Raw genomic sequence first — 144179 nt, 5'->3', positions numbered from 1 at the left:
GGCTGCGTGGGAAGGGTTTGCTTCATTAGGGGGAGTGGACCAAGGCCACACACTCCTCTTCCTTCCTGGATGATGGTGGGCCTCGGGTGGCTTCATTGATGTGCATGTCTGCTCCATAAGGTCTGGAGTAAATGTTGAGGGACAGGTGGCTAACCTGGGCTAACCCACAAACACGGGCCTGTCTGGTCTACTCAGGACTCAGTGACTCATTTGAGGAGCCCAGGCAACCCAGGGAGGGTCTTGTTAAGGAGGGTGACTCTGGAATCCAAACTCCTTACTGTGATCTGAAGACCTTCCTGACTCTAACCTGGAACACATTTCTCCCCACAAGCCTCTTTTCTTCTTCAGGTGAAGAAGATAATTTTTGCCTCAGGCCTTTACGCTTGCTGTTCTGTCCACTTAAAATTGTTTCCTCTGGTTCCTAGAAGGGCTGGCTCTATTGCGTAACTCAAATCTCAGATCGAATACCTCCTCCCCTGGAGTGCTCTCCTCACTGCCCTGTGTAACACCGTGGCCTGCCCAGACCACTCTTTATCAGATGAGCCTGTTTTACTTTCTTTATGGCATTTATTGTTAGTCAAAGAATCTGGTTTGTTTGTTTCTTTGTTTAATCTGTCTTCCCCATGAGTCTAAGCTCTAGGGAACAGGCGCGTAGTCTGATTTGTTCATTGTTAAGGTCCCAGTTCTTAGGAAAGTGCCTAGCTCATAGTAGATGCTCAATAAACACCTTTGTGACAAATGAATGAATCCGAGCATCACTCTTGGGGCACTAGTCTTAGTTTACATGAACACACTCAGTCTCTGTTGCCATTAAATTTCCCTGGTTTCTGGTTCACTCTACTAGAACACAGTTTTATGAATATGAAACAAAGGAATTTAATTGAATGCAATGCCAGGTGTAGAGTTGGAGTTTTGTAAGATCACAGAAGGGAGGGTACTTAAAAAGTTCAAAACTGAGAACCAGTGAGGGAAATTCAACCCTGTCTACTCATTTGGAAATATTCTTACAGATAATTTCCTGGTTAAGTTTTTACTGGTTAGAACATATTTTCATTCTTCCTGAAGTAGCTTCACTTTCTCTCTTTTTGTGTTATTTTAGGCAAACACAATCAATGCAGTGTGTCTGAAATGTCTTAATTGAGTAGCTATTACCAGAAAGGGCCAATCATCCTCATGGTTTTAACCTTCAATCTGCTTCACAACAATTCCCTTACTTACCTTTCCTGCTCTGATTCCTCATTCTTTTTCTAACCCCATTTCTTCTCTTGCTTCTAGGGCACATTTATTTCAATGTCTAGCCTACACTTAAAATTTGAAGCACCAAAATAGCCCAGTATTTAACCGCTAGGACCTGTTGATGTATGGCAAAAGCCATATGGAAGAAAGCAAAGAGTTAAAACATGGAGACTAGAGAGAAAGCCCAGTGATATCAGGACTTAGAGAGTGCTGGAAAGAAAATATTTCTCTATGGCAAGAGGCTCCTTTGCAGAAGAAAAATCTGTTTCTTCTCTCTTCACTTGGTTTGTTTTATAGAGCAGAGGAGGCTAGACCATCCGAAGGCTCACACAGACATGCCACATTGGCAGGAAACCTCTATCTCTGTCGCTGTATAAGAGAAAAACATTTGGTTTATAAAACCTACCAACTGAATGACTAGCTTCACTTCTCTTCCACCTTACAAGAAACTCCTCGATAGAGTTGGTTCAAGGCTATCTAACTCTTTCAATAATGAGCAATAAAAATAAAGTTGCAAAACATTGGTATAAAGATACTGAAAGAAAACAAGAGAAATGAGTAGCAATAGAAAGAAGACTTATCCAGAATCTGTTACTATATAGTCGTTCCTTGGTATCTATGAGGCATTGGGTCCACAGATACCTCCACAGATAACAAAATCTGCAGATGCTCAAGTCCTCTATATTAAATGGTGTGGTATATGCATATAACCTACGCACATCTTTTCATGTACTTTATATCATCTATAGATTACTTATAATACCTAATGCAATATAAATGCTATGTAAATAGTTGTCATACTGTATTGTTTAGGTATTAACTTTCTGGAATTTTTATTTTTTTATTTATATATTTTTTACTGATTTCAATCTTTTGTTGGTTGAATCCACAGATGTGGGACCCCGCAGATACAGAAGGCTAACTGTACATAAAAATTATGACTAAACACTTTGTCATGATTTTTTTTTAAATGTGAAATAATTGTCTTTATAAAAGAAGACCCCACAATAAAAATGGGAGAAATCAGGGAAAATAAGGCCAGGAAATGAAGTATAAGCTAACAGGAAAGATGTAGAAGAAAAATCAAACATCACAGGAAGGCAAAACTTAAAGGCAACATTTGAAGGAACATAAAAAATCGACACCATTGAACACATAGTAAGAAACACAGAAAATAGAAGGACCAACAACTAACAGAACAAGTGGAAACAAAATGGGAATTTAAAAGGAATAAAGATAAAAAAGATAGATATGGAGCACAAAGGGCAATCCCAAATTCGCAAAATTGGCGTCTCCAAAGACAAAAGCCCAAACAATGAAACTCTGAAAAACCGAACACATAACATAAAAAAAAAAAAAATAACAGTACACGAAGATTGCTACATCAATCAATATAAATGAGCTTAACTCTCCCACTAAAAAAATATTTCCAGCTTAACTAAAGAAAAAGCTAACTCTGGCCAAGAGACAACCCTAAAATAAGGTGACTCAAAAAGGTTGAAAATAAACTAATGGGCAAAAATATATCGGACAAATGAAAACAACTCAAAGCAAGCACTGAGTTGTTAACATCAGCCAAGGTAGAAGGCAGACATTAATTGAGTCAAAGAAGAAATTTTATGATACTAAAGTGTGCAATAATGCATAATGTAGATATCAGAGTCATCATGGTTATGGACTGACTCACATAGCATCACTATTCATAAAGCAGAAATACAGAAAATAAAGGATAAAAAGATGGCAACACACTACAACAGTAGACTAAGGGCTTCACAATTGGACAAAGGTTAAGAAAGACAACAACATAAAGCTAGCACTTAAAAACAAAATTATAAAAGAAAAATCCTTCCATTAGAAATTTTAAAACTTGCTCTAACAGCTCTTGGGTCAATGAGGAAATAAAAATTTAAGTTAGAAAACTGAATTTAAAGCACTACAGATCAGAATCTACGTGATATAGCAAAGCACAGAAGAAACTTTATAGCCATAAATACATCAATCAATCAAAAAAAAAGAATGAAAACAAATGAATTAGGAAGTTGTGTGTAGTAGCCCCATGAATACACACTGTCAGTCTCCTTTCCAACTAGAAGGATGTGAAATTCAGTGTTAAGTATTGAAGTGAGAACCAATTTTGCTGTCCTGCAGACATCGTCTAAGTGCATAGGTGTGTGTTTTTCCTTTTGAAATATGTGATAGTCTATCCTCCACCATTCTTTGGATATAGGCTTAGGATTAAAAGAAGAGTTAATTAAACACTTCTTTTTCTTTTCTTGTGTTCACCTCTCCCCCAGGTGAACACAAGATGGAGAGGTAAAGGGCTGTACGGGTCAAGAAAGAGATGAAACACTCAAAATAGGACGAAAGGGGACTTCCAGAACTACTTCAGAATGTTGCAAGAATGATGGGATAAGTGTGTTCAAAGTGAGGGGGAGTATTTTGAGGGGCATTAATGGCATTGTGTCTTTTACTGTAATAAATTTTTTAATTTAAACATTCACCATATTGTTTGATCATACCATGTATATCTCATATGATAGGTCTAATTCAGACTTTTTAAACATTGCTTTCTACACTAATACATAAATTAACTGGCACAAATCTGTTAGTAGCATCATTTTTAAGGAAATTTCACTAGAAAAAAAAATCTGTGACATAATAGTGTGACATATAATTTGGAAGTAGGTTTAAGAAAAACTTTTTATATTTCAGAGTACATACATATACAATGAATCATGGCTTCCCCTTGTTTCTCATTTTAAGCACCAGATGTAATAAGACAGAGAGAGTTTGTTTCAGCATGTTCATTCTTAGGAAGGAAATTGAAGCAGGGTTTCAGGCCTCACCATCTCTTAAACTAGCCTGTAAAATCAAGCACAGGGTATCACACTCCCTATTTTAGCCAAAAGACCTATGTATTGAAAGCTCAACCCAATGTTCCTATAAAATGAAAATGTTTTTGATGTTTTTCCAAGTGTAGGATCTCTTCATATGAGAAGGAAGGAAAGAAAGGAAGGAAGCAAGGAAGGAAGGCAGAAAAGAGAGAGAGAGAGAGAGAGAGAGAGAGAGAGAGAGAGAGAGAGAGAGAGAGAGAGAGAGAGAGAGAGAGAGAGAGAGAGAGAGAGAGAAAGAAAGAAAGAAAGAAAGAAAGAAAGAAAGAAAGAAAGAAAGAAAGAAAGAAAGAAAGAAAGAAAGAAAGATGAAGGAGGGAGGGAGGAAAGGAAGGAAGACAGGTAGGAATCCAAGCAAAGGTAGAGGGCCCTCCCAGACAGGAACAAACATCCAAGTGAACATATTACAACAGTTGATGAAGACACTGAAGATAAATATGGTGATGATGATGAGCTGTAGTTTTTAGCTGTTATACACCATTATCTGGAGGAGTTCCTCTAACTCATGTGCCAATGTGTCAGTGAATAGAAAATAAGGTGTGAATGAATGAATGAATGAATGAATGAATGAATGAAGATGGGTAGGTGACAAAGAAGCTGAGCTAGACTATCAGAAAAGGTTGACCTAAAAAAATGAAATGTTTTGGACACAGCTTTACAATGCTGGTGGTCTGTAACCTGACTTCCTTCCACCCCTTTCCTCAGGGAAAAGGTAGAAAGCATATCTGCCTTCCCTGCTAGCCTTTGTGCTGTGCTTCAGGCTGCATTTTTCTTCCCCTACAATGCCACACTAAACCCAAATCACAGGGCAAGCTCTTTCTGTGTTATGTATTTGTGTGCATGAGGCATTCTCAGACAGGGTCATGCCCTGTTCTGCTAAGGTTCTCAGTGACGTCCTGCTTAACATGAGGCTCCTCTAGGAATCACAATATTGTGATATCAATTTGAGTGTCACCAATTTACTTACGTTTCTTAGGACAGGAGCGTGATAGGACTCACATCATGGAACACACTATGTTGATTTGTTCAACCATTAAAGAACCATGTAAATGAATACATGTACACATGTGCATTTGAACCCACCAGCCATATAGAACATGCAGCTCCAGCTCCAATGCAATTCCAGTGTTAACTACCTTATTCTCCTTACGAGTATAGCTAGGAAGAGCGAAGGCAGTGGTTCTCAACTGAAAGATGCATCGTGAGGGCTTGTTGACACAGAGACTAATGGGCCCCACTCCAAGGTGCCTGGTTCAGTAGGTCTTAGGTGGGACCCGAGTTTCTGCATTTTTAGTAAGTTCCCAGCTGATGCAGGAGCAGCTGGTCTGAGGACCACGTGACTAATGTACAGAGATAACGTCTGTTCTGGATCAGATGCTTGGTCCTCCTTTTCTGCTTCTATAAACTCTGTGAACTCACACCCGGGTGATCTATGTGCTAAGAGCACAGAGCACCCTCAGTGCCCTTCTCTGCAATTGCTCTGAGGCCAGATCTTTTTTCAGCACAGAGCCTTTATCATTTGAACTTCTTTTACTCTGTTTAGTTTTATTTCTATTAGTTACTTCCAGGATCCGTTCGTTACCAGAAGGTAAGAAAGCTTAGTCTTCTCCATCTGCCTCACTGACCTTTGCAGACCCCACTGACGACCACCAACAGGATCAACGTTTTTCCTCTTCTGCACCTGCTCTTGGTGGAGTCACATATGGAATTAGCTTCAGACTGGCCATGAGACAATCCTAAGTATACTGTTTACTGGCTATGTAACATTAAATCAATTATTTGGACAACTTTATCTTCTGGAAAGAAGGGATTTTAATTCTTTCATAGGGTTGTTGTGAGGCTACCGTGAAATAAGATATTTCAGGAGGAGGAAAAAAATGACTCGCTCAATGAACATTAGCTAATAATGGGTCACCCTGGATTTTGGAAAACAATAGTACCTTTTAAGGGTTACTGAAAAACATTTCCTTTCCTTCTTAGAATTAATTTCCTTTCAATTAATTATGAGGACAATTGTTCTCAAACTATGTTTTGAAAGGCAGTGGACTTAGTGGTGCAGGATTCACGGTCTAAGTTGGCATTAGAATCTGGTCTCTGCCACTGACTAGCCTTGGGGCGTGTAACTTAACCTCAGTTTCAGCATCTGTGAAATGGGGATGGGAACAGAATCTTCTTCAGCAGGTTACATGAGGATTAATTAATATAATGCTTGTATAGTTAGTACTTAGCTCACTGCTAGACATTTCATAGGCACACAATAAATTTTAATTACTATTATTAGGTTTTGGGGAACAACAATGGAGTCCAATGAATTAGACCTAGATTTTGTGCTGCAAAAATAATAAATATATATAATAAGTAAAAAATTCATAAATAGAATGTTCTAATTTTGTTTTTCTTTCAATACATTTTTAATTTTTAATGATGGCTATAGTTTGTTTTCAAATGAGTTTAAAAAGAAAAATGGTGCTTATTCTACTAATTTTATTTCCCCTTAAAGTCCCACACTTGAAGAATGTTTTCTGAGTGAGCTGTGTGGGGAGTTTTATCTTTATTGAGAGAAACATTGTGCTAAGAACAGTTGACCCTTGAACAACATGGGTTTGACCTGCACAGGTCCACTTATAGACAAACTTTTTAAAAAATAAATATGTGTACTGTTTTCCACCCACAACTGAGAGTCTGTGGATGCAGAGGGATGACTATATGCATTGATCTGTGTCATTATATGTTAGGGATCTGAGCATGTGTGGATTTTGATATCCACGGGGGTTCCTAGAACCAATTCCCCACAGATACCGAGGGATAACTTAAGTTTTGGGGGAGTCAAAATTTACACGCAGGCTTTCACTGTGTGTGGGGGGTAGTGCCCTTAACTCCCATGCTGCTCAAGGGTCAACTGTATTTCATGTAAACTCTAGCTCATGTACGTCTCACAATTACTCTATGAGGCTAATATTTCTGATCAATGTTTAAGATCTATAAGATTGTGCATACATCATCTAGCTTGTAACAAAATGTTCCAAGTTAATATGATAGGATTAAAAGCATGAATATTTTGTTGTGTTCCACAATTGCCCTGCCATTCATTTGGTCACATTATCAACTGAGTGAACACATTGAGAATTGTTTGATTACTTCCCAGGTCAGACGCTTAAATAACCCATCATGGTGATTGGGCCTGGACTTTTGCTATTACACTTTTTACATAGCAATGGCCTACACACATGCCCACACATTTAACAGACTTACACACACACACACACAAACACACACACACAGGCATGTACACCTTCTTCAACGTATTCATATTGAATGACCAGAAAATTTTAGAGTACATGAATGGGTGTACTGTTATCCCTACCCACTTTATCTTGATTTTAGCCCACTTAAATTTGGCTTGTTACTTGCTTAGTATAATGCTCAATAAATTCTTGTTGAATAACAAAAAAAAAATCATATCGAATTCTCCGACATCTGTGCAATAGCCCAACAGTTAAATCTGCCCAAGTTTCTCCTTCCCCCAGGTTCTCTTAACAAATTAGTTTAGAGTCACTGACCTATGTCTCCAAATTCTGACCATTTCCCCTTCCAGCTCATTGATGAACATTTGTCTATAGATGGCCAATGGGCCTCCTTGCCAATGCCTGGTAGGCCCAACAATTATAACTCGGGAAAGGATATGGCCTCCTTTATGAGCTGGCTGCCTGAGCCTACCAGGGAGGTCATGACTTTAAAAATATTTTCCCCACTCTGGATGGTGGGAGGAATCAATCTAGTTTCTTGCAAAGACGCCTGGAGGATTCATGTTGATATTGCCTGGTGCTCTGACCTGAGCACAGAGGTGCCACTGGCACAGAGTTTGCCTGGCACAGAGGTGCCACTGCCCCTGATCTCCCATAATCGGGCTGGTAGCTGTCTTCTGTGGTGTTGGGACAAGTGTTTGCCCCACCCTGTTGAGGGCTACAAAAATGTTTGCCACTGGTGAGCCGTTTGTAATTAACGTGTACTTTGTTGTTTTAATCTTTCTTTAATCTGTAAAGCTATAAAAATTTACAGTGCAATTTTAGAACCAAGAAAAAAGCTAAATTGCAGAGCTCAGTCCTTAAAGTTAACCTATTTCATTAGATCAAAACTGCAAGGAGAGTATCTGCAGAGGTTCTTCCTGCATTGTTCCTATTATCTTTTCTCAGTGGTCTTGTTTTGTCTCTTACCCAGAAGTCATTGGAAACAGGAGAGCCATCTCTCTGTCACACGGGCACACACAGTGCCCAAAAGAAAACAAACAATACAGGACATGGTATATAAAACGAAGGGAGAAAAAGAACATCTTAGGTAAATACCAGACTACTTATTTCATGATTTTTAAATGTCATTTTTGCTCCAGTATTGACTTTCTTATGGAAGATGAATTATAGACCCTGCAGCACTGGGGGACCAAGGTTTCCTTTCTTCCACACAGCTGGTCAAGTTAAGAATTGAAGTCATGGTAATTAGTTACGAGTTTCTTAGCACTGAAGACCAGACTGCTGAGAAAACTCTGCGAGGTGACCCCTCAGGGGAAGACAATACACCCGGGAAAGAACCAGAATGGGCAACAAAGAAGCACAAAACAACTTCCCAATATTCTTGCTACAAACAGATGTTGCCGCGGGCATTCACTTGCAAGAACGAAATACAATACAATCCCTCATTTGTCTGACCAGATTTCTCTCTCCAAGAACTGGTTTCGAGGCAAATTATTTCAGGGTTGCACAGGCTGGTAAAAGGCAGTGGAATTGGAAGCTATCATCTTCCGTGACCTAAGGGCTCAGAAATGATGCTATGAGAAGTGAAAGGGGTTGAGCCGAGGTCACGGGGAGACCCAGAGCCAGAAACCAGGTCACAGGAAAGGAGGGGGCAGCTAGACTTCCAAGAAGAGGTTTCGAGAAACTAGCTAGAGGAAGAAGGGAACTGGTGTGAACTTGATTCCTGGAGGGAAGTTATGGAAGGTAAAAAGGGAAAAGAAAGAGAAAAGTGAGTTAGTACCTGCCCCCACCTAGGATTTTGTTTCTTCCCTTAGTGTCTGTAAACCGGCAGAGAAATGCAGGCTTAAAGAAATGTAGATTGAATTAGGAAAATTCAATTAGCAGACAAAATAAAATTAATCCAGACCAATGGGGTTATTAACTGGTGGTGGGGCAGAAACCCTTTGCTTTGTTTGCGAAAGTTTGTTTGTTTTTTTTAAACTGAGTTGTGGAGTCGAGTAAATTAACTTGCTGTTTTCCAACTTGCTTGTATAGGCAAGTGAGCCTACTGGAGTTTTGCCAAAAACCATATTATTCTATTAGAAGTCAGAGGCAAATACTACCCACAAACTTATAATTACTTAACTCTTGGATTTGTTGCTCTTCATCTTCCTTAATTCAACTGTTTCTGTAACAGTAAGTCATTTTGTGTGCAAGCAATACTACCGAGAATAGCTAACATTTATTGAAAACCTATTGTCTGCGTCGCACTGCTTTTGTAACACTAATACTAGCCCACACTTATATAGTACATCTAGGCATCGGGAATATTTTATTTTTTTTATTTTATTTTATTTTTTTTTTTTAATTAATTAATTTATTTATTAGTTTCAGGTGTACAAAACAAGGTAATACTTAGACGTTCATCATTTATATCCCTCATACTGTGAACCCCCCTCCCCCCATCCACTATCCCTCCGACCTCACACTGAACCATCACATTATACATATAAAATTATAGTTGGCATTCATTAATGTTTAGCTTCTGATGTACAATGCCATGATCAGGTATCCACAGTATCCCTGAGGTGGTCTCCCAAATAGGACGGATGTCCATCGGATACCCAACAAAATCTTTACAACATTATAGAATACCTTCCCCAAATTAATTTTCAAAAGAAAAACCCTGAGGCCATCTTGTGGTTACCAGCTGCTTCCAAATCCCTTTACCTTTCCCCTTATCCCCAACCCCCTCCCACACACCCATCTAACCACTCTCGGTTTTTTCTCTGCGTCCCCAAAACTGACTCTGATTAGTTCATTCACATAGTCTTTTCTTTAGATTCCATATATAAGTGAGATCATATGGTACTTGTCTTTCTCTTTCTGACTTATTTCACTTAACATAATGTTCTCTAGATCCATCCATGTTGCTGCAAATGATAAGATTTCTTTCTTCTTTATGGCTGCGTAATACTCCATTGTATAAATGTACCACAGCTTCTTAATCCAGTCATCTACCGATGGGCATTTTGGTTGTTTCCATATCTTGGCTATTGTGTAAAGTGCCATCGGGAATATTTTAAAAGGTTTACATCTTTTGCATCATTGGATCCCACAACAACCCTATAATACGGGTGTGATTATTACCCTCTATCTACAGATGAGAAAACCGGGGCCCAGGGAAGTAAAATGAGCTGTTCCAAAGTTATGTGTAGCTGGTGTGTGACAGAATTGTCTGGTTTCGGAGGCCAGGGTCTGAATGGCAACACTAATTTCATTTCAGGCTAGTAGAGCTCTTTGAAGTAGATTGTTACTATTGTCATCAGTTCCATTTTATATGCAAAGAGATTGAAATTCAGAGATGAAATTACTTCACCAAGATTGTCTAGTAAGTAGGAGAGCCAAGATTGAAACCCAGCCTTGCTTAAACCTTAACCAGAAGTAGAACTGTGGTTAGAAGCTTTAGATCTGTGTTTTTCAAACATTAGTGTACACGTACATCACTGGGGGATCTTGTTACATACAGGTTCTGATTCCATAACCCCAGAGTTGGGGGCAAGAGCCTGCATTTCCAACAAGCTGGACCGCAGACCACACTGCACAGTGAGACTTTAAGGGTTGGGGACCATGAAACAGATGGTGTTTCTCGGTTGCTTCCCCATACCCCATGAATGTATGTGGAGAGGGTGTCTCTGGGGGTAATAGTCTGGAGGTGACAAATTCAGATTGGGATTCCTAAATTTAAAGTAAACTCTATTTTCTTTCCGAAAGCATCATAGAGGCCCACTGAGATTCAAGGAGTTTCTTTCACATGTATAACCTAGTTAATGTACTGAAATCCATGTAGTTATCAAATTCTTCCTAAATGTCCTCACTTTCTCCATAAAATATCTCTTTAAATTGATTTTACATGCATTTCCTCTTGATTTGCATTGTATGTCCTTTTAATAGGACATAAATTCAAATTGATCATCAACCAAAATTTTATAAGATGTATCAAGTTTAATGTTTCATTCTTAATCACATACTTTTAGAACTGATTGTGCCATCCCATTTTGTCCACTTCTCTTCAATCAGATGATCCTCCCCTTAATTCATGATCTTGAACATCCTGCCTTAGTCTTACCCTCCAATTGATCTCTGTTGTTCTTTTCTTTTCTCTTTAAACACCATAACTAGATTCTGAACCTCAAATCTATATGTCAACTGTGGCTTACCCAACCCCCTAGAAGGCTACAGTACAGGATCCTGGAATTTATGATTTATGCCAAGCCTCCTTGTCAGCCTCACTTCTACTGCCAACTGAGCTGAAAATTGAAATGCTGGCTCCGTCTGGAGAGTCAGACTCTGCTTGTGTTGTGTTAACTAATTCATTACTAACCTTAGCTTGAGTGTTTTGCTTACCCAAGAGCACCTCATCTTGAGGAACTGAAATTTCACATACTCTCTTTTTATTCCTTTCCCTCATTGATCAGACTTATTCAGGGTAACAGTGATCTCCCTCTGGATATTAATTTTCTCCCCCATTTCATGGTACCTTCATACAGACCTCAAAGGCACACTACAAATCCTTCTTTAAATGAAAACATGCAAAGTGCACAAGTCCTTCCAATGGAAAATTCGATGCAAAAGCCAAATGAGGCAAATTGCTCTACTTGACCCACCCTGGGACAGCTTAAACAGTGTTACATATTAGTACACTGCCAAGTCTCAAGATGATGGGAAGATTCTCATCAGAGCTCAAAGCAGTTATTGAAGGAGGGCTACCACCCCTGCCACCCACAAATGTGGTCCTGCTGATAATCTATGATGGACCACTTGTGAGAAATACATTATTTAAATGGGGGGAAATTACAGAACTGGTCAACCCAGGTCACCATAACTAGGAACCCTCTCAACTTAGAATCTAATTAATACATTCATGGTATTTGTTTATAACCATGCATTTCATTTTATAATCACAGCTAGTACATGTGTAATTGTTTGTACTTGAAATACTACACTTGTTATTTTGCATGACCTACTATATTCTGTCCCCTAGAAATACAGTCTCAGTGCGATTTATTTTTATTCTTCAGCCTTAACATGTTTAAGTACAGTTATTCTAGAGAGTTTCTTTTGGTTATGCCTACAGAGATGGGGCAGTAGTACCTTGAAACAATCTCAGACAAAAGCTGCAGGTTTTAATCCATTTGAGATACTAACAAAGGAGTCCCTGGAATAATTTTGATTATTCCTGTCCACTGACTCCTGTCTCTCGTAGCTGTAATGTCATCAATTTCCGAATCAGCTTTTCTTGGACTTTGGATTTCAGGCTGCTCTTGGAATAGTTCTGCCCATAAACTGGGAACTCCCAAAATTAATTGCTCGACTCACTGTCCAAGAGGCTGACTTTTCCAGACTGCAAAGCACACGTGATTATGTAGACCTCCCAACTAAACGTTCATGACCTGGGGTTCTGCCCAGGTTCAGTGATCACATGGGGGTGCCACAACTTGATTATTTTAATAATGGAAAACATCACCCCCCAAAAAACTTTAAGATTGGATTGACATATACAATATCAATTCACCTTCATTTAGGAAATGTTTAGTAAGTGGTCTTGCCATATGGAGACTAGGCTTACTTAGATGCATCGTGCCTGCAGGAGTAGCCTGAGTGACTACCAGCCTTGCCCTTCCACTTTTGAGTAACTGATTCACACCACTGTTTCACACTTCTGCATATTCAAACATCAGGACACACAGACACATTAAGTGCCTTTATGGGGTGAAGGAAGAGTGGCCAAGGCTAATGTGCTCTGGTCCCTGATCTCTTTTTTATTGTGCTGCAAGCGTCATGTACGCCGGAATGTGTTGTGACTGGAATATACAATACAAGTTCCACAGCATGTGACTACAACATTATTCAGCAAGTAGTCCAGAAGAATGTTAGCCAAGATCTTTTAAGCTCTGGAAAGTCATGAGATCCTGGAGGCAATTATCACGAGCAGTGTGTGCCTCCCTCCTGTAGGTGGTAATAAAAATGGTATTTATGCAACATCGTGGCCGTGGCTTCTAAGTAAAAGACGTCCCTCTTCGGAGGTCTCAAAAGGGCTGTGAGCTCTGCCTCAAGGAGCCCTGTCTCCCTGTTGCCAGAACCTGTTAATTCCTCCATGTATCTGAGTTTGGCAGTGACAGGAGAATGCTGCATTCTTGTCGTCACATATGGGCTGACGTTTTTCTCTGTAGAGGGTCTTCCATGAGCTGGGGCAGCTCGTCGGACAACACTTTCTTCAGTGAGATGGGTGATGATGGTTAAACTCACACATGGGCATCCAGGCAACACTCTCCACTGGGAGACATATATACAAACACATTAATGTATATATTTAATTGGGTTATAATCTATTGACCATAGATACTAAGGCACTGAGCAAGCAATTAACAAAACAGCTTTGACTAAATATAGTTAGCACTAAATATAGTTGGTTAATTGGTATTTAATATGCTTATTAAATGTCAATTAAGTATCTTTAGCAATGAATTGGTACCTAATTAACTTACTATAGCTATCCTGTTACTTGACATTTGAACAGCTAAATATTCTCTACAAGTTTAATGTTTTAATAAGAAACAAATTATCCATGTATTGCTCATGAATTTTTCAGTTAGTTTAATGGGATTTAAATGTATCTCCCAACTTGGATACATGTTTTCCTTATAATCAACCGATATTTTACATTTCAGATCACTTGTAAATTCGGAGAGCTGATTACATGAGAGGAAAAGGTTACAGAAACTCTGTGTTCTTATCTCGGTTCTACCAGTGACAACTCGTGTTATCTTAAACATGTTATTTCACTGCTCTGGGGCTTCAATTTCCTCATCTTCTGTATGAAGTTCTGAATAAAAGTTACAGTTATTGTAAAAATTCAAGTTATAGAAAACATGGTAGCACTTACATAAGCAAGACATAGTCTTAAAAAATGATTAAAAATTCTTAGGGAGGTTGTGTATAATCATTATATTGACTGAATCTTCCTATTTCTGTGCAAACCCTTAAGATAATTTATTATTGGAGTAGAAATCCAATGGCACCATTTTCTGAATTGTTCCTGAAGTATAATGTAAACTTGGTTTTATAAAAGCCCCAGCTGCAGAGATAACTGGGCTGTTCTTCAAAATACGCGTGCCTTCCTCTTCTGACTATTTGCTTCTTTTTCCGCTCAGGCTCAGGATCCCATTTACTTTATGATGGGTTGGAGCATTGTAGGAAAGTGTTGGTTTTTTTAACCAGAAATTGTTGGTTTGTGACTATGGCTCTATCTCAGTACATGTTGTGTTTTAAATTTTGTCTTCATTTACTTAGTTTATGGTCGTAACTGAGCTCTGTTAATTCCACTATTGGCTTGTATTTGAAGGCTAGTGGATGATTTATAATCTTAGCAGCTTTCTTATATCTGTTGGTATCACAAAGTAATGAAGGCATTGTGTCTCCGTTTATGTTCACTTATTTTACCTCTTCATAAATAAGGCTTCTTGTCTTAAACACTGGCAATAATTTTAGTGCCAATTACCCTATCTTGGTTCACTACACCAGAACCTTTACACTCATCAAACATTTGCTTTACTTAAGCTATAAATATGACAAATTAAGTAGAAAGGAGGTGTTTGGCATGTCTACCTTAGAATTTGTTGTTGGGTCTTTACAATGATTTTGTGGTTTACATTTATTCTATTTTCAAAGTTTTTATAGTATCAAACTATACCCATTATTAATGACTAATTTATAGAGGTTGTAGTCAACCTTGTCATAGAGGCTTAACCCAGTTTTGTTTCCAGAGACAATATACACTGTTGAAGTTAATTGTTCCCTAACCACTTTTTCCATGTGGCAGAGTGAGTCTCTCTATAATAGCTTTGGAATGATTTATCTAACATTTTGCCATTATCCCTCAGATATTGCTTGGGAAGTCCCTGGATCTTTGTTGGGCCATAGCATACTACCAAGTGAATACACTGAAAAACTTCTACCTCATACCCACCGATTGCCTTCATTTTATTGCCTGCATTGAGATTACTTTATAATATTTTCTCCACAAGTGAACTACATGTTATTATCTTTATTACCATTGTTGATGCTATTGTTGTACAGGTGCAAAAATATTCCTATCTCTGCTACTCCTGAATCTTCCCCTATGGACCTACAGTTAGTGATTAGTGCTACATTAGTCATTCATTGACAAATATGGAGTTCCCAATTTATGCTGGAAACAACTGCAGAATTTCAGTTAGAAGTCTAACTTCAGACTGGATTTGGAAGAGATGGAGGATTGTGTGCTACCTCAAAAGGATGGGGCAGTATAGCATTGTGTCTAAAGCCAGTCTCAGGTCAGAGAGATATAGGCTTTTATCTCGACTGCTTCAAATTCTGCACCTGTAAATAGGAGAGAAAAAATAATACTTACCGTGTAGGGCTGGTGAGGACTATAGGGAAGTGGTGTGTTTAAAATACCTGGTACGACACCTTGCAAATGATAAGTTCTCCAAAAATGTCAGCTATTATTGAAATAAAATGTTTTTCTAAGATATCTCAATATTAAGTATAATTTAAGCAAGTAGAAGAGCAAGACGATGCTTTTTAAAGTATCCTATGGCTTTATTAACATCTAATGAAAAAGATAATAAATGGCAGTAAGTCTGTGTGCTGAGTATGTGCCGTCCACAAAATCATTAGCCACCAAAGCTCCTGGCCTTTTTTATTGGTGCTTCCTTAGTCAACTAAAGAAAAGCAAAGAGAAAAAAATTGTTTCTCAATTCTGGTATGCTGAACTGTCTTGACTGCATTGTTTGAAAGACAGTGATCCAGGGTTGATATCTGTGAAGCACATCATGTTTTGAAATCGTTGGTCTCTGTATTCTAACTTAAGCACATCAGGCCACTAGAACAAAGACATTCCAATTTCCGTGTCAAGATGGTAACGGGATTATTTAGGTGTCAAAAGTACAAAATGTGCGTTAAACCACTTTCCGTCTTGATATAATGAGATCCTGTATGGAAGATGTATACACACTAGTCCCGCGTGAGTCAAACAAATAAACGTGATCAGTGCTCGGGTGATGGAGCAGGACAAGCACTTATGAATCAGAAACTTACATTCAGAGAGCTGGGCTCCCCGAAACTGACTGCCAAGCCAGAGTCTTTGCACGTGTGCTTAAACTGGCATGTGTCAGTTCATTCGCTGGGGATTTTATGTTAAAAAGAGAACCACTTTCAGAAACAGGCCATCAAGTGGAATCCTCATCACCTCATCACTTTTCACTGAGTGTATAGCAGAAACACACACACACACACACACACACACACACACACACACACACCCCTCATCCTGGGAATAACCTTAAAGCAAGTGGATGACTGACTTTTGAGCATCAACTGTGGCCAGGCAGGCCCTGTGCTAGGCTCTGGGGAACCGAAGATAAAGAAGACAAGGAGCTTGTGATCTAACAATGGATTCAGAGGCTTATGTATATTCCTTCCTGCAGTGTGATTCATGCAATACCAAACAAAGGGCTTTGCGAGCACACAGGAAGTAGCAGGCAATTCTGCTAGGCAGTTGGGAAGAGTACAGAGAAAGAGGGGAACATGTTGGTGAAGAAAGTATGTTATCCAGTTTCTAAAACATAATGTTATTGATATTTCATAATATATGGAATTTCAGCACCAATACCTGTGGAATTCAAACTCTTGGTTTATTCTGCTAAATGTGCCAGCATATTTGTTGTATTGCCTCCAAAAGTGACTGCAAGCTATCAAAAAGATGGAAACAGGTAGAAATAAATCTAAGTCATTTTGGTGAAACTATCTGCTTCTTTCTTCAAATCGGTTGGTTGTTGTATCAAAGTGAGTGGTTATTTTAATGTTAAGTGAAGGGATTTGCAACAAAGAAAATTACCTAATGTCATATGCTTGTTATAATATTAACTAATTTCTCACAACTGTCCTGAAAATTTGATTAGCATTGACATGTATTGACATATTCAGTCCCTAAATCTTCTGCCTCTCAAAAATAATCCTAATTATTAGTATTATTATTTAAAGAGAGAGTTCCCATAGGTTATCCAGTTCAATCCTCCCAATACCTGGGGTTTATCAAGTACATGAACTATTCTAATAACATACCTAATTAGCGTCTGTTTCTAAACATTTCCCATAATGCCCATTCACTACCTTGCCTTTATGACATGCTCTCCAAAACACAGATCTGTTTATGTCACTCTCTTGTTTAAAAACCTTCTGTGATCCCAATGTCTAAAACAAGACCACTGATGATTTGACAGCAACTTCGCTTTCCTGTCTCGTGTTCTGTCAATGTTGGTGATGCTCTCCAATCACACCAACTGTTCTTTGAGCCTGTCTTGCCCTTCCAGGCACCTGTGACTTTGGACATGCTTCTTTACCCCAAAGCCCTTTTGTCTCATTTTCTGCCTTGTGAACTTGTGCTTTAAGACCCAGTTTAATTGTTACTTTGTGAACTTTTCCTGACTTCACTCTTAAAAGTTAATCTGATGCAAATTTAACACATGCACGTAATTCTATGGAAGGGCATGTACATATTTCTATTGAAGCAGGTATCCCATCGTGTTGCAATTATTCATTTATGAGCATAGCTCTCTTTCCTTAATTAGAATCACCATAAGCATTTCCAGAATAAGACAATGTCATTTATCTTTATATATCCAATTACTTTTTCCATAAATATATTTTTGGAAAAGTGTATTCCAAAAATATATGGATAAGTGTCATTATCCTCATTTCACCAAAGAGGGACTGGTGCTCAGAGAAACTGGGGCTGCAAACTTGCTTGAGGTCATCTGAGTCATGAGCAGAAGAGCTAATGCCAGACCCTCAGCTGTACTTTATACTTGTAGTGTCAATTCCTCACCATGATGTCTACAGATTTCAGGTTTTCTAAAAGTCATCATTAATATATGGATTCATTTTTTTTTCACCTAGCAGACAATTATAGGCACTGTACTAGTTTGCTGGATCTACCATAACAAAGTACCACAGACTGGGTGACAACAGAAATTTATTTCCTCATAATTCTGGAGATTGGAAGTCCAATATCAAAATGCTGGCAGGCTGCTTTCTCCTGAGGTTTCTCTCCTTTGCTTGTAGATGGTCATCTTCTTCCAATGTCCTCACATGGTCTTCCTTCTGTGTGTGTCAGTGTCCCAATTTCTTCTTCTTATAAGTACACCAGTAAGATTGGATTAAGCAAAAACAGTCACATTCTGAGGTACTAGGGGTTAGGATTTCAACATAAATTTGGGGGGAACATAATTCAGTCCATAAGAGATACCTGATATGTGTCAGATATTTTGGTAAGAGCTAAGCTGGGCAAACTTTGAGGCTGACCCCACTGATCTTCACAAATTTCGTAGCCCATTTCATCCTTTCCATTACCCGTTAGGCATTTGTGGTAGGGCAGGGGACATGAGAGAATCTACTGACACAGTCTCCTTGGACAATTAATTAGCCAGATGAGATTATTTATTTATCTCATTTCTTCCTAGTCACTGTCAACACGTCCAACCACATTTTGCCTCAGAGAAGTCAAAGAAAGTACCCTATTCTAAATGTCATGATCCCCATATTAGAATGTCTCATCTAACATTTGGATGACTTAATAGAACAGTGCCACAAATGTGCTTCCACCTCAGGATTTACAACTTTCCTCATCATTCATGCTCTGGCTGCAAATGATTAATTGTAAAACAAGCAAAGTAAGGAAACCTGCCAAAATTTACAGAGCAAACCAGGAGTGCAGCATGCATTTGAAATCCCTTCCCCTAACTGCCTAAGTCCTTTCCTTAATACTGCAAATCATGAGATAAAGAATTTTAGGTAAAAGCTGGAAAGTTTTCTTTTTATACCGTCAAAAATCCAAGATTTCTTATGCTTTTCTGAAAGAAAAATATCCTGTAAATGATGACAATATCGGTCACAGCCTTATGCCCACATAAAAGAGCAATTGTGCGACAGACATCCTCCTCCAGTCGTCTCTTTGAATCCCTCGCGTGTCCCAACCACTTTTAAATCATCACACTCTTTCTTCTCTACGACAACAGTGAGTCTAGAAGGACCAAACATCTAAAGCATCTTCTCCCAGGGGCTTCTTCTAACTCAATAAGAAAGTTTAAAACTCCTGACAAAGTCTCCTGTCTTTTTTTCCCTTCATGTTCTCTTCAGCATCTTCCTTTTCTATTTCACTCTGTGATGTAAAGTACTACAGATTCAGAAATACAATGTTATATGAATACTGGGGAGCTCAAAGACCAAAGAGGCAATGAGCAAATACACAACTCACTATTTGAAACAATGGGGCACCAGACAAGCTGTTAAGGTGTGACCTTCCCAGTGAGGTTCAGGGCAAAGATCAGGCACAGGGACATTTTACTAGGGGAATCCAGGCATAAATAAGACCGATAGTGTCCTAGAAGCATCCAGCCATACTCCCTGCATCCTGGCTTGACATTTTTATGGCTATTTCCATAGCCTACATGTATTCCCTTGTCATAGAGGAGGCCATGACCCAGGAATTGGATGATTGTTTATTGAACTTTAGGGTGTAAAGTTAGGGGATGACTGGGGAGAGGGGTGGGGGAGATAAAAATAGAATTTATAAGCCTGATGAAGACTATTATCAGAAGACTAACTTTCACCAAACAAACTGTTTACTGATGGATTTTAATGTTGAAAAGTAATCAGGGACAAATGATAGGAAACAAGTGTTCCAAAGGCAAACCACAACCCAATGTTCAGTATCACCCCAATATTCTCTCGCACATTCTTTTCCTTGCTATGTACCTTTCTATTTCCTTCTGCCCAGCTTGAAAAATGTCTGAAGTGGGAATTGGTGGGAATTGCCACCATGCCTCAGGCCATGGGAATTTATAGGGCCCAAGAGGGGATTTACACCTTGTCCGGTGGCTGGTAGATCAGAGGCCAAGGCTACCTACATCAGGCAAAGATAAGGTATTTAAAAGGCTGGGGGGCTTGGGGATGGGGATAAGGGGCAGTATGTGGAACAAAGAAACCATCTCCGTGGAGCTTTTCTGACTGGAGGATGTCCACATAGTGATTTCCAGAATGTCTGTGCTCAAGGCTCCTTTATGATACAAAGAGATATGTTGGCTTGACCAGGGGGAGTATCACCCCCAAATTTTTAAAACCCTCCCTCTCTCACTCCCGCTCTCCTCCCTGGTGCTGTATCGCTGGAAATGTTGACTCGAAGCTTCTTGTGTCTTCTCTGTAGTTCTAATCCTAGCTAGCTGTGCTGCAAACCACATGTTTGAGCCTGGTCAAGTCATTTTTACCTCTCAGGGCTTCAGTTTCCTCAACTGTACAACTGAGATGACAATACTTACTTTGCACGTTTGTTGTGAGAATAACGTAGAACAGCAGAAGGAAGGAACCAACAGATGGTCTGGTGAGTAGTGGGCACTCAATGTGTGGCTGTTATTGAAGGCAGAGAAGGTTTTGCTTCCAATCCCACCAGTCTACAGCATGTAGGACCATCCCCTGTACACAGTCAGTGCTCAACAAATGTTAACTAAAACAGGCTATACAGCTATTCCTTGGAGAAAGCAACGAGCTTCTCACACGGGGGGTCTCTGTTTTCCGATGCTCTGCTTGTCACTGCCAGACCCCACATACATACAGCCTTTCCTCTGACCACTGGGAAACAACTGTTTATTTTTAACTGGGTTGTGGTTTCATTCCTTTATGATGCACCCTCTGTGTCTGGAACATACTTTCCCTCCTTTACCCCGTTAACTCCACACCCTTTAAAACTCAAGTTCAAATGTCCCTTTCCTTGACTCCTGCTTCACTTTTCTGTGCTGCCACCACGCAAATGATACCCTGTGATTCTGGTTGAGGTAATCGTCTTTCTGCCCCCTTAGGCTGAGGGCACCCTTCGTGCACTACTGTGTCTCCAGATCCTGAGCAAGGGAATAAAGCACGAAGGGCACCCAGCGAGGGGCTTTTGATGAGTAAATGCAGGACTGAGTGAATGAACTTGAAAACGTAGCTCTCGAATAGGGACGGAGCTTGAGTCTCAAGCTGAGTCATGTTTCCGTAGACAGGGCCGTGACCACAGCCCACTGACCCTGGAGGGCCTGAAGTCTAAAGCCACAGGAAGGTAGAGAAAGATTCTGGAAAAGAACCACTCCTCTTTTCACAAATAGGCATCATGTCAGAGTTATTCAGAAAGAAAGGAATGTTCAACGTCCTGCAATTGGAAGAAACTACAGGAATCTATCCTCTCAGTTCCACCCAATACTACCTCCCTTAGCATTATTTGTGGGAATTATGGATACGACACTGTCAGAACAAGATGGATGGGTCCCTCGGGGATGTGCCAGCCTGGCTAGGGGTCTGCAAGTCTCTGACTGTTGAGAACTACTGGGGGCATACCTGGCTTTCAGGAATCACTGCAAATAGAATGACTATTATGAGAATCAATTTATAATCAATTAGTATAGTAATCTTCTCTTGTAGAAAACCTGCTGAAACAATGATGAATCATGCAGATTCAACCTGGGCTGAAAAATGATAGAGGGGAAAGAAATAGCTTTGCAGTTTAAACACACACACACACACACACACACACACACACACACACACACACACGAAAGAAAGAAAAAGAAGGAAGAAAGGAAAGAAGGAAGGAAGGAAGGAAGGAAGGAAGGAAGGAAGGAAGGAAGGAAGGAAGGAAGGAAGGAAGGAAGGAGGAAAGAAAGAAAGAAAGAAGGAAGGAAGGAGAGAGAGAGAGAGAGAGAGAGAGAGAGAGAGAGAGAGAGAGAGAGAAAGAGAGAAAGAAAGAAAGAAAGAAAGAAAGAAAGAAAGAAAGAAAGAAAGAAAGAAAGAAAGAAAGAAAGAAAGAAAGAAAGAAAGAAAGAAAGAAAGAAAGAAAGAAAGAAAGAAAGAAAGAAAGAAAGAAAGAAAGAAAGAAAGAAACCAAATCCCCAAGCGTGGCTGTCTCTGGAAAATGAATTCCACAGGCACTGACTCCAAGATGTTTTATCGAACGTGCTTTAGACTTGTAGGTGATGCATTGTCCCTCAGAGTCATTAAAAAGAACCCAGATAGCTGTAACGCAGCTTAGCTTCCAAGAAGTGCAGACTGTCCACACTTGTACTTCCACACAATATATGGTTATTGTTAGATGTGCACATCCCCACATGCCTCCTGGATGGGGGTCTCTTTGTCCTTTATTCAGATGTGGGATAAGGATGTTTTCAGCACGGCAAGATGACAGCCATGCCTCCCCACTCAGAGCAGCCCTACAGCCTAAGCGCGAGACAGAAGCAAAAAGTTCCTTTGTTCCTAATGCAATGCTTATCTTTTGTCATGCAGGCCTCCAAAGCTAAGGTACACGCAGATCATTTTAAAATCATTTTGATAATTTCTGAAAAACACAGTCTCCACTAATTTTTTGGTAAGGAACGCTGTTAGGAAAGCTTTATAATCTATTGTTGTAGACACCATACACTGAAGGCATTTAGGGCTGTGCTTAGAAAAAAGAAATATCCATATGGGTTTGTATTTCATTGAAAACAGAATGGTCATTATCCAGAGTCCAGATGACGGCTCCCTTTGTGACACTGCTTTGGGGGTCCAACAAAAACCCTGCCCTTTCTACAAAAGACACTGGCCGAGAAATGTTCAAGAGAGTGCTCTGCTGAGACTTCTTCGTCTCCAGGGAGGCAGCTTCAGGCATTTTGTGCTCAGGACACTGAACCCCAGAGCAGCATTTCATTTCAATTTTTTGGCAGAGAGGGCAGCAAACATTGATAATTGAAGATTTGCCCAAACGAAAGCCAACAGGGTGGCAAAGTTTATTGATCCCACTGAAGCCCCAGACCCCAGGGAGTGCCTGATTACATTTTAATGTTTTTCTAATGTGTCTCAGCATCACAGCAGTAGACATTTCTTTACAGAGAAACCGCGTAAGACGTTGGACATCCCGGGCAGGGAGGGTCATTCATGTCCCCTGGAACCTCAGCTTCTCCAGGACCATGTGAGGAGGAAGTCAATATTTTAAGACTGAGAGATACTTTTGAGTAGAGCCCTTTCATTTTGCACACTTACCTTCTTCTCCAGACTGACATGGCTATCTCCTGTGGTGTGTGGGTGTAAGTGAATGTGGGGTAAAATGATGACTTGAGTGGTCTTTTCCATTCCTGTTCTGAGCAAAAGTAGATATTGCAAATAATTTTCACCTCTTCTCCAAGGACTTATTTTCTCATTCATGAACTACTGATTAAAACAGTTGAACTTAATATATTTTTTTCCACAGAAAAACACATTTTAAGGGTTTATTTTAAGACTAAGGTTATCATCATTATTTCCTTCCACCACCCATTTCGTAGTGACACTTAACCAAACAACTCTATGGGAGGGACCAGCAGATGTCACTGTAGTTCTGTTCATTCATCTTTTCTCTTGATGGGATTCTAGCTGTAGCCCTTTGGGCTCAGCCGATCACATTTTTTTATTTAATCAAAGCATAATGCATCATAACATTTGTAATTCATGTTGTTGTTATTCTTTCATTGTGTGCAGAATTGGATACATATCTTCACAAACAGAGATGCAAGCTAAAAAGTAGCCCAGACACCCCCAGTGAGGTGTGGAAATCAAAGGCCCTGCTGGAGAGCCATGATAAGACACAGGGACAAAAGAGCAGCGAAGGGTATCTGCACACTGACTCTTCATTCTGATGGACAATCTGGGGATTGAAGACAGACACATTCCCTCCATTCTTATGGAGGGCTTCCAGGGAGCGTCAGCTGGGAGACAGTGTGGGTGTGAGGGCAGATCTCCTGTTAGGATGGCAGGAGACTACTCATTAGAGGAGAAGGAGGACAGGAGGTGGAGACATGATGAGTCCTTAAGGAGGAAGTCCTTGGGGTATAGCCTCCTCTGCATTAAACAAATCACTACACTCTTGGGTGAAAAAGATTCATGTGTTAACTTCAGGGTCTTGGTTCAGCAGAAGGTATGATATAGTTTCTGGGAAGTTCAGTGTTTAAGGGAGAGAGGTTGACCACAAAATGAAGAAGAGAGGAGGATCTGCCCACTTCTGCCTTGCCTAGTGAAAAAAAAGAAAGTCAATGTCAAATTGAAAAAAATCAAAACAGTCATTTTTAAAAAAGGAAAAAATCACATTAATCTTTTGGGGAATAGAAAACTTTGTGGTATTTAGTTGTGGTAACTTCGTATGTAATTTAGGTGAAGAATGTGGATAAGCAATGATACGTCACTTAATCACAGAGACTGAACTTACGGAAAGATCACCCAGAAATAAGCAAATGAAGCCCTTGAACTTGTGACTAAGCCTTGCTAATGGAATGGGCTGTCTTTAACAGAGGTTATTATAACCCCTTTACTGCCCAAATCATTCAGCACCCCACTAGCAAAACCTGGGATTTTATGGACTGGCATCCTTTCTAGATGGACACATTCGATGGAAAGGCTGTGTCTGGGATGAAGTCTTCATGCTCAACCCTCTCACCAGTCAGCACTCCTTTCACATATGCACAGCTGCTGAGTAAGGAGTTGGGTTATCCAATAATACAGCCAGTCCTAGTGCTCCTCCACAACTTGCTATTTTGACTTAATTTTTATCCAAAAGTTCAAGCCAAAGCCATCTTTTAAAAACCAGATTCTCAGTTAAGCATTTTTCTTCCCCTTTCTCTCCTCTTTCTTTGTAGAAGTCAGTCTTCCAAATGGTTCCCAATGATGCAATATTTATACTTTTGTATAATCTTCTATGTTGTATCAGGGTTGGTTTGTGTGACTGATAGAATATGGTGGAGAGGATGGGCTGTAATTTCCAAGAGAAGATGAAGAAAGATATTGTGGCTTCCACCTTCCTTTCTCTTGGCTCACTCAGTCTTGGGAGAAGTCAGGATGAGGGTGAAGCAAGCCAGGTACCTCGCGTGCAAAAGTTAAGGAGGTACTCACTTTCACGGTCAAGTAAATGCATGCATGCTCACTAGCCACACCCTAATCTTGGGCCTGTTGTTTTAAGTCATTAAATCTCAGGGTAATTTGTTACTAAGCTATAGATAAATGATAACATTCTTCTTCTCCTCCTCTTCCTCTTTCTTCTCCTTTTACCCCCTCCTTTGTTGAATTTTATTCTGTGAGGTTCATTCTGACCTCCTGGAGCTCTGTCACTTATTTCTCTTCAGGTTTGTTGCCAGAAGCTGTGCTGTAACTAACCTCTTAGAGATACCTCTTTTTGATTTAGAGTCCAATATCATAGTCCTTTATACCAGTCAATTAATTTAGAAAACAAAAGAGCCACAACCATCATGCACTTGCTATTTTTCTAGTATTGATACATGTTAATGGCATCTTTATCAGGTGCTTTCATATTAAGATGATATTAAAGCCTCTCTCTTCCCACAGGTTGTAATAGTCGAGAGCATTTCTCATGATGTGAAACAATGGGTTTGTGGTTTAGAACACAGCCTGGAGTCATGGTGGGGTGGGGGACATAGTAATAGCTAAAGTTAATGTAGGTCAATAAGAACCAGAGGATTTTGGTAAAGACGGGGTGAACAAAGACTTTAGTGAGGGGATCAAAAACAAACATTTAATTCAAAACTGTATAGCGACTAATTTTGAACACTTGTTTGTACTTCTTGAACAGAGATTGATAGATGCTATTGTGTGACTTTAACCCTTTCCGATTACCTCCAGAATCTATCAACACTGCCAATGTACCTCCTTAACCTATTTTTTCTGATTTCAGAAACTTCATGGAAATATAGAGTTTTAAATGGAATACAGGCCATTTATTTTATCCTTTTGCCTTTCGCAAGTTTGAATTTCTCTGTAATTTTTTTGTTAAAGTTCATACTTCTACAAAGTGAATATAGTTCAGGAGCGCTTTTAGATCCATTTACACTACTAAGGTTAAAATCGTATTCGGACCAATGATCACTTAGACAATATAGAGTATAAAAATATTTTTTAAATTAAATTCCACTCAGATGTGCTAAGAGTTGGTGAATATAAAATGAAGAGGAATAGCATGTTGTTTATCCACTTGAAAGACTTACTACTACTAGTATATTATCAAGTCTTAAGACAAGGAAACTCCTAGCAAACACTGAATTTGATTATAATAAATAATAATGACACCAAGAAGGAGAAGAGGAGGAGGAAGAAAAGAACAGGAGTAGCAGCAGGGAGGAGGAAAACACGAACAATAGCCCAGCTAACATCTATTGAGCATCAACCATCCAGGTACTGTTCTAAGGGCTTTGCACGTATTAATTTATCTAATCCTCACAACAACTCTAGTGATGAATCCTATTGTTATCAACATAATACTACAAGAGAAGACACTGAGGCACATAGAGGCGGAGCAATCAAAGATCACATGGCCAATAGGTGGCAGATTCAGAAAGGTTAATCTTAATGTTAGCAATGAGACACTGTTGTCTCCTAAGATGTTTTGTTAATCTCCTAGGGACTTGTTTTGAGGTCCTTGAGCATGGACACTTCTAGAAGTGATGCTTTACTCAGCACAACTCAAGGGCCCATAGCAACCATAACCATGCAGGCCAGACTGGGGAGATGCAGAAGGACTTTCACTCAGAATGGGCATAAGAAAGTGAGCCCACCATGAAAATATGTTGACAATAGCTTCAAGCAACATGAGTTGGCTTACAGTATTTAGTAATTAGCATCAACAAAAATACGGATTTTTTTAATCAGAGATACTTTTGACTGAGGAAGAGACATCGTGTTCTTCTTTGCACCCATAGCTACAGCCACCAACCACAAGGAGTCTTTGTGGGTGACAAAGAACATGGGGAAGAGGTCCTTCTCTTAGCCTCTCCGTGTGCTTGAATGACAACTTCCACATCAGCACTTCTTCAAGTAGAGGGAAAGCTCTTCGAAGGTCAGGACCATCTGATCTTTGGCATCGAACACAGTGTCTAGCACCCAATATCCATTCAGATAGATTGTCCTTTATTTGAGGAGGAAGAATGATTGTATGTCCGTAGCCAATGAACCACAACAGATACAAGAAATAACATAGGCTTTGGCCCCTAGGCATTGCTGTCAGAAAGGCCTGAGTTCAAGTCCAGGCTCTGCCACTTCCTGGCTGTGCAATTAGAGAAATTACTTCATCATTCTAAATCTCAATTTCCTTACTTATATAAAAAAGAGTAATTGTAATGTATATTTCATGGAGATATTTTAAAAATGCAATTACGAGGTTAAGAGTTGATAGCATGGCCTTTGGAGCAGACTGCATGGATTTGAATTCTTGTTCTACCTCTTAACTAGGTATATAACCCTGGGACAATTATCTAACCTTGCTATGCCTCAGTTTCCTCATCTATAAAATGTGATGCTAATAATACTTACCTCATGGTGTTTTGGGGAGAAGTAAATGAATACATATGTTTAGAACAATGTCTGGCCTAGAGCAAGTTCTATGTAAGTGTTCATATTATAGTTAAGTCACAGAATGCTTTTAAAGCTCATGGCACTGTGCCAGGCACACTGCAAATGCTCAGTAAATGGTTGTTATTGGATATTTTACTAGTAAAATATACATTAGCTGGAAGGAGGGGGACTAATGTGAAATATGAATAAATTTCAAATTGTTACATTGTTGTATCTTTAATAATAATAATGCTATTGTCTATTTCCTGTGAGTGACACTCTAAATTTAACTGTTTGCTCATCAAGTGGCTGTTTCCTGGGATTTTTTAGTTTCTTTTAATATCCAATAGCTCTTCTGGCTAATGTCACATGCTCTTTGTTAGTGATGATCAGTGTTAAACCTTAGCCACAGTACAAACATCCTCTGGGTTTTATAGGCTGTATATTTGGAACTTTAGCAATCCTTATCTGGGAGACTCTTCCTTAAAGGCACACATTCTGATTTTATTATGCCCATTTTGCTCAAACACAGTTTTTTGTTTTTTGTTTTTTGTTTTTTTTCTGTAGAGCCAATGTTGGCAGAGGTATTTCAGGATCAGAATGGTGGGCAACCTTTAGACCCTACAGAAAAGCCTGTGGGGACAGACTTTGTCTCTCCTTCTGTCTTTCTCTTTCTGTCTCGGCAAGAAAGGTTTACCAGTTCCTTGTTCTCAAAAAACTGCCTGGACCAGGACTCGTTCTCAAATGCAGACTCTCCTTTTTGCTTTCACTATCTGTTGGAAGGACTCTCCCTTGGTTTCTTGTCAGGTGCAGGCTTTTGGCAACCTGGTGACAGACTCAGTGGCAACTCATGTTTCCGACCATGGCCTAGCCATTGACAGGAAAGGCTGGCATGTATCACTTCTCTGCGGCCAACCAGGTGATTGCTTCCCCAAAGGTAGGAACAGGTGCTTCTCCTATGTCTCCGCTGTGCCTCTTTTTCTGCAGTCAAGTTGTCTGGTGGATTGCCCTTTGGTAAAATCCACTTAGATGATGACTGGCTGGCATTTTATGCCATTCGAAGGCACCTATGAGAGCTGGTCTTTGCATAGTGGAATGATCGCCAATCATGCTTGTCCCTAGGCCTGCATGAATCTTTCCCTTAAGCTAACCCACATTTATGGAAACTTCATCAGTAGAGGATTTTAAAAAATATGCTTAGAAAGTTGTGCTCAGCAATGCAATTTCTTTTAGGAAGGAACTATTTTAAAAGTCATTGCCAATCATGGAAAACTGCATATGAATTAGCTTATCAGGACTATGAGTGTGGGCGCTGAAGTGACACTGCCAGAATTTGATCCTTCTTACCTATGTATCCATTGAGAAAATGCCCAATGGGACACATGCTCCCCAAAGAACAGGCGCCTTGTGTTCAGCTGTCATCATTCTGCATATATTCAGAAAGCATATATATATATATATATATATATATATATATATATATAGAGAGAGAGAGAGAGAGAGAGAGAGAGAGAGAGAGAAAGAAATTTTCTCTAACACCACAAGGCAGGGCTTCCCTTGCTCTGTCTACAGTTTTATACTGGCTTCTTCAATCAGGGCCCATCATGGAAGAGGGAACACACATTGGCCTCACTCAAAGTGGGCTCAAATAAAGAGGGTTTATACACTGTTGGTGGGAATTCAGATTGGTGCAGCCACTATGGAAGGAAGTGTGGAGGTTCCTCAAAAAATTAAGAATAGGATTACCATGTGACCCAGCAATCCCTCTCCTGCATATCTATCCAAAAAATCTGAAAACATTTATCCATAAAGATATATGCACTCCAATGTTCATTGCAGCTTTATTTATGGTGACCAAGACACGGAAACAACGAAAGTGCCCTTCGATAGATGATTGGATAAAGAAGATGTAGTATATATATCCAATGGAATACTATTCTGCCATAAGAAAAGATGAAATCGTACCAGTTGCAACAACATGGATGGATCTTGAGATTATAATGCTAAGCAAAATAAGTCAGACAGAAAAAATTGAGAACCATATGATTTCTCTAATATGTGGGATATAAAACTGAAAACAACAAAAGAACAAGACAAAAAATGAAGAAACAAAAACTCATAGACACAGACGATAGTTTAGTGGTTACCAGAGGGTAAGGGCGGAGGGGAGTAGTAGATGAGGGTAAAGGGGATTCAATATATGGTTATGGAAGGAAAACTAACTCTGGTTGGTGAACACACAATGTGATATATAGATGATATGTTACAGAATTGTACACCTGAAATCTATGTAACTTTACTAACAATTGTCACCCCAATAAACTTTAATTTAAAAAAATAAAAGAAGAAGAGGGTTTACTTGAAGATTTTGCCTTCCAGAAAACAAAAACAAGAAAGGCATTGGGATCCGTTACCTGTAAGAATCTTGTGAAGTTCTGGAACTCTTAGGTTGTGCCCATATGGTGAATGTCTTGATCCCCCATGTGTTTCCACTGAGTGATTGGTAGAAGAACTTTTCAAATGAAGGGGGTCTTGTACTTGTGTTCAGGTTTTCAAGGAAGAGGGCTCCTGGAACAAATGTATCCTACTCTGCCACTTGGCTGTGTGGTGTGTGGCCCCAAGGGGCAGGACATGGTGGCAACTGTAGAACAAAAAGGAAGATTTGTAGAGAAGGTAGAGGCTGGAGTTCCACAGTAAGGAAAGTGAGAGCAGGCCAGAGCCCACAGGATTTCTTGACACTCTTACTGTCTACTGCTGCTTCCTTTTGCTTTGTGTTAGTGCTTCTTTTTCCTTAAGGACCAAACTATTGTAGGTGCCTAAGAGGGGGACCTCACTCCTCTCTTTAAGAAACTTCACTCGACATTAAGAGAAATACACACACACACACACACACACACATTTATTTATTAAAAACATATGTCACTGACATTAGGCATTTTAATTTCTAGGGATATTTGCAATCTTATTTATTTATTTATTTATTTATTTATTTATTTATTTATTTATTTTAATTTTTATTGAGGAATATTGGGGAACAGTGTGTTTTTCCAGGACCCATCAGTCGTTGTCCTTCAATCTGGTTGTGGTGGGCACAGTTAAGCTCCTGCCCTTTTCAATCTTAGTTGCAGTCCCACCATCCCATGGGGGAATTGAACTGGCAACCTTGTTGAGAGCTTGCACTCTAACCATCTGGCCGCCCCACCGGCAGCTTACCTGCAGCTCATTGTCTTTAATCTAGTTGTGGAGGGCGCAGCTCACTGGCCCATGTAGGAATTGAACCAGCAACCTTGTTGTTAAGAGCTCGCACTCTAACCAACTGTGCCATCTGGCCACCCCAAGGGATATTTGCAATTTTAAAGATTACTAGGTGATAGGAAACGAAGCTCCACTCATGGGACTAGCATTGTCTGGAGACATTTCAGGCACCAGTCAAAGGAATAAGGGAAAATTACTTTATCTGCAGAAGAAATGCTGAGGAAGAGGGAGAAAGATGGGTAGATTTGATGAATCCATTCTCTAAGAATATAGAACTCAGGCCAATAGAAAGCTGCTGTGTTGAGTTTATCCCTTCTGCCAATTCATGTACATTGTTAGATGGCCTTCCTAGGATCCATCAAACAGTACCATAGAGGCTTCTGTCTTTTTTATTTGTAAGGTCAGCCTTGTATGCAGCTTGGCTGACCATGAAAAACTAAACATCCTTGTCAGATAGCAAATGCCACTAAATTAGAAACTATGCCCATCCTTGAGCATAAATTCTGACTGTTTAGTTCAGAACTCTGCTCCTCATGGCCACTTCATAAATATTTGCTGACTTGTTGACACACTGCTCAGAAAAGATATGTCTATGAAAATAAGCATGCACAGCGTTTATTTGTGTGACCTTGGACCAATTCTCTAGCCTTTTTAGATTACTGTCTCCTCATCTGTGAAAAATACAGTGCTTAACTTTTATTGGGTACTAACCTTATATCAGACATTGAGCTAAGCACTTTGTAGTCATAATCTCATTGAGTTCTTAAACATATCTATGGAGTATGAACTATTGTTATTTTACAGATGGAAAGACTCTGGCATAAAGAAACCTCAGGTCACTGAGTGGTTAACTGGCAAAGTGACAGCTTGAAGACAGCAGTCTGGCTCCAGAGCCCATTGTCTACTTACTACCCTATAATGGTGATATTGAAGGTGTCTGTAAATTATTTATGCACTTAATCAACATAGTGCTGGGTAGTGCCCTCTGTTCTAGGTCCCCTCGAGCTGTAGTGTGAATTCAGTAGGAGGAAAGTAAAGGCTCTGGTGTTAGGAATGCTTTTGGCTGCAAGTAACAGAACAACCAACTAACAGTGCCTTACAAGCAGTGAGCTTTCTGGGAATGTTGATTCTGTGGTGTGTCTTTTGGCATTAATCACCCCTTTAATTGAAAGGGACATACTTTCTCTGGCATTTTTGGGGTGGCACCAAAAACAGAGAGAGGTATGATGCTCTCAGTTTCTCTGTGAGTTTTGATTCCTCCCCAAATCCATGCAGGTCACCCAGGTAAGGCCTTTGCCTGGTCCCCAACCCTGTCCCCATGCTAAATGCCTCCTCACAGGAGGGAACACGGACGCCCTTTGAGTGGTGAAATTGGAGGAGTCTTGGCTCTTCCTATAATAACTTCCCATTTCCTGGAATGCCTGCAGCTCATTTCTGTGAAACCAGGCCATGAGTAACTAACTAGAAGAACAATGATTTGAGATTTTAAAAATGACTACTAGTGGAATACCCTGATGTTTCCCTTCATTACTGAAAATTAACTTTTTTTTTCAGGTGAGGACTTGAAAAGGGGAGCATGGTGATTAAAAGTTTGACTATTACCACTTATGAAGGTCTGGTTTTCATTATTGTCTCTATTATTTTCTATTAGAGGATATCCTGAAATGAGATTGAAATTTCTGTTAGTCTCACCCTTTCTGTTCCATTTTTATAGCCAATGATAGTGCTTTCATTGAGGCCCCCATTACCTCACGGTCATTGCAATAGCCTCCCAGTTTATCTCTCCCTCTCTAATCTATTCTGTTCCCTACCATCAAATTAATCTTTCTGAAATACTGCTTGTCATTGCTCTGCTCATAAAACTGTGTGTGGCTCCTCTCTACTCAAGGCCAGCCAAGGATTCCGACACTCCACCCTCAATCCCCAGTTGTCCCTTTTTTCCCCTTTACTCCCCCTTAAGAACTGATTCCCCTCACTGAGCAGTTTCTGAACACTTCAATGTCTGCCCCTGCTCTTCACCGGAATTTCTCTGCTCTATCTCTCTAGCTCTGCTTTTTAACCTGTTGTTGAAGGCTGTTTTCAACTAGGTAGACTCCTCTAGCCCGTCTTGCCTTCCTCAGCCATCATTTTTCCTTACTCCTGGATTCTATAGTCCTTAGTACATTGAGACATTTTCACAACTAGTGAGGATTGAGCAAATGTTAGATAAGCTTATTGCTTATGGCTCCAGGACTTGACTACCATTTTCCCTATTTATTGCACCCAGCAGAATTAATGATGCTTGTTATAGTGTAATGAGCAATTTCAAGAATGGGTTTGAGTCAGTCATACTGTAGTAGACTTTGTCACTTGCTCCTCCAATGTGTCCCTTCTTCCTTACTGATGAGACTCCTACTTTATTCAGTATAGTAATGTGCCCAGACATCGTGGTTTAATGTTAAATCCAAGCTAATCAGAACACTCATATTCCCATTTCTCAGCTTCCATTACAGCCAGGAGTAGCCATGTGATACTGTACTGGTAAGTATGCCAGACATCTTTGAGAAGGGTTGTACTTCCCGATAAAAGGCACAGTGTTTAAAGAGAAAGCTCACTGATGTTGAAATTTTCACTTTTTCCTGCCTGAAATATCGTTATGATGTTTGGGACCCATATTGACCATTTTGCAACCATGAGACAATAAGCCCAAGAATGAAATCAACACATTGAATATCGTAAACAGGAGAACAGGAAGAACCTGGTACTTGGTGTCTTTGTTGAATCACTATATTAATATGCAAATACCTCTCAACTTCGTGTATATGAGATAATTCAATGTCTTTAATATCTAAGTCAATGTTAGTTGGATATTATATTACTTGCAACTGAAAGCATTCCTAACTTGTAAACCATATATTCATATTTCCAGAGTCCTAAACAGTGCATGAACATTAGATAGCTAATTAAATACTTTGAACCAGTATAGGAGCAGATGTTGTGATATTTCATAAAAAAAGAAATCTTCAGGAAATTAGCATCACATGCATGTGCATATAGGTATACTCCATATATGAGAGAAATAAACTCTTCTGATGACAAACTTAAAGTGTAATTCATAACCACTACAATCAATTAAATAATAGGACATTTGAGCAAGGAAAAACGAAATAGTAGTAAGAATGCATGAATTCCACTAATTGGGGAAAAAAAGGTACTTTGGCTCACTTTTTTAAATAACCATTTTTTAAATTATAGATAAGTTCCCATTAATATGTACATATAAATTTTATTTTACTATTTGTTAGGGAAATCTCCATTCCTTTGTCTTCATATTTCCTTGAGAGGGCTTCTGCCAAAGCAGCATTCCTGGCCTTTCCTTCCACCCTTACTCATTCTTTTTCATGAAAACAGTGAGTTACTTGGTAAGGAAGTTTGGAAGAAGATTCCAGGCATACTTCACCCAGCCTCTTCCTGCCTTCTCAGGCTCTGGTGGACCAGCTTGTCCTCTGGATGCAAATACCTCTGCTAATCCATGCAGTACGCTTCATGGATCTTGATGCTCCTCATTGGTGATGCCAGCAGTTTGAATGGACAAGTTCAAATCCAAGGGGATGTATTAAGAAACCCAATTGTGGCTATTAGTCAAGCATGCTTCTCCAATTCAGCTTTATTAGTAATTAAGTTGATATTTTGATCTCCATCAGTCTCTCTCTTGTGTCTACTTCTCAAATATAGAAAGGGAAAATAAGTTTATTATTAATTGGTGACCTCGAATGCTGACTTGGAGCCAAGAGTGTGGAATTCTCATGGGACGTTTCCTACTTAAATGTCAGAAAAACTCATCTTATTTTCAGAATAATAATAGTAATAATAATTTATCTGATTAGTCATCTATTTATGCATTAATTCAGTGAATGTTTATTGAGTATCTATTATATATGTTATAAACATGTATTAGATATACAGTGGTTAGCAAAAATAGACATGACTCATATATGAAACATCAAATATAAAATTAGAATATTATGAGCGCTACTAAAGACAGGGACAGAAGGTCATCTTCCATGAAAACAGACAATAAGGGGATTTGATTTAATTCGGAAGGTCAACAAAAGCTTCTCTGAGGAAGCAATATTCAATCTGAATTGGCATTAACTGGTTGAAGGGGGCAAGAAAGAATATTCTAGGCATATGCAAAGGAGGGAGCGTGGAGAGTACAAGGAAATTAAGGGAGTCCAGAGTGGAATGAGGAGAAGGAGCTAAAATGATATTGCATATGAGGTTCGAAAGATATGTAGGGGCCAAGTTATGCAGAACCTGGAAAGCCTCATTAAGCAAGGAGTTTGGTCTTTATCTTTTTTAAAAAGAAAAAAAGAAACCTTCAATTTTATTTTAAGTTGGTTTGCCAGGACCTGTCAGCTCCAAGTCAAGTAGCGGCCTCAATCCTGTTGTGGAGGGCGCAGCTCACGATGACTCACATAGGGATTAAAGCAGCAACCTTGTTGTTGCAACCAACGGAGCTAACTGGCCGCCCATGGTCTTTATCTTAAGAACAATGGGAAAGGAGTCCGTTTGGCAGAATGTCAGACAGATGATGGTAGCTTCAACTAGGCTGGCAGTGAAAGAAAGAGAGGAGACACACTGGAGAAATATTCGAAGGATAACCTTAAGAGAACTTGGTCATGGGTAGGATGAATGTGAAGCAAGTATCAAGGATGACATCTAGGTTTATAACTTGTATAACTAGAAGGATGGGAAGGGGACATTTACTGAGAGAAAGAATAAAACCCTCGAAGAAGACCATATTTAAGAAGGAAAATGATGTTTGTTTTTAGACCTGTTGAGCCTGAGATCAGGCCTTTTAGACATACGAAAGGAAATCCAGTAGGCAGTTGAACATATTGGTGTTGAGTGCAGATAGGCAGTCTGGGGTAGAGATATATAAATTAGAAAATAAGTTATATATACATAGTAATTGAAACTGTAAGCTTGGATGAGCTTATTTGGGAAAAGTGTGTGGAAAATACGGAAAAGACTAAGCCTGCCGAATACTAACATTTAATGGTCAGATAGAGGAATATGAGCCTGAAAGGAGTGATAACAATGAGAAATTACAGAGATAGGAGGAAAACAAAAAGAATACCATGGAAATCAGAAGGAAAGGCTTAAAGAAGAGAGTTGTGCTCAACTCTGTGAGACATTTCCAAGATAGGGAGGAAAAGAGCTAAAAAGTGTTCATTCATTGAATTTAGTCACTGAGACCTTAACAAAAGCATTATTACTGGAGAGATGGGGCAGAAAACTTGTTGGAGTGTGTTAAGTGCTGAGTGGGAGGTGGTTGAAAGAGGAAATAGTAAGTTTCTAAAAAAAAAAATTCTAGAAATTTTACTGTGAAGGAAGGAAAACAGGTAGAACTGAAGTTGCAGGATATTTTAAAATGTGATTGAAGATGATTTAACAAGTCGAGCGAGAAGGGTTTGCTTGAGAAGAAGAGTCTGGATATGTAAAAGAAAAAGAAAGACTGTGAATGTGAGGTTCCTCACTAGATGGGGAGGGATGGGAGGCAAAATGCAGCCAAAAATTGACTTTGGGTAAGAGGATGAATGGCTCTTCCATCATAAAAGGAGGGAAGAAAAGCAGAGATATACTTTTGCAGATCAGAAAACTAACACATTCTTATTGAATGGCTTCAATTTCCTTTGTGAAGTGGATGAGATCATATGCTGAAAGTGAAGAGGAAGTTATGAGTGGAGAGAGGCAGAGTAGAGAAGATCCGTATAGTCATAGAGAGTAAGAGATTGAGTTGACGAATACACATGTGTAGACATATGTATTGTTGGATAATACTGATGACCCATTTGAGGTGGGTAATCATGAATGTATAGTGAAACTAATCATTTCTTGAAAAATTAAGCACAGTTATGAAATTCTATGCCTAAATGCTAAATTGCCTATGGTTTGTTTCCATTGCCCATTAAAATAAATCTTGGTTGTTTGTCAAGTCTTGTCTTTGTGTGTGCCCAGTTATTTTTATTGAGTAACAGCTAATTTTTTTAAACAATGAAAACTTATTATCACACAGTTTCTGTGAGTCAGAAATTCAGGGGCAGCTTAGCTGGATTGTTCTAGTTAGAAATTTCCCAGGAGCTTCGACTCAAGGTATCAGCTAGAGATGCAGTCGTCTCAAGACTCCATCTTGACTAGAACTGTAGGATCCCCTTCCAAGTTAGCACATTCACATGGCTATTGGTAGAAAGCCAAGGCCTCAGTTTCTAGCATGTGGACTCTCCAGGGGTTGCTTGAGAGCCTTCTGACATGGCAGCTGGCTCCCCAGAGTGAATGACGTAAGGAGCAAGATGGAAGCAAGTGCTCACCTATTTTGGATTGAATGTTTGATAAAGAAAAAATGAGACACTGAGTGATGTTTTCTATCTCCAGAGAAGATTTGTCTTTGTTACTGGAAGGGAGTTCAGTTAAGGGTACTAGCAATCCCAGGTCATCTTCATCCAATCAGTAATTGAGATGATAAGAAACTGTAATCCCTGTGAAGGCTCATATATTTCCAATTCACTTCGACTTCTTGTGTGTGGCCCTTTGGGGTCTTACCTAATTTCCTGGGGTGTTTACCATGCATGCCTTGAACTACAATTTCCAACTTCCCAGGTCCTTGAAACTGCCAAAATTCCTGCCCAGCTTCTCGGTCTCTCAGCTGTGCTTTCAGAATTATAGGAGCTGGTAAGGCAGTGGTTTTCAGACCTTAGGGTACATCAAAATCAACTAGAAAGGATTTATTAAAACACAGATTTCTGGGTCTTACTGCAGAGTTTCTGATTCAGTAGATCTGGAGTAGAGCCTGCAATTGGTATTTTTAACAAGTTGCCAAGTACTACTGTGTTTCCCCCAAAATAAGACCTAGCCGGACCATCAGATCTAATGTGTCTTTTGGAGCAAAAATTAATATAAGATCCAATATTATACTACATTATATTATATTATATTATACTATATTATATTATATTATATTATACTATACTATACTATACTATATTATATTATATTATATTATATTATATTATACTATATTATATTATATTATATTCCCGGTCTTATATCATATTACAATAAGACTGAGTCTTATATTAATTTTTACTCCAAAACACACATTAGAGCTGATGGTCCATCTAGGTCTTATTTTCGGGGAAACACGGTACTGCTTGCCCAGGGCCCATACTTTGAGAACCACCTTTTTAGGGGAAAGGCAACCTTACATGTGTTTGCTTCCTCTCTGGGGTCTTGACAGTGTTATTTCTCATTGCCGTGGTAAATTTCCAATGTCCTTAAACTGATATTTCTTTTCACATATTTCTTACAGTCAGAGAGAAAGTTGTTTTGAACCATCTACTCGCTGTTGCCAGAAGAAAAATTTCCAAACTGATAATGATGGCCAATACTTACAGGGAAAATATTATGTGTCAGACCATGGCTGGCATGGCTATTGGTTGTACAACTCTAGGGGGCATCATTCACATTGTTTTATATGACTGGCCCCACAAAGTTACTGGGGCCACCTGAAGTTATGTAATGCAGTTACCCTGTGTAGCTTGGCACTGTGCAACAATTTTTTTTGTTAGTTTCAGGTGTACAAAACAATGTAATGTTTAGACATTTACACCTCTCACAAAGTGATAACCTCCCTCCCCCAATCCACTATCCCCCTGACATCGTATATAGCTGTTACAGTTCCATTGACTCTATTCCCTGTGCTGTATTCCACATCCTGTACTATATATATATTAAATTATAGTTGACATTCTGTAATGATCTTTATATTTATTATTTCATTTACCTTCACAAACTTTCTATTATTATGCTTAGTTACAGATGAAGAAACTAAAACTTAGGATGAATAACTTTCAAAGGTCACAGAGTTTGTAAATGACAAAATTTCGAGGAAAACCCAGGATAGTCTAACTGCTAAGACTCTATTTCTTGATATGTGGGAAACAAAGTTTGCATTAATCCTTAAAATGCCCACCTTTTCCACCTGTAAAATGGGCACGACCATATTTATTCTCCACCTCAGAGTTGGGTCGAGTGAATTAATGAAGCTGTGGGCTTAAGCTCTTGAGAGTTCTTTGGAATAGGAGAATTAAGTTTCATTATCACAGTACTGTTCAGGAAAGTCGTTTTGCTACAAAGGTATAAACACCTCCAGTTGTTAAGCAAGCAAATGAAGACAACCAATGAAGCAGAGATAGGCCTAGGCAGGTGTTTCAAACAGCACTGCAGAATGATGGCAAGAGGGACCCACCTTTCAAATGGCACCCTGCTTTAAAAAGCAACAGCTTTAAAAAGTAACAGCGTCATCTACTGAGGCATGTAAGACCAAGTTTCTCCTCCCCTCATTTTCCTCTTTCTTTTAAGACATCAGGTGTTCAATTAATTTCTTCTTTCTTTTCTTCTTTTTCCTCAGTGAACTACAAAATGTTAATTTAGAAACTAAGGATTTTGAGAGTCTTTAGACACTCAAACATAAAATCCTTAAGCTAGGCTGGGTCAATAGTGACCACACATCTATCTTACACTTTCCACAAATCTAATGGCCATCTGTTGGCTGTTTCATGGTTCATGTGAAAGCACTCGATGGTCTCAGCTCACTCGCTAGTCCACGTCAGAAATGGCATGGCCAGACACTGGTTGGCATTCTCAACACAGAGGCCAAGACCTCAAGTGAAAGCTTTACTCCTTTGAGGTTGCCTCCTAGAGAATATGAGCATGGGGCAAGGGAAAAGGGGCATAAGTCAATGAAGAAAAGAGAGAGTGTTGTCTTACCCTTCCACATTCTTGACTACAAAGAAGATACCTCTTTGCAGACCTTGGGAAGAAGATAACTTTCTGGTTTGTCATTCATTTTTGGAATTTTACCCAGCAGAGGAGAGAAGACAATTGCCAGTCGTAAATGATGTAGGTAATGTTGTGCAGCGGAAACTGCTCTTGCTCTCTTGACTGAAGAAAGGACTGGACTGGAGAATACACAGAAAGGAGAACAGAACTGGGAAGAATGGGCATGAACATATACAGAGCTAGAGACCTTCATTTCTTCTTTGTACATGTAAATAATCACGTGAGCCTCAGAGGCTTAAAGAAGCAAGCAGTAGGAAGTCTAATTGTTTCTCTTTTGCCTGATTATCCCCATTTGGCTTCTCACTTCCTGCAGGAAGGCAGGGTCTCCATCCACTGCTGTTCTTATCTCCCATGGGTGTCATTGTCAAGGACAGGTGTGGACACTGCCACACCTCCACAAAGGTCTACTATTTATTACCATTCCTGGGTCTAGGCATTTCAAGACAAATTTTGGCTCAGGAAACAGACAAATTTCCTTCCCCCCACCCCAAAAGGAGGCAATTGAGTTTTAAGTTCCATTTTGTTGCTGTTGTTGTTGTGCTCATTTACTACATTGCCACAATTACTAAAGTCCTTGTCTAAAACCAAGGGCCTTTCCTGGACTTCTGTCTAAATCTCTGAATCTTTATCACACTGTCAATAGATTGAATACGGTAGGATTCAAATGTCAGTATGTCAACACGTGAACAAAGTTGAGAAGGTAATAGTGAAGAACAGACTATTCCTTCCAGAAATCTGGTGGTAGAAGAGAAAGAGAGAGCAATGGGGCGATGGTGTTGGGGGGTGCAGAGAGATTTATTAGGATGAGGAAAGAATCATGCATATATTTTCAGATTGAAGGATGGTGAACACAGGGAGAGTAAAAATGCTTGGCTCAGAAGGGGGAAATAATGTTTAGAAAACTGCTAGAGAAGGGAAAAAGCAAAGAAATCAACTGCACAGGAGGAGGAGGCATTCCTGAAGAAGATGAGTTTCAGAAGGAAGAAAGGGTGTTGTTATGGATACATTTCATATGTGGTGAGGCAAGTCTGGGGCTCTTCATCAATAATGTGCTCTATTTTCTTTGTGCGGTGGAAGGCAAAGCTCTACACTGAGAGGATGTTGGGAGCCTGAGGAATGTGTCAAAGATTTGTGGGAAAAGGGAAAGGAGACCACAAGAGAACAGATGTGGAGGGCTGTTGGCAGGCCTGGGTTCAGATGGATTTTCACCCTCTGTCTCTATACTAGTATTATCTTTAAAATCATCCACCATAGCTTGGCTTTTAGTCATGCAGCTGGGATAACTGCTTTTTATTACATAAAGAGGTTGGACGTGAGGCTTGGAGAGAAAACAGACTATAGAAAATTTTGCCCAATATATACATGGAATAGGGGAAAAAAAAACAACAGGGGCTGTCAAAAAGTTTTCAAAGAACTTTATAAAAAACTTTTCTCTTATTTAAGTCAAAACAGCATGGAAGATAATAATATGGTATTCAAGTTCCATTCTCTCTGTCGGGGGTGAGGCTTGAAGAAAAAGAAAAGTGTATTCTGTGGTTAGTCATATTTTAATTGGTCACAATATGAAGCAAAAGTTCGAAACTAAATACTAGAAATATCTCTCCTCTGGAACATTCAGTCAAAATCTGTGGGGGCAAAAAGCCTCAAAATGACAGCCAGAGAATAACAGCAACAACAAATATTATTGTCATCCTAGACTTTAGGCAAGTAGATGACATTGAAATGAGTCAAGTGTGAGTGTGTTTGGGGGGGCATGGGGGGTGGGCTGGAGTGGTTTTCCTGGTCACACCTAGCTGAAGGCTCAGCCTGAGCCTGAGCATTTAGCATTAATTCCTCTGCAAGGGTGTTTTTGCTTTGAGAAAAATTTTGATGTGCACAGAATTCATCTCAGGCATTTGCAGTCCTGCCTTTTCATGCCCTCTCTCACCTTTGCATTTCCTGCTTCCAGCCCTGAGAAATATCCGGTGCCTTATCTCATGCCTTCACTAATAAAGAATTTGAAATGCATTCACCCTAAAGTAAAAATAACTGAAGATGGAAAAAAATCAGTTACGTATCTCAGGAGTACTAGCACTTTAATAAGGCAGGTCTTAGGTAAAATAAATGTTACTGAACTATGAAATATCATCACATGGATAGAAGCCTTATTCTGCTTATTCATAAAAGACATTTTGAGGCCATCCCACACTCCTGCCAGCAAGAAGCCTACGTGGGACAGCTTATAGAATTATTTGAGTCCTGGAAAGGAACTCAGAAAGTTTAACATGTTGTGTTGATTGAGACAATGTCAAAATCACCATAATAAAACTAAGTGTTAGTATAGACAAAATGATCTATGAACTCTTTAGCATTTAACATTCGGCTTGACAGTTTTTGTTTTGTTTTCCTCCAAAGAGAAAATACACACCTTACAGAAGGGTATCAGGTCTGCATACATGTTCAAACACATGCATATCTGTACCCATGGGTTTGGTAAGATCCTTGGCCAGTGCACATTCCACCTGAAGTTCCTATGGACAGCCAGTCCCTGTTACTTGTAAGCTTAGTCCGTAGCCACTCTGTGAAGAAGACACTATTATCTCAATATTACAGAAAAGGGAGCCAAGACAGAGAGCTTGAATGACTTGCCCAAGCACACACAGCATGCAGGTGTTGGAGCTGGGATTTGAACCTTTGAGTTCAACAGGGTTACAGAGTGTGGATTCTAACCACCTTGCAAACTGGCTTTGAGATCCTGAGAGGTAGTTGTTACTGAACTGGGTGTTGAAGAATGAGTTGCCAGGAATGGGGTGGGTGGGGCTTGGTTAGTCTTCCACATACTTGACAAAGCACGATGGATTTGGGGAATGAAAGAGCTCAGCACGGCAGGCAGTATAGGATGGACATAGTGGGAGTGACTGTTCATTCTAATCAGAGCATGTCAATCTGGGTTTTCACCTGTTTTTCCAGCATATTACAAATTGCACCTCCTTTTACTCTTGAAAGAGTCTGGATTTGGCTGGTATTAGATGATCCCCTCATTTATGAGGGTCTGTTCATACAGAACCTTGTACAGCATGCTACAGAGCCTTCAGTTGAGTTCATGAGCTTTTAAAATTCAAGAATCAGGGTCTATGAAATTTTTCGTACTTCAAATTGCCTCTTCATTTCCAGACTACCTTACATGCTCCTTGAATTGTATTTCTTAGGATGGTTCACCATTCTTACCTTTGTTAACTACAGAAAAGTGATGAAATCCAAGTCGTTCTGGATAATCAAATCGCCTATTTTCAGGGAGCTTATTGATTAATTGGTTTTACTGTTACAAGATTTATTCTAGTAAATGACTAGATTCAGAATATGGTCAGCTCCTGGTTCAATTGTGTAAAGATTGATCATGCATTAACTCATTGCTTGCTAGTAGAAAACAGAACTTTACTCATGTAGATAAAATATAAACTACCCACCGCCTTCTTTTTCACTTGCAGAAAGTGGCAACATTAGCATGTGACAGGACCAGGATAAATTAAGTGAAAACTGCACTGCTTTAGCACTAGTAAGAATGGCAGACTAGGTAAACTCTGTGCTTGCATCCTCTCACAACCATATCAAAATTACAACTAAACTACAGAAAAAAACATTATTGAGAATTGCCTAAAGTCTAGCTGAACAGAAGTCTTATAACTAAGAACATACAAAAGAAACCATGTGGAGACTGGTAGGAAGGGCGGAGACACAAAACAGGCTTGTCCCAAACCCACATATAGCAGTTAAAAATTGAGAAGTATATCTAAGCTGCAGAGGTTCCTCCTGAAAAGCAAGGGGTTCCACTCCCATATCAGTTTCAGACCAGGGTTTCAGTGGTGGGGAGAGAAGTAATAACACCTTCTAACTGTGAAAACCAGTGCAGACTGTGACTGAGTGAGACGGATGGTTGCTGGAGTCTAAGGTAAATCCTCTTACAGAGCCCGTGCATGGTCTTTCTCACTGATAGACTTACTCACTCTGAGCATCAGTACTGGGGCAGCAGCTTGAAAGGTGCCACGGACATATAAGGAGGAACTAAATTGTCTGGCTCAGGGCAAGGGCTGGAGGGGCAACTTTCTCCCAGATAGAAGTACTGGCAGAATCCAGTGTTCCTTTGTTGAGCCCTCCCATCACCCAGCCTGCACATGCAGGTGGCCACCATATCTGAGTCTCCATCAACCTGGCTAACACTGTGCACCCCACCCTGGTGACTCCCTGAGACCCTGCCCCCACCCAACTTGCAGACCTACTCAAGCCACTTCCAGTGGCTTTTCCGTATGAATTGCCTGTCTGGGCTCATCTATGGACTTCCCTAAACTCTCTCAAAGATCACAATCCCCAAACAAGCAGTATCTGGCCTTGGCCTTCCCCCATACCTCTTGCTGAGCAACCCCAAGCCCAGAATTGGTAGAAGCTTTGGTTTGAACCTTGACCTCTCCCAGTCATCTTCAAGGCCTGCACAGTTGGGCCATCTGCAGATTGCTTTCTGGCTCACGCCAGGTGAACCCAGGAAGGGCACAGGCAGTGGCTTAACTAGACCTGCACCACAGTCCCTCCCAAGAAGTCCCAGAACCAATATACCTGGTGGCAATCTTCAGACCACACCAGAAATGACCTCCACAAGTGACACACTGAAAGGGCAGACTGGGCAGGCACCAGATCCCTGCTAAAGTGAATCCTGCTCCATAGGGTCAGCCCTTGCACAACAGCTCCTCCACTGTAGTCATGGCCAGTCCTCATAACCAATTGGCCCAAGGATCAATCCCTCCCATTGATGTGGAAACAGCAACCAAGGCTCAACTACAAAAGGAGGGCACACACCACCCACACATGAGACACACTTTCAGCACCTGGCTCAGGTGACCAGGGAGATTGTGCCACTGGGTTTCACAGGACACCTACTACATAAGCCACTCTACTAAGACTGGGAGACATAGAAGCCCTATCTAACACATAGAAGCAAACACAGGGAGGTAGACAAAATTGGGAGACAAAGAAACATGTCCCAAATGAAAGAACAGAGCAAAGCTCCAGAAAAAGAAGTAAACAAAATGGACACAAACAATCTACCAGATGCAGAGTTCAAAACACTTGTTGTAAGGATGCTCAGTGATCTCAGGGAGAACTTCAACAAAGAGATAGGAAAGATAAAAATGGAGATAGAAAACATAAAAAAGAATCAGTCAGAAATGAAAAATACAATAACTGAAGCAAAAAAATAAATTAGAGGGTATCAACAGTAGATTAGATGAAGCAGAGGATCAAATCAGAGATTTGGAAGACAAGGTAGCAGAAAACACCCAATGAAAAAGCAAAAAAAATAAGGATAGTTTAAGGGGCTTCAAACATACCAACATTCATATCATAGCGGTACCAGAAAGCGAAGAGAGAGGGCAAGAAATTGAAAACCTGTTTGAAGAAATAATGATAGAAAACTTTCCTAACCCCGTGAAGGAGCTAGACAAACAAGCGCAGGAAATGCAGAGAGTCCCAAACAAGATGAACCCAAAGAGGCCCACACCAAGACACATCATAATTACAACTCCAAAGGTTAAAGACAAATAAAAGATCTTAAAAGCAGCCAAAACAAAAGAAGTTAGTTACATTCGAGAGAGCTCCTATAAGAGTGTCAACTGATTTCTCAACAGAAACTTTTCAGGCCAGAAGGGATTAGTATGAAATATCCAAAATGATGAAAAAGAAGCATCTACAGCCAAGATTACTCTACTCAGTGGATCTACTGTTTAGAATTGAAGGGTGGATAAAGAGCTTCTCATACAAGAAAAATCTAAAGGAGTTCATCGTCACAAACCAGTATTATAAGAAATGTTAGAGGGACTTTTTTAAGAAGAAGAAGAAAAAAAAAGATTAAAAATATGAATAACAAAATGACAATAATTACTTATTTATCAACAATTACTTTAAATGTAAATGAAATAAATGCACTAATTATAAGACATAAGGTGACTGAATGGATAAGAAAACAAGACCCTTACATATACTGCCTACAGGAGACTCACGTCAGATTGAAAGGCACATACAGACTCAAAGTAAAGGGATAGAAAAAGATATTTCATGAAAATGGAACAAGAAAGGAGCTGAGGTAGCCTTACTCATACCAGACAAAATAGACTTTAAAACAAAAGCTATAACAAAATACAAAGAAGGATCCAGCAATTCCACTTCTAGTTATTTATCCAAAGAAACCCAAAGCACTACTTTGAAGGGACATATGTATCCATATGTTTATTGTAGCATTGACCATAGCCGGATATGGAGGCAACCTGGGTGTCCATCAATAGATGAATGGATAAAGAAGTGGCGATATATATATATATATATATATATATATATATATATATATAAACATTACTCAATCGTAAGAAAAAAGAAAGAAAAGAAAAGATAAGAAAAAAGAAGTCTTGCCATCTTCAATAACATGGATGGACCTAGAGAGTAATGTGCAGAGTGGAGTAAGTCAGACAGAGAGAGACAAATGCCGTATAATTTCACTTATATGTGGAATCTAAAGAACAAAATAAATGAATAAACAATAAACAAACTCATAGATACAGAGAACATTTTGATGGTTGCCAGTGGAACAGAAGTTCAGGGGATGGGTGAACAAAGGGAAGGGATTAAGAAGTACAGATTCGTAGTTACAAAATAGTCATTGGGATGTAAAGTATAGCATAGGGAATAGAGTCAATAATATTGTAATAACTAGGTATAGTGCCACATGGACACTTGTTTCATCGGGGTGATCATTTTGTAAGTTATATAAATTTCTAATCACTGTGTTATACACCTAAAACTAATACAATATTATATGTCAACTGTAATAAAAAAAATTTTTAAAGTATTTATAAAAACCATTGTTTCATCTGGTTGCAAAAAAAAGAGATGAGCTGGCTAATTTTAGTGATGGAGCTTTAGTGCAAGCATTCAGAAGGAAGGAAGGAAGCAAAGAAAATCATCTCAGATGTCTTACAGGCGTCTTGCAGCCCTGGGACCTCGGGTAGAGCTGGAGAGTAAAGTGGACTTGAATTCTGCTGCTTCTACTTACAAGCTGTGTGACTTTGGGCAAGGAGCATAACCTTTTCACCTTTCCCAACTGTTAATGGGAATAATAGTATCTGCCCCAAATAGTTGTTGTTAGGATTAAATGAGTTAATGCACATAAGTACTCACAGTGCCTGGCATATATAGTACAACGTCTAAGAGCACTGCTATCATTACTATTTTACTATTATTGTCATTATTCAGCTCATCCAACTTCCACCATCGACATTACTGACCCAATAGCAGCTCTTGACTGTTCTACTCTCTCGACTTTAGAAGTGGATGCACACCAGAAGCTAAACAATAATGAATGCCAACTATAATTTTATATATATAATGTGATGGCTCGGTGCGAGGTCGGAGGGATAGTGGATGTGGGGAGGGGGGTTCACAGTGTGAGGGATATAAATGATGAACGTCTAAGTATTACCTTGTCTTGTGCACCTGAAACTAATAAATTAAAAAAAAATAAAAACTAAAAACTAAAAATAAAATAAAATAAAAAAGAAGTGGATGGCTCCCAGCTTTTGGCATTCAGCCACATTTGAAATTCAGTCAAGCTTGACTTTGACTCAGGATTTCATCTTACCACTTCTTTGGTTCTCTAGTCAGTTTTCTCCCCTACTCTTTGCAATGGTTATTTCAACCCTTCTCTTCCAGTCATTCTTTCTCTCACTCTGCTCTTAGCAAACACACAAACACCATGAACACCAGCCAAACAAACACAACTATCCCTTCACTTCTCAGAGAAACCAAAAGAAATAAAAAATGATTTCCCTCAAATTCTTGCCAGTAGGTCTACAAAAGTACCTGAATCTATCATTATCTTGCCTCTTGTTACATCCAGGGAAGTGTGCTTTCTGCCTAAAATAGGCCCTCACTGTGCTCTGAATCCTACCTCCTCTTACCTCTGGCAAACCTTATACTGCCATTTCTCCTGTTCTTCAACCTCATTTCTTCCTATACACAGGGTTTTCCTATACACAAGTTCAAATTTCTCCCACCTTTAAACATGTCCCTCTTTCATATCTCTTTCCTTTTCCAGAAAACATTTTAACATCTATGTATATAAGCTGTCTCCATCCCTTCTCCCACCCTGACCCAAGTAAATGCTTGACCTCTCTAATATCACCTCCACTTCGCCACTCAACTCAAATTGCCCTCACAAAGTCACCAATGTCATGGATTTTGCTAAATATACCAGTGTACATCATTTGGTGGCATCCAACCTAATTGACTACATGACAACCTAAGGCTAGTTTTCTGATCTGACTCCTGCTTCTCCAGCTGCTTCTCAGTACTCCCTGCCAGTTCACCTTCTCCTTTGAGAAAATTTAAATCTCTTTAATCCACCCACTTCTCTCTACCTTTATTCAAAGCATCCACTTCTCCCACTTTGACTGTTCAGTAGACTTCTGAATACTCTTGGCATGACTTTGCTTCAGCTGCATGCATCGCAGTGACCACGCCTTTATCTGAACTCGTTTAATAACCTTACAATTGCTTAGAATAAAATAAGGTAATAGCAGTGATCTTTACCATTGTCCCAAACCCCCTGCATGTTTTTCATGGCCCCCCTCTCCAGTTCCATACTATGCCCCCCTGTCCCTTACTTTCTGCTACTGACACACTGGCTTTCTCTTTGTCTTTCACGATCATGGTTTATTTTGTCTTGTTTTTTGTTTTATCAGCATCAAGGCCTTTGTGTGAGCTTGTCCTTTGGTCTGAATATTCCTGGCCACTCTTTGCTGAGCTTCTGTTTATCCTTCAGGAAAATTTCCTAAGACACCTGAAAACTAAGTAAGTAGAGTCTTTCTGTTACAGGCTCTCATGGTACCTTGTACTTCTCCTTTATAATAGTTATCACAGTTGACTATTTGTGTAGTTTTTGAGTTAATATCTCTCTCTGCTGCTAGTTTATAAGTCCATGAAGACTTATTTAAGCTTTTCTATTTCCACACTGTTCTCGCAGCATCTAGAACATTACCTGGATCACAGAGATTAAATGAATGAGGGGAAAAAATAAACTTCAATTTTCAATACCATTATTCCCAAGTTACATTTGCAAAGTCGCTGTATACAATATCAGTGTATTTCTAAGGTTTAAACTCAAGGACCCTGCATTCCCTAACTCCTTCGTCATCTCAACCCCCTCTTCCAGTTGAGCTTAGGTATCTTTGTCTACATGTCTACCATCACCACCACTTCTGTAAGACATGCCTTGAGTATGTTTTCCTCCCAAAGCCTCTCTGTTTCTCATCTCTATATCAACCATTTCCTTCACTTCTTTAAAGTCAAAACCAAAGAAGCTTTAAAAACAGCACTTAAAGTTCTTTTTTTTTTATTGAGGTAACACTGGTTAACGACATTTTGTAAATTTCAGGTGTACAACATTATAATTCAATATCTGTATACTCTAATGCATGCTCACTATCAAAAGTCTGGTTTCCATCTGTCACCATGTATTTCAATACCTTAGAGTTTTTTTTCACTACAAAAATAGCATATGATCATTGCAGAAATTTGAAAAATATTTTAATAAACGAAATAAGAAAATAAAAATCAGCTCTTTGTCTAACTAGCAATCATTATGGTAACCATTTTAGTATATACCATTTCCAACTTTTACTGTGCATAACAATACACTCTTTTAAAAGCATACCAGGATTCTGCCTTCATTTTTTTAATTAACATTTTTATTATGAAAATTTTCAAAATAGATTTATATTATTAATACTTATCAACATTTAGTCATTCTTGTTTTATCTAATTCCCTTTATTTTTCAGTATTGTAAAACAGATTCCAGATTTCACATAATTTCACCCTTTAACACTTCAGTATGTACCTATAACACTAAAAACTTTTTCAAAAACATAACTAAAGTGCCTTTATAACATCTAACAAAACTAACAGTAAATACCCAATTTTGGCTAATACTTAGTCTATGTTTTGTTTTCTTTGACTGTCTCAAAAATGTCTTTTTACAGTTAGCATATTGAATTAAGATCCAAAGTCTACATATTTTATTTGATTTATATATACAGATTTTTAAAAATTAGGAACATATTGTGCACATTGTTTATTATCTGCTCTTTTAACTTAACAATATGTTATGCACATTTTCCCATGTATTAAAGATTTTTCTTCATTGATTTTAATGTCTACACAATATTCTATACTTTTATATCTAACACCTTATTATTGAACATTTAGTTTATTCTTAATTATATCACCCAGGAGGAAGGCTGTGATGTACAAACAGGAGACATGACTCATGAGACGTAGAAAATCTGGGCTCAAGATGAATAATATGTATATACGTTATATATTTTATGTTGCTCTCCAAAAAGGGTACACCAATTTCCCATCCCATGAGCAGTGTATTCCTTATAAATACTAGGTATTATAATTGAAAAACTCTTATTATTTTATTCAAATCAATAAGCAAAAGTAATATCTTATTATGTTTTTATTTGCATTGCTTAGTGTGGTTAAATACGACTTCATATGTTTAATAGCCTTTTAGACTTCTTTGGAAATGTTCATTTTCATCTTTATAGTCCATTTTTCTAATTTCTTTTACATTTTATTATTGATTTGTAAGGGTTTTTTTTGTTGTTGTTGTGTTATTTTGTAAACTTTACTGAAATTATGTTATGAATATTGCGACTATTGTAGTTTTGAAGCTTGTTTGCCATTCTGAAATTTTGTTTACTCTTCCCTGTCATATCCTTAATGAATTCCAATTTTTAATCCTTGTTCCATCACAATTTCTTAAATATGTCAAGTCCTCTTTCATATAACAGTGCTGTGACTCTAACTGAACTTCTCAGCAGCTCTTTTCTCTAACTGATTTTTTAAAAGATTTGTATTAAAATACAGCTAACATACAACATTATATTAGTTTCAGGTGTACATCAAAGTTATTCAAAATTATATACCTAAAGAAGTGATCACCATGATAAGTCCAGCAAACATCTGACACTGTACCACGTTATCACAATATTATTGACTATATTTCCCATGCTGTACATTACATCCACATGACTTATTTGTTTTATACCTGGAGATTTGAGCCTCTTATTTCCCTTCACCCTTTCCCCTCTTTTTAATTTTTCAATTACAGTTGATATACAACATTATATGATATTAATTTCAGGTGTACAGCATAGTGGTTGACATTTGTATAATTTAAGAAATGATCTCCCTGACTAGTCTAATATGTGGCACTATCACATAGTTATTACCATATTATTGACTATATTCCCTATACTTTACTTTATATCCCCATGACTAGTTTGTAGCATCAGTTTGTACTTCTTCCTTCATCTTTTAAACCCTGCTCCCAACCCCTTCTCCATCATCCCAGAAAATCTAGTATCCATTTGATACCATACATAGTTATTACAATATTATTGACTATATTCCTTATGTTATATCCTACATCTGCATGATTACTGTGTAACAACCAATTTGTGCTTCTTAACCCCTTTCTCTTTTCTACTCATCCCCAACCCCCTCCCATTTGGCAACCATCAAAATGTTTTCTTTATCTATGAGTTTGTTTCTGTTTTGTTTATTTATTTTGTTCTTTAGATTCCACATATAAACAAAATCGCATTGCATCTGTCTTTCTCTGTCTGACATACTCCACTCAGCACAGTACCTTCCAGGTCCATCCATACTGCTGCACATGGCAAGAACCCATTCCCTTCCTTGGTCGAGCAATATTCCATTGTATATATGTATGCACCGCCTCCTCTTTATCCATTCTTCCTCCACATCTTGGCCATTGTAAACAATGCTGTAGTGAACATATGGATGCACATGGTCTCTCAAAGTAATGTTTGGGTTTCTTCAGATAAATACCCTGAAGTGAGATTACTGGGACCTTCTTTGTCTCTTGTTATAGCTTTTGATTTAAAGTCTATTTTGTCTGTTATAACTATTGCTACTCCAACTTTTTTTTTCTTTTTCTATTTTTATAAAATAACTTTTTCCATCCCTTCATACTCTGTCTGTGTGTGTCTTTCAATCTGAAGTGAGTGTCTTGTAGGCAATGCATGTAAAGGTCTTGTTTTCTATTCCATTCAGCCCTCCTATGTCTTTTGAGTGGAACATTTAATCCATTTACATTGAAAGTAATTGTTGATAAATATGTAGCTATTGCCATTTTATTATTTACAATTTTGATATTTTTTCTTCCATCTTAAAGAAGTCCCTCTAACATTCCTTGTAATGCTGGTGTGGTGCTGATGAGCTGCTTTAGCTTTTTCTTGTCTGGGAAGCTCTTTATCTGTCCTTCAATTCCAAATTATAACTTTGCTGGATAGAGTAATCTTGGTTGTAGGTCCTTGCTTTTTATCACATTGAATATTTTGTGCCAATCCCTTCTGTCTTGCAAGGTGTCTGTTGAGAAATTAGCTGATAACCTGATGCAAGCCTCTCTTATAAGTTACTGGTTGACTTTCTCTTTCTTTTTTTAGCATTCTCTCTTTGTCTTTAACCTTTTCCATTTTAATTACAATGTGTCTTGCTGTGGGCCTCTCTGGGTTCATCTTGTTTGAGACTCTCTGCACTTCCTGGACTTCTATGTTTATTTCCTTCACCGGGTTAGGAAAATTTCTATCATTATTTCTTCAAATAGGTTCTTAATCCCTTGCTTGCTCTCTCCTTCTGATACCCCTATGGTATGAAGGTTGTTATGCTTGATGTAGTTCCAGAGTTCTCTTAAACTATCCTCATTTTTTTCTTTTTTGGATTCTTTTTTTCTTTTTGCTGTTCTAATTAGGTGTTTGCTGCTATTTTATCTTCCAAATTATTGATTTGATCCTCTACTTTATCTAGTCTGTTGTTGATTCCTTCTAGTGCATTCTTCATTTCAGTTATGGTGTTCTTCACTTCTGACTGGTTCCTTTTTATAGTTTCTATGTTCTTTTTTATGTTTGCTATCTCTTTGTTGAAATTCTCACTAAGTTTCTTGAGCATCCTTATAACCATTGTTTTAAACTTTTCATTGTTTTGAAATCTGGTAGATTGCTCACCTGCATTTTGTTTAGTTCTTTTTCTGAATTTGTCTCCTGTTCTTTCATTTGGGATTTATTTCTTTGTTTCCTCATTTTGTCTGCCTCTCTGTTTCTATGTATTAGGTAGATCTGCTACGTCCCCCAGTCTTGGCCAGGTGGCCTTATGTAGTAGGTGCCCTGTGGGACCCAATGGCCCAGTTTCCCTTGTCACCTTCACTGTGTGCTCCAGGAGTGTCCCTTTTGCTGGTTGCATGTGCCCACCTGTTATAGATGAGCCTTGGTTACTATTGGCATGTTAGTGGATGAGATTGACCCTCAGGCTGATTAGCTGTGGGGTTTTGCCATGTCCACAACTTATAGACTGCTGTTGAATCCCACTGAGTGGGATTCACCCTAGCAGGCTCTGGTGTCTGTTGAGACCACACTTTGGGTGTGCTGCTTGTGTGGGGCTAATTGGGTGGTGCTAATTGGGTGGTGGTTTGAAGCAAACCTCCAGGTATGTTGGTCCTGGGGCCTCTTGTCACCCATGACATGTAACCAGACAGGGACTACCTGGTAAGAGCTACAAAGTGATCCACAGTTGTTCATTTCCTGTGTTAATGCTGGAAGCATGTGTAAGAGGCCATACTTTAAACCGAGGACTTCTGCCACCAATAGTGGGCCTGGGGTAGCTCTGCTTAATGCCAGGACACCCCGAGGCCTGCTGCCACCTGCCAGCTCCCTGAAGGGTCAGCCACTGATAAAGCCTTGTGCAGTATGCAAATTGGGTGAGGCAGGATCTCAGGGAATCACTAGAGTAGGAAGAGTTGTGGTAATCAGGCTAATGTAAATTCTGATTTGGTGGCAGTGCTGAGCTGAAGCTACTCAGCAAAAGTCTCAGAGCACACCAAAGCCAGTCACTGCCCATCTGAGTCCTGAGGACTTTGATAGTTTTTCAAGTAAGAGTGCAATGTCGTCAGGGCTGGCTTCTCTCTGAGAAAGTGCCTCTGGCATTGGGGGAGTTGGGTGAGGCAGGGTCCCAGTGAGTCAGCAGAGCAAAGCTGTGGAGCTCACCGGACCAATCAGATTCAGGTTTGGCTGTAAGCATAGGGAAGGGCTCAACCCAGGAAAGATGGTGCCTGCCTGCCAGCTGCCTGGGAAAAATCCTCACACAGGGAAAATGCCACTGTCCTTCAGCCCTCACACTGAGGCCACACAACTCAGTTGGTCCCCTATATGTCACTGACACCCTCCGAGTTACTGTCCCTCTGCTGGAGCCCCAGGTGAGTGCCTGGGAATGAGAGAGTCTGTGTACAGGCCTTTTAGGAGGATGCCTGTGTTTCCCACTGCCTTCTGTCCCACCTGAACAGTTGGAATCCCCACTGTTTTTCACAGCCAGATGCAGTGGGTACTCATTTTCCTGGCAGCAGTACTCTGGGCTGGGGAGGGCAGTGTAGAGCTGGGATCTTTTGCTTGTAAAACTGGGATCTTTTGCTTCTCTGGGGGGAACCTCTGCAGCCAAGATTTCCCTCCCACTTTTCAACCACCACATAGATGCCAGTTCCGTATCTCCGCGCCTCCTACCAGTCTCTACGTGGCTTCTTCTTTATATCCTTAGTTATAAAACTTCTATTCAACCAGACTTCAGATGGTTCTCCAGGTTGATTGTTCTACAATTTAATTGTAATTTTAATTTTTTCACAGAAGGAAGCAGGTACAGTGTTTATCTACTCTGCCATCTTGGACCTTCCCTCTGACTAATTTTTATTTTAAATCTCTATTCTCTTTTCTAGTCCATTATGAAGGCTGTTGCCTAATGAATATTTCTGTAGCCACTTTCATCATATTTCTCTTCCATTCATGACTTGACAATGGCTTTTTTATATTATATAAGATGAAATCTAAACTTTTCAGCCCAGCATTTAGTAATATCCAGTTTGACTTGCACTTTTTTCTGTAAATGTATTTCTAATTTTCATTTTATTTTATTTATTTTATTTTATTTTTTGCACAGGAGGCATTCATGGCAGATGACCTAGGTGACATTCCCATTCTACCTGTCAAACAACTCTTCTGATCATACTTTTTCTTGTCCTCCTTTTGAAGACCACTCTCATCCAAACCTCTCCATCTTCAAGGTCCATCTTCAAGTCTCATCTTCCCTATGAAGACTTCTGTGAGTTGCCTCAACTCAGAGACCTTGTCTTCCTCCATCTTTCTAAATACTTGGTTATCTCCACATCATTTAGCATCTCCTAATTGTTCAATTATTTAATTTTGGCTTTCTCTATAAAAGTGTGATTCCCTTTTTAAGAGTATGTCCTGTGTTATCTTCTTCTACAGTGCATGGTCTTCTGCTAGTTTGGACACTTACTAATAACAAATTCTTGATGACTTGATTCTACATGGGAAGACAGCACTACTAATTTGCCAAAAGCAGAGTGGGACTTAGAAATTATTTTCCTGGAGTTAAAAATGCTCACAGAAAATCTGCTATTTAATCCTGCCTTCCTTTTGACTAATTTTATACATGGAAAACATGAGTGATTGAATTACATCTTTTTTCAGGAGGCATGGGATAGAATTTTCATCTGTACACAAAGCTAACTGACTCACTGAATGCAATTTAGTGATCTCAATAGATGGACTGCTGGATAGAAAGGCAGCCAGCAGATGGGAGGTTTCCCTATCCTAGCCAGGGGAGGGGAAAATATGAGATTCAATCTGTTTCTTTAAAAGATGAATAATAAACTAAAGATGACTTTCATAGATGCTGTATTTCCATTGTTAGGGAAACAAAACCAGATGACCTCAGCCTTCATTTAATAAGTTAAACATACAGGTAAAAAAAGGGAATCCGTTTGCTTATGTTCACATCAGAGAAGATTATTGAAAGTCAAGGAGGTATGCCCATTGGTTTTCCAGAGACACCTCCTTGGAAATTTTACAATCAATGTCATCTGCAGAAAGTCACTGTCTTTGCTATAGTGAAGGACAAATCATTTCCAATTGGTCTGCTTTTCAAGGCTCCATGATGAACTCTACTCCTGGAAATGTCTGAATCAAAACAGAATCTTAAGGAGTCTAACTCTAAACACAAAATTAAAGAATCAGATAATTACTTTGTGTGTATAGCAGGTTTTCAAAGAAGTTATCAAACTTTATCAGAGCTCATGTTGTTTTGTTCACTGATGTACGAACCCTAAGTACATATAAAATTTCTTGGCAGTTAGTGGCTGCCCAGTAAATATTTGTTGCATTTAATTTAATTGAAGTATTCTTAATTCTTGGTTCCAGGTGTGGACGGGTATACGTGGGAACATGTGTATATGCATCTGACTGCAGAAGAAAAAGCATGTGTTTACTCCCTGTGCTATCATTTTTCAAATAACAATATATACTATAATAATGGTGGTTTTCAAGTGACAAAATTCTTTCACTCATTCAGTTGATATTTATTGAGTTCCAAGCACTGTGGTGAATATCAGGGATATGGACATGGTAATTGCCTGTATGTGTTTTTAATCTAGATGGGAAAAACAGGCAAATAGACCATTACAGTACTTGTGTCAGATAAGTGTTAATCAAAGGGGCTTCAGAAGGGCAGCTACCCCAGTCATAGGGGATCAGAGATGGTTTCCCCAAGGACGTGCTGTTTAAGCTCAGATTGAAGGAGGGAAGTCACACTCAAGGGTCTGGCTCAGAGGGAAAAGGAAAGAGGCATGTCTACTCTCCTGTCTAAGGAGATCCTAACCTCACTCTTTCCTCAATATCTGCCCTGACCTGCTCCCTACTGGTGGTGAGATGGGGCTGGTCTGATGCAGAGTAGGTGGGTCCCAAATAAACTCCTGACACCCTTACTGATGTGCAGCTCCCTGTCCTGGGCAGGGGAGGTGAAGGTGCACTTGTTGGGTGTCGTTCCTCATGTAAGTAGTCTGTCACCACCTCCTCACCTGTGGCTTGCTCAAAGCCCCAGCAGCTCTGGCCTTCAGGACTCTGCAGCACCCTGGTGGGCAGTGTCTCTGTATGTGCCCAAGCACTGACCCCTGGGCTCTCTGATCACCCTGCTGCTGTCACTTCAAAGAAATCATTTGCTCCCTGTCGCAGTCTTTTGAGTGGCTGCAAGCAGACCAGCGTTACTAGGGAGACTCTAGGGAGAGTTACCTGAGTTTGAGGGGTCCCAGGTTCTTTCCTGGGCTCCCCTCCTCTCAGGGGTCAATTGAGGCTTTTTTTCACCCTCCGTCTCAATTTCCATGTGGAGCAACAACTCCATGAACACTGTGTGTGGCCCCTGATTTACTGTCTGTGGAGTCCAGAATATGTAACAATGAAGGCCATTACTTAATGAATATTTACTATGTGCATTTATGATCTCTAATGATATCAACAACATTGCGAAGTAACTGTCAGTATCAGATGAGAAAACTAAGACTCAAAGAAGTTTAATAATGTGCTCTGGGTCATACTAAGGAGAAGACTTAGGCTTCAAATTCTGGTGTATCTTGCTCCAAAGCTATGGATGTCATGTGATTATCCATCCCCCCCCCCATCATACTCCTAATGTCTTATTTCCCAAGCAATCCTCTAATAGAAAACTTCAACTTGGGCAAGTATCCTGGAGTGGTTTGCACTGTGGGTCAGGGTGCTGTATAAGATGACCTGGAAACAGAAACCTCTTTCCTGCACATAACCTCTTCTCCTGCCTCCTACCTCTTAAAAACAGCAGCAGATTATAGCTTTGTGATGTCTTTCAACCTTTGGGATTATAATTAAATACTTGTGATACGCCAACCACTAGGAACACAAAGGTAAGAGATAAATCCGGCCCTCAAGTCCAATAGTAAAGTCAGACTCAAGGTCAAATAATGTAGTATAGAAAACGCAACAATTGGATTACTCATATGTATATGGAACAGTGATAAGAGAGAGGTAAGTCCAACTTTATATAGCCAGTCGGGGAGAATTCACTAAGAAGGTGATGCTTGGGCCATGTCATGAAGTGTGAGTAGGAGTTTGGCGGGCAAATAAAAGAGGGATAGGATATTGGAGACAGAGGGAGTTAGACTCAATCTCAGGGTCCTATCCTGGCTTGACCAATATTACTTGTATGTGCAAGGACAAGACTTGGCCCCTCTAGGTCTCAGTCTCCCTTTCGTAGAGAAAATATGTTACAAAAGCTACCGACAGATCTTCAGTAAGATACTCTCTGGCTCTGCATGCATGATGCTACATCAGAAAAAAATGGGCCAATGTTCTTGTTTCCTTGGATGAGCACGAAACTCCTTAGTCCTAATGTTCTCTGCAGCGGGAAGGGCATTCACCCTTTCAAGCTTCCAGGAGTCCATTTAGTAAATGAACGCTGGAGCTGCTGTGGGATTGAATCACAGCTTGTAGTTGTCATCAGCTTAGCACTCCTCCTAGAGACACACTCACACCCAGGCTACCCAGCAGTGAGCTAGGAGAAAGGGGCTAATTGTCTTCCCATTTCTTCCTTTGATTATAGGGGTTCTGTTAATGATGGATGTGGGAAATGCCGCATTTCAAAAGGAAGGACAATTGAATGTTTTTAAGTAACATTTCTATATCTAATTGCAAAAGTAGCACAAATTCATTGTAGCAAACGTTGCCAAGTAGCAGGGAAGAAAATATTACCTGTCAGTTCTTTACTGTAGAGATAAGTAAGTCAATATTCTGCTCCTCATGCATGTATTTTAGAAAAATAGAGAAAAATAGTGGGCTATACATACTCTGTAAACTATCTTTTTCACTTAATAATATGATGAAAACATTCTATCATTAGCACTCTTTTGGTGCATTATTTCTAATGGCTTTGTATCACTCTCTACAGTGTATGGCTTATTTGTGATTTATTTAACCAGTCTTCTATCACCTGGCATGGAGACTGTTTTTGAATGTTTCACAACCATAAACAACACTGTGACGAACATCTTGTAGCTAAATCTTTGTGCATATAAACGATTCCTCTAATCCTAGGAAGGGTGTTAGGCAGGCAGACTGGAATTAGAAATAAGCTTTCTGCCAGTGTGCATGGCCACAGCTTTGTTTAGAAGGTATTGTTCCATGGTTGCCTGTGCTTAGGATCGCTGGCCAACTGAGACCCTGGCTTTTCCATGTTGAGCTGGGTCCATCCTGCCACCGGGCACCACCCTTTGTGTGCTGAATCTCGGCCAATCTCTCTAGGAGGAGCGCTAAGCTGAGAGGCCCAGGGCTGGGGCCTCTCAGCTGAGAGCCACCCCTCAGGGTGGGACGACTCCACAGGGAGAAGGAGGAGAGGGGTGCTTAGCAATTCTTCCTGAGACCAGGCTTCTGTTCAGTGCTTTGGATAGTTAAAAATAGACCCCCACTCAGGCCACATCTTTAGTCTAAAATGCACCGTGGGTGGGTTTTGGAATTGGATCCTGAGGAACCGGGCAAAGCACCATCCTCTGGGACATCTAAACGAGGTGGAGAAAGAGCTCCAGAAGCCCTATGTAGAGATGGATCCTTTGCAGGCCGGGCTCAGCTGGATGACCTCATAGGTCTTTCCCATTTGTAATTCCCGTGGTTATTGGAACCGATTTTAGAGTGTGATCAGACTCAGAATACAAACATTTAACAACTAAACCAGTCCCTGTGGAGCTACAGACACATTCTTCTCTATATTTTCAGCCTGAAATTCACCTCTGTTTTCTTTGACATTCGGGGCCGCATCCCTTCTTTGGTTTCCTTGGCTGGGAGCAGCTGGCAGAAGCTCACTCTAGAGCCCACTCTGCCCAGGCAATTGAGCTTCCTCCTGTCGTCCTGCCAGAATGTGAAGGAGGGAGTGAACCCACACTCTGCCACTACTACCTGTATTAACTGGCCCCCTGTATCACCGGGGCCCTTGGGACTAGGCCACAGACTTCTTGCTTCTCTCTGGAGGCTTCATACAAGTTCTCAGCTATATATATATATATATATTTTTTTTTTTTTTTTCAGTTGGAGTCAAAACAGTCAGCATAGCAGGAACTCAAATTGGTTGTAAGGTGGTGAGGAGGCGGCAATATTGTTACTACAGGTTGAGCCTGCATTTGTCCAAAGCTAATGCAACACACATTTATCGCTGGAATGGAACACATTCATCTATTTATTACTAAAATCTTTGAAGGCAAGGATCTAACTCCTTTACTGCTATATCCTTAGGCATGTTAGCATGCCCTCACTGAGTATGTGTTGAATGAATGAATGAAGCATCTACTATCACGAACTACTGCACTGGATGCCAGGAAAGCAACATGGTATCATGGAAAGGCCGCTGGATTTGCAGTCACACCGTTCTGGGTTCGGCTATACGTTCTGGCCTCCATTTTCTCTTCTGAAAAGTGGGACTCGCCAATGCCGGCTTCATAGGGAGGTCGCAATGATTACATCTGTTGGTCCGATGCCTAGCGTAGCACCAGGGCTCAGCGGGGGCTGAGGGAGTCCTTATCGTCCTTCTCCTCCTGTGCATCTGGACTGTGCATCTCCCTGAGGACCGAGCCAGGCTGGGAAGATGCTCGAGGAGGGAGGGCTGGCTGTTTCTGTGTTCCTCCGTCACTCCCTGGTACCTGGTGGAGGAAACTGGCTGTACCTACACTAAGTCATCAATCTCTTTTCAGACCACACACCTGGAACCGGGAACTGGGAAGCATCTGCTCCTGCGGCAGCTGGTTCATCTTACAGCTACAGCCCAGACACAGGGAGAATTTAGGGGGAAAAAAAAAGGAGAATGAGGTTTTTGTCCCTCTCTGCAATAAAAGAGTGAAGCCTTACTTATATTATGTACACTGGTGTATTAGCTTGGAAACTGATATATTCCTTTTATATCATTGCTTTGCACAAAACTGCACAATTCCAACATATGGTACACCAGAGTTAGATTACATTTAAAAGTGAAACCTGGAAGATGTCCATTGTCCACATCAGAGAAAAAGAATAAGCAGCAGCATGGACCTCAATTCTTTGTACACTTATGTTCCCCAAACGGATCGCTTATATGCTTAAATAAAAGGCTCCACATTGAGTACCAGTCATTAGCAAATGCTAGCTGATTACATTTCAGAAGAATGTCTGAACTTCCCAAGGCTTCTATTTCAGACCAGAAATCTAAGCTGAAATATTTTCATGCGGTAACATTTTTGATAGAGGCAAAATAATTTAAACAAATAATTAGCCTTGAGAATAAAAGTGTACACAAAAGCACAATTAATGAATTTACTAATTGTTCTTCCCTGCTGTGGACATTGCTCAAAGTTGAATTTTAAGCTATTACATAAATATAAACTACTGTACCAAACCACAAAACTGGATGACTCACCATTAGTCATTTATGTTTCCTTAAAAACAAACTCAAGCTCTCAGAGAGAAAAAGTGTTCACGTAGGCAGACATTATTTTGAAAACAACGCAAGTCTTCGATGATAAACTGGTCTTTGAGTCTTTGGGAAAACACACACACACACACACACTCGCGCGCGTGCACACACACGAGATTTGTGGGGTTTAATGCCCTATGTAAATATCAGACAGGCAACAGTTACCTTATTCGAAGTTCTCCATTAGCTGAATAGGAATGAATTTGGTCAGTCCTGACCATATAGTCCAATGCGTCCACCCTCCCTCTACATACTACCCTTTGCTAAAATGAAATTAAAATGTGAACTCAGGTGCCTTCTGTGTTTGATATTATTTATATGTGACGGAGGCTTCCTCTTCCTTCTCCCTGTCCTTCTCCTCTTTTCCTTCAAATTTCTCTCTTTTAAATCCTGCAGAAACTCTTTTCTGGATTTGCCTGGAAGGCTGCAAGCTATAGAAATTGTAAAGCAGAAACTGTTCTCATGTTTTCCCAGCCTGGGAACAAAAGTGGGAGAAGGCAGCAGAGGGATATTCAAGGGTTAGATAAATTCCTGGCAGAACTGTTGGGTGTTTCCTTAAACAGAACAACAACAACAAAAAGATCTTTGTCTCCCTCCCTCAGGGTGATTGCTTTTTAATATGGCTGCAAAAGATTGTTATTGTTAATTTTTACATTTTATATTAGATAACCCTATAGCAATAACTTATAAACAATGCCCTTTAAAATAAACATACTCTTGTAAGGATTTGTTTTTATCTGTGACTTTGGCATCTTGATTGCACATAGATTGACATCAGTTCATAAAATGGAACATTCAGACACCCATTGCATGGTAGGCTTTTCTTTCCTCTCATTTACACTTTGTAATGTGATTGACTGATCTATAGGATTATGGTCTCATCTCAATAGAGACAATTGCGAATAATAAGGAGCCCTAGGATTCTGGAAGGGCCTGCAGTGACGGGATATTATAGGGGTAGGGAAAGGAGGTGAATGGTCTAACTGACAAAGGACGTTCTAGTATGAAAACTCATTTGGAAAAACTGCTTTATGGTATTTCACTGGGAAGGGGAGGGCGAAGACTGTGGAGAAGCAAAGGATGGGAGCAGGAGGGGGTGAGGTGCGGTTAGGGCAGGGAAGAGGGCAATATCATGATGTAATTGTAGGGGCTTCGTGCAGGGTCTTTTCTCCCCAGCAACAGGAGGTTTTTATTGTAAAGGTTTGTTTCCCTCTCCTCCACCCCCATTGACTGTGTGCCCAGAAGGAGAGGAGACTGGAGGGAAAAGAGAGGTGCAGAAGAGGGGGCCTCTGGCCACTCTGGTCCTTCTTTACTGGTGGCAGCATCAATGAGGTCACGATGTTTTCAATTTTGCTTGTCCAGACAGTACATTTCTGATGATTTGGGTAATTTCACCAGAAAAGAGGGCAGGTGCCCATGTGTGTGGGAGGAGGGGGAGGCAGAGGGTGGTAGGGGGAGGGATTCTGACTTTGAGGGGACAAAGAACAGACAAAAGATGGAAGAGGCAGGCAAGCCAAGGTATTTTTTTCCATCTTTACATTTTGCTCAGGGCCATCCAAGTCCACCAGTGCAAGCCCCAGCTCCCCTGAGATCAACTGGAGAGAAATTTCTACAGGCAGAAAATCTAAGCAGCGAGGGCGCTTCTCAGGCTGTGCAGCTGGGAGTGAGCCTGCCAGCCGAGGTGCCCTGTGGGAGGAAGATGTCCTGGGGGCTGACTCGGACAGTCCACTGGCAAGCAGTGTGGGGGCTGCTTCTGCTGCCGTCTGATGATTCCTTTACCGCTGAGTTCTGTGTTCAGGATCTCAGGGGAATGGCTGGATGCCCAGGCACCCTTATTTGGATTCTGGTTCGATCATTGCACACCTGTGTGACATTGGGACGGAGTTTTTGACCTTTCTGTATCTCAATTTTTCTCCTCTGTAAAGTGGGGATAATAACAGGACCTAACTTACAGACCTGTTATAATATATATATATATATATATACATATACATATACATATACATATATATATATATATATATATATATATATATATATATATATATAATATATATAAAATAGCAGGTCTGTAAAATGAGATAATCCGTAGAAAGCACTAGAACACTGTCTGATTAAGTATCATAAATGTTAGGTAAAATCCCAATTGCTTTCCCCTCCGAAGAGTGTGATATTCACCCTTGTATCCAAGAAAAGAACGAATCAGAACTGCTTAGAGTTTTTATTTTTTTAATTTATTTTCCTGGAATGCTTTCCAGAATGATTTGGCTTCTAGAGAGGGAATTATAAGGCAGCTGAACTTCTCTGGTTCTGTCTTCAACTCATTATCGTGCAGGAGTAACACAGGTTAATCGCATAGCTAATTAAGAGATAACGTTAATGGAATCTGAGTTGGTGCCCTGATAAAGCCGAGCCCTGGCAGATAAATGCTGAGGTGGAGCCAAGCCATTTATTTGAGGAGCAGCAGGGCTCCTATCAGGGTACCAACTCCAGTTCCATTAAAATTATTGATATTACACCCCAATCTAAAACTGTAAGACATTCAATGCATTTTTTTTCCTCCGTTTCTTTTTACTGAGGCAGCCCAGCATTAGCACTACTGGTTGGAAAAATGTGACAGTAGCTAGGTAACATGAGTCCCTATAATTGAACAACACACTTAGTAATGAATTAACAAATAAATGAATGAATGAACATTAAAGAAATTCATTCAGAGCAAACACCACTGCAATTAATATGCTGCGATTGGCAGGGGGACTTTGACAGGGCATCCAGCAGATCCAATCCCTCCCTGAATTGATCTGTTTTTTTCAGGGCTTTGCCTCCGAGCAAATCAATGAAGGACCTGAAGTACCACTTCTATATTTCTCCTTGTCTCCTTGCAGTTAACTTGATGAAGGGGTTTTGAAAATTTCCTCTCCTCCTTGCTTTAATAAATTCTCTCATGGCTTCTTTAATTGTTGCTTTTTTATTTTTTAATCTTTCTTGGGGAATCCTGATCAATTACTACATTCAGCAAGCTGATGGCTGACAAATTCTATTTGACAAAATGCAGCCATGATTTAAAGGAAGAGCCATTGTGCTAACTATTCTACATGGCTGCTTTATGAGCAGCAACAGGGATTGTATTGTACCCTCCATGAGGGGACGGGCATTCTGCAATTAGCCAAGTGCATTTCTGAGAGCCACCGACAGCCTCAAAGATAACCTGACACCAGCTCAGGACACGAGGCTCAGAATGCTGTCATCTCTGGTCATGGATTTGGTGACATCCTTATTGACTACATCCTCACCACTTCTGTACACAGGCTGCTGTTGTCCTTTGCCTCTGCTCCCTAATAGCCCCCACTGGGGCAAATTCCCTTCAGAGTCAATAAGCCCCAACAAAGGCCTTCCACACAGCGAGGGAAATTAGCCCCTGAAGCAACACAGGGACTTCGCTTGGCATTCCTGTGCTGAGAATTTAAACACCAATTCCATAATGAGAAATAAACACTGGGGCTGCCGGAGAATCACACATCAGTAAAATGCAGCCTCATCCATGGTATAGGAGCAACGGGAAATCAGTCTGAACTGTGTCCACATGCCAACTCTGCCACTTTTGTAAACCTTGAATTATCTGAGCCTTGAGAAAATGTCCCTAAACTGCGGTGCCTGGAACATGTAAACAGTCAACAAAGGGGCGTTCCTGTTATTATTGTAGCTGGTACTGCTGTTATGATCATATGCAGTGTTTTATAGACCAGCCCCAAGTCAAAAAGCAAAGCCAAATTCAAAAGGGGAGGAAAGTAGGAGATAAGGGACTGTCCAATCTCAACGATTAACTTAGATAACAGGAAAACTCACTCTAGGCTGTTTGATTTTGATAGCTATATTATGATTTTAAGTGGGAGTGAATTTAAATTCAAGAAAAGTTCTGTCATTTTTTTTCCAGCTATATAAATTAAAAATAAGTTGAAAATCAAACATTCACGTACTTTTGTGCTCTTCGGAATTCCCATTTATTGAATCTCAAAAGCTGATATAGTCCTTTCAGCAATTTGCCAAATAAATCTGAACACACCTGAGACACTGAAACCCAAGGGGAAATTGTATTTTTCCTCCTTAAATTGTAAGTAGAAATTTTACAATAAAATTAGATATCATAATTGTGTCACTGTATATGAAGCCTATCATTAAGCCTTATAAATACATGATTACACTATTTATTTCAATTGCCTCATTAAACAAGTAACTCATAGGTATGTAAATATGCAATGACAAAAATAGTCTATGAAAACTACATGCAAAAGGTCCTAATGGTAGGAAAAGGAACTGGCAAAGTAAAGAAACTCACAATTAAGAATTGAATCTGTAAAATCTACACACAAAGCAAACCAGAGTTTTATGGAGATGGTGACCTACCATGCCTATGTACTAAAGAGTAAATTCTATTCTGTTCAGTCCTTGATAAATACACACAATTTCCATGTCGAGCTAACTCTAATTACCGACAATGTCAATATGAGGTACGTGAGCAAGAACACAGAATAGCTAGTGGACATGAGAATTTTCTTGATTTTGTTTTCCTCGGAGGTAGGATACTAGGGAACAGAACTTATGTTTTGAACCTCAGACAAGCCAGTAGTGCCTCTCTGTGTGTGGCCCTCCATATTTGGAACAAGAATTTTATACATAGATGCTATTCAAGATGCTATACAAGAACGCATACGTGAGCTAACCGAAACGTCTGACTTTGGTTAGAATGTACGAGACATCATGCCAGGGTCAAAGTGAGAAGCTTGCTCCTGACCCACCCCCATCTCTCTGTGAGGAATCAAGCTTCTATTTTCTGTTGTTCTTTGAAGTCTTCATTGTACCCAGATTTGCCTCAGTCTTCTGCCTTAGTTCATCTCTCTTTTTTCACACCTTGACTTCTACAATATGTTATGCACCATCTGTATTCTTTCACCTAATTCTTGGTGATTGCTTTCAACTCAGTTTTTATTTACTTCATGAGGGCAGAAACAGTTTCATTTATTTCTCCCTATTCCCTGAGCCAGATGCAAGGTCTCTAGCATATAGAAGGTGTTTCTAAAAGTGTTTATTGAATTATTGAATGTGGTCCTCTGATCATTCCTTCTCATTCTTATTGTGTTTGTCTCCCCGAGGGTCCCTTAATAAAACAGCTCTTAAACATACCCTTTCCTAACTCATTACATACTTTGGAGTACCATTCAGATGGTCAATATCTTCCGCTCTGCTGGAGTCTCCAAAGTGTGCTTAGTTCCTGGGGATGGGGCCCTTATTCTTCCCTTCCCTACATTTTCACACTGGGAACTGGTCTCTGTTTTCTTTGCTCAACAAACTACCTGAGTGGCTTCTGGGCCAACCTTGCTTTTGCTTGTGCCTACCATGGACGTGAAATGGTGAGACACTAAAAGCCCAATCTGCTATAGCTATGTAGGGTTCTAACAGTGATTCACAGGGGTACCATACAGTGTACGCTTCTGCTTGAGGAGTGATACATTGGAGCCCTGATCCTTGCTAAGAGTTATTCTTCCAACAGAAGGAGCAATGCGGTTCCATCTTCACTCAGTACAGCTCAGGTAGACATACAGGTCATCCACAAAGTAGAAAGAAAGCATTCTCTAGTAATACTTATCTGGAAGCAGGTATTCTGAAGTGGGCATTGGAGACAAGCAAACACTCTGTAGCAATAAACAAGTATAGTTTCTGCTTTTTAAATTGAAAACTCATATATACAATCTAATCATTTCCTGCAAATAGCACTAAGTGGCTATAGCAAACCAGAATCTGGTCAGAACTAGAGCTTGTATCAGTTCAAGAGGGGGGATTTTATGCGGGGTACTGGTTACAAAGGTGTTGGAAGAGTGAGAAAAGATGAAATAGTACCATTTGTGCCAACATGGATGGATCTTGAGAGTATAATGCCTTATACAGAATTAGACAGAAAAAGTAGGGAACCATATGATTTCACTGATATGTGGTATATAAAACTGAAAACAACAAAAGAACAAGACAAACAAATGAAGAAATAAAAATGCATAGACACAGACAACAGTTTAGGGGTTACCAGAAGGTAAGGGGGGAGAGGGATTCTAGAAGAGGGTAAACGGGGTCTAATATATGGTGATGGAAGGAGAACTGACTCTGGGTGGTGAACACACAATGTGAGATATAGATAATGTATTACAGAATTGTACACCTGAAATCTATGCAACTTTACTAACAATTGTCACCCCAATAAACTTTAAAAACAAACAAACAAACAAAAAACAAAACAAAATACAGGTGTCAGGAAGGCAAGCCAGAGATTTATAACAGTAGGAAGCCTGTAGGGCTTGAAGGTCCCAGAGAGGCAGTGGCGTTTCCAGAGCTTAGAGTGAATGGCAGCCGGTGTCACAGAAGGAGGGCCTGTCTCAAGGATCTGTGACCACCGAGGAGAAGGCAGAAATGCCACCTGAATCAGAAAGGGAGGGAAGAAGTACCTTGGATTCTCTTCCTCTCACTCTAACTTAACCAGAGCAATTTAGAACCCAGTAAATCCAGTACTTTGCTATAATTCCAGTGCAGACATATATGGGCTAAAAACTATATGGTACACACTCAAGAGGTTTAGAAACACTTCGACAAGCAAGAAGAAAATAAATCTCAACCAAATCAGAACAAAGACCAGTCTTATCCACAACCATCTCTGAGGTTTTCCGTTTAATTATTTCTTTTATGAGAAATCAGTGGAACTTGATAACAGATCTCCAGTATAGATTCATTTACAGTTTCTTGCATTTAATTCTACTTTACGGTTTAAAGCACATAGTTCTCATTTCATAGCATATGTTCAGTCATTTCAATTAGTGTTTTTATCGTCTTCATAACGTCTAGCATTGAGGGGTTCTTCCAGGTATTGCCACAGATAGTTACTTGAGTAGAGTGGCCCCTTGTTGGCCATTATAGGAATAATATGGGCGCCCAACATAGACAAATATGATGTGGCCTTTATGATGTGTATTTTGACTGTGAGAGCTACAAGTTACACAATCTCATACACATTTCTCTCTCCTTATCTTTTAGTGCAGGTCATCTCTGACATTTCATTTCATTAGATAAGACAAATGGAGAAGAACGTTCTTACTCCTTTGGAGTATACCTTAGGTCTTCTTCTGGTTCCCCTTTTTCTTTTTCTCACTCTTCCCTCTTCCTTGAACATATTTCCCTCTTCATAACGAAGTCCCTATGCCAGACTCTGATTTTCTTGTATCTGAACTTTTATTGTTTTCCCTCCAGAAATTTGCTTTCCTTTTCACTAATTAATTAGAAGGGAGTATGATCCCTTATCAACCAAAGCCATCCCACTGTTCAATTTAGAGTTTTCGTATTGGCTCCTGTTGGTCTCACTCCTTTCTGCTTTCCCTCTCCCTTCTACTCCTTTGCCTCTACTCCAATCCCTGGTCTGCTCCTGACCTCCACCCAGGGAGTGTCTCTGTGACTTGCTCTGCTCTTCACTGCCTTTCTCCACAACAGAACCCTCTCCCTCTTCCTATGCTCCAGATGGCCTCCTGCCTCCAGTCCAATCTGTACCCTACACAAGTTCTTCAAACTTCCTCTAGTCACAGAGTTGAGGGGAAATATCCCATCCTCTGAAGTGTCCCAGAAGAAAATCTCCTTTTAAGTTGCTTGAGAAATATTAACAAATAACATATTCATCGCATTCAATATTTGGAATAAGCACCCTTAATGGCTTTGTTTCCATCTGTACTTCAGGGAAGCGGTTCATGGCCTCACCTCTGCTCTTCCTCTCTTCTGGCCTCATAGCAAGCATCTTTCCCAAAGCAAAAATCAGAGCAGCAAATCCAGGTTAAATCAAGCTCTGTGGCAACCCAGAGGCTTACAGCAGACCCCAGACTCCTCCAAACCCCAATCCTGGTAGCCGAGGATGGAGAGTGCCCATCGTTTCAGGGGCGGGGACCCTCTGTGGAGATTTCTCAGCCTCTCATCTTAATGAGTTTAACTCCAGAGATGGGCAGCTAGAGCAATTCCCGCTGAGCATAATTATCACGATGGGGCACCTGGGGAGAGATTGTCACAAAGATAACTGGGTCTCAGGCTATTTAACGCTTTACAGATGAGAGTAAGGTGGTGACTTGGAAAAATGAGGTCTGGTTCAGATAGGAAGACGGCTATGGTTCATTTTCCTCCCTCCTGTAGAAGCATAAACTGTTGTGTTTCTAATTGATGTGCATTAGCTCAGGGCACAAAATGGACTCAGTGAGAAATCATAGGCTCCCAATGCTAGGTGGGACTGGAGGAACCATCCTGTCCACCCCAATCCTGCAGGCAGGACTGCTCTCAAACGATCTTGGAAGGAGAGCTCACTATCCTTTTCATCATAGCCTCGGGAGGACTGAACAGGCAGATATGCAAGGGCTACCTGGGCACTGACACACACTACAAAGGACTATTTGTATGTGTTTATTCTGGCTCTTCTTGCTAAAAAGTCCTCTGAAGGGGCAGGGGCAGGGCCCTAATACAGACATCTTAGAGGAGCACACTGAAATGTCATAAATTCACCTGGCAGCATGAATATACTGAAGAACACACAAGGAAAATATATTGAATCATCTTGTGCAAATTCTCACCTCACTGAGGAGCTGAAAGAGGAGAGCACTCTCTTAACCACTGTCAAACTCTAACTGTGAGCAGCATGATAAATGGGGCTTCTGCTTTCCCCTGTTTTAGGAGGACCTAAACGGAGTGGTGGAGGAGAGGTTAACAGGTAGTCCTAAGGCCATTTAGAAGCTGATATTCATATGCCTGTGGAAAGCAATCTGCTAAATGAAGGTCAGGCGATATAGGGGGTTTAGAACCTGCAATCCCTTCTGGCTTTAGTGCCTCTCCTGCCTACATTAATGTAACTACACTGAGCACCTATGTTTAGGACCTAATGTAAGTGAACCAAGGCAGGCAGGTCCCAGAAACTGGCCAAGGGAACCAACCATCCCAATGACTGTGGTTAATTAGATGACATCCACCAAGAAGCCTCGACACATTTCCAAGATGCCAGGGTATAAGGGAAACTTGTAGAGCAAGGAGGCCCTATGTCTTGCAAAGAACATAACTGAAGCTTTCTCTCTGGACTGGACACGCCTGGAGCCATTGGAGTTCAGATGTCTCTTGAGGATCTAGAGGATATTGAGGAATCCATCCTCTTGGCTAGAAGTAGATAAACATGGCCTGCTTTGGTACAGTCCACACACTAAGAATGATGTTTACATTTTTAAAGGGTTAAAAAAAAATAACATGCAACACAGACCATATCTGGCACTGAACTATTTATTATCTGGCCCTTTTCAGAGAAAGTTTGCCCTAAGACACTGGTTCTCAAATTTCCATGTTCATAAAAACCACTTATAGCACTTATTAAGTATTCAGATTATCCCCCCACCCCCAGACAGCTGAATTAGCAGATTTTCGACTGACCTTCAATATCAACATTCTAACAACCACCAAAGGTAATTTTAATTTGGTGAGCATAAGTTGACTTTACAAATGTTCTCTTCCGATTAATCAATGGGCATAAATTTTACAATTTCTGTGCAGCCAGCTCTCAGCTGAGTATGATAGGAGAAACAACTGGTAGAAAATAACTCATCCCACCCCACTGGAGAATTTGCAATCTAGTTGGGGAAGGGACGTTTCTCAAATGAAACTATGAGAGATAAATCAGGGACAAATGACATGAGGTCATTTCCACATGAACTGGAATTTTGGGTGTCGGGCCACCATTCATGGTTGTGGTAACTCTGATTTCAATCAGTGTGGAATGGAGTGTTTGAGAAAGAATCATCTACGTTTTGGATGTGGTAAATGTACATATTTGCAAAGGTACAGAGCAGGAATGGGCTTTTGGAATGAAAGCTTTGGAAGTGTGGGTGGAAAGCAGAATGGCATGATCACGGAGGATAGTCTATAGAGCAGAACAAATGTGCTTCCTCTTCGTAGCAAGAACTACTCAGAAGAATACCTGGTCCTCCTTCCTCTTCTTCTTCAGACCTTGTTAGATCCTAAGCTATGACAATCAGGATTCTAGATCTTTCTGCCTAAAACTATGTTTGTCATTTCTCACACGCTCCCCACCTGTATCCACGTATCCACGTATATTCTCTAAGCTCCTATCTCACCGAGATTTTTTTCCATCATGCACTACTAGTTTATGCCTGTTTCTTTGCAAACACTATTCTCGTAGACTATTCTTTCCACATTGCCTTCTTGTTTATAAAGAAAATTCTGTTTCATCACTCCAGATCCAACCCAAGCATTATATTTTCCTTGAAGCAAAACTGTCTCCAATCTCTTCCCTTCCTAAACAGAACTAAACAACTTTTCATTTTGTACCAACCTAGTATCTTGAACAAAGCAGAAGAATAGGGCTTGTACTATATTAGAATAATTTGTCTTCATTTCTATCTATCTCCTATATCAGACTATGACCTCTTTGAGGTTGTATTAATCCTTGTTAATCCATAATTAATCCATGTTAATCCACTTTCATTTCCTTGGTACCTACAGCAGTGCACATAGCAGCAGGCAATAAACATTTCTTCAATGGATGATTAAATGATTCATAAGCAGGGCCTTTTCAGTTTGTGGAAACCCCTATACATCAGTGGAGAGTGGCCTTGATACTATTCATGAGACCATACAGGTTCTTAGATAAAGGGTGACATTATGATTCAATTTTTGGTAACATAAAGAAAATAATAATGAAAAGTAGGAATCCAAGGATGATTTGTTGAATAGGTAGGAAGGCTGGAGATGCTCCTTGGAGGAATGTGATGTCTTACTTCTTTGATAGTAGCCCCTTGCATCTCAAAATCTTTAAATTCAATGAACACTGCAGAAGGAGATCATGGGTGAGATCTAAGCTGGGTACTACCATACACAGTATTACCTTGGGCATCTGCTATTTGATAATTTGAGCTCTCACATGACGTATCAGAAAATCTCCTGGTGCCCTGCAAGGCGAGGATAAATAAAAAAAATATTAACTTTAATATGACCTACAATTCTAATCTCAGTTATATTGTTTAATTACAACTCAAAACTGCTAATAAGGGGAAGTTGTGCTGTAACAACTCAGGCAAATGACTTACCTTAAGGATAAGACCAACACTACATGCATAGAAACTGGAGCAATTCCATAGAACAACCAAAAAGTACAAAGGCAAAGGAAAATAGGTCCTATGAAGTTTAATAAAAGTTGGACAATAAAAGATGGTGGAACAGGCTAAATTGGAGCGAGATAAGTGAATATGATGATTGGGTTTCTGAAGCAATAAAGAAGTCCAGCGTAGGTAGGAATATAGAAACATTTCCAATCAGCGGTCATAGAATTCTGAGTTTTATTTGTCAGGGGATGTGGGTATTATTTGGTAGGTATATGTCAGAGCCAATGATCTGAAATCCAAAGATATCTAGCCAAGACTTATATTTCCCTGATTTCTCACATTTCATTGGGGCCAAATGATGAAGGCAAGCTAATGGAATGTGAACAGAAGTAGTAAGTGTCACTTTCAGGCCAAGAAGGTTAAGTACCCCATGTGTCTTCTCAATACTCTCTTCTGCTTTGACAGGCCCTGGATTAAAGTTGGAAGTTTCTCAAGGTAGGAGAAGCTTGGATTCCTGTGACATGGCTTGGAAAAGGGCCACCCAGGAAAATTGCCAGAAGAGAAATATCTATATTGGTCTTTGTGTGAGGGAGAAATAAACTTTTATTGAGTTAATCTTTTGAGATTTGAGGTTGCTCATTACAACAGTTGGCTTATCTTTATTAATTCAGAGTAGGAGACTAGATTTCCACAAAATTTTCTGGAAGCCACTGTTACAGCATAAATTATTATGTGGGGCAGGTCAAAAGTAGTGTAGAAAGAGTTCTGGGTGGTCTTGTGGCAGGTACAAATATAGGAAGAATCTAGGCCAGCAGTCCTTTCTCCCCCCATTGATTTTTGCTGGGAGCAGGCAGTCTTCAACTCATTGATTTCAGCTGTTGATTAAGTCATGTTCTCCAGCCTGTCAGCAGTCACTTCATTTCTTTCATCTCATGTTTTCACCTGCTTGAAGCTCCACAACAATCACCTTGAGTTCACAACTGAACATTTCAGAAGGGCTTAAAAATGGCTCCCTTCCCTGCATCCTGCATGGTAGTGTTCAGCCTGGTCTCTTCCTCCCTCTTTCAAGACAATGTCGTTTTCAGGGCGGTTGCCTGTTAGAGAAAAATGCTAAAGCTGGAGGCAGCTGATCTTCATGGAGGTTACAGCCAGGCAGAGTTCCATCTGGGGGAGGCTGGTGACCTACTGGGAGTTACCTCAAGACCAAAATGCTCCTTTCTCTTCCACAGAATGAGCTGTGAAGATACCCAAGGCACAAAGCAAGCTTTACAGCAAACAGGAGCTAAAGAGCATACAGCAGGTGGTAGATCAGATGCCAAAGCAAACCTCATTCCATTTGAAAAGGGGGCACAAAAATAGAACCTAATATAGCCCAGTGTGCTTGGAGTGGGAAAGAAGATTCTAAGCCTCAGGACAGATCTGTAAGATAGAGAAGGGGTGGAAATATTCATTCTCTCTCTTTCCTCCCTCCCTTTCTCCCTTCTTCCTTGCTTTCCTCCCTCCCTCCCTCTCTCCTTTGCATCTGTGGTTACTTACACAAACTAACAAAACAAGATGGCTGCTGATGGATAGCTAGCTCCTGAACACCGGCTGACACACCTACGTGCCAGGTTTGCCCAGCTGTACAGATGCCACAGCTGATCCGTCTGTCGGGTGTACCGCACACCGCTGCTGATCAATCTGCACATGCCAATTACTTGATTTAGAGCAGGCTGGGGATAGTGTACAGATCAGGGAGGAAATCGCTCTTGGGCTCATGTCTGTGCCCCTGCTCTTCTTTGTCCGCTTGAGGAGAGAGTGAGGCTATGGTGAGGTCCAAGCCCTCTCTGCACAGTACCACCTCGCATGTAATACCCAAGGACAAAGTTTGATGCCACCCCACCCTCACCCTCCACCCCCTCACCTGGAAGGCCTGGAGAAGCAAACTGATTGGAAGCTTTGGATAGACAGGAGATCAGGCTTCCCTTTGTGGCAAATGCAAATTCTGTCACCAGGTTGGGGGAAAGCAAACCATTGTACATCCTTGTTAGAATTCTGACACAGACAGAGATCCATTTTGTGATTTCTTTTCCCTTCCTCCCTAGGATAATAGGCATACTAGAATGTTAACTCTGCACAACGGGCTGGAATCTGCTATCCTTCTCAAGGAGGTCAACTCCTTTGGCAGCCCAGCTCTTGACACAGGGATGGGAGAGTGGTGGGGGAGCGACCAGCATAGCATGTGTGTGTGTGTGTGTGTGTGTGTGTGTGTGTGTTGTGCACAAATGATATTTAGTCAATGTACCTTCTGGATTTTTTGTTACCAGTTGGAGTAGCAATCTGAGGGGTTCCAAGGGAAAGCTGGCTGATCTTAGCAAATAAGAGAAGTTCCAAGGTCCAAATGACAGTCAGTGGAATGAAGAGGCCCCAGAAGTCATGGATTATGTCTCCGGGCCAACAGAGCAGCAGACCCAATGTACATTTCCAAGACTCTGTCTCTTCTCCTCCTAACCAAATCCTGCATAACAATTGCAGAGGTTTTCTAGTCCCTCTCCAACCCTTCTCTCTTCTCCTCTTCCTAAGGAATGATTCATGCATTTTATATCTACAGTTTGGAGCCTGGCCTGCCCTCCTTTTATAACCTCCTCTTTGATCACCTTAGCCAGAGGGACCGCTCCCTTCACTCTATGGAGCTGATTGTCTGGATATCTTGTGTAATTCTACTGAATAATGTATGGTTTGTGACCCCCTGTACATAGTTAGTACAGTGGAGGCTGGCACCCTGTCTCGTACGTTTTGGCATCCCTACACAGTGCCAATAATAGTGCTATTCAACTCTTAGGCTTGAAATAAATTTTGCCTAAAATGAATGTGTTCTTAGGAAGCGGCAACTTGAAGATTTGCCCCTGCAAACTATAGGCCTCAGAAAAAACTCTTAACAACAAAGACCCTTACATATACCCCACCCTCCCCACTCTCCAAGCTTCCTCAAAAACCAGGAAGTCCTGTTGATTGATAAATCCCACAGTGCTTAGCTGGCCGTTGCCCAGCCTGCCGTGAAACTATTGGACATTTCCTTCATTGGCCGTCATTTGTCACAGGCTCCAAAGCTAGAATCACTCATTGCTAAGTTTTGGTTTTCAGGCTCATGCAGAAGTATTTTCATTTGTGTCCTTTTCCATCTGACTCTTTAAACTAATCCTTCTTGACTTGAGATCTTTGCACAAACCCCCCATGTCATCACTGGGGAGCTGTGGGCCCAGAGCAAAGGCGGGAGGCAGAAAGCCCCAAATCTGCACGTTTTATTTCACTGGTACATGTATTTAATCCATCTGCAAACTGTTCATTGGATAGCATTGTAGGCTTCTCTCTCTGGGAACACTAAGGTATGTGTATTCAACAGTGGAAAATAAACATAAGATTTTATTACAAAGTGCCACTGCCGCTCCTGGCATGAGTAATTTGTGCACCTGCATTTTTAAAATGTTTCAAAGTTTTTCCCCTTGGTGGATTCTGTGGTAATACACATTAGCTTCCCGGCTGTCACAGCCTGGTTCTTGTAGGCTCCTGTCACTTCTGCCTATGCTCTCCAGAAGTCACTGTTTTTGAGCAGAGAGCAAGCTAACATGGTGACAGCCCATGTAAGCCTTTCAAATTGGAGGCTTCTGTTTTGTCCTGATGAATGCCTCCTTTGCCAAAATTAGCCAAATGGTGGCGTGTTAATCCCAAGTGCCAAGAGGTAGGGAATAGATCATCAAAGCAGGGGTAAAGATCAGGGTTTGTCCTAATAAAACGTGGGAATGGTTTCTGGAGACGAATGAAGAGTGATCCCTTCTGCCATGCTCTTTACCTTGCAGGCTGCTTTATCGTAAGCACAGAAACCAAGACACTTGCAGCTCACCACTAAAGTTCTTCAGCAAATAAGGAAACCCAGTATGAACTAAATGGAACCAAGACACCCTGTCAGTGACAGAACCTGGAAACTGGGACAGAGGCATTGGAAGGGGAGGGAGCTATTATTCAGGATGGAGAATGCAGCCTCCTGGCTGTCTTTGATCTTTTCCTTCCCCTTCTTTTGCAATGATGCTGACTTTTGCAGGTGTCTACAGTCAGTCTGTGTGCACAGCGTTAACTAACAATTTCCCCTGCGATATGTGTAATCTCCTGGAAATGTTCGTTGATTTCTCCCAGTGTCCCTCACAACAACCCAGAACTCTGGCAATTCCAAGTCATCTTAGGCACGTTAGTACTTTCTTAAAGTCATATTGCAGCATACTGCACACTTCTCCTTCAAACAGCAGGTCTCAGAGGAAGATGATAATGACCCAGGCTACACCAACTTGATCGTTAGAGTCTCTGTCTCTACAAGCAACATCAGCCAGATAACTTGATCTAAAGAGTATTTATTTATCTGTCCAATGCTGCAGGTGGAGACAGAGGGAGCTCCACAAATGGAATCGCTGAGTGTGAAATCTTTATTGTCCAGCGTGATGGAGAGCAATGGAATGCTTGTGTCATTTAAATAATACGGAGTTTTCAAACATCGCATACCATCTGCCTCAGGAGCTGCCTGACTCAGGCACATAACTGAGTGTATGTAGCACTGTGAAGGATTTAGATGCAAACTTGTTCAGGATTTAGTTCAAAAAGTAGTAGTGGGGTAGGTGTTGTTTTCACTGCTGAGGATCAAGTCCCTTCTTTTTGCTTAACACACATGCACGCCTGCATGCATCCACGCATGGGTACACACACACACACACACACACACACACACATACTCACGTGCACACACATACCAGTTTATTTGGAAAGAAATCAAAGACTTATTTTGACATAGTTATCTGGATTTTTTTGTGCCCTGGTTGCTCCTGAAATGTTACTCTCCATAAAGAATACTAGAAGCAGACTGGGTAATAACTGAGGAAATGATTGCCACAGTCACCTGTCTTGTACATTGAGTAGCACTTGATAAGTATACCTTGACTTGGGTTCAATATCTCTCAGTCTCTGTCCACAGTTTTAGGCAGAGAGGCTATTTGAATTAATTATCTCATTGATTCAGGATGAGGATACTGTATTAAGATAAGTGACTCTTAAAATGAGTGCTACAATTTCAGCACCTTAACATAACAAATGTATCTTGCTCCTCCCATCACAGCCTTATATGATTTGGGGAATAGTGTGTGGTTCTGCTCCATTAAAATCAGCTAGGGAATCAGGCTCCTTTGGTCTTTTGTTACCTCCATCTTCACCATGTGGTCTCCAAGTTAAAGACAATAAACAAAAGAAAGAAAAGAGAATGCAGCATCTGAACTTACGCTCAACTGCCTTGGGTCCAGTGCCCCTCAGTACAAAAGGTTTGGGAAATATTAGCTCCCCAGTGCCAAGGAAAGGGATCAGTCTCTGCCAATGAGAACTTTGCCTTGATTAGCTGGACATTGCATATGAAAATATCCAGATCCAATCACAGATCACTGTTCCAGTTCTCTCCTTCTCATCATGTCTTGGTGCTGATGGAAGAAACACTTGTAGAAGACCCACATCCCTCATGTATTTATTCATGGGTATGAATCCAATGTTTTACACAAGACCATTGGCATCAAGAGAGCTGTTATAAATGGAGCTGATTACGATTAGGTGATGACCACATAACACAGTTATGTGATGTCTGAGGTGTTCTTCAATCAGTTTCAACTAATTTAGTCTGGTGGAGTTATGCTTTACAGTCACAAAACATTTTTCATTTGAAATCTGAAAAAATGGCACTATAAAGTTAGGCTATAAACATTATTTTATTATATAGTTTTAAAAGTGTTCTAGTTTGAAACATTATGGTCACCTATAATACCCAAATCTTTCCCACTGCCCGTCATTTCAGTTCTTAAACTTGCCTTTGACATAACTGCCCCTCACACAATGCCTCAGACCTATCCAGCCTATATGAGCAAACTGTTAGTAATATTTTTCAGTCATTCTAAAATATTTCTTATATTTGTGACTTGTTCTATCTTTAGAACTGTGATCCGAAACAATAGAATAATGACATTACTTCAAGAGTTTCGTTAAATGGGATTTGGATCACTTAGAATAGAAGCTACATTGTTCACGGCTCCAGTTTCACATATTTAGATGCACCCACTCTCTTGTGCCTGAAATAAATTTGCTGCAATCTTTGTCTCTACTCCATTCTAAACACAGTGTACAAAAAAGGGCCTGCTTCTCAGGAGAATAACCAAGCCAAGGATGTCATGTTCCATCGTTATGACGAAATGCAGATTTGTCATCAAAAGGCAAATTCTTCATTTCCAAAAGCTGAATATAAATGAGGCTTTAAAAGATTTTAGCTAATGAAATTTCACCCCCTATCCCTCCCAAAAAAGGAAAATTTAGGAATATGCTTTGGAACTTCGCCCAGAGTATTTCATTTGGTTTCAAATTGCATACGTTTTCTCTCACTTCATGATCTTGCCTTATGACACTGTGCTGTCCAGAGGCTAGCAAACAAATGTCGATAGCCTTGTTGAATTCAGGAATACTGCCTACGTGGTTTGCCCGATTTATTTCCATACCTTTGGACTAGTTAAGCACAATCTGTGTGGTTTCTGGTTGCTCCAAGGGAGGAAAATCGTACTCAGAATGGTCACCCTACAACCATTGCGTCTGGCAGGTTCCCTCTCAACTTTGCAGTGCTTTTTCTTCATCTTTGAAGCAATTTGTGCAAGAAGGAAGGACAGAGATGCCTCTTCCTCTCTAACATGTCTATCAGTCCAGGCTGATTTTTCAGTCTGGACTCTGCTTAGGGGCTTTCCAGCTTTTGAGGTGTTTTAAAGACTCTTTTTCAACTCACCAACTAGTCTATGTAGAATTTCAGTTTTTCGCAGTCTCCTCAGTCAATTCCCTGTAAATGTCCAAGTATGAAGAAATTTCACTTTACTCCCTTATTTCTGTTTCTGTGGCTTGGATGAGGCACAGTGAACATGGGCTGCCGGTGTGGACAGGTCAAGGAGAAATGAGTGAAAGGAACTCTGTAACTCCATCCATTATAGCTGCCTTCAAATAACCAAAGGCTCATCTAGAGGTGGTAGCCTCTTTCAAAAGGAGATTCTGCAGGGGAAACTGCCAGACCTTCAGAAAGATGCAGGAAACCCATGGGCTGGCAGAGGCATCCACTTTTCTTCCTGTGAGGTGCTTGGGGAGCCAGGCATCAAACACCTCTTTGTGTTGTTGTTGTTGTTGTTGTTGTTGCTTTTCCTTTGCTACAAACTCCAGGGTGACTTTGGGGAATTCAATTTCAACCTGTCCCCCACATTCCTCACTCTGAAGGCTAGGAATGGAAAAATCAGACCCATGGTTTCATGAGGATGACGGTTTAGTGGAATTGCTGACAGTGGTGGTTTCTCCATGCCCATAGTTTCTTAATGCCAAGGAATGCGGATGAAGCATCTGTTAGAATGACTTGCTGGTCTCCTGGGTGCTCAATGGTCCGTGCCATGGCTCTACAAAAAAAAAAAAAAAAAAAAAAGCCCCTGGGAGACAAGTGACAGGGACCTGCACATGAGAGGGGGCCTAATCTTGAAGCAAGTCTCACCTCCATTGCTAACTTAGTTGAAGGAAGGAACTAAATGACATTCACAACCCGAAATGATTCCATTTCATCATTTTGTACACATACATTCATGAAGTGCTATATGTTATATATAATTTACTAAAGCATGCTTTTAAAAATAGATTTGAGGAGCGTGGAGACCCCAGAAGCGTATGTTATTGTACTGGGCTTGAGTTCCTCTTTCCCTCCCATATGGGACCTCTAAGGGTCTATTTGAGGGCATGAATATGGAAAATTCAGCTCCAACTCCCCATCCCACTCCCTGAACAGCACTGCAGAACTATGCTAAGCTCTTACAGTTTTGAAAGAACAGATGCAACAGACAAAATAAGTATAAAAGGAATTTGGGGAATGGGTCCTAAGAATCACCACATTTCCTATCACTCTAAGAAAATGCATCTTTTTTCAGGGGGACTGTACATCTGTGTGGCTCCAAACCACCAATTATTTTTCCAGGGAACATGATTACAGCCTTCTCGTGAAAGTGCCAAACACTCAAATGAAATACAGCTTCAGAAATTTTCGCTTAAGTTAATTGGCTCCAATTACTTAGACCTGCTTTGGCCCCCCAAAACCCATGAAAGCCAAGTTCTTTCTTTCTCATCCTGTTCACTTTGTATTCAGAGAAAGAAAAGAGACCTACATCTGAATTCTACATATTTTATTAGAACACAACATAACCAGGACAGGAAGTATAATTGAAGATGGCAAGGAGAACACTATCCCAGAATACATCTGCATCCCTTTGTCTGTATGGGCACTGAAAGGCCACAAATGTCACAGGCCTTCCTCTCGAATCACTAACTATAATCTGTTGAGTTTGGTTTGTTGAATGTATATGCATGTCAGAGATTGTGGGCATGGATTATTTATCAGATGTTCACTTCCAGTTAATGCTGATTAAAATATGAGCTTCAACTTGGCACATTCAACAGCATCAGCCTGTCCTAAGAAGATTGGGCAGGTCTAGGGGGTAAGTAAGCCTCTTGCTGAGCAATTGTATGAACTGTTAGCTAAGGTAACATTTGGAAGCAGCCCTGATTATAGACAGATTCTTATTCCAGATTAACAACACTGTAAGTGAGATGATAAAAGACATGTACGGGAACACGCTTAAAGGGCTGCCCTGGGAGCAATCATACAGGCCCAGCGACCATTAGGCCATTTGGGCTCATAACTCCTCAAGTGCTCGCTTACAGAATTGACCATGTCTCAATTAGGACCTGTGTCTGCCTCAATAGAAAACCAATTTTGTAACTTAATGGAGACTCACTGGTATTGGCTTCTAATTCCAAGATCTGGTACGGTAGGAAGAGCTATTGGGAAAACCTGTTTAATGTACCATTTTTAACCAAATCTCATTAACCAAATTTAATCAACCCATTTGCTGAAGTTAATGAAACCTTGAGTCAGAAGGTGGATGAAAAGGAGGACTTTTTAAGCTCAGATCTCTAATAGGGCTTCATGCCGCAGGGAGCTGTGAGCCTGCCAAACACACACAGAACACGGCATTGGTGCCTTGAAACTTCCCAGGAAGGTAGTTGAGGGGGGCGTTCTAAACAGGGAGATAGGACAGGAAATGTAGCCAGCATTCTAGTCTCTCCTAAAAGTTATCCAAAGCTGGATTTTTAAAAGTTTATTTTAGAATTTTTTTTTAGTCTAAATCATGAGGAATTCCCGGAATCAAGGACATATTCCACTAAAATTGCAGCAGGACACTCCAATGCCTAATGGAAATGGCGTGGGGCCCATCTACATTCCCTAGTAGCTGACCTGCGGCTCCATGTAATCACAGAGCCTCCTCCCCAGTCCACAGAATTTGTGAGGCAGCCATAAGGACCCAGAGCTATGATTCTCCTGCCTGGAGTTTAGCATCAGTGCAATGAACTGACAAGCTTAGTCTGTATTTTAGTTGCCAGGTGTCACTGCCATAAAACTCCCCTTCATCTGGCATTGGCTCAGAACCCCATCATCTGACTTAGCTCAGAAGGTTTGAATGCCACCGAGGCTCATGTCCTCTCCTCCTTTACCATGGTGTTTCCTTAGTGTTTCCTTAGGTTTTCTGACCCTGCGGCGACAGTTGCTTATGCCTGTCTTTGGGAGGCAGGTGGTTCTTTCTTTTATGAATGTCAAGCTTGTTCTCATGAGATAAAGAAGGAAGGAAGATCTTTGCATACATGCAGAGGGGAGGAGCTAAATAGGAACCGTCTGTAGTTGGAGAACAATCTGTTGAGACACCAGGAGCTTGAGAGCTATAGAGGGCAGAGTATCATGAAACCACGGAAGTCTTTTCTTTTCCACTCAGAAGATGGTAAGATCAGCTCAGGATTGAGCCAAGAGAAGAGATTTGGACACGTCAAACATCACTGAATGCAATGGCCACAAAACATTCTCTAGGTTTGAAAGGAGGGGCCTAAAGTAGCATGAGATGTACCTTCTCCCTTCCTTAACACATTGGTTTCCGATCAAGCCCTCCATGTCAGTGACTTTGAGGTAAAAGAGCAGAAATGCAAAGCAAAGCATTTCTGTACTTGAAAGGGATACATTCAGCAAGCCCCCACCTCCTTCAATCTTCTGGAAAAAGAATGTGCCAAATGCTAGGTGAACAATTTTATTCCTGATGCATCAAACAGGGAGGGGGAAAGCCACTGAGTGCTATAGGAAGGATTTTCGTAGGATAGAACAATGTCAGTGGGAAAACACAGTAACAAGATTTGGATCAGATTTACAATAGGAGCAGAGCTTTTTCTTTATTGATTATTCTGAGTCTTTTTTAAAAGAATTTTCCTGGGACTTTAGAAAAACTCAACGAAAAGGCATCATTTATTCACGTATGAGTGGAAATAGCACTTTCTCTTTCTAAGTTAAAAAAAAGTATAATAAAATTGGACATTACTTCATGTGGAAAATATTTGGGGGGATGTTTTCCTAAAAACTACCTAGTTTTTCAGAAAGTACTCATTTCCTAAAATGTTGTAAGTTTTTTCCATCTCTTCCAACCATTAACCAGATTAGTGCCTCCAGATAACTTTTAGTCATCATTCTGAAGCAAAAATGGTTTATGCACCAGAATTGAAGTAATTGTGTTACTGATTGAATTGGTAAAGTGGTACCCCTTGTGGGGCCCTCTTCGTATTCCCCCTAGAGGGTCAGCAAAGCCAACAGTATACTCATGAAACAAATAGTCATTACTACTACTGGGGACACAAAGAGTAAAAGCCATGAATTTTGTTTGCAGGGAGAGATTAATCTAGTTAGTAAAATAAGACCAACGCACTTACACAAAAACATGATAGTACTAGAAGTTCCCACATATTGCCAATCACAGGCAAGTCAAATCAGCCTTGATGTCATTGTTCAAATCAGCACCAAACTGATCACTTTTAGAAGTCTGATATCAAGGAGGGCAGTCCAACACAGAAAAGTGCCAAGAATGACAATCCAGGAAGGGGTTCACTCTTCTTAGTGGATTCCAGAACTGAGGTCTGTGAGAGTACCCGACGTGCTCAATGCCACAGAGCTTCTAGGTAACAGAGCTGTGCTCAACATACATGTCCTGATTTCAATTCCAAAGTTCTTGTTCAAGTTAATAATTAAAAAGCATTTTTTTTCTCTGCAGCTTTCCCTTGTGATATTCCCTTATATGCTATAAAAACACTGGGATGTGTGTGAGGATGTGCATTCTGCCATGTGTATTTGGGAAACTCATAAAACTTCTTTAGGTTTCATATTCCTCATCTGTAAAGTGACATAATTAGACTTTTCCAGTGCTTTCCATACTTCTCCATCAAAGTACCCCTCATACCAGAGCAGAGTGGATGATAATTTACTGTAGGAGTTTGGAGGTGTGGCCATAAATGCACTCGAAGTATTGGAATTTGTCTTAATAATTTATGTGACTTCTTCATTTTGCTTAATAATGTATCTGTGTTTATTTTAATGTGAAAATAATGTTGTTGATTTCTTATCATCAAAGTTGATTTGCCACAGAGGGCTTATTTGTCCAGGGGCACAAGGACTCAGTGGTTTCCTGAGGCCACTTCCCTCCTCATGGATTCCATGTTCTGTGTCTGTGTTTCTGATTTCACCCTGCACACCTAGTATTCAATGGCTCTAAGGAATACCTCGTTGTTTGAGAAAACCCCTCAAGGGAACATGAGAAACATAAGCAGAGAGTGTAGAAAGGGACACAGATATTTAACACATGGAAACAGGAGGGCCGCTCTTCTGGAAAAGTTAGTAGGACCCCTACCTGAAGGAGATCTACTTCGGTGTCTAACCACATTTGGATCCTTCACCTCAAATGTTTTCTGGAAAGAGGTGGACTACGAATAAATATTTGGATTTAGGGGGAACTAGATTAAACATCTTTGAAAAATGCAACATTAATTCTTATTCAGATGCAAATATTTTGAGTACCTCAGAGTGTCTTGCCCTCTAAGTCAACACCAAAGCTGAGGGCCAATTTCTGCCTTGGCTTTATTTCACTCAGCAATCTGATTATGGCTCCCATCACCTTCTGGATCTGTGAAGGTGACCAGGAGCAGAAAGGATAAAAATGGGGCTGCAGACGGGGATCATTCTCACCCAGTCCCTGGACAGTTATCAGCAAAGAGAGAGGGGTCAGCCAAATTCCTTGTCTGCTATAGCAGCAAAGGCCTTCTCCCCAGTGACTTTTCCAGATGGAAAAGTACTCTGAGCTTCTAACCATTTCCCAGAGGATGAAGTGAGTTGGATGTGGGGGACGTTTGCTCTTCTAACAATTGAGCCCGTGTGAATCAAGCTGCTTGGTGGCGTCTCCAAGTACGTTGTGCATAGTAGGCACACAAGAATGATTTATCAGATGTATGACTCAATACTAATTTTCTACCAACGGAGGAAAGTGGGCAAGGGGTTTATGAAAAAAAAAAGTCTATTACAACCCAATATCTTGGCTCAGGTTTAGTTTTCAATCCTGTAGATATTTAGTTAGAGAATAACTGATTTAGATTAACCTAGGTTATGGAATATAGTCTAACCAAGGGATTTCACCTCTGGTTACATATTAAAATCACCTGGCAAGCTTTCTAAAAATACTGATGCCTGGGCCTCACTCCAGAGTAACTGAATTAGAAATTCTGGGGAGGGATCCAGGGATAGGTATTCTTTTAAAAAATTCTCCAGGTGATTCTGGGCCACAAGATTATGACTGATTCATCTAACCAGGGAGTGAAGTGGTTTTCCTGAGATCTCACCAGGCCAGACAGGTGGCGGAGCTGGGAGGAGAATCCAGGTCTCCCCATCAAATCCTGTGCTCTTTCCCACACACCACATCAATTCTCCTTTAGCCCTGTGGCCCGTGGGATAGCTTGCACTTCTCCACTGGGAAAAGGGACTAGTAGTTGACCCACTAACCCCCTGGAAACAAGTGCTTCAGCACCATGGGAATTTTCCTGGTCCTATTTGTGGAAGTGGTCCAACCTTGGATGTTTTTCCAGGAAAGGATATTATGAGCAGGGTCCCTTTGGTAACTGCATATAAGTATTATTTGTAAGGCATGGGAAGATTCTAGCCCCAAAATATCCCTTTGCCTTCAGATACTTATACTGAAAGGCATCTCTTAGGAATATTTTTGGGGTTTAAGATATATGACTTATTAGAATATAAATGAGGCTGTGGGCAACCTCTTCTCTCCCTCTCTCCCTGCTGGTCTAAATGAAGAATTGGAGGTGTGAGTACGTGATGCAGAGCTTGGTCTTAATAGTCGCACAATATGTATATGGTAACTACCTCTGATTATATTCTTATTACATGTAAGAAAACCATGCTTGGCCTTATGTACATTATCTAATTTAATTATCACCCCAAGTTTAGGAAGTAGTAATTATTATCCCCGTATTAAGGATACACATTCTGAGATTTACATTCTGCTTCTGATGCCTACAGGTTTCAATTAACCTGGAAAATCCTCTAAGCTTAGACTCACCCCTCTGCTTTCCATATGAGGAAAATGTGGCCTAAAGAGGTGGCATGATTTTCTCTGGGAATATATAAGATATTCAATTATTTATCAAAGATTCAAACCTTGTAAAATTTAGCACATCAGTTTCTTCCAAAACTGGGAAAAGAAAGGCCCTTGAGTCTCTCTGTTTGGTGCTAAAATCCTGGTCTGGCAATTTTCTGACTATAGGAAAGTTACTCCACCTGAAAGAGCCCCACGTTCAGAAGGAAAGGAGGAAGAAAAAGAAAGAAAGAACTAGAGAAAGAAAGGGAAACAGAGAAGAAGGAGCAATGTAAGGGAGAAGGAAAATAAAGAAAAAGAAGAAATAGAAGAAAGGGAGAAACATTCAAAGCACAATAGGCAGACAGAGGAGACAGATGATGAGAAAGGGGCCTCGTTGTTCTGTCACTGGAAGTCATAGGACATTTTGGAATTGCTTTCTAAAGGGCATTTTTTTTGTTGTTTTTTAATTTAAGATCCTAAGCAGAAGACAGGATTCATTGCGAGAATGAGGAGAGGGTTTGAAATAGGGACCAAAAGACGGAGGCAGGGTACAAGTGAGGATTTAGACAGAAACAGGGCAGAGGAAGAGCTAAATTTGCTCCAGAGAAATTCAGCGACAAGAGAGATATGGAATTGTTGGGTCAATGAAGGCACTGAAGGGCTTCTCTTTCAGACTGAATTAAAGACAGGGTAGGAATCAAAGGCACGAAGCAGAGCGTTCTTCACCAGAAGAATGTACTTCTTTGAAGTTTCCCCCCCTAAAAGCATGTCATGGACCACAGCGTTTGAAGAAAGGAGAAGGAATAAAAATGGTGGAAGTGGATCAAAGAAGTGATAAATCTGTCTGTGACCCTCTCCTGAAATAAAGCACATGGGCCTTAATTAATGTATTTAGCTACCTGACCAGAAGAGCTTCATATTGAAGTCCACCTTAGGGGCCTCATCTAACTCAGGAGTTCTTGGAAGATGAAAAGCACTTTTAAGTGCTGACTCTGACAATGGCCATAAGCACCATTAACTTTATGGGGAAAGAAACAAAAACACACATTCCATGTGTTATAATACCTATGAGTGCCTTATTGAGCACAGCGCCCTCTAAATATAGGAGGACATCGTAGTGAAATAAAGAAGAGTAAACAAGGGATGTTAGAGGTAGAGAGACACAGGCAGGACCCACAGAATTGCTCCTCCATGTCAGAGAGTAGACTTAGAAGGAAACATAGGCTGTAGGGAAGAGAAGGTGAGAATGGTGGGAGAGAGGACACGTAAGACAAGAACTGACAAGTGTGAGGCTTTGAGAAAACTACAGCCACTGTAATATGGAGCCACATGAGAAGAAAGAAATTGTGTCACACTGAAGTAGAAATCACTAAATTTCTAGAGAAGGGACATTACCCACATGTAAAGGCACCAAGTCTTTACCACTGGCCTGGGAAAACCATGAAAGGGAATGTGAATGGGCAACAGTGGAAAAGTAGAATGTTACTTTTGGATTGACATTCTTTCTGTTTCTTTCTCTTTTCTTTCTCTGTATTTCTCCAGTCTCTGGGACTGTCTCTCTGACGCTTATCAAAGGTAGCTGAAGTGCCAATAAACAGTACTCAAAAATTTAAAAAAACCAAAAAGTAACATCCTGAGCAAAGGTGGAAACTTGAGTACATAGAACCACATTGACTTCTTCTCCTTTTTTTTTTTTTTGTTTGTAACTTAGGGAGATTTCTAAGTTAATGGATGGATTATTCAAAGATTTAGAAAATGGTGGCAGTATAGATGAATAAATGGCATGAGTAGTGATTCTTGTCTTTAAATACAATTCTTAATATCTTTTTTTTTCATTATTTAATTTAAGAACATAAGAGCATTCCTGAGGTTTTCTCATAAATTTGGGGAAGACTTTAACACCATTGGGCCAACCCTGCAGAGAAGGGTAAGCAGAGGCCACAGGGCATGGTGGAAAGAACATAGAAGTGGGGTTCAAAGATCTGCCTCCTTTTCTTTGCTCTTCTAGCATATTCAGTCTTGGCCTGTCACCAGATTCTGGGTTTCAATTTTTCCCATTTTTATCAGGACTAGGGTATCCCAAATATCTCATTCTAAAAATCTATTTTTTCAAATTGGCCTATCACCAGGACATTCTTATAAAAATTTGGAGGTTTGACATTTTAATTATCTCCTGATGTCTGTTTCATAAAACCACTTTCCATTTATTGGCCTATGAATCCAAGAGAAATAAAGTTGGTTGTACTTAAGCCTTACTTTTGCTAACTTCCTGGTCAAGACATGGTTGAGATTTCTGCTTCTTTCTTTGCAGCCCCACTAGAGTCTTCTTGGAGAGAAGTATGTTCCAAAATACTCTCCATTTCCTGTCCTCTCAAATGTCCCTGGGCTACCTCCTTTTGGGTAACTTGGTCCATTAGGAAGATAGCAGAGATTGTTGGAGCTAAACACCTACGTGCCAGTGTGGATACCAGCATGCCATCACTAACCAGCTGTGTGAGTGGGGTGAATTATTTACCTTTCTTAAGCCTCAGTTTCCTCATCTATGAAACAAGGGTGATAATTGTGCTTCACAAAGTTGTATGCATTAAATGCAATAATACATAAAAAAAACCACTTAGCACGTCTGACGTAAAAACAATAAATGTAAGCTCTTATTATAATGTCATTATCATTAATATAATTACCAGGAACTTTTTACATAATGAGTAGTCTCAAATTAAATTGTTCTCACTGTTCTGGTGTTTTATGACTCATGTGCTTTTTCCCTCCACTTTCTGATTTTTATTGGTGGGTAGTTTTCCATTTAAAATGTAACAAGCCTAATATTGTTAAGTAATTAGAGTTAATTCAGGAGAATTATTTTGTCTCTATTTTTTTTAACACTTTCATTCACTGCACCTACCTTTCTGTTGGGGTCTTCATTCACTCCCCAACCTTTCTGTTGGGGTCTTCAGGGTTAATTAGGAGCAGCTTTGTACTTGGATAGTTGGTTAATCACCAAATAGGATGTTGGAAGAAAGCTACTCGGATGCTTTTCATCTTAGCATCCAATTCCCAGGAAACCCTGGGGGAAAAAAAATATTTTATTTGTCTGAGGCCACCTACAGTATTAGGTAATTATTAAAGCTGATTGCATATCAGAGCCTAAATACAGTGTTATAAAACAGTACTTCATTCATGCTCCCCTCACGGCAAATGAATCAGAGGCACTGCCATGTATTTTTGAAGAGTAAATCTTTGTGCTAATTAATTATATTAATATCAACATGTTGATATTGATATAATTAGCACAGTGGATGACACTGATATAATTAGCACAAATATTTACTCTTCAAAAATAAGTGGCAGTGCATATGCATATAATAACCTTATAATAATACTGAGCAGTTATATGTTTTCTCTGAGAGGCTTATAAAATTCATAAATAGCAAATAACTGAAACTCATACTTCATTGAGAACTCTGATAGCATCATTGAGCAATGTCGAAGGGGTGTATACAGTCAGAAGAAACTCCATAAACATATCCTGATGGGGCGTTTTCCCCCCAAATAGAACCCAATTTCCAAGCTTCTCCTGGTAGGCCTAAAACGAAGACATATCCCAAATTATATAATCAAATTGAAACTGAACAAGGCTCCTTCTCTTTCATCATTCTGACTAATGTGCAGCTAATCGTAAACCATAATTTTTTGGTTTTAAAACAAAACAGAATTGAGTAAAAGCAGGAATGTTGGAGAGTAAGACAAAAAACATATTTGGACTTCCCTGTCCCAATGTCTTTGATGTAGAAAGACTACAGGCCCATTGTCAAGGAAATCTGTCTCTAGGTCTTCTCTCTTTTGTTTGATGATTCCACACTTCTTCACACATTCCACACTTCTTCACATAATTGAGACAAGAAGAGAAGATCTAGGGAAAGCGTGTGTGATACCACGAGAGGAGGAGAAGGTGGGCATGCTGCCTAATGGTTTCATTGGCACTCTGCTGTCAGGGCCCTGTGAGAACCAACTTTCCCACTGTGTTTGTGATGGGAGATATTAATCTCAACCAATTTTGTATTTCTTTATTTCTGAATACAGCCGAATCGAGTTCCACATTTTCTTACCATAACAACTCTATTTAAAGTCTCCATCATTCTGAAGCCAGTGTACATACATACACAGAAACAGACACGAACATTTGTGCACATACAAATATACAAACAAAATACAGAGGACAAAACATAACCTTCAGTTCAAATTAACCCACTGATGAGCATGAAAGATATGGGCCAAGTGACTTTTAAATATGTTAAATTTTACTAACCACTGACCTATTTACAAACATGTGAAACGTAAGCATGGTTTTAAGGACTGACAGAGAGGAACATTAGTTATTTTAACCCTCTTTTCCTCTGAGCACTAACTCTGATAATGGAGTGCCCCAGATGTTTTGCTTCTTAGTGCCTCTTTGGATATGAAGATTGCACAGCAGGAGACAACATCTGGGGGAAAAAAGGAGAGACTGTGAGAGAGACTTAGAATATTGCTGTGTGTCTGGTTGTGATTCTTCTGAATATTTCAGGGTTTTTCTTTTAAGGCAGCTTCTTTTATAGATTATCATTTATAATTTCTGGGTACAATAGCAGAGGAGCATGTCAAAATTTCCTCTTGAGGCTTGAATTTTGGAATTTTCAATTTTCTATAGGAGTTCTTTCTTGCATTTGTGCATTTTATGAATTCCAGTTATAAATCAACCTTCCTCTTTACCATAAACCATATTTTTTGCAACTTATTATTTTTATTAAACTACTTTTGTCCTTCAATAAAGGTCCTCATTGTTATTATGGTTTGAAGAAGAAAGTTTCATGAACATCGTTGCTCAGACAGTTATTGACTGGGCAGGGGTGGGGGGATAGGGTGGGGGTTTGAATTTCAGTCCTAATGCTTATGATTGTCTCATTTCATTTTGACATCATAATTGAGACTAATCTCCACCAATTCCCCATCAGCCTGCCACCTCTATGTTCCTGCTTCCAAGTTTAATCTTCCACTATGATTTGAACATAACAGCATTAGAGTGGGTGCCTTCTCAGGGACACACACTGGAATCATTTTATATTGTAGCCTCAGTTCATGACGTTTTGTAAAGCAGGTATCCAAAGGCACACACTGAAATCATTTTGTCAGCACAATCTTGCCTTTTAATAGCTTCCTAACATGGTATCCAAAGAAACACTCTGGAAACATTTTGCCCTCCTAATTTCATGTTGTAATGACATCAAAATGTCATAAAGCAATTACCATCCCAAACACAAAATGATCTTTAGAAGTTACTTTCTCCATAGGCTCATTAATTTCTTTCTAGCTTTAATATCTTGATTGTTTAAAAAAATGTTCAATGCTAATTGAGATACTTCATTTAAAACTGAATACCATTTATTTAGCACAATCTCCCCCCCCCCCAAATTGCACTAGGCTGACAGAACCCTAGATTTATAGATCCACACACACCTTTTGACCTCTCCAGTTAAAATTCTAAGTGAAATTGATCTGATACAATGCAAAAATCAGCATAGCACATGGATTACTTTGGGGACAAAGGGAACATTAGATATTGGAGATGCCCTTGGCAGCAAGCACATCCCAAAGTTTTTATAGCACCCAAAAAGCACTGGGCTGGATACTCATTATGAAGCTTGGAAGAAATGTGAGATGTTTAACTGGAGTTCTACATGTCAACACAACCATCTGACTTCAACTACTCTCATTTTGAGTAATTGAGATCTGCCAGGTGTATTTCTTCAAATGAAAACTCTAAATCAAAGGAATAGACAGTGACAAATTGGATTTAGCCTCATTCTGTGATACAGGCAGTGATTTGCAGCTGTACACTCCTAAAACATGTATAGGAGGAGATGGAGCTCATGTTTTTCTGTAGGCCATCTGAAATAAATAAGGAATGGCAACCAACCTCAACAACCTTTTCTAGCATAAGTGTATGAGCCAATTTGCTTGTCCCACGTGTGCCAGGTAATATTCATAACTTAACCTTTAAGTCTCTGAGCACATTCTTATCTGGATAATGGAAGTGTTGGAAATGAGCTCAACTAATTTGCACAAAATGATGCCAAGGATGCCATGGCCTTTCTATCCAAATTGAGAGATGAGATAGCCTCTGACTTCTTCTATAGACTCTCTGTCCATGACTAAATAAACACAGTTATGTTCTTGCTAAATACTTTTGTTTGTTTTAAGATTCCCCCAAAAGTGACCTATAGAGCTACTAGAAAACATTCTACCATTTGCTGGTGGTTGAGAGGCAGAATGATTGGTACAGATATTTGAAAATAAAGCTAAAACTGGGAGGAGCTATTTGGTTAATAATAAATAGCAAGAAAGATATACGAATAAAAATAAGCGTCTTAATGATTTACCATTGCTATGAAACCAGTAGGCTGGTGATCCAATCCGATATCTGCAAATTTGTATAATCCTCAGGGTAAAACAATTTAATGGGCTGTCTCTTTTATAGTTACAAAAGGCCTTTCATGTGATCAATTATACATAAGAGTACAATAAATGTAACTTTCTTCATACTAATCACACCTAACTTAAATTCTCTTGTTGGTCTTTTGAGTGTACGTAGCATTCCCAATAAAGTTTTTAGTTCTGACTCTTACCAAAAGTTAATCTCTCCAGGACTTCTAAATAAATCTTCAGTATGAGAGACTTTTTTTTCCACACTAAATAAAATTATTCAAACAATGCAGTTTGTTAGGAAACTGCCACCTCCTCCTGTTCTGCCCCTTCCTCAACACAACAATCCCGTTGCTTCAGTCAGCCAGTGGGCAGTGGGGGGTTGGTTTGATTGTTTTTCTTCTGTTGGTTTTGTTTGTATTTTGTTGAAAAGGCAGCCTAACACTGTGTTAACACCATCACCTGAGGCTAACAAAATTCGGCTAAGAAATGGAGATTTCCAGTCCTCACTCAAGTGACAGGTCCCAGGAGGTCCTCGGACCCTCCCAGGTTCCTATAAAGCCCAAATTCCCATCTGTTTTATTATATGTTTAATTGGTTTGCTCCTCTATGCAACCGGAAAGTAAAATAAAACCCCTCATCATGTACCACTTAAGTTAGGGGTAAAGGTCATGTGGACTCTAAAAGTCAGTATGAAAAATAAGAAATGACTAAATTCCTCAAATTGCCTTAGCCAACCAGTTGATGCTTGACTATGAGTTAGCTGATTCAATAAATATTTTTTTAGCCACAACTAAGTACCAGAAACTGTTCTAGGTGCTATAAATACAGTCACAAGTAAGAATTAACTGTGCATTTGTTTCAAAAAGTAGAATGAACTTTAAGGCATTCCCCTGTTCCTACACACACATACTATATACAATTCATTTCAAAGTATGAAGCATCTCAGGACATAAAGGATAGGATTTAGGAAAAGGATAGGGAAAGGCAGTAGGTATTTTTCTTTAAGCTTCCAAGAAGACAATGGAAGATTTCTGAGAAAGGAGATTTCTTAAGGTCCCAGTTGGGAGATTAGTTAGTCCCTTGAGGATTAATTTTGGGGCTGCACATCCTGAGAAAGTAAAATGTATGTGAAAATTTAGGATAATCTAGGTCTAACCACTAAAATAAAAGATGAAATAATTTGTGTGTGTGTGTGTGTGTGTGTGTGTGTGTAATTTCTGAGAGTATCTAAGAAAACATATTCTGAAGTCTTACTTGTTGCTGTCTGCTCCATGATTTTGGCCTCCCAAGTGTGGTTTGTTAAAGAAATCACCCTGCCAGCAAAGTACAGCAAATTGTAAAAATGAACTGGAACATGATAATCTGCTTCAGCGAAAGCAAAGAAAAAGACATCTGGTAGACCACTTGGAAGCCAGCCAGTGATGAAGACTTCAATTAAAATAAAGAACATGTCCTCAGGAGAGCATCTCTGAGCTCAAGAAGTTATAAGTCCAGTGTGCTACTTGAAAGCCAACTACTAGAGAAAAGTCATTTTCAAATAAAGTAAGACAGAGTGAGGAAGCCTTGAATTCTTTCAAGAAACCTCTTCCTACATGTACTGTCCTAATTGATGACTTCATAGGAGTTCGAGGTACCACAACCCAATGCTGGAATTAGTCTGTCACACAGGGTATGAAGCTACAGCTCCACCCATAATGTTTCTGGGGAAACTCAAATGTTAGCACAAAGTATAAGGGGTGTCATAGTGCTGTTGAGAGTATGCTGAGCCAGGTGATGGCAGACCTGAGTTCCAATTCCAATTCTGCCACTTTTGACCTGTGGACCTCAGGCAAGAGACTTCATTCTTGTGCATTTCCATTTTCCCAGCTGAAAAATGAGGACCCTAAAACCTGCTTCACAAAAATAAGGGGAGGACTGCATGAAATATTCTATGGAAAGGCACCTAATATAATGCCTGGCATATAGTATGGCTTCAATATGTTAGTTAAATAGAATAAATCAGATAGAAGAGAAAAATTATCTTGGCTAAGAATCAGGCATTGATTATCATGTTAGATAAATAGAATCTGATATAAATAGCATCTATGAAGGGAACACCCTCACCTACAAGATAATGTTGCATTTTCCTGAAAAAAAATAATTACATCACTGTGGAAGAGATAAAACAATTTTGTAGAGTCCCAGAAACAGGCTCAAGGATTGAACATAGAAACAATTGGCATTGACTCTCCATTCCAGAAAAGGAATCGGTGGTCAATGTTTGCAAGGTAATGAGGGTACTGTAAATTGAAGTTGCTCAGAAATTCTCAGTAGACATATAGTCTACTTGCTAATTTCTTGGTATATCAATAACAAAACGTTTTGTTAATTAATATTCTTTATATATTCTTGATATCATATTTCTAACAAGAACATTTCTATATTGTAATTATCCCCAGAAATGCTAGATAACTATGAAATCATATACCTTGGTGCATTCAAGAGAAACAGCATGGATTATGTCCCTAACCCTTGCATGGGGTTATTCTTAAGTGACCATCAATTAATGCCTTAGAGAGAACTTGTTCATTGGGTCTTTCTTATTTATCAACCTAAACAGAACCCAACACTGTTGAGCCTTTTGTATTATTTTATTATAGCATTTATAATTAACCACTGTGTGTCTTTCTCTTCTGTTAGTCTGGGGGTGTCTTGAGAGTGGAGGTTGTCTCTTGCTCCTCTTTAGACCATCAGCTCCTATCACAGAGACTGGCACTTGGCATATGTATATTTCAATGAATGAATGAATGTTCACTAGGGACAGTGCCTTGTGAGAATGCTATGTACAAGCAGCAAGAACAACAATGGGGTATCCATTAGGACTAGGGAAAAAGAGAAGAGGTTTCACAGAGGATAGGTTATAGAAATAAGACTTATACCTCAGAATTCATCTGGAGGAGATGGTCTTCACCTTCCCAATTCCAGGCAGTTGTTTTGTTGGGCTAGTGACCCCAGGGAAGCATCTATCCTATTAGTAAACAGCATCTTCCTATTTGGAAATTGATGAATGAACTCTGAAATGAAAAAAGGCACATGGTGACTCTCTAAACTTAGTGACTGCAGATTACAATAGAAGCCCCCCCTCCCTCACTAACAGAGGTCACCAACTTCCCTGCAGATGTAGAGGAATAATTCTCTCTCTCTCTCTCTCTCTCTCTCTCTCTCTCTCTCTCTCTCTCTGTCTCATCTATCTATCTCTCTCTCTCTCTCATCTATCTATCTATCTATCTATCTATCTATCTACCTATCTATCTATCTATCTATCTATCTAATCTATCATCTTATCAAAGGGATCTGAAAATCTTTCATTCAGGACTTGAGAAGTACGAGTAGGTTTTCTGTGAAGCCAATGATATGTTAATTCTAGGAGTTGAGTCTGTGCCAGAGAACTGGGCCTTTACAAAGAAAATGTTCTCCAAAATGGCAAGAGAGAAGAAACCCAAACCAAAACAAGAATAAATAGCACAGAAAGAATGGAAGAAGCTAATTTTTGAGTGGCTTTACAACTGTGTCAAATAGAGTTGTGAAGAAGAGAAAGAAGCCCAAAATCCTTGTTCATCAAGGCTTGCATAAAAAATGTCTTCCTTTGTTACCTTTCTTTTTAGATTATTTTTAATGAAGAAGGACTCAGATAATAAGCAAGTATGCATCATCAGATAAAGTATTTGCATTTGCACTGATTTCCTCCTAACTGCTCTGCTACTCATTTTCAGTTCAAAGGAGACTTGGGTGCAGACAGATGCCTTTCCTACAAGAAGAAAAATCAAGAGACACTAGAGACATTGTCTGTCTCATTGCCTTGGGATTTAGCAGCTAAGGATCACACAAGTCCTCCACCTTTCCTGTTGGCCAAATGCCAGTCCTTTATCCTGGGAGTGGGCAGGCATGTCAGGCGGAAGAAGAAATAAAAATTTTCTAAGGTATCTCATTCTCATACCAACTGGGAGAAGGCCCTGAAAGTGAAAACCTAAAGCTACCTCACCCAACATACAGGCTGAGACCATCCTCAGATAATCTCAAGAGAACTTTTTTTACGAATGAATTTTCTTTTTCCATGAACTTCATTTTGACTTATGACCACACCAATTGCATCACTGGATAATGGAAAAGAGTCACACAGTCCTTGGATCTAATCCTGGCTTTGTAGTTCACTACCTGCCTCATTTTGGACCAATTTGTTACTTTCTCCATGACTCTGCTCAATCCTTTGTAAGAATGGAGATTGAGTTACCTCTCTCAAGGGTCACTGGGAGGATTGAATGCAAAAGCCTATGTGAAAGCACCTGGTGAAAGCACATGGTGAACACTTAATAAATATGAGTTTCCTTTATGTTCTTGTTCCAAAGCAGAACCACTCAGACCTGGCCTATTCATTCCACATTTCTCCTCACAGCAGCTAGGCTCAGGAGATTATTTTGACAGAGGTCTCCTAGCCTATGATGCTTGATCCCCTGTCATTTTCTGGTATTAAGAAGTTTGTGAGCCCTCAGACGCTCAGCTAAGCATGGCAGAACTACAAAACCCAGTGTCATCATGATTTTGGAATTCTCTAGAATTCTCTAGAAAACAATAACAATAATAACAACAATAATAAAAAACATTTTGCATAGCTGAAAATGAGTTAGATACTGGTTATGAACGTCATGTAATAATTATAACTTAAATGAGTTATTATTTTGAGCACTTATTATTTTGTGCTCAAAATAATAACTCATTTAAGTTATAATTATTTTGAGTTCTGTGCCATGGTAATAAGTGTTTTACCTAACAATAATCATATAAATAACAGCAAGTGTTCACTGGGCATTTAAAATCTGCCCACTTTTACCTGTGTTTGTCCCATTTGGTCTTCCCATTGGACAGGAAATTGAGGTTTGGAGAGGACAGTGACCTGCTTTAGGCTACAGAGCTCCCGTGCAAAGCTGGGATTCCAATTTAGATTGAACTATTATATCTTACTTCTGTGAGAAATCAGTTTTCAGGCAGGATTATTTGGGAACATAGAATGTTTCCACAGCCTTAGAATGACTCTGGAGATAAAGGGCTATCATAGGTCAGATAGTATCCACTTTGACCCATTCAGAATTTGGGGTTCTGAATTCACCTGGCCTCTAATCTGCACCCGTAAAAGAAGTCCTTTGATGGTGAAGTGACTACAGTCTGAGAATGTTTGTATCTCTTGATTCAACCCTGAATTAGAAACCCTGGGCTAGTTCTGAGCAAATACTCATTTCGACTTCCCAGTTTCAACCAATCAATCTACAGTGTAACCAGGGGTATGTCCTGGGGGGATTTGATTTAGGTAGTAACTTAAGTGATGGCAGAGGTACAATCACTTATTCTTGTACCAGGAGCTGGAGTAGATTGTTCTTTTCTCTTAATGTGTGGATTAAATTTTTAAAATGCACATAAAACATTTAGTACAATGGCTGGCAAATAGTTTGTGCTTCATAAATGTCATTAATAATAATATTAGTTAATATCATTCATTTTCCCTAAATTCCCAGTTTTCCCTAATTCAGAGTGAGTAGAAAGGGAAGTTCATTGTCATGGATTTGGAAATATGATAAATGACCTATGAATTAAGACCACAGAGGAATAAGGGGTTGGGGGAGGACATGGTGTGGATTCCATTAGCCGCTGGGCTCTGTGAGCCATGGGGTTTCAGAGGCATTTCTAAGAGGAGCCGTGAGTCAGCACACATTTTCATGAAGGTTCATAGTGCAGGGCTCAAAGGCCTTCCACTGGAAACTCAGTCCCTTCTGCCCTTACCTGGTGTCACCCCCATTTGGATGCCAGGAAGACTCTGGCAAGATACTGAGCGTCCATAGTCAGGCCTCACCTGTTAGTCCAGGGCCAGCCCCAAATCCGCTTGCTCAGGCAAGTCAGCTCTCTGTCAGGGTAGTTTGTTCTTGCCTTGTTCCCGAGTCCTGAGAAAACAATCAGATGCTTAAGAGGTTGTGTCACAACTCAGGGCTTTTTCATGTCCAATAACACCATTCCTGCAAAAGTTGTTCAACCTCAGAATGATCTTTTCACCAATCTCAATTTCTGCAGGTTGAAGCTTTCCTGTGACACATCCCAAGCAGGCAGAAAGTCAAGTGGTGTCTCCCATACAAATTACCCAGAATGCTAGAGATGATGTGTAATCCGTGCCTGAGCTCATTAGCTCTCTTAGCTGTGGTGATGGAAACCAGGTAGCTGTCTGCTTTCAGTCACACATAGCTCTTGTTTGGAGAGCACAGTGCCAGACAGCTGTGTAGAACCTTTTAGATGAAGAAATTGCTTTGAAGGAGTAGTACTGAAAAGCTGTGGAGCCTGGAATCACAGACAGTTTTTTCTCATAAAACCAAAAACAGAGCCCTATCTTCCATAGATGGGGGCAGCACGTGACCAGCTTTATTGCCATGCCTTTGAGCCTAGTGAGTTGTCATTTCATTTCAGTGGCTCTTCCTGGCTGATCTGTTGCATGTGTTGTTCATCTCCAAGCATCTTTGTAGTTAACACTGGGAGTTAACAGTGTATGTCTGGTGGAGAAGTAATATAAGACTTGAGGTGCTAGTTCTTTCTTCTTCTTTGCCTCCGCTGTTCCTCCTGTTGCTAATGTGCTATCTACATACTCTTTCCCTCAAGCCATGTGCTGCTCTAGCCAGCACCACTTCCTGCAAATCCTACTAATAGGAAAGAGGAGGCATCCAAGAGAGAAGCATTTAGGTTCAATCTAACACTCTAGGGGGGCAGGATTTTGATCTAACCTGTTCATCACTGTATCCAGAGCCTAGAACAGCAATGAAATCAGAACAAGAGCAGAAAGAAAATTTATACTGAACTAGGGATTCTCGAGACTCACTATATGAATGTATGAGCTATCAACAGTTACTAGGACCACGTCCCCTCCTATTATAAACCAGGGCCCTGTTTACAGATGTAGATCACTTTCTGTGACAGTTAAGCCTCACTTAATTTAGTTAAAGATGGTTAACATTGCAACAAAATTATATTGTGATTTATACTAAGAAATATAAATTTGGTCTTTGTCTACCTTCCTCGTACAGTGCTCTGAAAGCCCTTGGATTTTCCTAAGTGATGAGAGCATAAAGATGTCTTTTATTATGTTAATTAGATAACTTTTAAACTTTAGGTAACCTAAGGATGGGGAATGGTCACCAGAGGAAGCAACGATTTGATTAGAGGGTTGAAACTGTTCAACCCTGACCTCCAGGGAGGAGATTGGGGCTGGAGATTGAGTTCAATCACCACTGGTCAATGATTTAATCATTCATGCCTGTGTAATGAAGCCTCCATAAAAAAACCCCACAAAATAGGGTCCAGAGAGCTTCTAGGTTGGTGAAGGAAGGCATGGAGACTATAGGATAGTGGTGTGCCCGGAGAGGGCATGGAAGCTTCACACCCTTTACCACACACCTTGCCCTATGCATCTCTTCTATCTGGATGTTTCTTTTATAATAAACTCATAATCTAGTATGTTTCTCTCAGTTCTGAGAGGTGTTCTAGTTAATTAATTGAACCCAAGGAGGTGGATGTGGGAACCTCAGATCTACAGCCAGATGTTCAGAAGTCCAGGTGACAACCTAGACTTGTGACTGTTCCCTGAATTGGGGGGGGGGAGGGAGAAGCTTTGTGGGACTTAACCTTTAATCTGTGGGATCTGATGCTGTCTCCAGATAGATGGTGTCCATATTGAGCTGAATTGTAGGACACCCAGCTGGTGTCAGAGAATTGCTTGATGGTGTGGGGAAAAACACACACATACTGGAATTGGTGTCAGAATACTTAATATTTTACTGAACAAATGTTATGTTCTCTCTCAAATGTTTGCTGTTAGCACCCCTTAAAATCATCTTTGGAAGTTAGCTACCTTATGACTAGTAGTAGGTCTCGCCTATCTCCCTCTAATTATCACACACTCACAAACACACCCTTCCCTGAATATCACAATACCCTCTTCCTTTACTTGAGAAACTTGTTGGTTGACAAGATGGCAATTCTTGGATGGAGTCTTAGGTTACACTCATGTATAAAAGAAAGTCTGAAATTGATGAGTGAAAGACTGTGTTAAGGTTGTAATGTCTTGGGCAGGGTTCCCCAGAAGTAAACCCTGAGATGAAGTTTGTATAAAATTAATATAAAGGAAACGCTCCTAGGGAACCTGGTAAGGAGATGTGGGAACAGGTCAGGGAAGGTGAGGTAACAAGCAATGTTTGATCTCAGCTGAAAAGTCCCACAGAGGGGGACTTCATCCTGATCATTCTGGGGATTTCCAGAGTCTAAATTGTGCCTCAGAATTGTCCTGCTCTAACACAAGAAACTTTAATATTTCTGGCCCCATCAGTCATCGATTAAAGGATGCCCCAGGGAGGATGTCAATCCCTCGTGAACAAGGGCAAAGCAAGCTCCAGGAGCATGTGTGGTCCCCTGGAGGAGAACCACAGGTATGCAATGTGAGCAGAAAGGGTGGGTGGGTATGCGGAAGACAGAAGGAGATCCAAGCGAATCTGTGTGGAGCACCTACATTACTCACGGCACCCTGCTTCTGGTTGGTGAGTCTCTCTCCTCTAGTCCGACATCACAACTCTGAGAAAATAACAAAAGCCTTTCAAAAAGTCTGACTCTATGGTCTTATTTCCCAGAGCTGTATAAATGCTTTCAGGTGCCCAGTAGGAGTCATTTCAGTGAAATGTGTTGAAGGGGCCCCTGCTCAAATTCTCCCCTACCCTTTGCCTAACCCATTGCCTGAAATTGCACTGTTAGATATTTCTTTGGCCTAGGGCATCTCCTATTAAAATATTTTGTCTGGAAGGGGCAATCCACTACCTTAATGGCAGCCATTATCCCTGTCATGAGGTATAATTGATCAGATTCACTAGCCAGTTCCCTTTAAATAGAATAAGCCTTGACATGGTCAGACATGACACTGTGAAAATGGAGTGGGGGAAGTGAGGGTCAGGAAAGTTCCCAGGTTGGGAATGCTGTCTGGAAGGCAGCCACAGAAGAGGAGGGCAAGATGCAAGTACTGAATTGGGACAGGAGATAGGGGATGTGGAAGGGGAAGGATTTAGGGCAGCAGCAAGTTGAGCATGAGATGACAGATTACCAGAGAGGCACAGCACTTTTCCAAATACTTTCTAGCCAGTCTTTTGGGGACAAAGTGTAACCCACATTTCTGACCTTTTTATTATTTGGACAGAATGTATAGTCTTCACAGACAGAAATCTGACAAAATAACTCCAGCCTTCCCCCACATCTCTTCAGGAATTCTCTCCCAGGCCTCCAGATTCAGTTAGTTGCCTACATAATAGATATTCTTCTCTTCCTCATTAGTAGGAAAACCCTGATTTTGTTGGGTGTGTCAATATGCCACTAAAATCTTTTCACCTCCCTAGACTTTCTTGTAGATAGGTAGCCATGTGATTTGGTTCTGGCTATTGAGATGTAAGTGGCAGTTACTAGATGGGACTTCAGGTAAAGCTTCTAAATTAAGAGGACAAACTCAATTGGTAAGAATCTTTTTGGCTTTTGCCTTTTGCTCTTGCCCCCTTTCCTTCCTGGAACATAGAAGTGATGGCTGGAAGGGAGCAGTTATTTGTGTCCATGAAGACAAGAACACAAACTAAGAAGGTGGGTGTAGAATGTATCCCTTAAGGTCTCATGGTGCCACAGCTCTAACTCTGGATTGTCTACTTGTGGACAATTTGTCGCATGAGAATGAGAATACCTATTTGGTGAAACGATTCTTCTGTAGTTCCCATTACATATGTAATCCTAACTGCCAGGAGCTAAGGATAAGTGAAGCAACTAGGTATTCCTGTTTCAGTTCTTTCTGGGTTCTCTCTCTCTTTTGAGGTAGACTATCCTCATGATACACACATTCTTTGTTTTTCTTTACATTGCTAACTATGTAGCTGCTGCCCATGTTGGCGGTAAGGAAGTATAATCTGCAGCTTCAGTAAGTTCAGTTCAGAGGGGAAATGCGAGAAAGCCCAATTATTGCCACACATCTAAGCACTCTGTAATTTCCAAAATAGCCTTTACAGAGCTAGTATGTTGTTGCCGTCTGCCTAACTTCTGTGCCCATCTCTCAATCGATTAAGAATTTGGAGAAGAATCCCCTTAAAAGATGTGTTGATTTCCTCAAATTCCAGGACTGTTCACCTGACTGCCAAACCTGGCTAAATAGTTTTGTGAAGCTGTTTCTCAGTAGTCCAGATCTCATGTAGCCACTGAGACAGGAACAGAGAATGAATATGGTAGGGGACCTCCTATCCCACACCACATACACAAATGCTCAAAACACACAGAGTGCTTTCACACAAATATTCTCTCATCTAACAGCTCAAGAGATTTGTCTCCCTGAAAGATGTATACTTTACAAGTTTGTATATGGAATCCAGTCCACTTAGTGATGGGTGACAGACCACATACTTCCTTATTTAGTTCTGCCCCCTCCACTAGATGTAAGTTTCACAAGAACAGGTCTTAATCTGCCTCATTTGCTATTGTGTGCCCAGAGGCTGGAATGGAGCCTGAATAAGAGTCAGTGCTCTATAGTTTTTTTTTAATATTTGTTAAATGAATGAATGAATGAAGTCACCTCAAAGTAATCTAAATTACTTAGCCAGTCTTGAGCTAAGTGGAAACGAATTTTGGATGATTTTTCTCTACTTTTCAGGCAACTCAGCACTGTTCTTTAATGATTCAATCCCTTGAAAGTACCTTCTAATGGGTTTGGTTATTTTGTTTATTCTGTTTTCCTCAATCACAGATAAATTTGCATTAGATTTGACCTAAATGGTTGGCAAGGACCCATCCTTGGCTAAGATCCATGTAACCATAACAAGACAGGCTGAATTTGGGCACGTTTCCACAGAAGTGAAAATATTTCCCACATATATTCAATTATTCATTTATGAGTAGACTGCTCTGCTTGAATCTTATCTATATGTTTTAATTTTCTATTTTTCTCCAGCTTTCCAGCCTTTGAGTCTTTCTACTAATAAATGGTTGTAAAAGTGAAAGAAAGGAGATGCATCTCAAACCAGTTCTTTTTGCCAAGTAAAAGTAGCTCCATTATCTTCAGCTCCTGCCACGTTGAACTTTGAATTCCCCTTCTTCCTGCTTCCATGCTTGTTCTGTGCTGTTCCCTCTGAGTGAAATGCTGTCTTCTCTCTTATCTACATATGCAAACCCTGTCCTGCCTGATCCCAGTCCAAGGGCTGTTTTCTTTGTGAAAATTTGCCATAGGCAGAGTTCGGTGCTCTCCCTTCTGTCTGCTCCCAAAGGCGTTTCAATGTCTCTTAGCACTCATCACGTTTTGATGGAAGTTCATCATAGTGACTGAGCACACAAACTCTGATCCAGGGTCCCTGGATTCAAGTCCTGACTCTACTATTTAATAGATGTGTGACCTGGGGCAAATTAGTTTATCTCTCTCTGTTTCAGTTTCCTATCTGTTAAAAAAGAAAAAAAAAAAGAAAAGGGATACTAGCAGTCCCTACCTCATAGAATTGTCAATATTCAATAAGTTAATACATACATGAAAAAAATTTAGAATAATGTCCAGCATGTAATCAAAGACCAGTAATTATTAGTTCTTTAAAAAATTATTATTGTTCTTTTACATGTTTACCTCACCGACTAGATGGTCATCTCCCACAGGGCTTGATCTATGAATTTGGCATCTTCCTACTTCCAAATCCTAGAGCAGTATCTAAAACATAGTAGAAATTCTACAAATCCTGAATCAATGAATGAAAGATAGCCATTAACTATGGTGATAAAAGTGATGTGTGGGTATCATCTGAGTTGGATCTCTTGGAAACTCCTAGAAGGGCTATATTCTATAACTGCATTGGTGGCCATTGTATAATGACCTGCTCTAGGCCAGTCCTTCTGGTAAAGGCCTAGAGTTCTGAAACTGAGCTAGGGTCACATCCAGGGACCATGCTTCTGGGCTCACCAAGATGCCCACCCTCACTCATGGGTAATGTTAAACGCCAAGCCACTCCAAAGTAACAAGAGGGATGACTTCATCATGAGGCCCACTGGGGTTTGACTGTGGTGCTCATTGCACTTACCAAGGCAGTTAATATGTGCACATGACCCTGGCTGGTTTTCAGAGAGGCTGGGGTCAGGGCTCACCTCTGCCTGCCTATACTAGTGCTAGTCTTCTAAGTAGGTAGAGGAGTTGACTGCTGGTAAACTATTTAATACGTTCTCCCCACCCTCCCTCTGGCAGATTTCCATTCTCCCCTTCATCGTTGCCAATAGAATTGCAATTTCCTTCTCAGGTCAGTGATATGTTTAGCCCAATACTTTGGATTGGCTCAAGACATATGGGAAGAAGTGACTGTGTGTCTGTTCTGACCCTTAATAACATCACCTTTCTCTCACCTCTCTTGTACTTAGCCCATTTCCATGAGTAGAAATATCCTACTGGCCCCAGAAAAATGAGAGCATATAGAGCAGACTGGAAACCTACCTAAGGCAAGTTGAGATAGCACAATACAGTCAGGCCCCTGATTCACAGCAGTGCCCAGGGCTGGAGGGCAGCCTAGCTCCGCTGAGTAGTAGGCAAAACCTAGACCCACTGCCTTAATTAAAGCCACCTCAAATGACTGCAGATAAGTGAGCAAGAAATAAATGCTTATTGTTGCAGCTGAGATTTTTGTGGTTGATTTTATGTAGCACTGTTACACTGATACATGAGTAATTAAGAAAAAGGTAGGAGAGGCTGACATACAAGCCAATTTTACCTTCTTTATACTTTTGTCAGGGCTGCCCCACACTAGTCCAGAAAGTCCTGTGGCCCGTGGCTTATAGGAGACGGGAAGTTGCTGCCTGCTTCTATTTCCATTTGTGACACATAGGAGACTTAGAGGAAAGTTGTGGAATTCCTCCTGTAGACTTTCCCACAGTGAAGAGGAGGTAAGCTGGGAGAACCCCTTCCCAATGATAAGGGGCATTTGAAATATCTCAACCAAGTACAGTCCATGAAAGTTGGAAGTTACTCTAAAGGGGCATTAAGTGCTTCAAGCATTGTGAATAAAGTCCCAATGCTTCCCCAAAGGCAACGTGATGAACTGGAATAAATCTGAAGGGCTAGAATCAATATGATTTGGTTGGAATCCTGCCTCTACCAGGCATGACCATGGCCAAATTATTTAACTTTATAGAGACCAGCAAATCAGGAGTAGAGATATTGACCTGGCACAGTTATTTTGAGAAGTATTATAAATGAGTCAATGCATTTAGATTCCCTGGCTCCTAGTAGACGGTCAATAATTAAAAGGTAGTGGTTTATATTATTTTTCCTCAAATTTCTCATTTTCTCTTTCCTACATTAAAAGAGCATAATTGATCTAATGACATGGAAACATGTACATAATTCGATGATTTCTGTTTAAAAGGTAGAGGTAGTCATGGTAGGATATCTCCAATTTCTCAACAATGGACTAACCCTGCTCCATTTCAGATGGGTTTAACTGGAACGTATGAGTGATATTTCTTCTCTCCTCACTTTGAGTAGCATGGTGGGAGGGGAGGGCCTCAGGGAGGCTGGCAGTAGAGTCCTAAGCATCTCAAGCATACAAAGGATTTTGCCAAGGCAAAGCACAGTATTATTAAGATTAACAGTTTTCAGATGGAGTCAGCCCTTTCAACTAACTCGAGTCAGACTGACTGGTAATGATGTTCACGAGACGCCATTTCCTGCCAAACAGTAAGATGTGGAATTTGTTAAATTAAGCCATGTGATGGGTCTGAAATGTATTAACTTAATCCATAATGAATGTCATTCCATCCCTTTTAACATGCTTCCCCAATTAAGCTATTTAGGCCTCAGATATCTAAAGAAATTGAGCTGTCCCACTTGTTGCCAATTGGTTAATTCCTTGGTGATGGATAAAAGCTACTAACTGCTTTTGTTTCTAAATCTATGTTTTCTTCAGTACTAGCAACCTTTTAATCAGCTGTTACAAAGAAAATGCTTAATATTCCATAAGCAAATGCTTAAGAAAGTCAAATGATTAGGAAGATGAATGTAAAAAAGCACAGTTCAGCCTGCCTGAGCACCTCCAATAGAAACTACTGTGGCCACCATGACAGTCAACAGGCCACATGAAGAACCCCGCTGGTCATTTTTATTTCTTAGTCCCATGTTGGCCACACAATAGATGTCCAATATTTATCACACTGACTGAACTGAATTCTGAAAGACTCTTAAGGTTTCTGACAAGTGTCTCTCCACAAGACAAACACTTCCAGATTTCAAAATGCCCTTGCCATTCCCAGGGGGGTGTGGTAGAAATTCTCAGTAGGGGAAATATGTCTCTACTGCACCCATATCTATGGGGAATGGGAACAATCCTTATGCAAGCAAGCAACCACCACAAGTTACAAGTGACTTAACAACCTCAGGCTGCCCCTGCCTCAGCCACCAAGGTGAGTATAATGCATAACATATATGCACAGAATTTCCTGGACAATCAGTGTGTGATATGCCCACAAATGCTTGGCACAGTCTTATGCTGTGTTGCCTATCGACATATAATGAAGTGCAATATTTCAGTTTGCAAATGTCACCTTAAATGGTAGAATATACCAATTTGAAGGAAGCTTTTAGACAAAAAGATGTCTAGAGTAAAATCAGTTTCTGTGATAAAAAACTAATGTTTCTTTTGTTTTGTTATCTTTGGGACCCACTTGATGTTATAATACATGATTTATCACCAAAGCCTCTTATTTTTAGGGCTAAGAGCGTGGTGGGGAGCTGTGATGGTTTATATCAGGGATTACCAAACTATAGCCTGTGGGCTAAATCCAGCCTGCTTCCTATTTTTGTAAATAAAGTTTTATTGTAACACAATCATACCCATTTGTTTATGTACTAACTACAGCTGCTTTTTGAGTTGCAATGGTAGAGTTAAATAGTTATGACAAAGACAATATATATTACACAAAGATTAAAACATTTACTGTCTGGCCTGTAATAGGAATGTTTCGCTGAACTCTGATTTGATTTTTCAAATATATTCACTCTTCCTGTCATCTCCTGATAAGACTATACTTTCCCCCAACACCACTGATGCTGGTCTGCCATATCATGGTGGGCAGAGTGCATGTCCATGCCCCTTGATTTGAAGTCTGCGGTAGACAAAACTCAAGATTTCTGTTCACTGGCTAATCAATTAAAAACTAATCCAGGGAGGCTGATGGCTCAGTTGGTTAGAGCGTGAGCTCTTAACACAGGGTTGCCAATTCAAGTCCCACATGGGCCAGTGAGCTGCGCCCCGCACAACTAGAATGAAGACAATGAGCTGCCCCGGAGCTGCCGGAGGTGCGGCTGGATTGGCTCAGTTGGTCAGAGCGTGAGCTCTTAAAAACGAGGTTGCTGGTTCAATTCCCACATGGGATGGTGGGCTGCGCCCCCACACAACTAGATTGAAAATGGCAACTGGGCATGAAGCTGAGCTGCACCCTCCACAACTAGACTGAAGGACAATGACTTGACTTGGAGCTGATGGGCTGTGGAAAAACACACTGTTCCCCAATATTCCCCAATAAAAAAAATTAAAACAAAAAAGATAAACAAAAAAACTAATCCAGGCACAGCTATGTAGGGCCTGCACAGATAACATTAAAGTTACAGATCTTGAATCAAGGAGACTACTTTAGATTATCCAGGTAAACCCAATTCAGTCACCTGAACCCTAAAAATGAAGAAATTTATCTAGCTGGATTCCATCAGAGAGGTATGGTAGAAGAGATGCTGCCCAAGGGAAAGTTAGAGAGGCTCAAAATATGGGAAGGACTGAATACAGCCTCGCTGGCTTCGAAATGAGGAAGCAAGTGTAAGAAAGAATGTAGGCAGCCTCTAGGAGAAAAGGTGGGTCCTTGACTGGCAGCCAGAAGAGAAACAGGGACCTCAGTTCTGCAACTACAGGAAACTGAATTTGGCCAACATCTTGAATGAACTTACCCGGAGCCTCTCGTAAGAAGCACAGTTCTGCAGACATTTTGATTTCAGCCTTATGAGACTGTGTCACACTTCTGACTTACAGACTGTGAGATAAATTTTTGATGTTTTAAGCCACTGAGTCTGTGGTAATTTGTTATGACAACAATAGAAAGTAATATAGGGTCTAACATCTGACTTGCTTTACCACAGTGATGTTAAGAGAATAGGATTCGAGCAGAGGCTGCAAATGTACCCAGGCTTCTACCATCACCATAAGAAATGTGTTTGGGGTTTTTCAGTCACCATAAGAAGTACATGACCTGGCTAACCTGCTGATCTGAAGCAGATGAGAGGCATATGAAAGAGACCTGGCCGCACCTGTAGCTTGGAGTTGAACCCAGCTGAGCCCAGCCTGGATCAGCCAATCCAAGGCAACCCACAGATGCATAAAACATTAATGCATTATTGTTTTTAAAAGCCACTGAATTTTGAGATGGTTTGTTAGGGAACATCATGGTAGATAAATAATACAGGAATTGGTACTAGAAATGGGTTACTGTCACAATAAAAATCAAAACTATGTGGCAGTGGTTTGGGAATCAGACAACGATTCGTATACAAATGACTATAGGCAAGCAGAATAAAATGGCAAACAAACAAACCTCAACCTGATAGAGGAGGCTGAAAAGCTGAGAACCCACATTACATAGTGGCAAACATTGGTAAAGTGTTGCCTACAATAATCTGGAATGTAGATGGTGTACCTAATCAATTTGTAGATTTGTGGAGGGAGATCTATACAAAAATTTGGAAAGCTATTATTCCTACCTGCATTTCACAAGCTATGAGAAAGCAAAAAAGTCAGAAAAGAACTGGCTATTTTTGTAAGCAACACTTTGAGGGAATACAGGAAGTCCAGAAATCTCAATATTGGAAATCAAACTCATCTCACTAGATCAAAGGTGTGGCCAGTATGGTAGAGATTTTGTGGGGGAAAACAATCAAATCTCTGTGCTGACAGAAAGATATATCCTTAATATAATGACCAAATGTGAGGGATCATCGTAACACCCTTTGTTTACCCAATGAAAGAAATAATGTAATATCTAGTATATTGTCTCAACTGAATGGAAAGTCTTGTAGATTAGGGCGTATTCCCAACAGAAGTCTGATGAAGCTGAAATACTAATAATTAAGTCTATATGTATAGAGAGGTATGTGTGGAAAATATTTGTGAGTGTTTTGGGCACATAGAAATGACTAAAATAAAATACATAGAAAACCCACATAGCTTTTGAGAAACCTATGTTGTCAAAAATACTGCTGTACATGTGAAAAGATTGAGATTTTTCAAGCTGTAACAAGTTTTCTGGGTCCCCAGGTTTCTAGAGACAACAAGCATCTGAGAATTCTGCTCACCCTTTGAGAAATGTATATAAAAAATGGCCAAAGAGGATGTTGGGAAAGGGAAGACCTTCCAAAGAGTGGAATCAAGAATGGTGGAGAACAACGAACACAAGTTAGACCCACAGGGAGTAGAATTGGGTCCAATAAATTAAGTAAATGTATGAAACTCACACACTTGATCAATGGCAGTTTTGTGCCTCCCATTATTTCCTTTTGAAAGAAGAGTAGTCCTTTCTCTGTTCCACCTTTATGTATTAGGTATGAAAGGAACCTATAACTTGTTTTTTGTTTGTTCGTTTTTTTTTGTTTTAGTTCTTTAGTCTTCAAATTAAGAGAAGCCAAACCCAGACTTGACGTAGTCCATGAGATCCTGGGCTTTGGGCCTAATGCCATGATTGGATGACACTTTTTAGGCTCTTAGGATGGGGCTCCTTCCATTAACAGCTACCTTAACTTTGGAATTGACCTTGCAATTTGCATTCATCAATAGAATGTTATCAGAAGTGATACCAATGGAGATGTGAAATGTCCTCATGTGGTTAGTCTTGCAGTTAATCTTAATATTGTGTGCTTCTGCCACTGCCATGGTAAGTGAATGCCCTTATGGTCTGAGGAAAACAAAAAACAAGTAAAGCAGACCTTAACCCAAACCGAAGCTTGACGTTAAGCCCAACTGACACCAGCCTGGATCGGCCAACTTTTAGCTAATCCACGGTTACCTGAATGTTGTTTCAATCCACTGGGTTTGGGGGGGGATTTGTTATAACATTACTATAAAAAAGGCTAATGATAAAAGAGATACTTCCCCCCTCCCCGCACCCCTTTCTCCAAGAATTTCATCATTGTGAATACCAGTGGCAAGTCCTATATTTCCTGTTCTTTTTAATATGCTTACTAACTAGTCATGTAGCGGACAGACCTCTACTTTGGGAGCCCGAAATCCTGATTTTAAACACCAGTTCTCATATATACTGGTTATATGACCTTGAGCCCATATTATTAATACTCTCTGAGTCTCAATTACCTCATCTACAAAATAATGATAATCATCCTAACTTCATGGGGTTTTGTAAGGATGAAATGAGACAGCAGATTTGAGCAAACAGTGTGCTGCCTGACATAAAACAGGGCCTCCATATGAGTTGAGCTTAAATAATTGGAATGGACTACTGGATGATTTCCAAGGTTCTTTCTAAGCCAACAATAGTGTGGTGCTGAGAAACTTTTGGTCTATAACACAATACCTACTTACTTATGCTTGTTTAATAATGACAATTTATTTGACTATTTGAGACAATCTGTATAGTGAGAACATCCCCGTAAGAGTTAACACACTGAGTTAAATTTATACTCTGTTGTGAATGTCTAACATCAGAGCACATTTTAATAGAGATCCTTAAGAAACTTACAAAGCACAGTTGACCTTGAACAATGCAGACATTAGGGGCACTGACCCTTGCGCAGTAGAAAAGCTGCTTTTGACTCCCCAAAAACTTTACAGTCATCCCTTCATATCCATAGGTTTCACATCCAAGTAGTCAACCAACTGCGGATCAAAAACAGTACTTTTAATCCACAGTTGGGAATCCCTGGATGAAGAGAGCTGATTGTACAAATAACCTACTATTGAGTAGAAGTCTTACTGATAACATAAACAGTCGATTGACGCCTATTTTGTATGTTATATGTGTTACATATTGTATTCTTATAATAAAGAAAGCTAGAGAAAACAAAATGTTATTAAGAAAATCATAAGGAAGAGAGTTTCGTACATTTACTTAATTTATTGAAAAGATTTCACAAATAAGATGACTGATGCAGTTCAAACTTGTGTTGTTTAAGTGTGAGTTGTATTTGGGCTTATGATTGGATTCCTGGTACATATAATGTCAATGTGTGGAAATGACAGAGAATATTTCTAATTAGTTCACAAACCAAACACATTTGTATATTGGCAGTAGTCTAGAGAAAGACACTCAAAGAGTATGTATATATTACAGAAAAAGCACCATAAATACTTTCAAGAAAATAGTGCAGCCCAAAGGTAAAAAAAAAATAAAAAATAAAAAAATAGAAATCCTTTAAAAATTGACCCAACAACTTACTTAAATTTATTTTTAAAATGCATTGTGTATTTCTAAGTACAGTAAAAATCTTTACAAATCAGAACCAAAGCTTGAGACCAAAGCGTGTAAGTTAAAACATCTTATTTCCCAATCTTTTAATTCCATCTTTACTGTTGAAAAACTTGTTTGTAGCATATGAATTTGCTTTCTTGTTGTAGGAAATGAAAATTTGTAGGCCTATTTTTATTTGAGATTTCTTGGTGTTGCTTGGTCTTTGGGTCATCACTATAAATGGGAAATCGCTAAAACCATAGCAGGTAGCAGAGGTTGAAATAAATGTCTACTAATTATATTAAGTACCCCTGAAAATAAACTTTTTAATTAAGCCCTCAAGATCACCTTATTAAAAAAATTTTTTATTAGTTTCATGTGTACAAAACACTGTAATTGTTAGACATTTATCATTTATACCCCTCACAAAGTGATAGCCCCCCACCCCCAATCTACTACCCCTCTGACATCGCACACAGCCATTACATTTCCACTGTCTATTCCTAGTGCTGTACTCCGCTTCTTGTGACCATATATATATATATATTTGTGTGTGTGTGTATGTGCTTTCTAAACCCCTCACCTTCCCCCTTATCTCCAACCCCCTCCCATCTAGCAACCCTCAGCTTTTCCTCTATGTCTCTGAGACTGTTTCTGATTAATTCATTTATTCTATTCTTTAGATTCCACATGTAAGTGAGATCATATGGTATTTGTCTTTCTCTGCCTTATTTCACTTAGCATAATGTTCTCTAGGTCCATCCATAGCGTTGCAAATGGTGATATTTCATTCTTCTTTATGGCTATATAATACTCCATTATATAAATATACCACAGTTTCTTAATCCAGTCGTCCAATAGGCATTTTGGTTGTTTCCGTGTCTTAGCTATTGTGAATAGCACTGCAATAAACAGAGGTGCATAGATTTTTTTTTTTTCAAATTAGCATTTTGGAATTCTCTGGATAGATACCCAAAGGTGGAATTTCTGGGTGATAAGGTCGTTTCATTTTCAATTTTTTGAGATACATCCATACTATTTTCCATAGTGGCTGCACCAATCTGCAATCCCACCAACAGTTGAGGTTTCCATTTTCTTCACGTCCTGGCCAGCACTTGTTGTTTGTTGATGTATTGATGATGGCCATTCTGATCAGAGTGAGGTGGTATTTCATTGTGGCTTTTTTTTTTTTGCATTTCTCTAATGATTAGAGAGGTTGAGCATTTTTTCATATGTCTGTTTGCTATCTGTATGTCCTCTTTAAAAAAATTTCTCTTCATGTCCTCTGCCCATTTTTTAATTGGATTGTTTGTTTTTTTGGTGTTGAGTTTACTGAGTTTTCTATAAATTTTGGATATTAACACCTTATCAAATATATCATTGATAAATATTTTCTCCCATTCAATAGGCTCCCTTTTTGTTTTATTGATGGTTTCCTTAGCTGTTAAAAAAACTTTTCAGTTTGACATAACCCCATGTTTATTTTTTCTCTTACTTCCCTTGCCCGAGGGGATATATCAATAAAAAATATCACTCCAAGTAATGTCTGTAAACTTTCCTCCTATATTTTCTTCTCGGAGTTTTATGGTTTCAGATCTTACGTTTCAGTCTTTAATCCATTTTGAATTTATTCTTTTATATGCTGTAAGGAGGTAGTCCAGCTTCATTTTTTTGCATGTGTCTGTCCAGGTTTCCCAGCACCATTTATTGAATAGATTGTCTTTACTCCCACGTAAATTCTTGCTTCCATTGTCATAGATTAAATGACCATATAGGCATGGATTTATTTCTGGGCTTTCTATTCTCTTCCATTGAGCTATGTATCTGTTTTTATGCCAGTACTATGCTGTTTTGATTATTGTAGCCTTCTAGTATAATTTGATGTCAGGTATTGTGATACCTCCCCCTTTGTTCTTATTTCTTAAGATTGCTGAGGCTATCCAGGGTCTTTTATGGTTCCATATAAATTTTAGGATTATATGTTCTATTCCTGTGAAAAACGTCCTTGGTAGTTTGATAGGAATTATGTTGAATCTGTATATTGCCTTAGGCAGTATGGACATTTTAATGATATTAATTCTTCCTATCCCTAAGCATGGTATGTGTTTCCATCTATTTGTATCCTTTAATTTCTCTCTTCAGTGTCTTAGAATTTTCTGAGTACAGGTCTTTCACTTCTTTGGTTAAATTTATTCCTAGGTATTTTATAGTCTTTGAAGCAATTGTAAATGGGACTGTTTTCTTAATTTCTCCTTCTGATAGTTTATTATTGGTATATACAAATGCAACTGATTTATGAATATTAATTTTGTATCCTGCTACTTTACTAAATTCATTTATCAGTTATAATAGTCTTTTGGTGGAGTCTTTGGGGTTCTATATATATATAGTATCATGTCATCTGCATATAATGACAATTTTACTACCTCCTTACCAATTTGGATGCCTTTTATTTCTTTTTCTTGTCTGATTGCTGTGGCTAGAATTTCCAGAACAATGTTGAATAGAAGTGGAGAACGTGGGCAACCTTGCCTTGTTCCTGATCTTAAGGGGGATGGTTTTAGCTTTACCCCATTGAGTATGATGTTAGCTGTGGGTTTATCATATATGGCCTTTATTAGGTTGAGATATGGTCCTTCTATTTCCATTTTCTTAAGAGGTTTTATCATAAATGGCTGCTGGATTTTGTCAAATGCTTTTTCTGCATCTATTGATATGATCATATGATTTTTACTTTTCATTTTGTTAATGTGATGTATCACATTGATTGATTTGCAGAAGTTGAACCAACCTTGTATACCAGGAATGAATCCCACTTGATCATGATGTATGATCTTTTTAATGTATTGCTGAATTCTGTTTGTTAATATTTTGTTGAGGATTTTTGCATCTATGTTCATTAGGTATATCGGCCTATAGTTTTCTTTTTTTGTTGTGTCTTTGTCTAATTTTGGGATCAGGGTGACAGTGGCCTTGTAAAAAGTGTTTGAGAGCCTTCCCTCCTTCTGGATTTTTGGAATAGTTTGAGGAGAATAGGTGATAATTCTTTTTTGAATGTTTTATAAAATTCTTTTATAAAGCCATCTGGCCCAGGGCTTTTGTTTGTTGGGAGCTTGTTGAATACTGATTCAATTTCCCTGGTAGCAATCAATCTACTCAGGTTTTCTATTTTTTCTTAAGTTAGCCTTGGGAGGTTGTATGCTTCTAGAAAATTGTCCTTTTCTTCCAGATTGTCTAATTTGTTGGCATATAGTTACTCATAGTAATTTCTTAAAATTTTTTGTATTTCTGTGGTGTCTGTTGTCACTTCTCCTCTTTCATTTCTGATTTTATTAATTTGGGTCCTCTCTCTCTCTCTCTCTCTCTCTCTCTCTCTCTCTCTCTCTCTCTTTTTTTTTTTTGCATGAATCTGGCTAAAGGCTTGTTGATTTTGTTTATCTTCTCAAAAAACCAGCTCTTGGATTCATTGATCTTTTGTATTGTCTTTTTGGTCTCTATTTTATTTATTTCCACTCTGACCTTTATTATTTCATTCCTTATACTCCCTTTGGGCTTATTTTGCTGTTCTTTTTCCAGATCACTTAAGAAGAGCACCTTATTTTGCTATGACTCCTTCCCTCTACGTAGAATATAAATAGAAACAAATAATACTAGATAAAAATATGGTTCAGGTTATTTGAGGATTTTGTTCAATTGGGTTTCAGTTAATTGCAGTTTTGCTATATTTTCTCACAATGCCGTTTTCCTTACTATAGCTCTATAGCTTACCAGAGTGGACTATTTCATGCACAATTTATTGCAGAGACAGGCAGTATTTATCAGTTCCTTCATGGCAAAGAAGAATCATCTGCTTGAAGGCCATCATTCACGCTGCTGTCAGCAGAGTGGTGAAGAGCTGAATAATGAAAGAAAAGAGCCCTCTCAAATACTGGTCTGTGATAACTTCATTAATTTGAGAATTAGGAGACTTCTAAAAATGGGAGGAAAATACCCAACCTTTTAGCAGAACATCCTAGATAAGATAGAGTCCAAGCCTTGGCTCATCCATCATTGTTTAGAATTAGCTTTCATGCACTTGACCTTAACCATCACTCTTTTTGTCAAGCCTGGGTGTCAACACAAAAGAAATTGGTTCATGGATGAAAGTACTGAATGTGCATCTGATCACACTTCTTTCAGGCGCTTACCTTCTCACAGTAAGGGATCAATTAAAACCAAATGGAGCAGATTTCTCTGGATATCTGGGTCGTTGATGTGGAATGCTATGGTTTGGGCAAAGAAGCATTTAACTGAAGGAGAGAGAAACTCCTGGCCCGAGCACAAACAGGCCAGGCATGTATGTCATAAGCTGCGGGATATAAACACATTCAGCACTGGACACAAAAGGACAAGGACACAAGAGACCGTCTGTCATGTCATTACCTGAATATCTAGCTGTATTATTTATAAACCAACTTGCAGCAGATGTTATCTTTTTTAACACAAATTCTCCTTCTAGGGCATTATGCATGAGGCCTAATTGTAAATGCCTATATTGTCCCTTTCCCCTACTGATTTATTGTTCTATAGACATCTACATGGGAACGCAGTGTGGAACTGTGCTGTTTTCTCTATTAATTATTTTCACTCTTTGATTACTAATTTCAGAAGACAAACTTTTCACTGTTGACCTCCTCGGGAGTGGATTGTTTTACAACGAGACTGTATTAGGGAAATGAGTCCCCAGTGAAAGCAGAAGGGCATGAAAACCTTGTGTCTTATTTACATTAACCCATACACAAGTTTCCTAGTCATTTCCCTCTTAAATCTTTCTCTACTCGTTAAAGGAACAGTCACAGACCCAGGAATAGTGATTCCACAGGAGTTATTGCACAATACTGGTGCTATTGTATTAAAATCAAAGTCTACCCCCCCAAAAAATCATTATGGTTAGACAATAAGGCCCTTATGCATATCTCTGTACCAAGGAGGCAAAACCACCAACCACCAGACACATCCCCTGTTTCCCTGAAAATCAGACCTAGCCGGACATTCATCTCTAATGTGTCTTTTGGAGCAAAAATTAATATAAGACCCGGTCTTATTTTACCATAAGACCAGATATAATATAATATAATGTAATATGATATAATATAACAATGGGTCTTATATCAATTTTTGCTCCAAAAGATGCATTAGAGCTGATTGTCTGGCTAAGTCTTATTTTCGGGGAAACACAGTAGTATGTACTCAGAGATTATGAGTGTCCTTCAAATTTAGAATCTGACATGGTTTCCTAAATCAGCTTTCAAGATATGAGTTAAAATTTGGAGGGGAGGTTGAATTCTTTTTCAGAGAAAATTATGAAAGCTTTTGCTCTGTCGTGGGATTTGGTTGGACCCTTTGACCAAATGCCGATCTGTATGTGTGATTTCCCACCCACCTGTCCACTGGGAGAGAATTTCAACCCCTGGGGAGCACTCGGGGTTGGAAAGGAAAGGGAGAAACCGACCCTTTCCTTTCCCTCCTTCTCACCTCCACTCAAAAAGAGGGTGTGCTACACAGAAGCCAAGCTAAAATACAGAAGCAGGCTGTTGTTCTGAGCCCTCGTGAGGAGACAGGGATGGAGATGATGGAGGATCATTTGTTGCTTGTTTCATATGCTGCTGGTCTCTGGGCTCACATATTTTTCTGGAATGTCTGATGAAGTTGGGAAAAGCATGTGAACTTAGATTTTGGGAAGTTTGGGACAGACTGTCTATCTCAAGCCTCTGTCCTGTGCAGCAATCTCTTTTACCCCATGTCATTTAAATGACCACCCGGCTTCTGTAGGAATGCCCCGAGGTATGGAAAACACACTCCCCACTGAATTAGTAGTTCCTTCTACTTTATGAGAGATCTGATAGCTAGAAAGTCCTTAATTGTACCAAAGCTCTGTCCAGAGGCTTTGTAACTTTCACCATTCTGTTCCATCTGCTTTCTGGAGCCACACAGAGGGAGCATAACCACTCTTTGATATGAAAGATCTCTTGAATTTTTTGATGCAATTGTGCAGGTCCATAGTTCATTCCTGAGCACAAGGGACACAGCAACTTTCTGCCCATCATGCCTTGTTCCTCTCATTTTTATCAAGGTCGAGCAGGGGTCCGCCCATCCCAGACAAGATTGAGTAAATGAGCCTGGTTGGGGCTGGCAGTGTGTCCACCATCTGGAAGGAGGATAAAGAAGCAGGTAGAAACTATGTTTCTCATGTTCCTGAAAGAGCTCAAGTGGATGGATCATCTTGTTGCTTGGTTTTCCCAAAAGTGATGTTTTTATTCTACTCCACTAGAAACATTCCTTTTCAGGTGCTAAAGATCTGACCTTATGGGCCTGCTTCAGTTCTTAGGGACAGACGCAGGCTTATAAAGGCTCAAAGAGGGTTGTGTGCAGGAGATTTGGTGGCCTCCCTTCCCTCATTATCAAATTTCTCACTTGCCCTTTACTGTATGTAGAGATGAAAAAAATACATTCAAGGTGTCAGCACTGAGAGACATTGTCACTGTCATTAAAATCACTATTGGTTTATTATTAAAAGATCTGTTTTATGATCAAATGTACCAACCACCATATTTGTTCTCCCTCTCTCTCTCTCTCTCTCTCTCTCTCTCTCTCTCTCTCTCTCTCTCTCTCTCTCTCTCTCTCTCCTCCCTCCTGTGTATTGGGCTCTCCTCTCAAGAACACTGGCAAGGAAAGCACTGACTGATGTGTGACAGTAAAGACAGGAGATAAGAGAATCTAGAACTTGTTACTGATAATTAATACCTAAGACTGGATTTAGTGTAAGGGATGGGGATGGAGGTGGGGTTATGCAAAGCAAACCGGCTTCAAGAAGGAGGCTAAGGAGAACCTAGGTACTTAAACAGGATAGCAAGAAAGGGGCACGAGGGAGATGGATGCTACTCTGTACCCATCACATGCTCAGCATTTCACAGCAAAGTTAGGTGTGCTGGGTCATGCGATAAGAAGCCTGAACAAACAGCTGCCTCCTTCACAGAAAGGCAAACTCTACCTTACTGTCCTAGTATTTTGAGTTCGAGCTCCCCACTTGCCAAGCTCCCAGGATCGGATTGGGAAGATTTTAGGAAGATTCTGGCACTGGGGAGGAAAAGAAGGGGTGGTGGGGGTGGGGACATCTTCCTAGCCAAAACCTACTTCAATTGATCAGCCAGCCTCTGAATAGCAGCTTTTGACATCTCAGTGGGCTGTGAAGGAGGTGTGGTCATCACAAATGAAACAGACCACAGGGGGTGGAGGAGACATCTGCAGGGCCCCTAATCAATTACTAAAAACACAGAGAGGGTCCAAGGAAAATGAGGGAAGGAGACAGATGCATGCTGACACTCAGTGGTATTGCTGGGCACCAAAGAAGAAGTTGGGGATTTTCAACTTCACAGAGGATGGGGGTGATTGTTTTCTTTCATCAGCCGTTGCCCTAAGAAAACAAAACAGAAACGAAAAGAGAAACATTGCCTATGGAAAAAAAATACATACAGAGGCTGAAAAGGATGAACTAGGAGGAATGGAATTCTGCTTTTATGAAATAATTTAAATAGTCTTGAATGCCCAGAGGGCCTAGGCACTATATTATGTGCTAGAGAGAGGTTGGTATCTCCCAAAGGGGATATGAAATGGGAGATGAATATTATTAATCATCCTTATTTGCTACATGTTAGGAAACCGAGGTAAAGTGAAAATGAGTGATTTTACCTCCTGACTCATATACTGTGTGTCAGCCACAGAGCTGGGATTGACAGACAAGAGCTTGAGGCCCTGCGAAGCAGACGGGTGGGGCTCGTGCTGCTGAATGAACCGGGAACCTGATGTGCCACAGGGCAGAGGCTGGTCATCTTCTACCTGAAGAACATTGTGGGTGTGGCTAGGGACTTTCATTCTGGGTTGTGTCCGCAGGCAGTTCAAGTACTTGGCCCAGGCTGGCTCCAGTTCACTTATGGTGACCCTAAGGGACTGGGTTGATATTGAACCTCATTGATCAAACTGAGGCTATACAGAGCAGACTAGAATATCAGATGTATTTGGACAGGAGTTGTCTATTTAGTTCACTTCTATAGCTCCAGGATGTAGACCAATGCCTGGGGTTCAATCCATATTTGTGGGATTATATTGACTGCTTTCTCGGTGCTGGACAGTGAAAGCCACCAGGAATGGAGAGACGACTAAGTCAGCCATTCCCAAAGTAGTCCTGTGAGGTCTTACTAGGTGTTCTGAAAGAGAGGCGGAACGAAGTTCTCCTAAATAAATATGGGAAATGCTAAGTTTAGCTTTATGTCAGAAGGATTTCTCATAACCTTTTAATAAGTGAATATGGCTTGTGAATTTGCAGAGGATGGGCTTGCATCATTTCCCATGTAAAATTGATGGTACAAACCCCCTCCCGTCCCTACATACACCTTTAGACTGTATACTGCTATTGGTGTTTATCCCTTGAGAAAAGCATTGTTCCTGCCCTTGAGTACCTCAAAATCGATTGGTGGTCACTTCCATCCAAGATCTGCCAAGGAATAACTTAATATTCCATGTTCATTGATCTTGGCGGGGATTGGGAATCACTGTAAAACTATGGCTACCAGTTATTGCACTGCAAGGCATTTCTACCCACTCTGGACGCTGCATAGGGCTTACTAGGTCCTTCATCAGTCTCCAGTGTACAGCCAGTGTCTTCCTTCCACTGGGAAGCCTGAGAAAGATTGGTAGAAGTCCTGATCTCCCAGAGGGAGTCAGTTCTAACTCTAAGCATCAGTCCCAACCTGATATCTAAAGTTGAGATAGAGTCAGAAAACTTGAAGCCAGTTCCATTCTCAGTAATTCTGACCCAGTAACACAAAGTCTAATTCCTGTCAACATGTCCATCATAAACACAGAGATGAAGAAGAAATAACACTGCTCTTTCCACCCCACAGCCAGAATGGGCCATCATCAGATGGAACCCAGAATTGTCAACCTGTGACATTCAAAGTCCCCACATCCCAGCCTCCATCTCACACACAGAGGGCTATGCATTCTGTCAGACAGAGACTCTGTACTTGCTGCAGACCGAATAAATCACCAGTGCCCTTACTGAATGGAGTTAATTGCATTTGGAAATACTCCCAGTACTAGGGTTTGTTTGGTCAAAGATGTGAGCAAGGGTAGGGTAACATATGCACCCACTTTCATGAAATCCATGTTAAGAATAACGGGGCCCATGTTACCTAATTTATAATGGATACCACACACACTCCTCCCTGCGTTCCTTTCCAGGCAAAGAATGTGAGAGGAACCATGGCAGTATTTTTCTTTTAGGTATAACAGTCTGTCAGTATCAAATTCTCTCAGTCAGTGGGGAGCAAATAGTGTTGATTTACTGAAAATCTGGGATTATGTCTGCTCTGTAGTGAGTGTAGATTTAAGAGAGGAGAGGTAAGGGGTCTCCAAAAGGTGGAGAAAAACACAAATGAAAGCTAGCAAGGAAAAAATAGCTTGACAGTTAAGATACAATGCAGCCACCGTCAACGTCTTCTGGAAAGAAAAGCCCAGGAATGAACACACACACACACACACACACACACACACACACACACACACACAGAAACTCTCACATATGCCTATTTCAAGCCCCATGTACTGGAAGGTTTGCAACCTTTTCAATTAACCCCTTTCTCTTTGGGGCATTACCGATGTGTCAATGGAGACTTAAATACTGTCATGTTTCATGCTGGAGAAAAATTGTGACAACAGACTCAAAGTTTTGTCTTGGTTTTTTTAAGAATTGGCTTTTAAAAAAAGACTTGTGAGGAGTAAAGAGGGAATTCTTTCCTTCAAGGGCCCTCTGACACCTGACTTCATTCCTGGACCTTTTTGTCACCAACATTTCATTATCCTGATCATATCTCTAGTCTCCTGCTCCTTCTTCCCCTTTGCCTCAAAATAGCTGTCACCCTGTTTGTTATTTTACCCCAGGAATATTCCCTAGAAGTGTCTCGGAGTTCCCATCCCCCCCCCTTTTTTAACTCTTCTTTCTTGTAATCCCGTTTGAAATGGACTATGATCACTAAATGAAATTAAAATGTGAAAAGGAAAACAACAACAACAACCTAAGAGCTTTTGAGAAGGGATTTTGGGCACCTTTCTTTTCTCTAAGACTGGGCTACAGGCAAAGACTGAGAAGGATAAGGTAACATGAGTGGTGGCCAGGGGCCAAGGTGAATGCTGTTGGTAATTTGACTCCCTGTCCCACCAGTCCCAAGAGGTGCCTCTGGACTTCAGGACAGTTGGCAGGTGAACAGTTACTATTCTCATCGTGGGTCCCAGCAGCGTCACTGTGGGTCAACAAGTCTGGAAGACTGATGAGAAGGCAGGGGCTGAGGACCCCAGCGGGCAGCTGGAAGACATTAAATGTGGTGTTTGTGAAGGTGCTTGATAGCTAAAGAGGAGAGAGACATTAGGGATGGGTGAGAGGGTGCTCTCAGGATCCCCTATTACTATGATCACCAAGAAATAGGGGCACTGCTACGTGTCTCAGAACTAGAAAACAGAGAAGAAGAAGAAGATGATGATGATGATGATAATGAAGAGGAGGAACGAAGGGGAAATAACAGTAACGAAGATGCCACAAGCATTAAGCAATTCTGGGGAAAAAAAAATGAATACAAAGCAATCCACTTGTGAAAGAAATGTCATGGTGTTTCTTTATTATTTAAACCCAAACTCCTTAATCTCCTTAGTTGGGATTCCTGTGTTATTTTGCTAAGTGGACTTTCTTAGCTTGTGATTCTCCAAGACACGCCTCTGAGGTTAGGACGGAGGCCATCTGTGAGGAGATGTGAATTTTGCTGTTAGGGCTGCAAGACCAGGCAATGGTTTGAGTGGTGCTATGTCCTAGCTTGCCTGAGATAATCCTGGGTTATGCGTCTTGTCCTTGAATGATTATTAATAACACCCCCCTCTTACTCTTTAAAATGTGCTGATTTTAATGATAATTTATATGCCCAGGCTACATACAGGCAAATTCAGTGCTTCTTTTAGGAGGGCTATAACCACCCTCTTCTGTTGAGAATCAAAACTGCCTGAAAACAGTTAAGAGCAAAATGAAACTTCCAGGCAAAGAACAACTCCTTCAAGATCACTTGTCTTTCTCAGAGACAAGAGCAGTTAGACCCTAGAAGAGACCGCCATTCATGCGTACTTGGGCCCCATTTGGACAGTATTTCTTTCTTTTTCTTCCTTTCCTTTTTTTTTTTGGCACATGGATCCAGCTATTCAATGATACAAGGACCTGGTTGTGACCAATGTGGTTCACAAAGCAGTGTAACAATGACAAGCATAACAGTGAGACCCACTTAGTAGTGGGCCCTATTTAGTAGTGAGCCCAGCAATACAACACACAAGGGACTGCAGGCTGTGGGGGGACAAGGGTCCTTTAAAATTTTAGCCTTATGGGTATCTTTCACTTTATTATCAAAACCCAGGAAGAATGCTGGAAACTATGAAAGAAAACAACTGTAACTCCTCTCAGATTCTCCCTCCAACCGCACGGTGCAACAAAGCCTGCCTTCTTTACATTTCAAAAGAGGCTGCTTTCTCTTTAAAAAGTAGGAGCGACTTGGTCTGATGCGGCTTCCTTTATCAACCATGAAGTTCCCAGCAAGGTGCTGTTAGTGCCTGATTAAACCTCATACCAACCCATGTCCCCCATGGTAACCCAGAAGACATCCGCTGAGACTCAGAGCGCTGATTCAGTTTAATTGCCCCGGCACTCTGTGATGGCTGGATTTCTTGTCTCCCAAGGCCTGGGATGGAAATCCATGTGATCAGATGAACTATCCGGGTGTCTTGACAGATCTGAAATATGAATATGGAGATGGCATTGTGCTCTGCAGCCACTGCTGAAACCCCGATGGTAAAATCTGATCTGCCACTGAAATGATTTCAGGACTGCATGATTTACGTAAAACTCATTTTCTAATGGAACACTAATTATTTTAAATCAGACCAAAAAGGAGGGAAAAGTGTGTGTGTATTTGTGTCTACACAAATACATATAAGATATATACGTATACTTATGTATAAGATGTGCATATGTGTATATATGTACATATTACACACACATCTATTTATGTGTATAAATATGTAAGACTCCATTTGGACACTATCTCCATATATATATATATATATATATATATATATATATATATATATATATATATCTGTCTTCATATTCTTGCTTTTTGGGGGATTTATACGATAATAATAACTTGTATTTACAAAACACCATGCTCCACAGAATTCAAATATGGAAAATATGTGATTTAACCTGCCTCTTCTACACCAAATGAAGAAATGGATGGTGTTTTGACCTTTTATTTCCTGGGAGGAAAAACAAGAAACTGATGGAGGCAGCAATGAGTAAGAATTAGAGCCAGCAGTCCCCTAGACTGCATCATATCCCTGCTCTATCAGAAGATGGAATGCAAGGAAGAAGTAAAACAAGACACCTTAACAAATCCCAGGATTCCTCCACTGGATTCCTCCTAAACCTCTTTTCCTTCTGGAAAGACATCAAAAACAAAGGCATTCTCTCTAGAGGATGGAAAAGTCACCCAAGGAACACTACAGAGCTACTCTCCTTGACTTTCTCCTCCTCAGACTCCCTTTGAGAAATTGCTCCTCTCCTCGGCCCTCCCCTCCCACCTCAGACTATTTGCTCCAAGAATTTTAATCTCCCAAAGTAATGTAGTAATCTACCAAAGTATTGGGGCCTGAGATCTACTGGTCACATCCACAAACCCCTGTGATGACAATGACATCTTTCTCATCCACACAAATTACCCAACCTTAACACACAGAGTTGCATATTTCTAGACTATTTCTAGCCAAATCAATGAAATTTTACCGATTTCTTTTGCAGCCTTATTCTGTGTAAATATATGACTTTCATTAGGCTTTTTGAAATATGTAAAGTATAGAGACTCCCATTACTTCCTTCAGGACCTCTAGGTGTTTGAGGATCCCTTACTGGGAATCACTCCTGTGCCCAAAATGAGTTTGAAGATGAAAATTATTGCTAAGGGGGAAAGAACTGTTGGTGTAACAAGAAATTTAAAAGCAAAATTTTTTCCCACCTGAGTTACTCAGGGCTAAGCAACCGAGAAAGGGATGTTTTAAAAATGAGAGTAACTGCTAAAGCAAAATGTGTAAAACTGAGACATAAGGCAAAAAAGGGAAGAGTATAAGCTTATAAGAGAAGAGATTCTATTGTGTTAAGCTGTGCCCCCTGAAGTGATATTTCCATTTAGCTGGGCAATCTTCTGGGCTCCCCAAACTTTATTAGGTGTTTGGCAATTACCCCAAGGAGACGCAAAGAAAGGCAGATTATAATTACACAACTGACATACATAGCGTGACAGAAATAAAGGAAGCTGCTCACAACTTTTCATTAATTAACATATTTTTTCCTTTGCACAATAAGGAAGGAAATTGTAAATTTGTAATCAGTCAGGTCTCTAAGTTTCCAAGAAAGGTTGTTTCCCCCAACTCCCAACTTAACCAGCTAGGGTAAAAAGACAACATATTGCGCCCTGTGCAAGTCATGACTTGGTTCCTTCATTACTCAAGTAAGTTTTCAGAAGTAGTCATAAATCTCTTTTTATACTTATTATTAATTCATTTTTAGAAGCATTCTTTATTCTAAAACTCCAGGATCTTGTTTGAAAGTTTCCTGAGTCTAGAGTTTCATGGAAAAAGGCTGACTGGGAACCAAATTCCACCAGTGGTTTGGTGGTGTCTGAGCACAGGCCATTAGCCAGAACATTCTACTGGTCTACAATGAGCAATTTTTGGAGTCCATTCTGCAGTGAAGCTCTATGAACACCCCCTCCCCCAACACTATAAGAACCAATTTCTAGGAAAATGGACAGAAGCACCTAGTTACCCTGGTGACAAAACCAATCAAACCACCAATAAATAGAAAAGAGAACTATCAATACACTTATTTCCACTAACTAGTTAATGCAAATAAAGACAACTAACAAGTAAAATTTGGACATTTACTTCATTTATAGAGATTCCCCACCCCAAATGTAAATGTAAAAGTTCCTGAATTGACGGCCTTATAATTTTAGTTCCCTGGTGGATTATCCAAAATCAGATTCACATTTCTCTAAAAGAAAAGCCAGTTAAAAATCTCTTTAAGGGTATCAAATAAATGTCTCCTGCAGCGGGTACATTGGGTGCAAGAACCCCAATGCACCTCCAGGACAGCAGGCATGAAACTAAAGAAAGGAAATTTAACTGCTGGGTATTTGGAAAGTATTCCTTACAATCAAGTCTATAAGGCAAGGGAGTTGTCTCCCGAGGGAAGTGGTGAAACACCCCCTTCCCCCACCCCGCTTTAGAGGCATTTAGAAGAGGGCCTGGCTGGAGCTCTGGAAAATTAACTATAGAGCAATTGTGCCCTGGCAAGAATAGAGGAGACAAGTTTAAGAGGTCTTTTCAACTCTAATTTCCAAGAATCTGATTAGCCTACAGAGAAAAAAGAAATTTGAAACAGAAAAGAAAAAAAGAAAAGAACAAAAACCAGAAGAGAGAAAAATGTAATAATATTAAGGCATATAGTTAGAAAACACACTGGTAAATCCCTAATGGTCATCCAGCCACTGTCGCATCCTGACTGCCACTGAAGAGTGAGTGTCTTAAAGGAACACAGGCAGGGAGCAGAAGACCAAAAGGGCTGAGAGGAGACCTCTCTGAACTTACTTTGGATAACATTGAGAACTTGAGAGCCCTCTGTCTAAACAAACTGCTGAAAGAGAGGAAGCCAGTATGAGGCAGCGGCAAAGAGTCTTTTCCTGGTGGAGTTTGGCTGTTCTCTCTTGTTTTTAATCAATACAATCCTGTCTAAATGGTCTACTTTCCTTAGCAGATAAGTCTGGACTTAAGCTTTGGGTTCACCTTTTTTTTTTTCTTTAAGGAGTTCAGAGATATTGTAAAGCCACATGATTTCCCTGATTGTTAACAGGTATAGTCCCAGATAATCTGAATATCCACAGTGCTAGCTACTTCAATCACCTGCCTTATTAAATTTTTTAAATCAGCTCAGATTAAGTATTTAACTCATATAGTATTCCAGCATAGATAAACAAAACCCACAAATTTATAATTGAGCGTGCATGTATGTGTGTGTGTGTGTCAAAAACTGTAGATGTTTCCATACTTATGACTTTTTAAAACTGGTCAGAAGAACTATGACCTGAATGGAGAGTGAACCAGGTTCCAAAAAGGCAGTTTTCCTGAATATGTACAGACAAAGGAAATAGTTTCCTTACAGAAAGGAATCACTTGAAAGCTTTTGGGCCAGACCCTGCTCCAGCTCAGATTTCCTTTCTTTTAGCTCTTTGATGAACAACTCATATGGAGATTCAAGCGTCTTGTGCCTGGTTTGAATTTAAGCTGTTGCTGACTTTAGTGGAAAACTTTCATAAACTCAATTCAGGCTTTCTTCTTTCCCCCACCACTGTCGACCAATTTCTGATACGTACTTGGGTATTCATCTTGATTCGTTCATGACATCAATGTGACAGAAAACCAATTTCTTCCCAAGAGAGACTATAGTCATTGTACCCCTTTCTCTGGAGCTCTGAGGCCTGCCATTCTCCTTCTGGAGCAGGTAGAGGGTGAGGTGGAGATGGAGGACAACCAAATGCAGGCAGGCGAGATGGAACGGGAGTGATGTTTTCGGACAACTGCTGGAGATCGCATATCTCATGGCAGAGTTACTACTGGAACAATGCCACATGGATTCCGTCCAGGGCCCAAGCAAGAATCCATAGTCTCCAAGTACCATGTGCCAAAGCCATTCTTCAGGAATGAGCTGGGTAGAGTTTAATTTTAAAGAAAAGGCTTTGCCTTCAAAACAGGACTCTTTCTTCTGGTCACTTGAGAATAGTATTCTGAATGGATTTCCCCTCTTCTTTGTGGGGCTCTTTGGTGAGAGTTGAGAGGCTAGGATGCCCAGAACATTTTGTTCAGAAACCTGTGCTGCCTTCAGGATTGTGTAGTGAAAACCAAGAGTCTTGGAATCAATCCAGCCTGGATTCGGAGCCAGCTCTGCCACTTAAGTGGGTAACTTCAAGCAAGTAACTTAAGTCTTCCTGGTCCTCAGCTTATCTGTGAATTTGAGATATTATCCTCAATTTATGGGTAATTGTGAGGATTAAATGAGATAACATTTCTAAAGTTCCCTGTCTTAGCTTCATTCTTTTTCTCTGACCCTATGCTCTTGTTGATAACTTTGCAAATTCTCCTGGTCCTACGTAACTAAAACAATTGTGTCCAGTCCAAGAATGGAGGATCCAAGAATCTCCCTAGGGAGTGTGGGGCCGGAGGCAAATTACAGTGTGTGTCCCCACTCCCAGCATGTTTACAAAGGCACAATCAGATTTATGTGAATTTCAAGGGCAGTTTTGAATTGAAGATGACTGTACCACCAAAGGAAATATCTAAGGAATAGGTGTGGAAGCAGGAAAGGGCGGCATCCTGTTCAACCTCAGGATGGCAGTGTGGGGAGCTGTGACATACATGCTGTGGACTTTCCATCATCGGTCTCCCCACCCTCACAGCAGTGATCCCCAGATGGCTCCTGCATTATTCTCAGAGCTTGCTCACTGCAGCAGCACACAAGGGGCCCCCTGTCCCAGTGTAGATACCCTGATTGGCCAAAACCTCCCAAGTGACTGAAAGAAACATTTCTCTTGTGCACTGAGAATTCCTGAACTTCAGAAGATATACTTGCTACAGTTCCTTTAAACATTTTTCTTATAAATGAGCCAAGTAGATTTATGATTAAGTCTGACAGATAGTTACTCATACACCCTTTTCAATTAAAAAATATGTAATCCATTAGAAAAACCATATAGATGTAACTACAAACTGAGGCTTCATCTTAAAAGTAAGACATTGGTATAAAACGGTTCCTTACTTTCCTATGGCTGCCTTAACAAGTTGCCACAACTGCAGTGGCTTAAAGCAACATATTCTATCACAGTTCTGGAGGCCAGAAGTCCAAAATCAGTTTCACTAGGCTAAAGTCAAGTTTGACACCTTCACAGCTGGGCTGGTTCCTTCCAGAAGCTCCAGGGGGAGAATCTGTTCTTTACCTCTTCCAGCTTCTTGTGCCTTTAGATGTTCCTTGACTTGTGGCCACATCATTCCAATCTCTGCCTCTGTGGTTACATTGTCTTCTCTTCTGTACTCAAGCCTCCCTCTGCTTCCTTTTTAAAAGGACACTTGTGATAACAGTTGGGGCTCACCCAGATAATCCAGGATAATCCCGTCATCTCAAGATTCTTAATTTAATCACATCTGCCAAGTCCCTTTTGCCATGATATAACCTTCATAGGTTCTAGGGGTTAGAATGTGGATATCTTCGGGGACCATTATTCAACCTACCACGAATGGGAATCCCCAACCCCCTTCCTGAACAACTGCCAGCAGTTGCCTTGTTAAAATGTGTTCTTTGCCCAACTGAATGGAAAAAACAACTCTTTGGCATCCTAATTTGTTTCTCATTTTAAATCAATAATATAGCTACAAACCAGTATATGATGAGGGCATCATTTCCTGAAACTGCCATTGTCTTTGCTATTCAGGAAAGGAGCTGAGAAGTGACTTCTGAAGATATTAACAATCGAAGACTTTCCTCTATGCAGAATTACCATATACAAACATCTCAGTCATTTTCCATCCTATCAAAATTGATGATGTGCTCCAGATCTGACAAGAAAGCATATGCTTTTCCAAACACATACAAACCTCAATACATACTCCCTTAAGGGACAGAGAGTGGCATTTAAGCCAGGAATGGTTGCCCAGTTGAAAAACAGGAGGTTGAAAAGGGACAGCTATTTAAAAGTCACTCTGATATGACCTGTTCCCCAAACAATTCATCTCAGGGTCATGGCCATTGTTGCTAGGTGGCATAACATTTATTATGATAGTGTCCTGGGCTCCTTGGATTGGTAACAGACATCTATTCCTCAGAGCATAAGCAAAGTTGATAATGTCCTCTTACCCTAGACGAGCTGAACTTCAACCACCAAGATACCAGCTGACATTAAGACTGTGCAACACCTATCATTGTCTGTCACCTCCCAAGATAATCTGTCTTGTGACTGGTTTCTCCCGTCACCAACCACTGATGCCACTGTATTCAATCTCTTTTGTAGATGAGCTCTTGGGTCCCTGACACTGCCTGGCTTCCTGAGTTGGTCATATGCTCAAAGCGAAATTCACAGACCTCCAGACCGCATATAGTGCTGGGATAGGAAATCATCAGAGGACCTGGACAGAGTAAGACTGTCAGAGAAACTGCAAATCAGCAAAAGAATGAAAGCCTCTTGACCCTGAGCACATCTGCCACGTATTTAATTCCATGTTCTTGCCAAGCCCTGAAAACCCAGGCTGGGGAGAGTTGGGAGCAGTGTGGGGTTATGAAGTCTAGGAGAGCATAGAGGTGAAAAGCCTGGCAGATTGCCATTCATGTGGTCCACTCTCCGGGAAGGAAGCAGGCTCACATGGGTGGTGGGGGAGGGACGCTCTGCGCCATGAGGAGAGTCTTGGACGCAAATGTAGGGACTGTGGGAGTGTCTGGGTGACCAGCTGCCAGTTGCACTGTATTGATTTTATTTGCTCGTTACTTTGCCAGCTGGCCCCAGACCAGAGGAAGCACATGAGGCTTTCGCTGTTGTTTGGGGTTCTGATCTCAAGGCTCCATTAAAGAGATCCTGATATTAGGGAGGAAGTCAGTCAGTGAGATCCTGGGTGGGTGTTCATTTCCACATTCCAGGGTCAAATTGAAAATAGGCCAGGTACAGGAAGATTTTTTTTTGGGAAATGCCAGAAGGACTTTCATGGGTGAGCTCCACCTACTTCTCCAGCCTCATTTCCACTCCGCTCCCACCAATTATACCTCCCCCATCCTCTTTCCCCCCATACACACATAGACACTTTTAATTCCAAGAAGTAGGAGGATTTACTTTCAGTTTCTCTTCACTGCCCTTCACTCTTCCCGTTTTTCTCATCTAGTTCAAATGTCACTATCTCTTCCATTCTTTCCTCAATTTCCTAATCTGGATTAGTTTACCCTTTCCAGGTCTCCCTTAGCATTCCCCATATTGTTTTTTACATGATGTACTAGAATAATTAATCTATATTTCCAATTCACAAAAAAGTGTTTGAAGGTGGAATTCCATCATTATATCCCCAGCCTAGCACATGGTAGTGACTGAGTCAGTGTTTGGTGAGGAGGTGGTATTCTTATGGTACACACTCATTTGTGGTACAGACCTGGGCCATGGTGCAGACCTTTGCGTATGGTGCCAGAATGTGTGTGATTGAGGTATTAGAAGGAACATGGATGAAGCCACAGGGCTTCATGCGCAGCATTCTTTTTTTTCTTTTAAGAAAAGCAGCCCCAAGTGTTTTCTTTTTTAAAATTTTAGTTGCTATGGTGTATTTTTTGTGTGAAGGTGAAACCAGGATGCAGGATTAGCAGCAAGATAACCACATATGTTCCAAGCAAAGGAATCTTGGTCACCTTAGAGATGCCAACAGGAATTCTGCCCACTACAAGTGCTCCACACGGAATGCACCTATGCCAACCCAATGAAATCTCTCCTTGGAAACAATAAAAGAAAGTCAAACAGGGATTAGAAATAATGATGCTTTGAAGTATTCCGCGTGTTGGCCTACATTTCTTATGCCCTTGTTAGTTAGACTGAGGCCTATGATTTGTTCTGGTCCGTTGGAAGTATCACTTCTGGACCAAAGCATAGAAAAGTAGGCATGAATTCTCCAAACACTCGCTTCCCTGCTGTGATGATCATGGAGGACTCATGTTGAGTTGGCAGAACAAGAGGATCAAAGCAGCCTGGATTGCTGAGTCACTGCATGGAGAATAGCTGCCTTGGAGTGTTGCCCAAACCCATAGCGCAGTTTGCATGAGTGAAATATAAATGTTTGTTTTCATGAGCCGCTGTCGGTATATCCTGACTAGAGCAGGCAAGTTCTAAAACCCTTTCTTGCATGCTTATGAAGTAGTACTGCTCAGTGCCAGAAGCATTGAAATGACTGTGACGTCCATCGGGTGACTGTCTCTTCTCCTTTATGGTAATTAGTATATAGCTCTCCTTGAAAGCCCACGGAATCTGGCAGGCTAATAGGCTCTGGATGAATTTAATGAGTATGTTGTGAAAAATTCAGGGGCGATGCACTGATATATGGGCCATAAACATACACATGTTTACCTTCCTTACACAAATTCTTGAATTATGGCCTCACAAATCAGTCGTCAGATGCCAGGTCGGAAGTGATGAGGGTTGGGGATAGATGTCTTATCACAGGCCTTTCAAAGGACTCCAGCCTTGACACCATTATTTGACCTCTTACATGTATTCATTACTTAATACTTATTAAATTCCTAATAATTACAAATTCTCATTCGATGCAGATATGTTTTCTTGGCCATCTCATATGGATATTGGTCAGTATCCGTGGAGCTCTGCTTGTAGACTCAAATGCCAGATTTCCAAACAGAGCAAGTGTTCAATACAGTTTGAAGGAACAAATTCATTACACTCCTATCTTACACCACCTTAGATCTTATAAATATATAATTCACTAGCCTGAACTAGAGAAAGCAATTACCTTTTAAGTAAACAACTACCTAGCTGTCCATATCCAGCTCCTTCAGGAATATTCTAGGATCTATTTTTCTCAGAAATAAGTAATTATTATCTAGACCTAGAAGAAAAAATGAGTTTGATTTGCAAACAACCTTAAAATACACAGTCCTTTCTCTCATCTCTTCCTCCCTGTAAGCACCATGAGGCATTTCCTATTAAAAATTTCAGCTCTGCTTCTTTTCACCTTTGCCCCCTTCTCTGCTCTGACTTGAAATTCAGGAGCTGGTTTCCCTGGGGAATATAGATTCTTGTGCCATGTGATCTGGCCTAAAGGGTAGTATGACGGAGCGAAACAAAAGGGGGTGCTAACAGTGCTTTCTCCACATGCACATTTCCCCAGTGAATGCCAGGGCCTTGCAATGAGTGAGGCTCAATGATCTCGGTCACACTTGCTCGTTTGTGTGATTTCATTCTTGGCCAGACTGATTCTGAACTGGAAAGGGAACACGGAGTTCGCAAAGTCCTGGCATTTGAAAGGGACAGGTGAAAGATGTATCTTCTAAATGGATTTTATTGTTTTTATATTTTCCTGCTACAGAATTAATACCTGCTTATTGTGGGGAAAGTAAAAAACATAGAAAGATCAAAAAGGAAGAAAAATTATTTTTCACTATAACTAAATAGATAAGTGTGTGTATTGAACACACGTGTATTCAAGTATAACTATCTATAGTTATCGATACTTAATATTATCTTCCCAATTTCTTAAGATTAATTACCTTAAGAAATCAGAATTTCCATTCTGGAGGCAACTGGGTGTGGGCCACAAATACGTTGTTGCTGGTTAAGCTACTGAGGTGTTGGGAGTAGTTACCAAAGCATTAGACTAATATGTTAGTCTCCAAATCCATTTTTTCCTTTTCCTGGGTCCTCAGCCAGATTAGCTTGCCCAGCCTTCCTCAACTTTGAGGCTGAAATTAGCCAATGGATTGTGAGCAGAAGCTGTGTACGTTACCTTTGCACTGACGTGAGTAAGAACTGGCTGTACCTTGTCTTCTCTTTTTCTAATGATGGACATGAAGCCAAGAAAATGAAGGAACCCCAAGTTTAAAAGAACTATGGATCCTTGAAATACTGCTTGGGGGAGCACTGCCCACCATTCAGAAACAATGGTGTTAGACTTCATGAGAGTGAGAATAAATTTCCAGCATCTTCGAGCTACTCCACACACAGTTTTGGTGTTCACAACAGAAGCGAACATTACCTTAATTTTTTAAGAAATTGGTGCTTTGAAGAAGCATGTTTTTATAATCAAAGCCTAAACTATATGTCATCTGGTTTAGTGGTGGAATGGTAGATGGCAAGAAAACTAGCAGTGCAGAAGGCTGAGTACGCCAGCTCTCACTGGCCAAACATTTGGTAAAATTGTTGACTGCAATAACTTCAAGGCTGACCATGTCCATACCAAGACCACTAAGTCAGGGAAATTGTTGGCAAGAGTTAGTAAGAATGTGATGGCTACCATTGTCTGATTTTAATAAGGTTTTACCAGAAAAAATATGCTGAGGCAAGAACTGGCTAATTTTCAAGCAGATATGGAAGAGAAAAGAGAAAGTTTATTTTGGACTTAATGAGAGAGAATTTAACTTTATCATGTGGACATTTTTGGCTTTGTCTTTTACAATAGCTATCATTACCTTAATATAGCTATATAGTATTTTATCGTATGACTATATCACAATTTGTTTAAACAAACCCCTATTGAACAGTTGGAATGTTTTCCAGTTGTTTTGTCATTGTAAAAAGCCCTACTTTCAACATCCTGATACTTGGTCCATTTATCTCATTATTTTATTAGAATTAATTCTTGTAATTGGAAGTGTAGGGTTTAAAAAATAAACATTTTAAATTTGATGTATTTTGCCAAAGTGCCCATAACTAAATTTACATCATTTTAAAATTCTTCTAGCATAAGCCTCATCAGAGACATTGTCAATATTTTCATCTTTAAAATAGATGAGCAAAAAAATATGACGTCCTGTTGTTTTAGTTTGTTTTCCTTTCATTATTAGTGAGGTCTAACATAATTTCAAATGTTTATTGCCACTTGCATTTAGTCATTTATGCGCTCTTCTCTCTTGAGATTTCTGTTTTATTTCTAATGACTCAGTTTAATTTGTCTAGCACAATTCTACTTTCGCCTGGCATAAATAAAAATAGCACCCCTTTTCACTTCCAAAGTACCTTGGTTTGAACAGTAAATTATATAGCCGCCCTAGTTATAACCCCTTAGTGTGACAATAGGCTGCTATTTTCCCTCAGATTGTCACTTGTGTTTTAAGTTTGATTAAATTTTATGTTATAAATTTTGTCCATTTTTTCCTTTACGATTGCCAGCTTCAGTATCACACTTCGAAAAAATTTCCCCATTCCAAGATTACAACAAGAGCCACCTAAGTTTTCTTGTACTAGTTTTATAATTTCATTATTTACATGGCAGTACAGTGTTCCTACCTCACCTCTTTCAAGACTTTATTCAAATGTCTTTTTTTTTTTCCACTTAAATTACACCTCACACCCACCTACTGGGGAAATATTAACTGTATTCTTTCCTTTCTTTTCCTCATAGCACTTGTCACCATGTAACCTACTACATATTTCACATATTTAATTGTCTTATTGTATCTCTTTCTCCATTAGAATGTAAAATCCAGGAGGGTGGGAATTTTTGTCTAATTGTTGAATGTTTTATCTCAAAGAGCTAGAACAGGGCTTGACATCTAGTAAGCGTTCAACAGAGACTTGTTGAATGAATGAAATTAAATCGTCAACCCATCTGAAATTTATTTTTTATAAGATGTAAAGCATTTAGATTATAATCCATCTTTTCCCTTGTTGAATTAAAATCCCCTTTAGTATATACTGACTCCATATTTCAGCACTATATATTCTGTTTTGTTTACCAGTCTCTCTATTACCTCTCCAGAATCACATTAAAAAATTATATATACGCCATATATATATATATATATATATATATATATATATATATATATATGGCATTAATCTACTTCCCAATGTCTTGTAGAACATATTCTTTAATAACCTTCTTTATTCTATAGGTTTCCCTATCTTTGTTCTCAAATATTTACTATTACAGATAAAACTTAGAATAATTTGTCATGTTCTCACAGATTCCCATTTGGGGATTGGGATTGGGATAGTGTTTAAGTTATAGATTGATGTAAGGAAAATTTATACGTGTACAGTGTCAAGATCCCTTAACTAAAACAAGATATGAATTTCCATTTCTCGAGCTTCTTTGTATTAGTTGTGATAACACTAGCTGCTGAAACAATAACCTCTAAATGCAATGGCCACACACAAACAGTTCAGTTAGGGATTCATGGAGCTAATCTCTACTTGGTAATTCAGGGTCACAGCTTCTTCCATGTTTTTATGCTGCCTCTTCCCCCCCATGCCAGAATCCTTTGCCAGCAGGTGGGGGAAAATGGTGGAGAGGGGATACCTGTTTCTTAACCAGTTTGGCCCTTAGGTCCTTACCAATGTTTCCACCTTAGGTCCTTACCAATGTTCTAAAGAAATTAAAGGAGGAAAAAAATCAGAAGAGTAAGAACTGGAAAGGAAAAGACAAAGCAGAAATTATTTGTACGTGAGGGGATCTTCTATATAGGAAACATTTTTTTTTAAATGAATTCATAGACTTTACAATGACGTGTGCATGATTTGAGATCAATTTATAAGAATCAGTAACATTTTTTTACACCGGTAATAACCACATAAAAAATATAACAAAAAATATCTTTCGTAACAGCAAAAACAAAATAATATTAAAACAAAAATCCCACAAATCGACAATGTACGTAAGAATAACAGCAAATACATAAGACGTCTATGGAGAAAAATTCAGAATTCATAAAAGAACATAAAAAAGATCTAAATAAATAGTCCATGCTCTTTCATGGAATGATGTATTATTATAGAGATGTCAATTCTTTCCCAAGTGCATTATAAAATAGAATACATATATATGTATACATATACATATAAAACATATATAATTATTATATAAATTCAGTACAATCCCAAGTAAATTCCATTTGGATTTGCTGAGGGATTTAATAAGAATATTCTAAAAAGCATATAGAATAATAAAGGAACAAAATTGAAAAAGAACAGCAAAACGAGACAACTTGTCTGGTCAGCCATAGTAACAAAGTATTGAAATCTCCAGGTATAACTCTAAATTTGTTTATTTTGCCTTTCAATTTTATAAGTCTTTTTTTACTTTATGTATTTTGAGGCTTGGCTATTTGATACACACACATTTAAGATCATGTCTTCTTGTTGACTTTACTGTTTTTCATTATGAAATATCCCTCTTTATTTTTGGTAACATTCCTTCTTATGAAGTCTACTTTGTCTGATATTAATATAGAAAAAGCCACTCTAGCTTTTTCCCGATTAGTAGTTCCTTGTATATCATCTTTCATCCCTTTACTTATATGTTATTTCTGCCTCTGTATTTAATGTTTGTTTCTTAGACAACATATAGTTTGGACTTCTTTTTTTATTTAAATGACAATCACTTCCTTTTAATTGGAGCGTTTGCCCTATTTACATTTAATGAAATCATCAGTATGCTATTTGTTTTCTTTCTGTCCAATCTATTTATTATTTTCTTTCTTTCCTACTTTTCCTGCCTTCTCTGGATTAACTGCTTATTTTTAGGATTCATTTTGTGTCCACCATTGATTTGTTAGCTATATCTTTGTTTTATTTTGTTAGTGTGTGTTCTAGGTTTTACAATATTCATCCATAACTTATTATACTCTAAATTATATAGTTCAGGTATACTTTCATTTTCCTCTTCCCATCCTTTGTGCTATTGTTTTCGTGTAATTTGCTTCTCTATATGTTATGAACCCTACAATTCATTGGTATAATTTTTTATCTAGAAAGTCATTTGTCTTTTGAAGAAAGTAAAAAGAAAGAAAGAAAGAAAGAAAGAAAGAAAGAAAGAAAGAAAGAAAGAAAGAAAGAAAGAAAGAAAGAAAGAAAGAAAGAAAGAAAGAAAGAAAGAAAGAAAGAAAGAAAGAAAGAAAGGAGTATTATATATTTCCCATTTAAGTGCTGTCTGTTGAGTTCTTTATTCCCTTATGTAGACCTAAATTTCTATCCAGTGCCTTTTACTTCAGCTTAAAGAACTTCCTTTAACATTTCTTGTAGAGTAGCTCTCCTGTTAATAATTCTCTCAGCTTATGTTTATCTGGAAATATCTTTACATCACCTTCATTTTTAAAGAACAGTTTGGCTGGATAAAAATTTCTAGGTTGATGAAATTTTTCCTTAGCCCTTTAAATCTTATTTCACTCTCTTCTACTTGCATTGTTTTTGACCAAAGGTCTGTAGTATTTCTTGTGTGTGTCCTCGTCTATGTATGTTATTTTTTTAAAACTGAATATTTTGAAACTTTCCTTTATGTCACTAGGTTTTCAGAAACTTATTTATGATGTGTCTTTATAGTTATTTTTTAATAGTTATCCTGCTTGGGAATCCTTGAGTTTCTTGATTGTTTGAATTTATAGTTTTTATTAATTTGGAAAAAAATTTACCCGATGTTTCTTCAACTATATCTTCTGTCTTTTTCTCACTCCTCTTCTTTAAGCCATTTTATACTGCCTCACGTCACTAAGGCTTTATTCGTTTTTCAGTCTTTTTTCTCTTTATTTCATTTTGCATAGTTTCCATTGCTGTTGTCAAGTTCACTAATCCATTATTATGTAGTGTCTATAAATTTCATACAGTGAAATTTTCCTTTCTCATGTTGTATTTTTAATCTCTAGAACTTTTGTTTTTTCTCTCACACGAGGTATGACAATGAAGTTTGAGAACACATCCTAGAAAAAGTGCTACACACCTCATTGCTGAATATCACTATATCACCTTCGAAGTGCTCCCCTGGGGAAGCTATGCACCAATGCCAGCACCTAGTCTACCTTCAAACTATTTTGGAACTCTTTTTCTGGAATGGCCATCAGAGCTGTCATCGTATTACCCTGGATGTCCTGGACGTCATCAAAATTTCTTCCTTTCAATATTTATTTCATCTTCGGGTAAAGAAAGAAGTCATTGGGGGCCAGATCAGGTGAGTAGGGAGCGTGTTCCAATACAGTTATTTATTTACTGGCTAAAAACTCCCTCACAGACAGTGCCGTGTGAGCTGGTGCATTGTCGTGATGCAAGAGCCATGAATTATTGGTGAGAAGTTCAGGTCGTCTAACTTTTACACCCAGCCTTTTCAGCATTTCCAAATAGCAAACTTGGTTAACTGTTTGTCCAGTTGGTACAAATTCATAATGAATAATCCCTCTGATATCAAAAAAGGTTAGCAACATTATTGCAACAAATTCAGGAATTTAAATGTCAGACCTTCATATGTTCAGTTTTTTTCTTCTTTATTTTATGCAATACTTTCTTTTAAGTCTTTGAAAATAGTTGTAATTGTGGTTTTAAAATCCTTTCCTGATAATTCCATCAACTCTGTCATTTCTAGATCTGTTTCTATGATGAATTGTTTTTATCTGTCATTATGGGTCACAGTTTACTGCTTTACCTCTTATCTTGTAGTTTTTGATTGGATGACACAATGTATATTATTGTTGTTGAGTATTTGGATTTTTTTTGTTTTATTTTAAAGAGTATTTAAATTTTTTAAGAGTGATAGTTAAATTATTTGGCTTTATACTTTTGAGGTTTGTTTTTAAGTTTTATGACAGAAATCTACAGTAGCTTTTATGATTTGTTTTATGTTTTTGTTTTCTTTAGCTTTTACTACATATTTTGTTTATTTTTCTCTTCATAGTTTTAGTGTGAAAAAAATTAAATATATAAAAAAGTTGAGAGAACAGTACAGTGAGCCACCATATTCTCAACATAGATATACTAATGATTAAAATTTGGCCATTTTTGATTAATCTATAATATTATGTATTTATTTAATTTATTTTCACTATTTAGAATGTGTACATTTTGTCTTCAATTTTTCTGTGTTACTTTTATGTCTTTACATACTTGCTCAAACCTATGAAAAGTTGCCATATCTTTTCATCTATTCCTTGAAAAGATGAGAAAATGTATGCATTTGCACACTTAGACAGTTTTCTTCATGCCACTCACACCTTTCACTTCCTGGTGTGTGTGTGTGTGTGTGTGTGTGTGTGTGTGTGTGTGTGTGTTCATGTGTGCATGTTGCTTGGTGTGAAGCATTTGTCCATATCTACTATGTTCAAATTATTACTTTTGTACCATATATATCTATAGATATCTATCTATATCTGTAACCATAGATAAGATATTTCATCACAAATTTGACATTTAATTTTTGTTTTGTAATCACAGTTTTAAACTAAGACTGATGTTTAAAACACAGTCTGTGATCTATGGATTCCAAAGGAGGCCATGGATTAATTTCCATAGATTTTAAATAACTCAGAATATTGTGTACTTTTTTAATGTATGTCTAGTATGCACATTTTTTTGAAAGGATCCATGCCTTCTTTAGAATTTCCTAGGGGTTAAGAACAAATGAACTGACTGATCCATATTCACTAACAGGCCTTTAATACCATCACTTTCTTATTCTTTCTGATTCATCTTTTCCGCTGGAATACTTCTGCAAATGACCTTTTTCGTGAATTGTTTATTGGTGATATTATTCCCAAATTCTTGCTCTTTTGAGTATGCTTTTCTTTTGCCTTTATGAGAACAATAGCTTGACTGTTTATGGAACACTTAGCCAAAGCTTTCCTCCTTGAAATTCTCTAATACTGTGAACGTGAATTCTAGACAAACTGGATGATTTCTATTGTTGGTTACATATTTCCTCTGGCTGAATGTTTATAATAATAGATGGCACTTACCAAGTACTTATTATATGCCAGGCAATAGGCTAAGGACTTTCGCAAGGATGTTCACATTTTATCCTATGACAATCTTCTAAGTTTGTATGGTAGCTGTCTAAACCCAGGTCAACGCAATTTGAACCCAGGTAGTGACTTTAGTTTGAATAAGTGCTATACGGATTTGAAGGTTTATTTTTCTGTTTGTCCTTAAAGTTTTGTACCTTTGCTTGAAGAGAACTTGGGGGTTGACAAATTTTTATTCATTTTGCTGGTTATAGGGAGACTTTGAAAACTGCATATTCCTCTTTTTGTGTTTTTGCTCATCACTTTTGTTTTTTTCAGGTATACAAACTATATACGGACCCCTCATTGCTTGATTTCCATAGCTATGATCTTTGCTCTGATCATTTGTCATTCTCTCTTCATTATGAGTGATTTTCTCAATAGCTCTCTACTGATTCAATATTTTTTTTTAGGATCAATTTTGTGCTTTGATTCTTCTACTGTAGCTTTAGTTGTATAATAACATTATTTTATTCCTTTTTTTTTAATTTACCTGTGGCAGTTCCCTTTTCATTCTGCTGTCTTCTCCCATTTCTTGTTTAATAGGTTTATGCATCCTTTCTTTTTCTTAGGAGTGTAATAGAGTGGTACATTTTTCATTATGTCTTCTGGTGTAAAATTTTCTTCAAATTATGCTTTTTATCTCTCTTATCTCTGTTTTGCACATTAGCTTACTTACTCCCTTTTCACTGCATAATTTTTCTAGGTCTCAAGATTCTGTTTTTATTTTGCATTCTCACCTTTGAGTGGAGATAGTACCTTGTAGTTCTGAATTGATCATCAAAATAAATAAAGCCAAATCTCCTAAATTCTCATTCCATGGGATTTAATATGGGGCGGGGGGGTGTAGGACAGCTTGGCATTATAGATTATAATATCACTTCATTTTTTAACCCAAGGAAGTTAGAGAAAGAGCTAAGATCATGGACACATTTGCCAGTTAAATTTTGATACACATAAATAGAAAACCCTTAACTGGGGGCAGTACTTGGAAGGAGATGTAAGGAAAGGTGGCCCTCAGATTTCTGTTTATTCACATACTACAATATGAGCAGGAACTTTGGCTATTCTGATACCTAGCACCCAGGCATGTCATTTGGTGAGTCATACATTTTCTCAACTCAGTAACTATTATTTGTTGCTGCAGATCTAGGGTTGCAACATTGTTTCAAGGAGATTTCCTCAAGTTTTTCATGTGTATTAACCTTGCCTCCACATTATTTGCTCTAGCTTGAGAAAACAATGTGGAGCCCCCGAACACTGAGACATTCTTGTAGCTTGGTGTCCACTGCTGATCCACAGGGAGGTAATAGAGGTAACCACAGGGAGGTAACCACATCTTGGTAATGTGGTTCCATCTTGGTATCGTGGTGCTCACTTATATCTCTGTTCCCATTTTTCCAAGTTGGGAGACATTATCAGGTACTGACAGAATTGTCTCTACCCACTTCCCTTAATTCTCTGCCATTCATACAAGTATAGGAATATATATTGCCTCCTGAAATCCTTTTTTAATTTGGTATGGGCATTTCTTTTAAATTGTGTTGTATCTGGCAAATATCTCTCAAATCTTAGCAAATACTTATATTTTAGAGGCAAATCAGTGTGATTAAGAGGGATTAATCAGAAAGATTGGAGAGTAAGCTCAGAGAAGACAAGCAAAGCAAGTATTTAAAGAGGGATAGTGTGGTTATGAATATTAAATGCTGCCGAGGTAGTATATAGAATGAGAATTGAGAGGAGTCCATAGGTTTTACACAATAGGGAGAAACTGACATAGGTAGAATAGAGGGGGAAATTTTAGTGGAATGTCTGGGGCAGGAAAGAGTTTGCAGGAGGTTATTAAATATATGAAAATGTGAAATAAATGTGAGAAGAGCACATCGCAGGCGAGATGAGATAGTCAATGATCTTTCTGGTCATCGGTTCTCTGTCCCATAAAATAGGAAGCTGGACTAGAAATCTTCAAGGTGCATTCTGCTGTAAGGGCCTGCCAAGTGGAAGTAAGAATTCACTCTCCTTGATGCAAACTACCCAGGAACGTCCCCATCAAATCTGTAGAAAGAACACCAACTATGAATTACTCATGCTGAAACAAATGGAAACAGACTCTAATCAAACCTTTAGATCTAATGTCCAGTGTGTTTGAAATATGAGGTAGAGAGGAAAAAGTTTAAGATCCCAACAAGAAAAAAATAAGTGAAGTTTAGAGTCTGGGGCATTTTACAGGACAAATCAATGAGAGAGAGAGAGAGAGAGAGAGAGAGAGAGAGAGAGAGAGAGAGAGAGAGAGAGAGAGAGAGAGAGAGGAGAGAGGGAGAGAAGGAGAGAAAGAAAGCAAGAAAACAAGAGAGAAGGAAGGAAGGAAGGAAGGAAGGAAGGAAGGAAGGAAGGAAGGAAGGAAGGAAGGAAGGAAAGAAAAGGAGGTGTAGCTGACTCTTACCTACACCACCTGAGTTCCCAGCAACCACTGAGTTGCCAGTAGACTTCTGTCACTTAAAACTCTCTGCTTCTCTGTCTCAGGCCTTCTAGCATCACAGGAGCAGGGCAGTCCAAAAGTAACCAATGAGAGGTAAGAGTCAGAGGATGAAGACCCCACATTCCACAGCCTGTGTTGGGACAACTCTGAGAAGCATGCTACACAGTTCCTCAGAGTATTCCCTGCGGAATTTAACTGCAGATGCCCGGAGTGATAACGTGCTCATCAATGCATCTTTTCTTGGTGTTTCCTGCCGTACTTTTCTTGTTCTTTCATCTTTGCCTCCTAGCACTAACTCTCAAATAAAATCTGCACCCAAGTCCTTATCATAAAGTCTGTTTTGGGGGGAGCACAAGGGGACTATTTGAAAATAAGAGACTTAGGAGACAAAATACATCATATGGACGTTGATTAGATCTGGGTTTGAACAATCTGATTGCAAAATAATGAATTTGCGATAATCAAATAAATTTGAATACAGACTTGGCATTAGATAATACCAAGGAATTATTGTTAAATTTGTTAGTTGTAATAACAGTATTTTGTTTGTAAGAAAATGTCTTTATTTGGAGCTGTATAAGTTGTATAAAAACATTGTATAAATGTTGTATAAAAACATTATATAAATGTTGTATAAAAACATTATATAAAAACAATGTCAGAGTTTTTAAAAAATACTATAAAGAAATGTTGTACTATAAAGAAATACTATAAAGAAATGTTGTATAAAAACATTGTATAAAAACAATGGCAGAGTTTTTAAAAAATACTATAAAGAAACAAAAAAAGAAAAAATGGGATAAATAAGGCAAGTGTGATGTTAATAATTATTAAATCTGGGTGGTAAGT

Source organism: Rhinolophus hipposideros (genome assembly GCF_964194185.1).
Source record: "Rhinolophus hipposideros genome assembly, chromosome: 17".
Lineage (NCBI taxonomy): Eukaryota > Metazoa > Chordata > Mammalia > Chiroptera > Rhinolophidae > Rhinolophus > Rhinolophus hipposideros.
Note: the sequence above shows the minus strand (reverse complement) of the source record.